Source organism: Physella acuta, unplaced genomic scaffold (genome assembly GCF_028476545.2).
Source record: "Physella acuta isolate Inbredline_101_S28 unplaced genomic scaffold, ASM2847654v3 ptg000023l, whole genome shotgun sequence".
Lineage (NCBI taxonomy): Eukaryota > Metazoa > Mollusca > Gastropoda > Physidae > Physella > Physella acuta.
The window spans coordinates 167931-280093 of record NW_026731543.1 but is presented as its reverse complement, the minus strand read 5'-3'; the positions used below and the strand labels follow the sequence as shown (position 1 = coordinate 280093).

At 34.2% G+C, this 112163-nt stretch overlaps 2 protein-coding genes across 4 annotated transcripts; one reads left to right on the top strand and one right to left on the bottom strand.

The window, feature by feature from the left end:
* Nucleotides 1–3485: 3485 nt before the first annotated feature.
* Nucleotides 3486–12201, bottom strand: LOC131940802 (cytochrome c oxidase assembly protein COX18, mitochondrial). 3 transcript variants are annotated; one of them, XM_059299630.1, is made up of 7 exons: nucleotides 12147–12201; nucleotides 8918–9438; nucleotides 6124–6341; nucleotides 5519–5666; nucleotides 5182–5306; nucleotides 4617–4724; nucleotides 3486–3819 (listed from the first exon to the last, which is right to left on the bottom strand). In XM_059299630.1, the coding sequence occupies exons 1-7, from the start codon at nucleotides 12149–12151 to the stop codon at nucleotides 3637–3639; spliced, it is 1308 nt and encodes a 435-aa protein (XP_059155613.1). In that variant the 5' UTR covers nucleotides 12152–12201; the 3' UTR covers nucleotides 3486–3636. The 3 variants fall into 3 exon arrangements, with proteins under 3 accessions (XP_059155613.1, XP_059155622.1, XP_059155630.1); XM_059299639.1 differs by lacking the exon at nucleotides 12147–12201 and adding an exon at nucleotides 11911–11973; XM_059299647.1 differs by lacking the exon at nucleotides 12147–12201 and adding an exon at nucleotides 11878–11951.
* A 570-nt stretch (nucleotides 12202–12771) lies between these two features.
* On the top strand, nucleotides 12772–108725 carry LOC131940796 (uncharacterized). The gene is made up of 183 exons (XM_059299616.1): nucleotides 12772–13003; nucleotides 17455–17570; nucleotides 18451–18522; nucleotides 19903–20069; nucleotides 20239–20316; nucleotides 20589–20681; nucleotides 22155–22262; nucleotides 22441–22584; nucleotides 22691–22873; nucleotides 22987–23104; nucleotides 23458–23600; nucleotides 24048–24248; nucleotides 24667–24801; nucleotides 25078–25242; nucleotides 25470–25654; nucleotides 26893–27019; nucleotides 27208–27290; nucleotides 27383–27470; nucleotides 27701–27829; nucleotides 28159–28235; nucleotides 28490–28730; nucleotides 29031–29258; nucleotides 29661–29777; nucleotides 30165–30305; nucleotides 30583–30774; nucleotides 31036–31167; nucleotides 31301–31480; nucleotides 32069–32197; nucleotides 32431–32622; nucleotides 32968–33093; nucleotides 33334–33522; nucleotides 33810–33932; nucleotides 34276–34461; nucleotides 34642–34794; nucleotides 34973–35064; nucleotides 35431–35571; nucleotides 35767–36037; nucleotides 36345–36473; nucleotides 36821–37021; nucleotides 37558–37689; nucleotides 37945–38142; nucleotides 38362–38493; nucleotides 38833–39039; nucleotides 39553–39684; nucleotides 40049–40252; nucleotides 40357–40482; nucleotides 40792–40977; nucleotides 41208–41351; nucleotides 42560–42733; nucleotides 42917–43048; nucleotides 43369–43671; nucleotides 43813–43995; nucleotides 44105–44242; nucleotides 45052–45231; nucleotides 45640–45777; nucleotides 45883–46071; nucleotides 46213–46344; nucleotides 46754–46936; nucleotides 47032–47163; nucleotides 47310–47480; nucleotides 47921–48049; nucleotides 48170–48361; nucleotides 48460–48582; nucleotides 48794–48982; nucleotides 49350–49475; nucleotides 49626–49808; nucleotides 50004–50129; nucleotides 50262–50453; nucleotides 50696–50830; nucleotides 51074–51265; nucleotides 51725–51862; nucleotides 52187–52378; nucleotides 52699–52830; nucleotides 53212–53397; nucleotides 53567–53698; nucleotides 54154–54351; nucleotides 54531–54665; nucleotides 55043–55222; nucleotides 56294–56440; nucleotides 56732–56920; nucleotides 57067–57207; nucleotides 57742–57930; nucleotides 58076–58198; nucleotides 58557–58742; nucleotides 59591–59722; nucleotides 60006–60194; nucleotides 61426–61551; nucleotides 61811–61990; nucleotides 62513–62644; nucleotides 62740–62925; nucleotides 63392–63535; nucleotides 64743–64934; nucleotides 65202–65336; nucleotides 65692–65874; nucleotides 66040–66177; nucleotides 66622–66792; nucleotides 67036–67158; nucleotides 67460–67645; nucleotides 68018–68143; nucleotides 68639–68824; nucleotides 69663–69815; nucleotides 70010–70195; nucleotides 70354–70479; nucleotides 70759–70944; nucleotides 71223–71363; nucleotides 71606–71785; nucleotides 72043–72168; nucleotides 72382–72579; nucleotides 72730–72870; nucleotides 73392–73571; nucleotides 73717–73857; nucleotides 74154–74345; nucleotides 74556–74678; nucleotides 75101–75286; nucleotides 75539–75658; nucleotides 75822–76007; nucleotides 76270–76398; nucleotides 77553–77738; nucleotides 78019–78162; nucleotides 78599–78793; nucleotides 79283–79399; nucleotides 79688–79870; nucleotides 80099–80236; nucleotides 80346–80528; nucleotides 80676–80804; nucleotides 80963–81145; nucleotides 81462–81578; nucleotides 81770–81964; nucleotides 82529–82654; nucleotides 82865–83047; nucleotides 83241–83372; nucleotides 83530–83721; nucleotides 83847–83969; nucleotides 84294–84476; nucleotides 84818–84940; nucleotides 85029–85211; nucleotides 86478–86600; nucleotides 86891–87085; nucleotides 87276–87401; nucleotides 87640–87828; nucleotides 88036–88164; nucleotides 88426–88608; nucleotides 88768–88896; nucleotides 89393–89575; nucleotides 90656–90772; nucleotides 91016–91201; nucleotides 91509–91631; nucleotides 91795–91977; nucleotides 92297–92425; nucleotides 92571–92753; nucleotides 93250–93378; nucleotides 93576–93761; nucleotides 93972–94091; nucleotides 94309–94488; nucleotides 94663–94782; nucleotides 95126–95317; nucleotides 95934–96074; nucleotides 96162–96347; nucleotides 96452–96589; nucleotides 96947–97132; nucleotides 97715–97846; nucleotides 98094–98276; nucleotides 98604–98732; nucleotides 98996–99178; nucleotides 99453–99599; nucleotides 100031–100216; nucleotides 100339–100461; nucleotides 100740–100928; nucleotides 101353–101514; nucleotides 101759–101962; nucleotides 102219–102359; nucleotides 102666–102790; nucleotides 102907–103013; nucleotides 103151–103321; nucleotides 103559–103737; nucleotides 104046–104276; nucleotides 104893–104981; nucleotides 105161–105262; nucleotides 105383–105460; nucleotides 106429–106662; nucleotides 106826–106925; nucleotides 107095–107240; nucleotides 107803–108725. Exons 2-183 carry the CDS (start codon nucleotides 17486–17488, stop codon nucleotides 107864–107866), a joined length of 28314 nt encoding a protein of 9437 aa, XP_059155599.1. The 5' UTR covers nucleotides 12772–13003; nucleotides 17455–17485; the 3' UTR covers nucleotides 107867–108725.
* Nucleotides 108726–112163: the final 3438 nt, after the last annotated feature.

The following is a 112163-nucleotide window of genomic DNA, read 5'->3' as shown; positions in this document are numbered from 1 at the left end:
AGATCTCCAAGGCTAGTATAGGTTAGATCTATACTAAGTATTTAGCCACTGTATTGTAGTTTTACTAGCTTGTGTATTTTGTGTTTAGAATAGACTGTGTTGGTGTAAAAAGTGTAGATATTAAATTCTTTTAGTTTTAACGAGCCTTTGTTTTCATTCAGTCTTGTTTTGTAATCTGTTTGTGGTTGATCATCTTATATACTTAATATTTTTATTACCCGTGAAATAATTGATTTTAATGTTTAAAAATTTACTGTTATTGTTATAATGCGAGTTCTTGGACAGGGTCGATGCTGAACATGGACGAACAATCCAATAGAGAATACAGAACTATGATGTTATATTTCCATCTTTTATTATGTACAATACATACAGCTACATTGACAATAGACGGGACAACGACTTCTAGACATGACGAAAACAAGACTAAGACTGACTTCAACCCTCTTCCTAACAACCCAAAACATACTCTCCTACGTCACATCCTTATTTCCTTATATCAATAAAAATGTTTATGCATCACAAAAGCATTTATTAATTACATGTTTTTATTATTATTTCTGTTGTTGTTTGAAAGGTCTGAGTAGCCATTCATATATATATATATATATATATATATATATATATATATATATATATATGAACATTGCCTGTGTTTATTTATTGAGTAAACAATATCAGTTTTTGTTTACCTCTAAAGTTCAAAGTTTTTGACACACAAGGTATATTGAAAAATGTTGACAATTTATAAGTAGGCTTCACAAGGTGATACATTAAGATGTATTGCTCACATCAGAGTTTTCTTGATTGTATAACTATGATGTACAAGATCTCCACAAGCAATATCATACAAATGGAACATCTTCAAAATTCCTTATTACATCTGTGACTGTAGTCCTTATAGAAAATGAATACTTTATATGTAATTTATTCTGCTCGCTGTTTAAGTTCTAGAATATATGAATTGCTAAAGGTTTGTGTAAATCTCTGATCCCTGATGACAGCTTTGACTTTTGAGCCAGCAGATTGTTGCCATTATCAGATGTGATCACATTGCTCTTCAGTTTTTTTTTGTTGTTTTTTTCAGCCCGAGGGCCGCATTAACTATCAAAAATCAGTTCGGGCGGCCATAGTTTTTTCCAGACATCTCTTCGGGGAGGTAGAGCCCCCCCCCCCCCCCCCAAGAATGTCTACCTAATCCCCCCCCCCTCCCCACGAAATATAATTTATATAGAAATATATACAAATTTCAAGTGTCATTGTCCAACCCCTCCCCCCGGGGAAAAAAGTCTGAAAGAAAGACGCTCTTGGGCAGACAACACACACCAGGTCCAAGTTTGTTCTCAAATGGTTCTTCACGTATTTCATTCATGACAATGTTTACACGGGTATGTTGTTGCAAAATTTGAAAAGTACTTTGATGCAAAAGTTTTAGGAAAGTCTTCCTTGGTTAAAAACGTATTAAAAAACCCACCCTTCCTTCTTTGAGGTCATTTGCTTGCAATTCGGTGACCTCCAGCTGCAGTTCATCTGGGCAACTGGCCACATTTGCTTCAAATGGGTTTTGAAACACTCTCACTTCTTCTGCCTTTGAATCCAAGTCAGCAAACCGCTACTGAAACTGCAGCTGGAGGTCTTTGATGATCCTGCATGGAAATGACCTGGGGGACACCTGTTACTTCAGATATGAAGACCTTGCACTGCTGAAAGTGCGTCCAGTTGTTGGCTTGTACTTGTCCCGAAAACATGACAAGTTTGGTTCTGAAGGCCTTTAGGTGGGTGTATAGATCACAAACTAGATTTGCCTCTCTTGTTCAGAAAAATTAAAATGACGTGTTATGTTTGAAGCAGAGGCCAATTTCTATACTTTTCATCAGACATTAATGGCAGCAGCAAGCTTTGTTTTCCAGGAAGTCACCTATTTCCTTTCTTAACTTAAATACCCTGCTCAGAACTTTCTCAAAACTTAGTCATTTTACTGGTAAATCTTGCGATTCTCTGTTTGTATCTTTCAACATGTCTCTGAACTATCAATGGTTGAGCCCATGTGACCTTATAAATTCACCATCTTTAACACAGGATTCACTACACTGCGTATGTCCATATATGTAGCACACAAAGCTTGCTGGTGAATAAATAATACAGTGCAGGAACTGTATGTTGTAGAATGTTTTTCTCATTTTACATCTGCTCCGCTTGTCCACTAAGCCTTTCTTTATGCCACTAATGTTCTTCTTCCGTCAACAGTCAGGTAACTGAGGTTAGTCCAGTCCAAGTTATAATCAGCAAATGTTTTTTTTTTTCAACTCATTGAATATATCCTCTCCGGTAACAGTGTCATAAAAGCCAGCTCTTGCGTTATATAAACACAAGCAGTTGAGAGGTGGAACAGCTGTCCAGCGACTCATCCATTGCAATTGAAACATTTCGAAACTTGCTTGCATTTTTCGCTATTTGAGTCACAGTGTTTTCACCAATGTCTGCAACACGGTGGGCAAATTGTAGTTGCGCCGAAAGCTACATTTTCAAATTGTTTTGTATTTTCTGGGCAAAGTTCCTCAGCAACCTCCAACAAACATTTTTTTTCCGTGGACAAAAAGATCTCTGCGGGCCAGATGAGAGGACCTCGCGGACCGCATCCGCCCCCGCGGGCCGTAGTTTGGAGAACCCTGATCCACACCAATATTACAAAAGGATAAAATAAAAGCTTCACTTGTTTTAAGGGGAGGCTAGAACTTACCATTCCAACTTACTTGTAAAAACCTAGTTACAGAACTTGGCCTTGGTTACTTGACAATTTAGGAGGGGGGGGGGGACAATTTTTAATTATAGTTTAAAAAAAGATTACTTGAATCTAACTGCTTTTTCTAATTGTTTTGTTTTTACAATTCTATGTAGTAAGCCACAAAGATGTCTTGACAATATCACTCATGTTTACACATCAGGGTTTTAGAAATATATTTTGCTTAGTGTTAGTTGAAATGTCAGTTGTGTTTTTGTTTAATATACATTTTCTTATTTTTAGCGCATTTAACAATAACATGTTTTTACTTTTTCCCCCCTCCATTTAGTGTATAGATGTTGTACAGAAGTAAGTTGTTACTTAGGTTTCAAACACTATTTGTATTCATGTTTATATTTTTCAAGACAACGAAGTTTGTAATTTAACATAAAAACTTCTGTTCTCTACCCTTAGTATTGCTTCAAAAAATTGGTGAAAATATTGTGTAAATACCAGCTCACCTGACTGATCACACAACGGCTTTCTCCCTTTTTGCTAGAGTATGGTAACCTTTAATTGGCAATGACTTGTTTTATACATAATCAGATAAAAATGAGATATTTTGTGATATTAGAAATTGCTGCATTAAAAATTTGTTAAACTTGAGTTACATAGCTTGATAAAACCCACCATCTGATATTGTTACGTATTGCAAGTCAAAACATTGTTTTCATTAGTTAATTAACCTGTTCAACTTGAGGTCAGCAACAATTAGAACTGCAATTAATAAAATGTACAAGGAATTTAATAATGTATATTTTTTTATTTACAATGTTTTAGCATAGTTGTTTACACAAAGCAATGACATTTCAAAGTAAGCAAACACATCAACCACGGCTACACCGAACCACAAATTATAATTTCTTTTCCTTGTTAAAGTACTTGACTCGAGCTTTGGTGGCCAGATTTTTTATGGGGTTGTTGCTCTCTGTACTTATCATGGGTAGGCCAATAAGTCTCCTGAATGGTGAGTAATCAAACAGTAAGTTCTGTACAGCACCCAGTGATCCAGAGGTCACCCAGTACAGTGCCATAGCCTGGGTGGAATAGAAAAATTAATTAATTGAAGAAATTATCTTCACAGTGACTTTTTAAAATAAGTTATCACGCCAACAAAAGGGAAAACAGACATGTGTGTTGCTTATATGCTGTGAGTTCCTTTTGCAAGCTACTGATCTCATACTGCAGATCAAGAAGGTGTGCCACAATAGATTGTATAGTTATACTGGCTCTATCCCACACACCATCCCTCCATATGCCGAGGTCAAGAAACATATGAAATATACTTCATCTGCCCAAGGAACTTTACTACTTTATATTATATTGCTTTATTCTTTTGTATATTATTCATTTACTAATATATTTTTGTAATTAATATAGCAAGGTCTTTTTCCAGAAGCTGTAACAGCAAATATAGTCGTAGTGCCTAATTGGTTTTTCAACTCTAATTTAGTTCCTCAACCCAGTCAGGTACCCAATAAGAGCTGAGTGGCCTCATGGAATGCCTTCAGTTGAGTTATTGGATGCTCTATCAACCTACAATGAAAATCTCATAAGAGGTCTTGTTTTTCATTGGTCAAGAAAACAATTACTTTTTTTTTTCTTCTTTCATAACAAGGTCTACCTGCTTGGATTTTTAAGAAGTAACTCAAGATGCAACAAGGAGTAACTAATCTGACCTAACACCAATATTAAAACACCATTTATTTAGTGCTGGATGGGCATTATAAAGAGAAATCAACAACTACCAATCATCGTTAAGATACAATAAGAACAAAATTAATGTGACTGGTGTTAAGAAAGTTTTCTAATTAAACAATTACAATTTCCTTACACTGGGGACAGTAGAGGTGATGGGGATCATGACAACAGCAACAGTACGAAGTCCTCTAGTTAACCACTTCCTGTATCTAGTCACTATTGGTATGTTCAGACTGGTCATCTGAGAAAACACAAAGAAAAAAAAATATGTATGAAAAGTTTGTGCATGTTTAGATCCCATACAACTTTACTGATTAATAAAATGGTGAGTGTTCATTTGATAGCAATATAGTTGATGGAGGGAATGGTGTGTAGATTCAAGAATGCTGATTTACAGCTGATATAAAATTTTAATAGTTGTCTAGTATTAGTGTTCTCTAGCTAGAAATATTAGCACATAAGATTTAGTTTATTTTATAATGAAAATCAAAGTTCATGTTTCAAGTGGTCTTCAATCTAAATACCAAACTAAGGCAACCATCAAAACAGGTCTAACTCTACAAAAACAAAATCCAACTACTCTTAAATCATTACAATCAAATTTAAAAAAAATGGTACAAATGAGTGTATTGCCAGATCTAGTGCTTAATAGATTTGCAGTTTATAAAGCAACAGCAGAGTTAAAAGGAGACTCATACTTCTATATTTAGCAACATCACACCACCCATCATACAAGGTAAAATCCAGGTGCTGTCTACCGCAGTCAGGTCAGGAAACCAGGCCACCCCTTCTGTTTTCAGGCTCACAAAACCTGAGGCACCGTCTAAACAAAAATAAAGAAAAAATACACATTAATTCTTTTTTAGGATTAACATTCTATGATATTCTCATTTGTTCTCTAAAAAGTAAACACTACTAAAAGTTCAGTCCTCTAAAGTTTTTGTGAATCTTTTATCAGAGTACGTTCCCTTTGAATGTTAGTATCATAAAAAACTGTCTTATATAGTTTAAAGAGTAAATATATGATGGCGATACCTATCTGTGGGATTTGTGCTTTAATGGTGATATTCCTCAGAGCATATGAGACACTGATCCACAGAGGAAACTGCAGCCAGTACATAGCAGTATTCTTCATGGGGTGGCAGTTTTCTTTAATATACAGGTCACGTAACATGAGTTTATGCTGAAGAATAAAAAGACACTATCTAGTTAAAGAAAAATAACCTCCCTCAACAATATGAATTTTAATGAAAGTGGCATAGTTAAATGAACAGTGCAGCCACTAGCTTACTATAAAATGTTTTATTTGAAAATATTTTTGTTTCACAATAGATTTTATGTCCTTCAATTTAACTTATTAAGCAGAAAAAATAGTCAAATCCTTTTTTTTTTCAATTATTGTAGTGTTTAGCTTAAGAATTTCAAATATAAAAAAAACTAGTTCACTAAACTAACATCTGTAAAAGTAAACATGGCTGGCCATTGGTATAGCACACAATATCACTCAGGGTCATAGAGACAGATTAACTTAAAACCATATGTTCTTTGCCATCCTAATCTGAAAGTATTTTCTTAACCCTGTGCTGAATATAAAAGTATCACCACAGAACCATTATTATCAAGACCAATAAAACAAGTACTTTTCTGATGAATTCTCCCTTGGCTCTCTTGCTGGTCCAACCCAACTGCTGGGCATTCAACACGACCTCAGACTTCAGCCTCAAGCTCTTCTCCTTCACTGCTGGTGCCAGCCGCTCTAGCTTAGCTTGGTTATGGTGCACGTAGATGGTGAGGGGTGCAAGCAGGAAAAATCTCATGACAAGTGCGGTCACCATAATCCCTGACCACCATGACAAACCTGATAAGATTTAGATGGGTTATGGTGCAAGTAGGAAAAATCTCATGACAAGTGCGGTCACCATAATCCCTGACAACCATGACAGACCTGATAAGATTTAGATGGGTTATGGTGCAAGTAGGAAAAATCTCATGACAAGTGCGGTCACCATAATCCCTGACCACCATGACAGACCTGATAAAATTTAGATGGGTTATGGTGCAAGTAGGCAAAATCTCATGACAAGTGCGGTCACCATAATCCCTGACAACCATGACAGACCTGATAAGACAGTGGTTCCCAACCTTTTTCGAGTGGCGACCCCTTTTATAAAAAGTAAGTGACCCGCGACCCCCATAGAATTAAAAAGCCGAAATTAGTATGGGCATTAATAAGCACTAAAATAAGATTTTCTAGTAGACTTTCAATATGAACTACTCTTGATAACTGTTTTAATAGTATGAGTAAAATTGTATACTATTCACTAAACCTTCGTGGTTAATTTTTTAATTAAAAAATTTTTTTGTTAACGCCAACCTAAGTCATTATAATTATCTTAATTTTGTTTTTAATCGAAGAATAGTGTTGAAAATCTATTATCGAAAAGTCAATCAATTTTACGTTTGGGTATGAATGGTGAATACTACACCAAAATTGTGTCTGCAGTTTTTCATCTTACTCGGAATCATTCTGCAAATCAAAGAATTCATCTTGCAATTCATCGGGAATGCTGGCAACATCAAGGGAAGAAGAGAATGGGTAATGCGTAAATGCAGATTCTTCTTTTTTCAGCTCAGCGAAATAGCTTCTTTCAAAATTTTAATTATCTCACGGTCAGATTCATCTACCACACCGCAGAGTTTCTCAAATTTACAATATTTCCAAGATTTATTTTCTTTACCGATTTTGCAGTTTTGATAAAAATGCCCCGAAAATATCATGGAAAGTTATAATGCTCGTTCATTTTCCCTGAAGCTTCAGGTTAAGCTTATCAATAAAAATGTGTTATTTAACATTTACGTAGGCCTACATGCAAGCAGCGTTTGATGAGATGTTCTCCTAGTTTTTTTTTTTTTTTTTGCTTGGCATTTTCTATCGCGACTTCATTTGATGCTTGCACTAATGCTGGTGAAAACTTCCTGTTCGATCAAGTCTCTGGCGTTTGCAACTAGCTTCTTACCGACGAAAGAACTCCATATATTTTTGGTGTGTTCTGAATGACGTTTTAGTTTTGAAGATTTCATAGATTCGTAACTGAGAACAACTTTGTACAGTGCGCTTTGTTTCTTCTCTATTACATTTCCAGTGATGTTAATGAAGCCGAATTTCAAAAATTCTTCTAAATATTTATGTTTTGTTTCAAATTACTAAGGTTTAGTATACCAGTTGGCGACCCCCCAGAAAGACCTTCGCGACCCCCAGGGGGGTCGCGACCCCCAGGTTGGGAACCCGTGTGATAAGATTTAGATTGGTTATGGTGCAAGTAGGAAAAATCTCATGACAAGTGCGGTCACCATAATCCCTGACCACCATGACAGACCTGATAAGATTTAGATGGGTTATGGTGCAAGTAGGAAAAATCTCATGACAAGTGCGGTCACCATAATCCCTGATCACCATGACAGACCTGATAAGATTTAGATGGGTTATGGTGCAAGTAGGAAAAATCTCATGACAAGTGCGGTCACCATAATCCCTGACAACCATGACAGACCTGATAAGATTTAGATGGGTTATGGTGCAAGTAGGAAAAATCTCATGACAAGTGCGGTCACCATAATCCCTGACCACCATGACAGACCTGATAAAATTTAGATGGGTTATGGTGCAAGTAGGAAAAATCTCATGACAAGTGCGGTCACCATAATCCCTGACCACCATGACAGACCTGATAAGATTTAGATGGGTTATGGTGTACGTAGATGGTGAGGGGTGCAAGTAGGAATAATCTCATAACAAATGCTGTCACAATAATCCCTGACCAACACGACAGACCTGATAAAATATTGTCAAGAAGGGATTGTGAGGTTACTCTACAGGCTGTAAAATTGGCAGTGCTGTCATATAAATAACTTAACTGTACAAATGAGTGAACCTGTGATACAAATGACTATAGTGATTTGTGATAGCTAATTGGATAATGATTTTTATCAGCGGTCATGTTCTAAAAGGATATTGGCAATATAATAAAGATTAAATTCAAAGAATTTTAACAAAAAAATTAATAATATTATTAATATAAATAATAACTAGAGCCTATACCAAAATTACAAAACATTACAAAGTTAAAAGATTTTTTTTTATCACATGATACATGTCAGTTAGAGTTAGTCAAGACTTGTTTTTTGAATAGTAATATGTAATTTCCTTAGCATCACTGCAGTTGTGTCTCCCCTCTTCTGTAATTGAAAACCACCTATCAAGACTGTTATAGCGTTAAGCTTTTTTGTGTAGTTTGTGTGCAGTCTGTGTTATAGCAAACAAAAGCTATGGTTGTAAAGTAGTTTCTTGATAATAATATTTTAAGGGGGAGCCTTACTTGAAAAATGGTTTCACTGATTAATTATGGTTTATCTATAAATGAACAGTAACCTCACCTGTTAGTTCATGCAAGTAGTGTAATACTTTTTCTGCTCCAAAAATAAATGGGAAATCAGGATACAAGAGCAAGTTTGTGTACTGGTCATTGGCAACACTTACAACTGTTTCAACTGTTGCTGCATCTGGAAGTGCACCTGATGAACAGACGACTGTGGTTGTTGAAAACTGTCTTGATGAACTTGTACTAAAAGAAGTATCCAATACATGGCACTTGGTAGTCCAATGGTTTCTCAAGTTATTTTTATAACTGAATTTAGTACTTTTTGTTTCAACTTTCTGCATATGATTTATACAACTTTCTTTTCTTTTACACTCGAAAATATTCCATTGAAAACAACTACTGGGCAAAAATGTCACTAATTTCCTTTGCTGATAAGAATTGGATAAGTATGATTGGCTAGCTAATTTAAATGTAGAATGCAAATTTGTTTCGAGCTTAGAACAATGGAAAATTAATTTAAACATTTTATTCTGAATGTTGAATCCAGTAAAGGTGGAGGTGGCTTTAACTTTTTCACTGAAATATAGAGTTAATTAAAGTCACAGATTATGCAGAGTTATTAAAAGAGATTAAAAACTAAAAGTAAGTAGATCTAGTAGACATCTAATTCAGTAAGAGATCTACACACTACACAAGTAATTAACTAATTAATTAAATAATACTTTTATAATTTGACAAGTAGAACAGAGAATGATAATCTATCGTTTTAGGTACGTAAAATCGCCCGTAACTAGTAATGTGTAAAACAGGTGACTCCTTCAATTTTAATAATTATTTCACATTTTGAGGAGGATTTATGTCTTTTAAAATACAAAAATGTTTCCTTGTTTCATTTATGTACCTGTTTTTAAACAACTGAATTAAAACTTTTCAGTAAAAAATGAAGACTAGCGATGTTTCCAACAGATGCAACCATGCTCATTTACTATAACAGCCATCTTGTTGTTTTTTTTTATTGTAAACTTATAAGCGCAAGATTCAGGGGAAGCCACTCTTACTTACAGATGGCCGCTTTTTATATAGCAAATCCTGCTCGCAAACACTGCTGTTTAAAGTTAATTTCTTGCATATTGATATATTTATTAATTATTAATATTTAGCTATTGATTTACTAGGTTTATTATTCATCTATAATAATAGTTTCGCTGTCTCTCTATCTATCTATCTATCTATCTATCTGTCTGACAAGAACGCTCTAGAGAAAACACAAGGAATTTAAAAACCTGCACAGTAATTCGAAAAACGAAATATGACGTCGACACATTTAGCGTAGAGTAGAACATAATCTCAAACCAGAGAGTGCACACAGTAATGTAATGACGTCATTGAAACATTGAAAAACAGGAAATGTTGTCTAATCTAAATGGTTTGCGTGAAGAGTTTCTTGCATAGAATTCTTCGAGTAGGGGCGAAGCCCCACCCCCCGCGTAAGAACGTCTGAGCCCCCCCCCCCCTCCCCAACTCAAAAGAAATTTCCTCATCGATACTCTATAATAAAATTACCGCCTAATTAATGTGTCTAATCTAAAAAGTGGTTTTCTCGCAATTTCTTTAATGCAATTCTTCGCGTAGTGGCTAAGCGCGACACCAGTGTTTCTTTCAGACTTTTTCCTCCCCGGAGAGGGGTGGGGGTACTTGAAATTTTCGGGGGCGGGGGTAGAATTTTCGGGGAGGGGGCGGACACTGGAAAAAGTATATAATTATATTTCGTTGAATGGGACGGTAGACATGTTTTTTAGAGGGGGGGGGGGGGTGGGGGGGGGTAGGGGGGTGAGTGGGGGGGGGTGGTTTTAATTTAGACTTTTTCCTCCCCGGGTGTGGTGGGGGTACTTGAAATTTTCGGGGGTGGGGGTAGAATTTTCGGGGAGGGGGCGGACACTGGAAAAAGTATATAATTATATTTCGTTGAATGGGACGGTATACATGTTTTTTGGGGGGTGGGGGGTGTGGGGGGGGGGGGTGGTGTGGGGGGTGTGGGGTGGGTGGGGGGTGTGGGGGGGTGGGGGTGTGTGTGGGGGGGGGGCTGGGGTGGTTTTAGTTTAGAGAAAAGAGACAGCACTATCAGCCTAGCGCCCGGTGTATCCTTCCTCAACGGGCCATTTTTCTCGTTTATCTATAATATTAGACACAAATATATCACAATATACTTCTATTAAAGCCTTGACAATGAGGTAACTTTTTCGTACATCAGGAGATCTAGCTGCGGGCGATTTTGCGTACCTAAAACGATAGATTACCAAAAATATATAATCAAAAAATGTTGGTAATCTATCGTTTTGGGTACGTAAAATCGCCCGCGACTTGTTATGTGAAAACCAGGTGACTCCTTAAATTTTAATAATTATTTCACATTTTGAGGAGGATTTACGTTTTTTAAAATACAAAAATGTTTCCTTGTTTCATTTATGTACCTGTTTTTAAACAATTGAATTAAAACTTTTCCGTAATAAATGAAGACTAGCAATGTTTCCAACAGATGCAACCATGCTCATTTTTTACTATAGCAGCCATCTTGTTTAAGTTTTATTTTATAAGCTTATAGCGCGAGATTCAGGGGGAAGCCACTCTATTTTACAAATGGCTGCTGTTTATATAGTATATATATAGCAAATCTTGCTCTCAGACACTGTTGTTTAAAGTTAATTTCTGGCCTATATATATCGATATATTTAGCCATTGATTTAGGTTTATTATTCATTTATCTATAATATTTGACACAAACATATGACAATACACTTCTATTAAAGCCTTGACAATGAGGTAACTTTTTCGTACATTAATAGCCGCGGGCGATTTTAATTTTACGTACCCAAAACGATAGATTACCAAAATGTTTTAGATCCAGATCTAATCTAATAATAATAATCTAGATCTAGATTCTATGTCTAAAATTGTAAATGCTAGTTCTATTAGTATAACTATATTAGATCTAGATCTATATACTATATAGGCTACTAGAGTCTAGATCTATTCTATTTGAGTATTTGCCAAGCAATTTTTGTCCCCGAGAATGTCAATGACAATCGTCAAATAACTAGATTTATCATTTTCGCTTTCGGTTTTAATTAATTTCCGGTCCGGTTAGTTCCCTTGACTGTGTGCATCGAACACACTCTAGGCCTATTTTGATATTATTTATATTTTTTTCAGTCCTACGTTAGTCTGTCAGCTATTTATTAATTTAAACATAATCAAAGGAGAATGAATTAGGATAAAATAACTACCACATGCATTTGCTTTCCAACTTTATTCATGAATACTAAATATTTAAAAATCTAGATCTACTTCCAGCTATATAAAACAACAATTTAAAAAAAAATAGTATGCGTCGTTTTTTTAGCATTCCATTCCAGTCTGAGTGTAAATTTAAAAAAACTAACAACCTTTGCCCTTTTGTAATTATAATTAAACCCCGCCCACTGTAAAAGTTTGTTTAAGAAGTAGATCTCGATCAAGATCTGGTATGGGAACAATTTGTAATACTTTAGGCCTATATACTTTATATATAATATATAGGCCTAGTCCTAATAACGACGTTTATATTTAAAACCATTTATATTGTCACGACTAGTAATCTAGTAGTAGGAGTAAACCTAATCAATAATGCATTCAATGAATAAAGAAGGCGTGGCAAGCACTGCACAAGACGATTTTATTCTATGAATGAGTGCATCACTGCTCCCGATTGGATAGCTATTTCTGTATCTTTCACATGGCGATTTGTTTGAAGATGGCCGCTGGTCTCGTGAAACCGGTTTTACAAGTAAGTTGCTTAGTTGTATAACTAAAATAGAAGCTATAGGCAGGGCTGTTTTTATTACTAATATCAGAGTAACGGCTTAGTGTTTGCCGAATCACACAGTAGGTGTGGTGGCAAGATTGCCGGTCATTTTAGCTTCACGGGTGTAGCAGGTAACAGCTACTCACGTTGTAAACACTGAATTTCTTCAATTTGGTTAGCAAACAATCAACAATCAACTTGGTTTTATGACACGCCTCCGGTTAGGTTTCTTTCTGTAAGGACTACAGATTTCACATTTGATGCCATTTTCTTATCCATAAAAAAAACCTAGGATATCTGGTAAGTCTTATATTTTCTATAGTTTGCTGTAGTAAATGTTTGTCAACTTTGATTTTTCTCATTCATTTTGCAGCTAGCTTTTGTTTTGGCATTCATATCATTAAATAATAAATATTATACTTTATTTTTTATTTTGTTTGATTGTTCACAGACTAGATCTAGATCTAGGAGTACCAGAGCTTCTGTGTTATTGTTAATGTAAACAAATTTACTTGTCATAACTTGTCGATTAGCTTGACTTGTATAGAACTATAGTTACTATACACAGTATGTTAGTGTAGTGTAGATTACGTAGTATCTTCTCCTATCTATCTTGTTAGTCATGCTCAATCACTACCACTAGCTTAAACTCCTTGCCTTAAACCATATAATATTATATTTCTAACGGTTAAGGTTATTTTACTTAGTATACAATGCATTGGCCTACGATTGTAGGCCTATTAATTATTGTTCTAGCTTTTCTATAACCCCGTGTTTCGTATAGATGTTCAGGTATATTCAAAAGTTTGCAAATCTGTGTAGGCCTACATTCAGTGTAAATTAGAGAGGATACAAAAACTCAGCAATAGGAGGCCTACTGTAAGGCTATATAGCCGGGCAAGCCATTGGAGTGTCCTGTATAAACTAGCATTCTTACTTTAATCCAGGGGTCTCCACTTTTCAGTCCGAGGGCCGCATTAACTATCAAATTTCAGTTCGGGGGCCAGATTCTTCCAGGCATGTTTTGATTTTTCTGGGCAAAGTTCCTCAGCCATCACCAACAAACGATTTTTCCGTGGACAAAAAGATCTCCGCGGGCCGGATGAGAGGACTTCGCGGGCGCATCCGGCCCGCGGGCCGTAGTTTGGAGACCCCTGCTTTAATCCATAGTCTTCCTAGTTTATCCACAAAGGGCACCATATACTGTCTACTTCATGATATATATTGCTTTACTTTGTTTTTATAAATTTTCATAGCATGAGACGTGTTTTTTTTTTAAATATTGCTATAAGCTGCTAATTCTTTTATCTGACGCTTTTCCCTAACATTGCGCAAACATTTAAAATGCATAGAAAATGGATGTCCACTGTAGGCTCAATTAAAAACAAGGTAATTAAAAAGTCTTGTGACAATTTAAGCGCAATTTCCTTATGTTATCTAAAAATAGCTCTGTCGTAGCGTAAATCAAGAGCAGGGTTAGTAAAACCATTGGTTAGTTATTAAAACGTTTTTTATTAATTTTTTTTTCAGTATTTTACATGTTTTATTTACAATAGAGTTACATGACTAAAAACCATTGCGCGCCTAGCTACTGAACGTGATGACGCAGCCAGTGAACGTGATGGCGCAGCTATTGAACGTGATGACGCGTGTGGTGTGGTTGGAAAAAATGCCTACTAATTCGGTCCAAATTTTAATTAATTCAAAAAAAATGTTTGCGACCGAACGAAAGGATATTTTTGAAAACTTTCTTCAGCAATATTGTTCTAAATTATGGCAGGAATCGATTGGTACATGTTTCAAGTCGCTAAGTGGTCTGGTTGCCGAGATATGGGCCAAAAACTGCATTTTTTCGAGTTTTTTTTTGCTTTTCCGGGAAATCCATGAAAGAAACCCGGAATTTTTATGGCCTATGTTCATTCTCGTAACTTGTTTAACATAATTGCTTTTGGAACTAGTCATCGATATTGCTTCGTTGAGGAGGAGATACGACTTAAAGCCCGGACACACATTCATCCATACATTCATTCATTCATCCATCCATTCCCAGAAATGACGAGTTAATAAACGCAATTCTCCAGAATGGAAATTGCGCTAAAAAATGTGGTGGCTTGTCCTTTTCGTTGTGCTTCTTAAAATCAAAACATGAAAACGTGGCACTGTTAGAAACAAAGGATACGGACACAACAAATGAACAGCATTAGGTTATCACCAGAAGAGTTCCTTGTAAATCGAACAGGTGTACACAACACAATTGTTAAATCCTCATGCACCTTGATCTAGTTCAGCGGTTCTTCACCTGGGTTCGATCGAACCCTCGGGGTTCGGTGAGTCCGTCTCACAGGTTCGGCGGAGGTCAAGACACACGCCCGACTCCTATGATTCACGATCGGATTTTGTCAGTGCGGACAATAGCACTATTAATAAGGATCCGAGAATGTGCACATGAAACTGGTTGGGTTCGGTACCTTTTAAAAGGTTAAGAACAACTGATCTAATTGTTTAGTATAGATCACTCAACATGCGGCGGCGGGAAACGATGAATGAGCACATATTGTGACCCAATAACCCCGGCATTATAGAGGCTACTCCCTATATGTTACTGTCGGCATAGTATCGAACGAGAAGACAAATCTAATTCATGGGTGATCATTACCTCTATTTGACGTCACATACAAATAGCTGTTATAATTATTATTAGGAAGGGGGTTCTTCCATGGTTCCATAACCTCCGACCCTCAGCATACATTATGCATCGATCTCTCAAAGCACCATGTCATATGTGCTTTTATCATGATGTACGAAGCAGTTATTTATAATTAAGCCTAAACATCAATTTAAAGGCTTTGAGCTCTGGATTTTCAATTTTTTTTTCATCCAGTATCCATTTTTTAAAAAATAACATTAGCCAAAAAAAAAAAAATTGAATATGTACTCTTGTATATGTAAGAAGAAATAAGAGCCTTTTTTGTATCCTGCAAATTTAAAAGTTTTGTTCTTCCATACTCCCTAGTGACAACTTTCCATGTGAACCATATAAAAAGCAATATCTAATAGGTCAGTAGAAGATATTAATGAATCAAATAATGTCTTAAACATTTTAGAAACATACACATTCATGATGTCAATATTGGTACTAATGTTCCCAAACTTTCCAACAAGACGATCAATGTGGTTGGCATTTCTTATTTCGATTTGCATTTTTTACGCATTAAAAAAAAAAGTATGGACCCAGCCTTTATGTGTAGGCCTTCTAACACACTGCAAATATTAAAAATAAAATGTTCCTTTCAATTGAAGTCATGTTTTTATCAGAGCCAAACCCAGTTGAGCGACATTCTTGTAGACGTGTATAGAACCATGCGCAACAGCAGCGTGTGAACCCACGCCTTTACCCAGACGTGATATCAGGGCTAGTATCCAAGAATAGCCGCTCAATGCCTATCTAACCGTAACGACACATCGGGCACCAGATAGGGCTGTGTGTTTAGGTAGGCAGCGAACCACGCTCGGCTGAAAAAACTTGTTTGACGAGTTTATTAAAAAAAAGTTTTGGACGGGTGGGGGTGGTGGTTGGATAAAATTAGCTTCACTTGATTGGGGAACTTTTCTAAGAATGTTGAGACCAAAGTTGGATTCTTGTTTCAATACTGGAAAAGATTAATGCGATACAATGAGTCTTTTTGACTCAGTTTTCCTAAACTTGTCAACGTCTCTGGGATCGCAAATTAAACCTAACCCCAAACACAATGTGTAACGATTTAAAAAAAACAACTTTTGTAACAGTAAACAAATCCAAATAACTTTAAAGTCACACATTTGTATAAGGTTTAGTGTCTACTATGCTGTAGTAGACTTAACGGACAATTAAAACTTTATTTCAAGCATGTCACATTTACACTCATGTTTTAAACGATGGGTGAAAAGGGGGGGGGGGTTGATTAAGTTTTCTCTTCTGATTTTAGCCAGATTTGGGAGGAGATAGCTTGTCAACGAAATGGACAACAGTTCTACTGAACTAGTGTAAGGTTAAACCGTTTACCACCCAAACTGCTAGTTTATTTATCTGACACCGGGGCAAGTAGACACCAGCTCATCAACAGAGTGAACCAGGCAACCACGCCTCCCACAGGCAACCACTCACCTCCGTAGGCAACCACGCACCACCCCAGGCGTCAGTGCAGTGCTAAATCGCTGTAGCATCATTGAAAAAACCTTGAAGTTCATTATGCCATTATCCCTCCCTCCCCACCCTCTACTTTTATTAGCGCTCAATGTTTTGTTCAGCTGTCTGGTGCACGGTGCCTTGTTTATCAAAATTAATTTCCAAGAGCATCACGTGTCTTGTAATTTGCAGTAGGCCTACATATAATATAGTTTTCAGCCCGTCTGGGAGAAACACGATCCCATGTAGCACACCATTACAGTATGACTTACCTCCCCTCGAACCTGAAAGGATTCCATTACTACGAGGCTATTAAAAAACATTTTAACTACACTTGTAGTTTCTAGCAGAAAGACGGCCACCCAAATTATTTTACATTTTAAGTACATATAGCAAGACCGTTTTTTTTAAATACATCAATGTAAATAGTTAGACTCAACACACATTTCGATTTTTGAAAATTCACTATTTTATTTTTGCAAAACATCATAAAACAGAGTTCGTTCAACTGCCTTCCCCCGGGGGAAAAATGGTTGAAAATCACATACATAAACTCAACAATCGATTTTTCTTTTTCTCCCCTCAGCTGGGTCGTGACGTAAGAACTGGTGGTCAAGATGGGGTGGAAAGGGGTGGAAACCCCGGTGTTAACTTTGGGCCTTTTGTGTATGATCTGCTTCACTGTTACATTACAGCAAGATCGTAAGTATGCTTTTAAAATTAATTGAAATTTGGTGTTTTAATTGAATTTGGTGTTTTCAGCTTCACGTGAACTAGCTGGTATGAACGTAAATACTGTGGAGACTTAAGGGGAAATAAAAAAAAAGTATTTATCTTTACAAATATTTGTATCAGTGCCTTCCCTGTAATTTGTATCAACTTCTTTAATTTAAAAAAATGTGGTAAGGGGTCGTCCATAAATGACGTCACACTAGTAGGGGGGAGAAGGGGGTCGGTAATATTGTGACGATGTGTGATGAGGGGGAGGGGGGTTCAGATGGTGCGACGTCACACTTTTGCTTTATAGATAAGAAATGTTAGAAAACGAATTTTAGACGTTATTTAGCGTTTTAGAAAACAGTTTTGATAAATTATAATAGGAATAGGTTAAAATACTCTATTTTGACATATTTCAGACAAGATTTTGGAAAAATATCGATGTTTAAAAAAAAACCCAACTGCAATTTTGAGGGGGGGGGGGGTTTGTAAGCTGAGGTGTGACGTCATTTTAGGGGGGGGTCAGGCTTTTTGTGACGACGTGTGACGGGGGGGGGGGGGAGGTAAAAATCGTCAAAAAAGCGTGACGTCATTATGATAGAATGTATTTAGTAATATTTACTGGCATTCTGCAGCTGTATAGCTAGCATTAGGCAATGTCATATAAGTAGTGTAACACTAACTATTGGCCACGCGATTATGATAGACTGTGTTACAACTTTTTGTACATATTGAAATATATTCTACATGCTACGTTTTTCTCCCATATTTATTGAAAGGGAAATATTGTTTAATGGAAATTTTAAAAATTTGAATGCTTTTTGTCATGATGTTATCAATGTGATTTTTGTTTTACTTTTATCAGCTTGTTCAGGAAAAACCCAAATTGAAATTAGTTTTCCTGAAAGTGAGCTAAATAGCAATTTGCCTAATACAGGTAAGTGAAAACTTTTCCTCCAGTGTGTGTGGGTTTTTTGATGTGTTAAATTATCTTTTTTTTTTTTAAATCTTTTTCCTGTGTTATCATATTTTTTCCCACGTTTTCTTTAACTTGCTTTCTCTGTGTGTTTGTTTATTTATTTATTTGTTTGTCTTTCCAATCCAATCTTGCGATCGAAATTTCTGGCACTTCCCAGTTAGCTAGCGCGCTGAAATTTTCAGGGAAGCTTTCTTTTGGATGACCATTGAATATTCAATTGTTATTATTACTAAATTGATCAATGGAAACATTTTATTGAGCATTTTAGACCGCTATATAATCTATATATATAATTCTCCTCTGCTAGCCATTAGAAAAAAAACCAGCGACGCGTACCTCGCGCGCAGTGAAGCGAACGATCACATGTCGCCACAGGCTTAGGGGCAGAGAATTTAGCTTGAACCGAGTTTAAAGTTACAGGAGGTAGGCCAGTTTGGGGGAGACGATATGGTCGAGTGGTTGGGCACACGATTGCTATCCCACTCGACACGGGTTCAAATCTATGTGTTCTAGTCAGTAACGTATTCAAACAACGTGTTTTTTACGAGTTGTCTTTTTACGAGTTGTCTTTTTACGAGTTGTCTTTTTACGAGTTGTCTTTTTACGAGTTGTCTTTTTACGAGTTGTCTTTTTACGAGTTGTCTTCGTTTACCCAAAAAAAGTGAAAAGATAAAATCGATAGCAAGATTTTAATGCAAACAAACAGACAAAGACTAAAAAGTAGAAAATAATAATCATTAAAAAAGTTTAAAAAAACCCACGTTTTCTGATTGAACTAAAAAGTAGAAAATAAATGCTATAGGCCCTACATCACAATAATGCAAGCGATCACTCTACTATAAGCGAGCAAAAACGTGGGGCGCCGTGATTTTCTTACAGTTTCTAATACTGTTGACTCTCTACAAGCTCCCTAATAAAAGTCAATAGTATTATCTAATCAATAGTAATATAACTTTTACTTCGGCGCCCAACGTTTTTGCTCGCTTATAGTAGAGTGATCGCTTGCATTATTGTGATGTAGGGCCTATAGCATTTATTTTCTACTTTTTAGTTCAATCAGAAAACGTGGGTTTTTTAAAACTTTTTTAATGATTATTATTTAAAATAAAATTTAAAAAGTTGATTTTCATAAGTTTTTTTTTTTTGTGTTGCTATAAAACTATGTAATGGGAGTATGTAAGCTACTACCAGTTTTACTATTTTAATTTTCATTGGTTTCAAGGGGACCACCATTCTTATATTAATATCCTTAAACTTGATCAAAATAAATTTGTAGAAAATCTAGTCTTGGCAAAACAAACATCAGAAAATATAAATTACTTTTTTTTTTCAATTTAGATCCAGCTTATACACAAGTTCTGTTGAATTCTGCACAAGAGCTAAATAATGTGACAGTTGGAAAAGAAAAAGACGCTCCAGATCCATATCCATTTAAGGATTATTTTAATATTGGATATTTTAATGGAATCTATAGAGTATTCATGATAAAGGGCATTGATCGAGATGTAAGACCTTCTTTATTCTTAAGTTAGCTTTTTTTTAGGTTTTAAATATTTTAGACTGTTTATTTGTCATCTATAATTTTTTACTTATCATTTTAGTTTTTATTTTCAATCATTACAATGCATGTCTAAGCCACATAAAATGTGTATACAAAATGCACTATTCTAACAGGGTCCCACATCTGCAACAGAAGATGATGTAAATATACTGCAGTTTCAGATGTCTTGCCAAGCCAATCCCGGTTCTGCAGTAAGTTGTGTACCAGTTAAAATACAATTATTTTTTTTCTTTGCGTAACATAAATAAATGGACACCCCTTTCTCACTACACAGCAGGGTCTCAGTAGTGAGGCTTAATTTACTGCAGTTATATTACAATAAAAGATCATGTGAGAATTTCAAGACTTCTATCAGCTTACCTTCATTGGTTACCTAATACTATTGTGTATATTGAACTTTTCAACTTCTGCTTTTATTTAATTAGCTATACCATATTTATACTATGTTTTAATTACTTTTCAGACATATTACCTAATTCTAAAGATTCTGATAACTGATATAAATGATAATACACCACAGTTTTCGAATGCTCCTTATTCAGTGGAAGTTAATGAGGTAAAGAAAATTAAATATCTTACCATTGATTTTTGTGTTATTGTAAAAAAGCAATTTTAAATAAAGCGTGAGTGATCTCCCCTAATCTTTCTAGAATATTCTTATATAACACTACGGGGAGGGGGGGGGGGGGGGTTGTGGTAACTCTAGATATAGACATGGTTTCCAATTAATTTATTTTTATTATTTAAAACTGTTAAAAATAGAACAGAATCTCTTAGAAAAAAGATTTGCGCACCAAGTGAACATAAAACAATGTGTATATAGTAGTGCAGAATATTAGTACTTTACAAATTCATATGTGCTTTTTGAGAAATCGGAAATAGCATAAACTTTTACTTCAGGTCACTGAAATTACTCAATATTTGACAGAAAGCAGAGAATTAGATCTTTTATTTATATATGTAATTTTATCTATTTATCTGAAAGTAGAATAACTTCCGGTTACCAGAAATAGCTGAAAAATTGATACAGAACTAAAAGTTTGATTCAATACTTACATATGAAATTTCATCAACGTAGCTGAGTCAGTACTCACAGACACATACACAGACAGAGTTGCAAAGCCTAGTTTTTCCAGCTCAATAAAGCATAACATTTTTATAAATCTGGATTTAGAAAATTTGCCTGATTAATATAAGTCCCCTATACTCTTTTGATGAAGTACTGAAGTGTAAACCTGTGAAACTGTCAAAATTTCATGTGATTTTTGTGCATGATCACAATACTTCCTCTACACTCTGTACACAAGAAAGCATTAAAAAGTAGAAACATTTTAGCGTTCACATGGAAATAGAGTAAATTACCACAAAAATTGTTGAAAAGTTTGCAGAAACCAGTACATAGAATTTAAACTTTATAAAAATTCTGTCCACCTAACTTATTAAACAGTTTCCAAGTTTTCCACTTTTGAGAATCCAGAAGTAGACTAAGTACCACTTTTGGTTACCAGAGAAAGCTCAAAACTAGAAATTTTATTAAATACTTATATATGAAGTTTCATCAACAAAAATGAAACATTACTTAAGTTACTTTGTTCACAGACAAAATTGCAAAAAGAAGTTTTACTTACTTTGGGATGCATAAAAGTTGTAGCCTCATTGATATAGCATACGGCGTTAGTGGTGGGGAGGAACAAATATTTTTGTTGTAAAATAAGGTTGTAAATTAATTCTATACAAGTAGATACATTTATCTTTTACATCTCAATGTTTATGGAGCTTTTTTTTTTAATCATTTATTTTGACTCTGTTATAAACTCCATTTGTATAGAGTTTATATTTTATAAATAAATGAGCAGCTTTTTTCCCACAGGTCCATTTAAGTCTAGAATTTGAAAAAAGTTTTTTTTTTTACTGTTTCTCAAAAAAAAATATATGTATCTCACAGTAGGTTAAGTAATATGTAAATTTTCAATCAAAAAATTAGCTTAAAATTTTTGCTTGAATAAAAATTTTTCATATTGTATGTTAGCTGACCCCACTAGGTGTAACTGTCTACCGTGCCATTTCTGCCACTGACAAAGATGAAGGTCCCAACAAGCAAATTACATATATTTTGAGTGATGATACAATCACACAGGTAAATATATACAGCTTTTTTTACTGCTGGAAACTGTAACTTAAGTTTCCAACATTTGTTTAAACTACCATTCCTAGTTAAGTTCTGTTGGTTGAGGTTCTCAACATCTTCCTACTTTATGTTAAATTTCGTACCCCTAAAATACACCATTTTAATAATGAATAAAACTTTTTTTTAGTTCAAAAATGGCACACAGTACTTTTCCTTGCCCTCTGATCAAGAAGGTTTTATAAATGTAAAAGGATTTCTGGATTTTGAGAGCATGTACAATGTGACCAGAGATGCTAGCAAGACGTTCTACGTTATCAATGTGATCGCAAGGGTAAATATATATAATCTATCTATTGTTTTAATCAACATTTGCAAGTTTTAATTGAATAACACAAACATCATCCATTTTTTAAAAATTGTATTATTAATTGGACCAGGACAATGCTGCAGATGTAAATTTACGAAGGTCAAGTATGACAACATTGACTGTAAAAATTTTGGATGGAGATGATCTGGGTCCTGAGTTTGTGTATGATTCCTGTATACTCAGTTATGAACAGGTCTATCCTTTTTGTATCAGACCAAAGTACACCACAACACTACTCTCAGGGACTAACCAGGTAGGTCATTTTTTTCTCTTCATTATTAAGCGAAAATCTGTCTATTGAAAAATAAGTTATTAAATCTTTGAAATTAAAGTAACTGTCAATAAAATGAAATTAATTTTTTTTAGGACGTAGAGTTGATCTTTCGGCCAGTTCCATCAGTTCCTAGTAATTCAAATAACATAAGCATAGTAATGCAAGATCGAGACACTCTAAACTCACCAATTGCTTGTATTATAAAAAACAGTAAGTAGAAATGTGATAAAACAACTAATTGTTTTTAAATATAATTTTAATATCATTATATTTTCAAAATATTTTACTCTTATTTTTAACTTCAGTCAAATCTAACTTAAAAGTTACAAAGTAATATATTTATATATTTCATATACTTTTGAAAAAATGGATTAAAAAGAATTTAAGAATGTTGTAAAATATAAATGTAGAACATTCATTATTTTAAAATAACTAACAATTGCAGCGGTTTATAAAGGGGTAGTAATCAAAAAGAAAAAAACAGTTGAATGTATGTAAAGACTAAAAAAAATCAACTTGATTTAAATATTTAAAGTAACATGTCTATATTTGTTTACTTCCAGCTGAACCAGCAGGGTACACAGACTATTTCACAGCTACAGCCATCCAGATAGGCTCCAGCAAGCAGTACAGGTGTAGAATTGTGAAGAAAGCTGGAAGTGTTCTGACTAGATCTGATGTATCAAGTCTGGAACTTATCATTGTGGTAAACAAATTATTTCAAAAGTTTTTTGATGGTTTGGTTTTCTTTCAATATATTGCCTTAACAGTTTCAAAATTTTAAAATCTCTCTTTACATTAAATTACAAAAATTGCACATTGAGTTTAAATTGAATAGGCTATATTTGTTTATTTAGGATGTGAGGTTGGGCACTGCTTCACAGTGTATCATTATGAAGTCACACATGTCATTTTCTTGTATTAATTACAGTTAAAACATACTTTTTTTGAATTTGTAAAGTTAAAATATAAATATTGTAGCACAAAAAATTCAGTTATTAAATTTTTATTAAATGATCATGTGACAATATTTGACCAGAGTTATGTGCTGCTGTTTATTTCTCTATAACATGTTTAATTTTTAAGTCCAACACTAACTCTTATTGACTTTGTATTTTACATATTCTAAACTGAAGGAAACATAATTTTTCAGGCTACTGAGCAGTCGTTTAACCACAGAGAAGAATACGCCATAGTGTCAATACAGATAACTCCCACAAATCTGTACCCTCCCACCATCACACCATCCAGTGGGGTTGGCTACATCTATGAGAACTCTCCAGCCTTGACCTTGGTCTCTGACAGCATCAGTATTACAAATGCTTTCAAGCTGACATTTCAAGATCCTGACGTGGTAGGTTGTCACCTGCCTTGTTTTAGCTGTAGGCCCTACACCACTTGTATTTAGCATAATGTGTTCAAAAGCTCTTAAAGTTATCTTGGGTTGGCTCTACTGAGATTAAGTATCAAATTAATATTGTATTGTATTTGCATGAATTTTGTAAACATGTTTTGATGTGTTTTAGACAGGAACAGATCCCCCTACAACATATACCTACAACATATACCTAAAACTTGTTTTGATGTGTTTTAGACAGGAACAGATCCCCCTACAACATATACCTACAACATATACCTAAAACATGTTTTGATGTGTTTTAGACAGGGACAGATCCCCCTAAAACATATACCTAAAACATGTTTTGATGTGTTTTAGACAGGAACAGATCCCCCTACAACATATACCTACAACATGTTTTGATGTGTTTTAGACAGGAACAGATCCCCCCACAACATATACCTACAGCACTACTGGAGGGCCTTTCACAGTTGGACCAGATGGTTATGTAAGACTGACCACTAATAATGCACTGGATTATGAACAGACTAAAGCCTACACTCTTACTGTAAGTTAACACTTCTATTTTTGAAGATTGCAAGCATTTTTTTAATGTTTTATAAAGTTAGCAGGATGAGTATTCCAGTTAAATTAAGATTGATCAGTTATCTTAAAGACCATAGTTGTTATAACCCTGGCCATGTTTAGCTCAGTTGGGAGTTGACTCAGGCATTCATATGGACTGAGAGGGTATCATCAACTAAAGAGGACTTTATAAAATGTAAGCTATTGTAAAAAGAATAGTCTTTCAGGTTATTTTAACTGTTTAAAAAATTTCATGTAGGTTGTAATAACAGAACAAACCCCAGAAATGAAATCTGCCACAGCAACAGTGTCAGTGAATGTACTAAATGTCAATGATGTGGCTCCTAGTGTTCTGTCTACTGATAGCTACATCATTCAAGTGCCTCAAGGAAACTATACACTAGTAACCCGTGATCTTGTTACAGTAAGTATTTAAACTCTTGTATTTTTTAAATAAATTTTTAAGTTATTTTGATAGATATTTTAATAGTTAATTTTATTAAAATTATAGCATTTATAATAGCCTACATTGTAATATTTTGTAAATGTTTTTGAGAAAATTTATTCATCAAATTTTGCTTTAAAAATCTAAAATTGAATGTTGTTTAAAAAAAAAAAATACAACACAAATTATTTTTTCCCCAACCACAGGTGACTGCAATAGACCAGGATGGACCAGCCTTGACTTATTCACTTAAACGTGTGTCTCCTGCTGCTAGTGCTGCCAAATTTAATGTACTCAGTAATGGCCTGGTCAAACTACAAGGGGCAGTCACTGCAGGAGAAGTGTACACTGTTTATGTTAATGTTTCTGATGGGGGGACACCACTCCTAAGGTTTGTTTTTTCATATGATACTTTATATAAAATATGACTTAAGATGTTTTATTTTATGCCTAAACGCCTTTTATACTTTCTCGTATATACGAGGTATAGAGAAAGTATTGTAATCGTGCAAAAAAAAAAAATCGAGATTTTTACAAATCTCGACGTTTTACATCTCACTGATAATGAAAAACATAATTTTGCAATCTTGTCCGTATGTCTGTGTGTCTGTCTGTGTGTGTGTGTGTAAACACGATAACTTGAGTACCGTTACAGCTAGGTTGATGAAATTTCATATATAAGTATTTTATCAAAATCGTAGATCCTTATCAACTTTTGAGCGATTTCTGATAACCGGAAGTGGTACTTTTCCTACTTTGAAATTTTCAAAAGCCAATAACTTGAGTACTATTTCAGATAGATAAACGAAATTTCACATGTAAGTAAAAGATCTAATTCTCTACCTTCTGTTAAATTTTGAGTCATTTCCGTTGAACGGAAGTAGTAATTTACCCTACTTCCGATTTCTCAAAAAACTAATGTAAATTTTTAAAGTACTAATAATATTGCGCACTATTATGCACTTTTTTATTTAGCGTTCATTTGGTGTGCAATTCTTTTGTCTATGGGATTTTATTCTATTTTAAAAACTTTAAATATTTAAAATGGATTAAAAATCATGTCTATAGCCCGAGGCCCCATCCCCTGTTATTTTATATAAAAATATTCGAGAAAGTTTAGTGGAGGAATGGTATGAGTTGCTGTTCCAATGTTTAGATGATTCAGAGTAAAGATATGTTTATTCTCTTGTAAATTATTTCAGCTAATTAAATCTGCTTTTAAAATCTGAACTTTTAAGGTAAAAAACTAATTTTTTCCAGAAATGTACATAGAACATTATATATAGAGTAAAATGAGATCAATGTTAACTTTTTGCAAATTCACTAAGATAATTTTATTCTACAAAGATAAAATTACTAGTGTAATTTTTATTAACATTAATGAAACCCAATAAACAAACACTCAAATACATTACACATACTGCCATGTTGCTTCTTTTCAAATGTGCCATTAAAACACTTAAAACCTAATACATCCCAATACATTAGATGTCCAGTAACATTGCATATCTAAATAAAACATTACACAATACACTTGTCAGGTAAATTCTTGGGTAAAAATATAATGATTGTCAGGTAAATTTGAGTGTACTAATATAATAGTTCCATAATTTCTTGTGTACCCCCCAGTGCTGAAGCTGCTGTTGTCGTGACTGTGCTCCCACTAGCCAACCAAGCTCCAGCTTTCACAGCCCCCAGCTACACCATTTATGTTAGTGAGGGAGTCCTCAATGACTCAAGGCTCTTTGACTTACCTGTGAGTAAACTGTGTATACATGTCATTCAAATTTACAAGAATGATGCTTATGCAAAGGGCATTTAGTTTTTATAATCTTAAAACCTCCTTTAAAATATAAATATTTTTCAAGTTACCTAGGTTCACATTTGATTTAGTTGAGCATTTACAATTTTTACATGTAGCATATCCCATAATTTTGTTTCTAGGTTAGTGACCCAGATACACCACTGAGTCAGTTGGTATTTACTTCAACTGAACTTACTACTGACAGATATGTCTACATGAGTGGGTTAGTACATTTTTACCATTCATATTTTTTACAAAATGTTTTTACTTTTTAAATGTATTTCATATGTTAATTCATTGTTTTTAAACACGCAGGTTAAGCTTATTCAATGTTAGGCAGTTTGACAGAGAAGTAATTCCCCAACACACTGTTACTGTAAGAGTTGCAGACCCTCAAAGAAATGTAAATATTTTTATCTTTGTTTTTAAAACATTGTATAAATGATTTTACAAAAGTCAATCAGCAGTAAAAACTTTGAATTTTGAATTTCTTGATTTTTATAAAATACATCTTATTGCTGACTAATTGGTGCTACATAGATTAATTGTTCGGATTTTATTTAAAGTTGCATTTTAAGGCTGTCACATAACACAAGTGATTACTTTAAGCGTAATTTTTAAAAATATTTTTAGACTGCTACAGCTACTGTCATTATAATTGTACAAGACATCAATGACAACAGTCCTACATTTGGACAAAACCAGTACATTTTCAGTATACAAGAAAACCAACCTGTGGCCACAATTGTTGGCTCAGTTTCAGTAAGTGTTTTAGGTTTCACCTGGTTGACATAAAATCTAAACTTTTTAACTATGTGAAGTTTCTATGAATATTTTTATTTTTACAAAATGTGCATGAAAAAGTGTTTTTAGTTGTTTAAATAGCCAGCTTTAAAATTAATTAAAGCTTTAGAGGTATGGTTCATGTCAGTTTAAGCTGAAAAACTGATACTAACTATAATATAAAGATAATAATTTATGACACTAATTATATATATAATGTAATAATATTTAATAATATACCACACTAATAATAACATACAGTAACAATGTTAGATTGGCCCAGGTTAAACCTCATGTTTTATCACCAGGCTACAGATGCTGATGAGCCCAACACACCAAACTCAGCCCTAACATATGGCATTGTCCAGACATTGGACTTTGATAAGTATGTTTTCCTGCTCTCTTCTCTGTGAAGTTTAAATATTGTCTCATCTTGTGACTGGGCTTTGTTAATTAATGTATGCAAGTGTTTTGTTTATAAAGTTTAAGTAACATCTAATGATGCAACACAAAAAGTGTTTGAATGCTATGTATACAACTTAGAAAAGATAGAATAAATTACATGTGAAATTTTAAGTAGGAAGACACTTATTTCTAATATTTGCTATAAAAAAAGTATTTGTATCTCTTTCTTTAAAGATTTACCATAAACCCATCAAGTGGGCAGCTGTCTTCCAATGCCATATTTGATTATGAAACTAAACAACAATACCAGATAGTTGTTAGAGTCTCTGACAATGGAAATGCCCCACGGACTACAGTTGTGCCAGTCACTATCAACATTTTAGATCTTCAAGACAATCCACCATTATTCCAAGTTCTCAACACAGAAGTGTCAGTTAATGAAAATGATTCAAATATTCTTGTGGCAACTCTTAAGGCTAGTTCTTTTTAAAATATATAATCCTTTTTATAAATAGTTCATTCTTCAACCTAGAAAATATAAATTATATTGATTATTAAAATGCATGTTATTAAATAGGCAGTCGATTTGTTTAGCTTTTATGTTCATTTCATGTGTAAAAAAAATAATTGGTCTTTGAAGATCAATCCTTCATAGCTTATCACTAAATATAAATTGAGAATACTCATGTGGAATGAGGTCATTGAAAAAATTTTTAAAGAGAAAATGTTAAAGCAAATAGCTTAAAGACAATCTCTAAATTTCTTTTTTCAATAGGCTGATGATGCTGACTCTGTTAAGAGCTACAATTTTGTCCTGGCTGATAATGCAGGTAGTACAGACTCTTCAGCTTTCTCTGTACAAACTGTGAACAATGAGGCAAGAATTTCTGTAAACACTGCACTGAACTATGAGGTGAAAAACCGCTACACTTTCCTGGTGACAACTCAAGGAATGACAGGAAACATTTTGTACACAACGGCTTCAGTCACAGTCAATGTTTTGGTTAGTATGTTTTCTCTGTTGAATTAATCAGATGTATAACAGGGAGATGAATAATTTTAAATTCCTTATATACGGGCAAATTTTGTAAGATGGAAGAGACGATATGTGGTTTTAATTAGAAATATGGTGGATATAAAAAAAAAGTTAGAATTATTTTCCTTTAATTAACCATGAGAACCCTTAATGCTCCAACCACATCAAAAAAATTTAATTAATGCAGGTCTACAAGAATCTCAGAAAATTAAGTTTCAATTCACACTAGCTTCCAAATGTATAAAAGAGTTTAAACAAAAAAATTCTAAATTGTTTTTACAAAAAATTATATTTGCTGAACTTACTTCCCTCTTCTCAAATGAATAGATTACCTCCCCTATTCAACTTGCAACTTTTTTTATATTTCAGGACATGAATGATAACTCCCCAGTGATTGGACAATACTCTGCAACAGTTACTGTACTGGAAACTGTAGCTATTGGCTCAGCTCTGAGTAATTTAACAGCTACAGATGCAGATGGGACTGTAAGTTTCCAGATATTTGCTTTGTTTCATTTATTGTTAAAAAACTTTTTACATGATCCTCTTTTAATATAGTCATATAATAATAGTGTTTAAGAAAAGAAGAAAAGGAAACGAAACAAGTCAAATGGAAATGTAGCCCAAGAGCTTTAATGAAAAATGTTATAGCATTATCTTTTTGAAATTTTAAAAATGAACTTCAGCTCAGCATAATTACAAAATACTAATACAATAGTATCTAATTCAAATAATTATTTTAACATTATGAATAATATAAATCTAGATTTTAAACTTTTATTTCAATGTTTAAAAATGTATAGCTTAACGTATTCTAATTAAAACTGGTGTACACAATATCTTTGAGATAATTTAAAATCTTCTTCTGACCAGTCACCAAACAACAGGATAGAGTACAAAGTCCAAAGTGTCAGCCCAAACAGTGGTAGCAACCTCTTCTATGTTGGTGAGAAGAGTGCTATTCTAACAGTTGCATCCTCACTCCAAGCTGACAGGACTGTCAACACTTATACTGTAAGTCTTGTCATCTTGTATTTAGAAAAAACTGCTTGCACTTAGGAAAATTAAACAGTTAAATATTTTATATCATGGTCTACTAATTAAGTTGGTGTAAGCTATATATTGTGCAAAAATATTCTTTATTATAGGATTTTGTGCCAGATTGTTATTTGTCCTTGTCAGTTATGTCAGCATTAGACTGAAGTGATACTCCTTAAAAATGAATTCTCCTAACCTTTTTTATATTGTTATTGAATTGATAAAGTTAGTTTAAAATTGGTTCTTGTTTCAGGTCACTGTCATTGCCTTTGATTTAGGCACACCATCTTTAACTGCCACAGGGACAGTCACTGTGACTGTAAAACGCAACACTGCACCATTTTTCCAAAGTGGCTCATCAACTATTCCATTTGTAAATGAAAATGCTGCCATTTCTACTTCCATTTTTAGAACAGTAGCAACAGATCCTGACACAAATATCACTGTAAGTTTTTTTAGTTTAATTAGGTCTAAGTTCATGCTGTATCCAGACATTACAAGAATTAAATTTAGCCATATAAATCTTCTATAATTTAGTAGTAAATGTTTTAGTATTTTAAATTTTACTAGTTTTAATAGCAATAGGAACCTGCATACCAAATATTAAATCAAATAAGGATTCTGAAATACAATTTATGTAAGTATGCTCATAAAATTTAAAAATGTGAATTCAAAATTTATTTTTAAAAATTTTCACCATTTACAGCCTGAGTTTGCAGGTGTGACCTACTCACTGGCAGCAGACTCAGTTGCTTCAAGCCTGTTTCAGGTCAACCCCAACACAGGAGATATAACATTGACTGGTTCCCTGTCTAACAGAGCTGACTCACAATACACTGTAAAATTTCATTGATTATTCTTAATTTATAACAACACCTAAATTAGTTCATTGGTTTTGTTTTCTTGTAAAATATCAATGAAATATATTTTAACTTCATGCACAGTATAACTTTCATCCTTGTTACTTTTAGATCCAAATTATTGCAACTGATCTTGGAGGTTTGTCAGCCAGAATCAATGTCATCATACCTGTGAACAGAAATCTGTTTGACCCACAATTTGATCAGTTGAGCTACACAACAACCATCAATGAAAACTTCCCTCTAGGAGACACCATTGTACAGATAGCTGCTCGTGATAATGATGTCAATGTGAGAAGTATTCAATTTCTTCATTTAAAAGTAGACAATTTTAGTTTAATTCTTTACAATTAAATAATTTTATGACTTATTTTCTAAAAAAAAAAATACATGTGTCTGTTTTGTGTGTAATGTTTAAACTATTGGTTCACATTAGCTTACTTAATTGGAACTGGGTGAATCAAAATTTAAAAACATTGGCTTACAAACATTGAACATGCTTCCAAATTAAATTGTTAGGTCTACCTTATTTTGAAATTGTCTCTAAAATTATGTTGATTGGTGTCAGATAATTAATGCAAAATTTCTTTGTGAGATAAACAGAAGATTTAAAATTACCAAAAGAATTTATGTTAAGCAGTTATAATTTTATTTTACTTTTTTTGGTAGGAATAAATATTATACTTAGTTTCATAGTGATACACATTTTAAAGATTAGTTTAAACAAAAAGTATGACTTTAGACTAGGATAAGGGATTTATACGGGATTTCTAAAGGATTATAGAAGGGATTATACAACAGATTATTTAAGAAGTTTACAAGGGAATTAAAAGAAACATCTTATAAATGTCTCAATACAATGAAATTTTTTCTCCACAGAGCCCATGGAAAGACTTGTCCTTCACTATCACTGGTGACGCTTTAGGCCTACAGTACTGTGCTGTCAGTGACACTGGCATAATCTTCTTACGTCGAACTCTGGCCTTGACCAACATCACAGAGCTCAATGTAATTTTAATTTGACAGTTTCAAATAATTCTTCATTAATAAAAGAATTTAAGAATCGTAATAAAATAAACTTAGTGATTAAAATGTGTTTAAAATATATTTTCATCGTCTATTGTGAACAAAGTATAACAGATTTATCACAATTCACCATTATACTTAGTTAATGAAACACTTGTGTGTATTGATATTTAAAGCTGTGGAAAAAGTCACATATTTTTACAATATATTTTTAGCTGGTGGTATCTCTAAAAGACAAAGGCAATCCACCAAGAACTGCGGCCGCTACAGCAACTGTCAAGATCACTGTAATTAAGAACTCTCAAAGTCCCATTTTCTTCAATGAAACTTATCGAGTCACCATTCCAGAAAATCAGGCGGTGTCCTCACCAATCATCACAGTCAGTGCAACAGATTCTGACGCTGTGGTAAGGATGATTAGTTTAGATTAGGGTTTGGGATTTTTTTTTTACTTCATTTATCTACGAATTTTAAAAAATTATCTAGAGCTGCTCATTTATAAAGAAACAAGTCATTTGAAAAAATGAAATTTGAAAACTATATATAGAATTTTTTTTTAGTCCAGAAGCTTAATTTTCTTGGAATTTTGATCACAGTTCAACAAATTGACCTACTACATTTACAAAACTTCTTGTTAAGTTAGTTAAAAACATTAAGCTATTACATTGACAAAATTTCTAGAGACTGAAAAAAAATTATGTTACTATTCAACAAACTGACCGACTACATTAAAAAAAACAATTATGTTACAGTTCAACAAGCTGACCTACTACATTGAAGGAGACCAGTCAGCTGCCGCCAACTTTGCCATAGATCCAAAGACAGGAGTAATTACATTGATACGGGACCTCAGGCAATCTTCTCTCAGCTCTTTTGTGGTAAGGTTTTAACTGCTTATTATGGCTTGATGTGTTAACAGATGTACAAGCAGAATAACAGCCTTTCTAAAATAGTTCTAATAATGAATAAGTATTGAAATAGCTAGTGACAAAATTCTTGCTTCTTTTCTTTGGTATGGGTCGAACAATATTTACTCTTGTATTGTCAGGGTGACCCCTCAGATAAAAATAGAAATGACTTAGTAAAAATATGTTCTCACACTGTTTATACTTGCGTAGATTCGAGTAGCAGCTTTGGATGATGGTGCCTACCCCAGGAGGGGCACAGCTCTAGTGTTTGTTGATGTCACAAGAAACCTCCAGAGCCCCAGCTGGATAGCTGGTAACCCAACAACTGCCACAGTGTATGAAAATGCTGCTTCAGGGACCAGTGTTGTGAGAGTTTCTGCTACAGACACCGACTCTCAGGTTTGTTCATTCTATATTTAGAATGTCTAAATTATTCATCTCGAGATTTTTTTGCTTAGAGTAGAGATAACAAACTTAAACATTCACTTAGAGGTTAACTACTCCCCCCCTCCCCCTCAGTTTAACTTTCTCCCCCGATACATGAAATAGGTCAGGAGTGTGTTACCGATAATAATTTATTATGTCAAACAAATTATTTTTTTATAACACGCAAATCAAACTAGATTATTTAAGAATGAAATATTGTCTTAAAATTTTTGTTTATATCTACTGTATAATTTGTACAGGCCCCAAACAATGTGATTGACTACATCATCACATCAGGAGGAGAATACTTCCAGGTTGATCAATCAACAGGGGTCATCAGTGTCAAGGTCCCTGTTTACCTAGACACTGCAGCAAATTATCAAGTTAGTATTTTGTTTTAACTGAGTATCACTGCAATTCATGTATTTTTTATTTTAATAGTTTTTAAATGCTGGGGAACTGAGAAATTAAAACCATTTCTGTTTTCCAATTTCAATTCCTAAATTACTTTTAATTTTTAAAAAAAAAAAACAATTTAAAAGAAGTTGGGTTTTTTTTTTTACTAGTCTTGGTATATAACTCAAATAGTTGCAGAAACATCAATTAAATGTAACTCTTCAATAGAAATAATTGTGAATTTTAGCAGAAATTTGGTAAATATTTCTATGACTCGGGTAAATTTTGTTTATGATTAATGATTGAAAAATAATAATTTTTTGTTCAAAGGTAACGCTGATTGCAAGAGACAGAGGAACTCTTACAAGGGAGTCAGCTCCATTCACTGTTACAATAATTCCACAAAGAAATAGGTTTGCACCAAAATGGCAGGCCACTCCCTACAACTTTTATCTGAACCTACCACTAACCAACAATCAGTTGCTGAAGACTTTAACTGCAACAGATGATGACCTGGTACAAATCTTAAGATACATTTTTAAATTGTTATTTTTAATAGTAGTAGTTTATTATGAAAACTACTCCGGAAAAAAGATATAGGTCTACCAAGTTTTTGTGAACATAAGAAAATAATTTCCTGTTCTCTTAACTTCGCATACATGCCTGGGCCTACATTTAAAGTTTTTTTTATTTCAGCCACCTTTCAATCAATTGACATTTGAGCTACTTCCCTACTCCAGCTCATCATTACTATTCACTTCTGATGTCAGCACTCAGAATCAGAACTCTATTAATATAAGAGTTCCCAATGCAAACCTAATCAACTCTGACACACTGCTGCAATATTTCGTAAGTTGAACTTTATAGTACAGACTTACCTGATCACTGTTAATATCTATACAATATTTATTTATGTGTAGGCTAATAGAAAGAAAAAGGCAAAACACTTCAAAACAGACTTGCTTAGATAAAGAAGTAATTAATACCAAATCTATTTCAAACTGCTTAGGGTTTTTTCTACTTTCAGTTTTATGCCAAAGTTCGTGACAGTGGAAGTCCAAGCCTCTCAGATATAGCTCTTGTAACTTTTAATGTCAACCGTAACTTGAATGCACCAAGGTAAGAAAATAGTCTAAAGCGTCAGTGAATAAAATGAGTAGAGTAGCAAAACATTCTAAACCTTTGATTGAATAAAATATAAAAAGCGACTAAGGTAGGATAACAAAATGTTTCATGAAATAAAATCAGTCATTATGAAAATAGTCTAAATCTTTTAAACCAGTTATGCTCTACTGTCTACATACAAATTTTTTTTTTTTTGCCAGCTTCAATCATTGATTGCGTTCAATTATTTATAGTTTCCCTACTACAACAAAGGCTTTCACCAGCTTCAATCATTGATTGCGTACAATTATTTATAGTTTCCCTACTACAAAACAAAGGCTTTCACCAGTTCTATCATTGATTGTGTACAATTTTGTTTAGTTTCACCACTACAACAAAGGAAATCACCATTAATGAGACTTTAACTCCTGGCTCCTTCGTCATTGACTGTCCGGCCACAGATGCTGATGGCACTGCAACCAACAATGGTGTTATCACCTATTCTGATGTTTCAAACTCTAAGTAAGCTGAATACATTATTTATTTTATAATATTATAAATACATATAAATATGTACTACCTCAAAAAACACAAGTTTACAAAGGTAAAATTATAAAAATAAAATAATTTCATAATTAATATTAGTCAAAATGCCATAAAATAAAGCAGGAATACCAATATCATCTATAAATATTTCAATTTTTACTTTTGCTTCAGCTATTTCCGTGTGGTAGGGACGAGTAGTGGCATCATTCTACAGCGTCCACTACAGCAGGACCCAGCCACGACATACACTGTGATCATTGGAGCTCAAGATAACGGAAACCCCCCACGAATAGCACCTAACACATGCACAGTTACAATCAGAGTGATACGCAACCAAAATCCACCGGTGTTTGTCAATACCCCTTATGACAGTACCATTGCACGTACTGCAACTGCAGGTTTAAAGGTTGTCCAGGTGACAGCCACTGATGCTGACTTGCAGGTACAAAATTAAATTTCTTTACTTTGTTGATACTGAACATTGCGTTAAAAGGTTGTTTAAGGATAAATTTAGTTAGCAGTAAATGTTAATGGACATTTTATCTCCATTTTTTTATTGAAACATCCTTATCCAAATGTTTCTAAAATTACTACAATTGTGAGGTTACATTATTTTATAATAGTAAAACTGTTAGGTTCCTATCCAATATTCTTATTTCATTATTCTATAAATATTATTTTTAGTTAAAAATTTTTGTCATATATTAAAATTTGTAACCAGTTTATGTCTAAAACTTTTTTCCATTCAGGCCCCCTTCAATGTTGTAAGATATGAGATTATTCGACAGTCTGTGCCAAATATCTTTGTCATCAACTCAGTTACAGGAGACATTACTTTGGCCACTGGTATGGCCAGTCAGACTGATGCCTCATACACAGTAAGGGATAAGAACAAAACTTTCTAAAACTATCTAGATTACATGAAAGTAAAGTAGTTTACTTACATAAGATAATTTACTAATATTTATTAAAGATGCCTGTTTAAGTAATTTAAAAAAAAAAATCTGTTTTATAATTTTTCTATTTTTATTGCTGCAACGTTATCAGCCTAGAAAGTGTGAAAATCTTAACATTGCTAGGCTAATTTTCCCACACTAAATAAAAGATTACTAGAGATAGATTATGGGTTGCCTTAAAATTTAATAACTTTCTGTCTCAGCTGTAGAACTACTCCATTGTTTACATTTTTTATTATAACTATTTTTTAAATTAAAAAAAATTTCAGATTGCAGTTCGAGCTTATGATGGAGGAAATCCAGCCCTCTCAGCCTACAATGTTTTCAGGGTGACTGTCAATGGAAATCTTCAAAGCCCAGTGTTTGTGGTGCCAGGTTCTGCTGCCAACTACATCGCCAGTGTTGAGATACTTGAAGGCATTGATTTCAACTACAACATTTACACTGTCTCTGCTACAGATGGGGACAATGTAAGACTTTTCATTTTAGTTTAGTTTATTCAGTTTGTGAGCATATAGGCCTCGACATCTAATTATTGAGCCCCTAAAAATGCATTAGGTTAATAATGTACCTTGTAAACTATATATTCCTTTACCTGAGATTCATTTCAGATATTTTTTAATTGGCCTATACAAACACAAACAAATCTGATAAAATTGAAATAGAAGTTAAATATTTTAATATGCATATTTTTTAAAAGTTTCATCTACTATGACAAATGCAACCTATTTAGTTTGACCCAGTTACTTTGAACATCAAAATATCTGTTACTCTTGTTGATTATAATTTCTAATTTGAAGTTTTAAATAGTAGGCAAAGGTTATCGGCCATTCTGTATCTAATTCTTTGCATTTTGTTTGTACACACATTGTTGAAATACTGTTTAAGACATTCTCAGTCTACTATTTTGGTTTTCTGTTATTTAACAGAATTCTAGCCCACTGTAACATTGTATGTTATAATATTGTCTATGTTATTATAATCTACCCCTGTATCCACCAATCAGGGTGATGCTGGCAAAGTGAGCTACTACCTAGTCGGTGACAATCAAGCACTGATGTATTACCAAGTGATCACTGACTCTGGGATTATAAGGATCCGTTCATCACTGCTTCAAGACACTGTTCAGCAGTACACTGTAAGATTTGGCTGCTTAAAGTTATCTCAATTAAATAAACATTATAAAGTTATTTTTTTGTCTTTTAAGATATTATATTTCATTATATATTTAAGATTTTTATATTTTTAAGATAAAGATAAAGAATTATAAGAATATCAGCTGTCACAAATTACACTATTTATAAAAAATCTTATTTGTTATTTATTAACTGTTAAACAAGTGTAAGCAATATTGTGTGTATTAACTAATGAAATGTGTTTTATTACTTTCCAGTTGAATATTATTGCTCGGGACAGTGACATCAGTAACCCTAAAGTGTCTACAACTACAGCTACCGTCTCAGTCAGTGTGTACAGAAATAAATTCTCGCCACAGTTTATCAATATGGCTGCTTACAATCAAGTGATTGACGCAAACCTGCAAGTTGGGCAACGTGTAACAGCTGTAACAGCAACAGATGCTGATCGAGTGGTGAGACTTTTTCTGTGTGTCAAAATGAATATTAAAATTAGTTTTATTACTTCTCCATCTTTTTGTCAAATTTTATTAAACGTTGAAATTAGTTTTACTTCTGCCAAACTGAATTGAGTATTAAAATGTGTGTAAATATCTTTTAGCCAAATTTTATTGTTGAAATTAATCTTCTTTAAATTTATTTTACCTGATTAAAAATGCTGTCTTATTTTACAGAACACTTATGAGAGGGTGGATTACCAGATCATTGGGGATGGAGATTCTCTCGGACTCTTCCAGATAAATTCTAATACTGGTGAAATCACACTAAAGAGCTCTTTAGCCAATTATGGAGCAAGTGTTTACTATGTAGGTTCTATTTGAGATCTCTCTCATTTTTTAACATTAAAATATCAGTGTTTTTAAACTGTAGGCTTATACCAAATTTTAAAAAAATTACCTTTTTTTAGTTGATATATTTAATTTTATATAAACTAATTTCTTTGCCGAAGTTAATTTCTGAAAGAGTATACCTTAGTTTTTAAAAAATTGCAGAGAGAGGGGAATGGGTGTGTGTTTTATTGTTCTGTCCATGGACAATGATTCTAAGTTTAACACAAATAATCTAGCTACAGTTGGAAATGTTTTTTTTCAAGGTTTGTAATAACTTAAAAAAAATGTGTGAAAATATAAATTGTTCAATATCAGGTGCGAGTCCAAGCTAATGACAATGGTGCGGTCCCTCACAAGTTCAGTAACACAACAGTCTTGACCATCACAGTCAACCAAAACTTGTACACACCTGTTTGGAGGGTTGCAGACCTTAACAACCCAGCTTTCACCTATACGATATCAGAAGATCAGTACCTGTATTTTCCATTTGGGTTCCTGTCTGCTACTGATGGTGATTCTCAGGTGTGTTAGTAATTTTATGAACTGTACATTTTTTTGTGTTGGTTTGTGATTTATGACAAGCTGGTTATGCTTGTGCTATATGAGTTTTTTTTATGAGGTGTATTTTGTACAGTTGTTTTATTTTGGTATCTTGTATAATTTGTTTTTATGATAGTGTTTTATAGGGTATGCTTGCATAGTATGAGACATGTTGTGAATAGCAATGTTTTAGAGTATCATTGTTTTCTGTGTTAGTTTTAAGATGGTGTGAAACATTTTATTTTATCTGTTTAATCTATAGATGTATTTTTTAGCCATTAAACAGTGATATCATTCAACATTCAACATTATCAATACAATTTTAAAATTTTAATCGGATCTATCAAATGTTTTTTGAAATAGATGTATATACCCATGAATATTTTTATAAATAAGAAAATTATTATAGTAATTAGCACATGATGTTAATTCCTCCCTCGTCATTATTTTTGCTACTCCATGACCATGTTCTCTGTTTTGTTTCTGTAACTCCAGCCTCCACACAACCTCGTAGACTTCTACTACAGCCCAGCCTCTCAGTCTGCTCTTGAGTTTTTCCGTGTGACCAGAGATGGCGAGGTGTCAGCAATTAAGTCATTGGTTGGAACAACAAGCAGCTCTTACACTGTAAGTTTTGTTACTTGATCAACTCACTAGTTGTTGTTTTTTTTTCAAATCAGAAATCACATATAAACAATAACAAAATATTGAGTTTTACAAAGTGTCAATTTCAACATTTTTTAGTCTTCTTTAAAAAATTTTTACAAAAGGTTGAAATAAAATATATAAATAAACTATTAAAAAATATTAAGTTTTACAAAGTATCAACATTTTTTAGTCTTCTTTAAAAAATTTTTACAAAAGGTTGAAATAAAATATATAAATAAACTATTAAAAAATATTAAGTTTTACAAAGTATCAACATTTTTTAGTCTTCTTTAAAAAAATAATTTACAAAAGATTGAAATAAAAAAAAATGTCTTCCCTACAGTGGACCATGGGACTGAGTGACAGGGGCACTCCTATACGCAACAACTCTCGCCTGGCCACTGTGACAGTTATTATCACCAGGAACAACAACGCCCCCTACTTTACAAACTGCCCGCTTGCAACTACCACAGTTGTTAGAGAGGACGCTGCTCTTGGCACCACAGTCCTCCGTGTCACAGCCTCTGACAATGATCCTCCTAGTTCTGTAAGATTTTATTTCAAATTTTGTTTTTGAGTTGCTTATAACTTTATTTTTTGTTCACTCTTAATTTAAATGTAACTTTATGCCTGAAACTCTTCTGTCTCCAGAGATTTGGAAATATCACTGTGACATTGATTGGGGATGGAACCAGCAATGTTTTTTTCCGCCTCAACTCTAATAATGAAATAGTTGTAAATGGAAACTTAGCATCGACCAGCACCAGTAGTTACCAGGTAAAAATTACATTCAAAGTTTATTACATTTTATACAATGTTTAATGAGTGAATATATAATTTACATACACATCAAAAATATCTTATTTTTAAATACTCTGGATACTAAAGCTTTCTAAATATGAAATGATTATATTATTAATAATTTGAAACATATTATGGAAAATAAATAATATACTCAAAAATTACTTTAATTCTAAATTATTGATATGTTGTTATAATAGTTTTCTGTGGATACTTAAAATATGTGAATATCATCTTATATTATGTTTATCCTAAGTAACTGTCCGATTTTTTGTCTTTGTCCAGATTTTGGTCCAAGTTTCTGACCAGGGAAGTCCACCTAAACAGGCCCAGTGTGTCATTCCTGTCAGCATCAACCACAACTTGCAAGCACCTGTCTTCAACAACAACAGTTACAGTGTGAGAATCCTTGAAAACCTGCCACCAGCCTCTTCAGTGATCAAGGTCACTGCCACAGATGCTGACTTATTTGTAAGTGATCTTATTCCATGAAAGTCTTCTTTCATAAAGGGTACCAGAGGAGTACTATTAAAAAACAATTTAACAATATCATCATCAGGATCATTTAAACTACACAATGTACCTTCCTTCTAAGTTTAGTTTTAAGTGTTTTTGCATAGTTATAGTGAATAGTGGGATGAAAGAAACAAGATAGTGTAACCCTTGCAGCTTTTTGCACCTTCTGCTTTGTTCACTTCCAGAGCCCCTTCAACGCACTGACCTACAGATACCTACAAGCTCTAGACAGCAGCCAACCAGATACTTATCTCAGCGTTAGAGCAGACGGCCTCATTGTTGTACTGAGAAGCTTCCAGATGGACTCCACTGCTAACACACTATACAGGGTAAACACTTTAAACCACTTTACTGCCAATTTAAGAAGTTGTAGTTGTAGCAGTAAAAAAAAGTTGTAACTTGTTAAATAAACCGGGAGTGATCTCCCCTAAACTTTCTCGAATATTTTTATATAAAATAACAGGGGATGGGAACTCGGGCTATAGACATGATTTTTAATCCATTTTAAATACTTAAAGTTTTAAAAATAGAATAAAATCTCGTAGACAAATTAATTGCACACCAAGTGAACGCGAAATAAAAAAGCGCATAATAGTGCGCAATATTATTAGTACTTTTAAAATTTACATTAGTTTTTTGAGAAATCGGAAGTGGCGTAAATTACTACTTCCAGTCAACGGAAATTACTCAAAATTTAACAGAAGGTAGAGAATTAGATCTTTTACTTACATGTGAAATTTCATTTATCTATCTGAAATAGTACTCAAGTTATAGGCTTTTAAAAAATTCAAAGTAGGAAAAGTACCACTTCCGGTTATCGGAAATCGCTCAAAAGTTGATACGGATCTACGATTTTGATGAAATACTTATATATGAAATTTCATCAACCTAGCTGTAACGGTACTCAAGTTATCGTGTTTACACACGGACAGACAGACACACACACACACAGACATACGGACAGAATTGCAACGCCCAGTTTTTCAAACTGGATTACGCATAAAACCTCTTAATTTTGATAAATCTGGATTGATAATTTTTGCCCGATTAAAATAAGTCCTCTATACTTCGGATGTGATGAAGGACTGAGGTGTAATACGGTAAAAATTGTTAAAATTTCAATTGATTTTTGTGCACGATTACAATACTTTCTCTATACTTCGTATATACGAGAAAGTAAAAAACACTCAGTAATTGAAATATCAACCAGGGCCTTAGAAATGTGCTGATATAGTAATAATTTTTTGCTAAACAGATTTTTTTATGCTAAACTTTTCTTTTTTATAAATTTGAAATCAAAGCAGAAACCAAAGTTGTTTTATTTGATTTAAAAATAAAATATTTCTGTAAAATATACATATTAAAATCTGAGGCTCTTAGAAATTATTTGTGTGCAGATTTTAAAATTTTTAAAATGTTTTTTAGATGAATTGTAGAAAATATTATTTTTTTTATTGGTGCTGTTAGATGAATTGTAGGAAATAATTTTTTTTATTGTTGCTGTTACATGAATTGTAGGAAATAATTTTTTTTTCAGTTTACTGTCGCTGCAAGAGATGGTGGTGGTCTAGAGGCCACATCATCAGTTAGTGTTACTGTCGTCCGCAACACCCCACCCAGAATTACAAACCTGAGGAATATAACAATCAACTACAATCACACAGTCAATAGCCTAATTCTTGATGCTGATTACACTGATAGTGATGTAGATGTAAGTATAACTAAACATTTATTTTAATTTTTTTTTGTTGTTGGCTTGTTTTTGTGTTAAAAAACATTTTATTTCTCTTCACTGCCTTAATTTAGTATTTTTGTATCCATTCAATGTGAAGATCTAATTTTAGTTTTTTTTTGTCTGGAGACCTAAATTTTTATATTTTAAACAAAATTACAGAACCCCTTCAATGTGGAGACATTTTCACTGGTCGGAGAAAGCGATGCTCAGTATTATATGCGAATAGACAGTGTAACAGGAGTTGTCTCCCTTGCCCAATCTCTCATTGGAGCTGGACCTAATGTATTCCTGGTAGGTTCAACAAAGCTATTAGAACTTGGAAAATAAAAAAAATAAATCAGATTTAGTTTTTTTATCAATGCACTAGACATTTGTTTTAATATACATTGAAATAATGTTCTTTTAAAATATTAAATGTTGAAATGAAAAGGGTGGGATGGTCTATCAGAAGTTTGCTAGCTTGCCCACCCAAAAGTTGGTCAACTCCATAGTTTGCCCCCAGCGGAACTGACCCTATTTTTTAACCTGGTTGGGCAACGAACTGGGGAAAATGGAAGTATTTACAAACATGTATATGTATTGCATTCTATTTTAAAACTAATTTTCCCCAGGTCAATGTGAGAGTATGTGACGGAGGAAACTTATGTGACCAGGGCACATTTTCTGTCAACGTAACCCGTAACTTCGGCCCTCCAGTTTTCCTGCAAGCTGCCTATAACACAACCATTGGGGAGGACCAGGCCGTGCTGTCTTCTGTCCTTCAAGTATCTGCCACAGACAACGACCTAGCTGCCCCGTACAACACTTTCACCTACAGAATGCAAGTGGATAATCCCAGATTTTCCATAGACCCAACCAGTGGGGTCATTTCAGTTAGACGTCCATTAAATGGAGAAACACAGAGTTTTTTCGATGTATGTATTTTTTATATTTACATTTTTTTAAAAAGATTACAAAATCTTGATGGATTCGGTTACATTTTGAGAAATAAAATCCAAAATATTCCTTAAGTTTGATTTTAAATAGTTTGGGTTAAAATTTTTTTCATTCTTTAGTTCATGGTGGTTGCTGTAGATGGTGGAAACTTAGTCAGTGTTCCAATATCTGTAAGGATCAACATTGTGAGAAACAATGCTGATCCTGTCTTTAGTACAGCCAGCTGTGATGGAGCAATTTTAGCAAATGTCCAGTCTGGCACACCAGTAACATCTGTATCAGCCACAGATAGTGACACATGGGTATGTTTGATTTGCCAGATTTTTTTAAAGAGCCAAGTCTTTTGTATTTAAACCTGATTTATAACGCATTCAATGACAGTATAACCAGCATAACATTTTTTTTTCTTAGACTTCTTTTGGAACTTCTTCAATCACTTATAGAATTATTGGAGATGATGGTGCCAGCACATTTTTTAGCATTGGCAGCCAGAATGGGCAGGTGACAGCTGGCAGTGGTATCAGCTCAAGCAGTGCTGACTCCTACAAGGTAACCCTTTGTCAGTGTTGACACCCACTTAGTCAGTGTTGACACCCACTTAGTTGGTGTTGACACCCACTTAGTCACACAAACAGTGTTGACACCCACTAAATCACACAGTGTTGACACCCACTTAGTTGGTGTTGACACCCACTTAGTCACACAAACAGTGTTGACACCCACTAAATCACACAGTGTTGACACCCACTTTGGTCACTGTTGACACCCACTTAGTCACACCCACTTAGTCAGTGTTGACACCCACTTAGTCACACCCACTTAGTCAGTGTTGACACCCACTCTAGTCACACAGTGTTGACACCCACTTAGTCAGTGTTGACACCCACTTAGTCACACAGTGACACAGAGATTCACTGAAAGTATAGTTATAGAAAAATTAAAAATTTCTGGTGATTTATCTCTGTACAGTGAGTGACAACATGGTCCAATGGTAGAGCTTATAACTGATAGCCTGAAAGTCTTAGTTTGGATCCCGGGCTCAAGCCTGTGGGACGTCACTGAGTCTACCCTGCTCTGATGGGTACCTGACTCACATTAAGGAAACTAAGACAGTATGGCATAGTACTGACAACACTAACCTCGCCATATGCTGAGGTAATTGAAACAGATGAACTCGACTTCATCTGTCCCATGTGTCTTGGGCACAAACTGGAAAAGTTGATGCTGATGATATCTGAACAATAAATTCTGTCAGTTTGTAAATATTTTTGGAGTAATTTTTTTCTATTTAAGAAGTCTATAGGGATTTAATAACGAGAAGAGCAGAAGTCAATTTTTCAGTCTGTTTATTTTTGTAGATTCGTATTGAAGCAAGAGATGGCTTCGGCAGGTCAGCTGTCAAGGTATGCACCTTAACAGTGACCAGAAACCTGAATGACCCCAGATTTGAAACTACAGCCTACAATCAAAGGATCCTAGAGACTCACCCAATTTCAGCCTCTGTGATACAAGTTTCAATTGTTGATGCAGATACCAGTGTAAGTCACAGCAGTTTAAAATTCTTGTTGAATCCTCTATTAGCTTAAATCGACATTGGCCTGTGGCAAGATTGTAAAATATGAGTAACAAAGCATGGGCTAGTCAGGATTTGTACAGTTTTCCCAGAGTTGGTGCTAATGTTAGAGATTGACATCTGGTAGACGTATTGTTTAGCCAGTGTGCTCTTGCCATTGTTATATATACTTGCCATAGTTATATATACATGCCATAGTTATATATATACATGCCCTAGTTATATGTACGGGCCATAGTTTTCTGTAATGCTGTGACTATGCCAACAGTTAACTTTAGTTGACCCTCAATTTTTTTTTTTGTTAGAATCATCAGCTAGATTAAACCTTGAAATTGTTATATTTTTAATGTATACATTTGTTTTACTTTCCCAGGCTCCATCTAACCTAGGGAGCTTTAGCCTCTCAGGGACACCACTTTGCCAAGAGTATTTCAAAATCGACCAGATTTTAGGCCTAATTTACGTACAAAAAGATCTACGCCTGAATCCATTCAAACCATCAACATACACTGTGAGTTTCTATGAACAATCAAATAACATTTTCAATAACATTGTAGTCTGCTATTTTGTAAAAATAAAAAGAATTTTGAAATATTTTTTAAAAATACCTTTTTAGTGCACAGTGACAGCTACTGACAGAGGTGTTCCCCCACGCAGTGCAACCAACACAGCTACAGCCACCATCACAGTTGTTTACAACACTGCTCCAAGCTTCGACAAGGATGTTTACGTGGCCAATGTGAGCAGGGCCATCACAGAAAACTCAGTTATTGCCACTTACACCGCCACAGACAATGATATTGATGTAAGCATATTGAAAATATTTTGAACCCATTTTTATTTTGTTTAATCTATTTTTATTTCTGGCTATCATGAAACAATGATATCTGTACAATATTACTCACAGCTGTACTTAATGCTCTATAATATTTCCTGTTTATTTCAGATTCCATTCAACCAAATTACTGTTTACATTTCTGGAGGGTCAGATGCCAGATTTTTTGCCCTGAACCAAGCCAATCAAATTTTGGTGAAAAACACAGCAGACATGGCTTTAGAAAGGGATGTAAAATACACTGTGAGTCAATGCTTTATAAAATGGATAGTTCCACACCATGTTGTTAGTTATCATAAAGAGTACTGCTATTCATGATTTATAAAGAATAAATACAGGTATCCCGGTTTTAAAATCAGCTAAGTTATTTGTAATGAATATCTTGTTGCACCTCATGTAAAAGAAAATTAATGTTAACCTAAGCATCTTCCAGAACATGCCTTTTAGGCTGCATGCATAATCCAATCAGGTTTACAACTATTCAGAATTAATGCTTTAATTGTTATTAGTATATAAATATGATTCAGATGGGTTTTTTTTTTAGCTTAATTCTTAACATAAGTTTGATTTGGTTATGTTAACATGATAATACCCTTAAACTATAAACAAAAATATGTTGTTAATGTTTGCATTTTTGTGTGCTCCTACTCAGGTTTTTATTACTGTGGTTGATGGTGGTAGCCCCCCTTTGAATGACACAGCTGTTGTTGTGTTGAATTTGGACAGAAACCTGGCCGCCCCTGTTTGCTCAACACCAGGACCAGTCACCATACAATACAACCAAACACTTGGAGTGTCCTTTGCTTCCCTCACTGCTACAGACAGTGACACAATAGTCAGTAGCCTATTCAGTTTTTAAAAATAAGTAAACCATATTTTTAAAATGGATAGCATGTATATTTTTTAACCATTCAAAATCTTTTTTTCCAGGCTCCAATGAACACAGTGACCTACACCCTAGTGGGTGACCTACTTCCACAGACGTATGTGCAGATAGATCCAATCACTGCTGCTATCAGTCTGAAAGCCAGTCTTCCTTCTAGAAATATTAATGGATTCCTGGTAACCACTAGATTTCATTTTTTCAATATCAACTGATTTTAAAATTTTGATTTTACTTTTTGATTTTTTTTACTTTATGTTTTTAATAATTTATTTAGATTTGTAAAATGTAAGCTATTTCACTCTTCGTTTCCTGTTTGCATTAGGTTCGAGTTGTGGCAAGAGATGGAGGATTCCCATCACGGTCCAGCACATGTAGTGTCCAGATAAATATCCTCACAGACTCGGCTGATTTAAGGATAACTGCTAACCCAACATCTATTCCAGAAACAACTGCAATCAATACTACAGTCTTATCAGCGTCTGCTCAACCTCCAGTTAGTGTTTTATTTTATTGGATATATTTTGTAATCCACTAAATCAACAAAACATTTATGTTTTCAGTTAACTAAATTTGTAAAAATAGGATTTTTTAATAAGAAGAATTACAAAAGCGAACAGATCAATGTATTCTATTGCTGCCATTAAACTTACTTTTGGTTAATTCAAAACTAGTTTCCATTTTTTTTTTAGCAAACTTACAGTACTATTGAACAAAAATGTGTATATCTATTATTAATTTGAAATAATCTGTTTTTTTTTAAATAAGCATTAACTGAAAGGGAAGTAAATAAAAGCATACAATTTTCATACATTATAATTTTTAAAGTTGAATTGATGAATACAAAAATTTAGTTTACTTCCAATTATTTTATAATGTATTTATTTTTAAAATTCAAGCAGCAAACAAATTATTTTTAATAAATTTTTTTCCCAGCCTAATATCAGGTACAGTGTTGTTGGGTATGACACAGGACCAACATACTTTGACATTGATCCAGTATCAGGAGCCGTCTTTGTCAAGACTGATTTACGTACAGATTTATCCAAGAGAACTCTCTACACAGTAAGTTAATCATTGTCCTCTGTGGGTTTTTTAAATCACTGTGATGATATTTAATTAACTGCATAAAGGCCTTTGTGAAATCCACCATTAAACATTGTTTACATTTTTTCTATCACTCAGTTGCGACTGAAAGCTGTGAAAACATTTGAAGTAACCACACAAGAGGCTTATGTCGATGTAACAGTCGCAGTACAACGCAACCAGAATGGGCCTGTATTCACACCACTGAATGGCAATTATGTCACAACTGTCAACAAGGACGACTACATTGGGACCCCAGCTATACAGATGAGTGCTACTGATGCAGATGGGGTATAGTTTACTTATTGGATTTTTTTTCTAAATTTTTTAGAACATTATGTCAACATATTATATATTTTTTTAAACTTGTAACTTAACATGATTTGCAGGACCAACTTCTGTATACAGTCGTAGCACCCACCCCTGGCTCTGATTATTTCTATGTCAGCTCAACAACTGGCCTGATCTCCATTGCTAAATCCCTCTCTAATTTAGCCATCAACCCTGTCACTGTGAGTAGCTGCACCTACATCATTATTATTTTAATTCAACAATATAATTTGAAGATAATCTCTTGATAAGAATGCAAAAAAAAAATCAGTTTTACTTTGTAAGACTAGTTGCCATCTTTGTTTTACTTTATAAGACTAGATGCCATCTTTGTTTTACTTTATAAGACTAGTTGCTATCTCTAAATTTCAAAATGTAATCTTTTATTTCCAGTTCCAAGTTATTGTCAGTGACCAGTCCATTGTCAACCCCAAGTCAGGCACTGCCTCTGTAACAATCAGCATTGTAGGCGACCAGCCTCCATATTTTGTCAATCCTAACACCTACACCGCTTCAATATCTTACAAAACAGCTGTAGACAGCAGTGTCTTCACAGTCAGTGCAGTCGATCCTGACCTCAAGGTAAGAAATAAAATTCTATGACAATAAATAAATTAATTTCCCTTGCAAGAGAGTGATTGTTTTTTCTTTGGTAATAGCATCACCAAACTGTCTTACCCTAGAGATTTTTATTACATTATTATTTACTGTCTTTACCCTCCCCACCCTAGATACTTAATTATATTATACATGTCATTATTAACTGCTAGGTCTCCATCAGATGTTAGAACCTCTTGGTTGTATTTTTTATGTACTTAAGTCTTTTTGACACTCATTTGTGACTTGTAAAATTTTTTGATGTAGTTAACAACTACTACACTCATTTGTGACTTGTTAAATTTTTTGATGTAGTTAACAACTACTACACTTCATTGTTACAATTCCTCAGGGGTCACTTGTTTATGAAGCCACATGTGGGTTGCTGTCTGCTCCAGGCTACTTCAGGCTGAACTCAACCTCAGGGCAGATAACTCTCAGATCAAGTGTTACTCCTGACCTAAGCACCCAATACCTGGTACCTTAATACATTTTCTTTAACTTACCTACATTTTGTGTATTTTGTTTCCTCTACAATTATTGATATTAATTTTGACTTGTATTTTTAAACTAAATTTGACTAAACGATGTTTCTTTAACCATACTTGTGTCACTTCTACCTCCTCAGCTTTGTATGGTTGCCTATGACTCAGTCAGACCTAACGTCAGAGCCACAGCAACGATGACAATCAACATAGATCGTAACCCTAGCTTTCCTGGCTTTGTGACTACCACCTACAACACGCAGGTGTATGAGAACGTACCATACGGCACCAGTTTGTTTACTCTCTCAGCTACAGATAATGACGGTGTAAGTTTTATTTAGTTGATTACTTGTTACCCTCTCTACCTTACTTGACTTTAAATGAAATAGTTATACTTGTGTTAACATCCAAGTTTTTATTGCTGAACTAAGACATCTAATATTTTATTAAAACTACTCTATTTTTGAAAATTTAATTAGTGAATTAGTGAAACTGAAGGATCTAACAAATTTTATTTTCAGCAAAACCTGATCTACAGTGTCTCAAGTGCAACTCCAGCAGAGTGCAACAATTATTTCAGTCTTTCTATTGACACCCTCCGCTCCATTGGTGACCTTTATCTTTCTAGACCAATCACTCAATGCCAGGTTTGTCTAAATACAGAAAACTGCATTAAAATATTAAAAACATTAAATATCCAAAAAATCATAAGTTGTAAAAATAAGTTTGTTAAATAAATTATTTAAAGTTTGCTGTAAATATTTCCTATTGGTCAACAGTTCCAGTTTAGTGTCAGAGATGATGGCATTCCTCCTAAAACCAGCACAAACGTGGCCATTGGAACAGTCACATTTGTTAGAAATGACTTTACACCAGTTTTCCCAAGCCCTCTCTACACTGTCACTCTGCCTGAGACCAACAGCTTCCCTTCAATAGTTTTTGATGTCAATGCCACTGATGGTGATACTTTTGTAAGTTTCCTATATGATGAGAAAATTAGAATTTACTTTATTTTGTTTTTAATAAATCTTAAATTTCTATATAATTTAATTATTTAAAACAATTTTTGTGTGGCTTAATTTAAAAAAAAATTTTTAAATTACTTTTTAAATGCAATTTTCATTTTTTGTAAACATCAAATATTTTTAAGAAATTTTTTAAAAATTATTTTATTTCCTTTACGAGATTTTTTAAAACATTTTTTTCTTTCAAGGAAATTGGGTTTGGAGATATTGAATATGTAGCAATAGGAGACAGCCCAGCTCTCAGCTTCTTCTCAGTGAACAACTCAACAGGTGTTGTCACTCTGTTCAGTTCTCTACAAAATGGAAACCTTCCAGCATATACAGTAAGCTAAACCCTAGACTTCTGATTCTGTCCTACACAGTAAGCTAAACCTTAGACTTTTGACATCGGCCTACACAGTAAACTAAACCTAAACCTGACGTTGGCCTACCCAGTAAACTAAACCTAAATTGACATAGACCAGCTCAGTAAACTAAACCTCAACTTGTAAAGCAGGACAAATTCTAAATTAATGCATAATTAAACCATAACAGTCAATCACAACAAACTGGCAATTACTCTCCAGGTTCGCATAGTGGCCAGAGATTATGGCAGCCCTCGTTTGAGCAGTACAACACTCGTCCAGTTCAATATCAGCTACAACTTAAACAACCCTGTTATAACCCCTGACCAAGCCACAGCTAATATCACAATCTTTGAGGATGATCCAATCTCATCCCCCATTTTCAACTTTGATTACACTGATGCTGACAGAACAGTAAGTTGCTTGAAAATTTTCTTCAAAATAAAAATTGAATTTTGTTGTAATACAAAACTGTTTATTTTCTAAATAATGGCTAGAAAAACTATTTAACAAGGTTTAATTTTACTTTTTAGTTTTAAGTAAATTATGATAATAACTTCACGTAAATTTTAAATAGAGCTAATGACTGCCAACCCATGTCTAGAGTTTGCATCCCAGACTCAAGTCTGTAGAATATCCCTTTGTCCACTCATATGCAGGGGTCATTGAAATAGATGAACTCTACTTCATCTGCCCCATGAGTCTCGTGCATAAACCAGAAAAGATGATGATGAAATTCTAAATAACTAAACATTCTTTGTAGATATTAATGTAATTAAGACAATATCTGTTGCCTACAGTTGTTCCTTGAGAACTTTGTTATCAATGTATTGAAATTATATTATAAATTTAAAACTGCGTGAACTACCCTAGGGTCCTCAGCAAGCTGTCACATGGAGTATCCAGTTTACTGCACAGGCAGACAGAAGTTATTTCATTATTGACCAGCTAGGGGATGTCTATGTCAACTTGCCACTCTGGCTAGACAACTCAAACAAAATGACCTACACTGTAAGTATTCATTCAGTTTTTTCTTTTGCCCTGTCTTGACCAAAATTTTTGCTGAATAATTCATTAATTGCTTCAAAAAGAACTCTTACAGTATAATTAGATTTATACCCTGTAGGATCTATACACATTTTCAATACTCAAACAGTAATTAAGCTTGTAATTTCACAATAGCTCTTGTTTAAAAGTGAAATGTTTAGCCTGTATTAGACAACATTGATACAGTAATTAAGATTGTAATTTCACAATGGCTCTAGTTTAAAAATGAAATGTTTAGCCTGTATTAGACAACATTGGACATTGTCCCTATCACTTTTATTTCCACAGTTCACAGTATTTGCAACCAACACTGATGGCTCAGGCAGAAGTGATTCTGTATTTTGTACTGTCAATGTCTACCGCAACCTGAACCCCCCTGTCTTTAGTCAAGATGTCTACACAGTCAACAACATCAGCTACTTAACTCAACAATCCACTTCCTTGACCACAGGCATTGTTGCAACAGATGCAGATACACAAGTAAGATTTTTACTCAGGCAGTGTTAAAAATGTTAATATAGTAGCCCTCATTTGGGATTTGATAAGAAATATGTGACAAGAGTTCCAAATCTCTCTTGATTCTGAAGCTACTTCTTACATTTTCAATATTTTTTTGTCATTTATTGTAATTGTGTTTGAAACCACAGGTCCTAGTAAACTTATAACCAACTCATCCTTTCTCACCTGTGGTAAGTGTCACCTGTGGCGATGGTGTCACCTCTGGTGGCTGTGTCACCTCTAGTGACAATATCACCTGTGGCGACAGTGTTTTAACATTTATTCCTCTTGTGTTTAACCAGGCCAGATACCAGGTGAAGAGATATGAGATCATCCCTGATGGTGTCTACTCATCATGGTTTACTATAAATAGCCTCACTGGTGCAATTACTCTCAATCAAAATATCGCAGATAAAACTGACGCAGTTTATAAGGTAAGTCCATTCGCTTCACTTCAATGCTTTAGAAATAAAGTGAGTTTTATTTAAGTGAGTGCAAAATCTCTCATTAGTCAATCAAATTAAGCAATAATTAAATAAATATGTTTAAAAAGTGAATTTAATAAGAGCACTACCCTAAGGTTATGAATATAATTTCTCCGTTTTGATTTACCAAAGTTAGTTAAATTAATCTGCCCAGATTTGAGCTAAATCCTAAGATAGTGAAGTTTGATATAGTATAAGGGTGAGAGAAAGTGCCAGTCATATATATATTGAAAGGTGGAAGTATGAACCAGAAATATAAAATCCTTTATAATAAAAGTTTGAAAGAACGTCAAAATAAAATATATTCATTCTCGACACCAACCCATTTAGATTGAAATAAGGGCTGTAGATGGTGGCACGCCACCTCTAACTGATGAAGCAACAGTGTTGTTCAATATAAACCGCAATCAACAAAGGCCAAGGTTCACCACAGGAAACCAAACTATTACACTGTTTGAGGACATAAGCACTGGCTTAGTCAATGTCAGGGTCACAGCTGTGGACACGGATGCTAGAGTATGTTTGTTTCTTTATTTTTTAGTTTTAGTGTTTTGTTTTTTTATTTTTTTTGTCTTAGTTTTTTATTACAGCTGTACACTTGTTTGTTTTGTTTATTTTTTTTTGAAACTACAAAAAAATACACAAAAATGTTGTAGAAATAAATGTTTTGTTTTTAATCCCACAGGCACCATACAACCAGATTATCTTCACACAAATTGGCAACGCAGTTGCTAACACCTACTTCAGCACTGATTATCTGGGTAATATTTACCTCATTAACCGCCTCACCTTGCCACAAACACCAGACAGCTTTACTGTAAGTATCCAAAAAATTTTAATTTTTCACTTACTCTATATTCCCTACATTCAATAACTTTATTCCCCGGTGATGAAATGAAAACTATTTAATTTACAAATCCAATGAGTGTACATTATATTTTGATGAAATACAAACTTTATGATTTAAGGTAAAAATCCAATGAATGAATTTTCATGCATTATGTAAGGTACAAATCAAATGATTGAATTTTCATGTATTAAGTTACAAATCCAATGACTATGTTCACATATTATTTAAGGTACAAATCCAATGACTGTATGTTCACGTAGTATTTAAGGTACAAATCCAATGACTGTATGTTCACGTATAATTTAAGGTACAAATCCTATGATTGTATGTTCACGTATTATTTAAGGTACAAATCCAATGACTATGCTCATGTATAATTTAAGGTACAAATCCAATGACTGTATGTTCACGTATAATTTAAGGTACAAATCCGTGTCTGTGACCAAGCTCCTGAGCCACTATGTGCAGAACAAGACGCTTACGTAACTTTCATTGTCATACGCAACAACCACTACCCGTACTTCCTACCAAATCCTGACTATCCCTATGTCAGAAACCTGGCATCATTCACCCCAGGCCAGATTGTACTCACAGCCTTGGCTAGAGATGATGACCCACCCGTGAGTTGTTTCAGACGTTATGTCACATTCTTTTAATGAGCGCAATTTTTGTTTAGATTTTACTCTCAGCCACTGCTCTTAAAATTATTTTTTTCAAAGCATTTCATTTTTTTTTAAATTTTAAAACCGTATTTTGCACAGACTTAAATTGAAAATATTTGCAAAAAATAATTTTCCAGACCAACCGTTTTGGCGTGATCAGCTACAACCTGATTGGAGACGATGGCGCAGAAACACGCTTTGTTATAGATCGCACCAATGGAAACATCAGCATATCAAACGCAATAGGAAGTGGCACTGGAAGTCCTTTCAGAGTAAATTTCTTTGTCATTTTCTTTAGCCTTTTTTTCCAATAAATATAAATTTGTTTTTATTTTTCTGTGGCCCATAGAAATATTTGACAAAGCCTTTTCCAGTATTTATTAATTATTTTATCATATTTCTTTAGCCTCTAGTAATCTTTAAGTATTTTGTAGCTATAAATTCAGCTGTGTATAATTCTAACAAAAAATTCAGTTGTGTATAATTCTTACAATAAATTCAGTTGTGTATAATTCTAACAATAAATTCAGTTGTGTATAATTCTAACAATAAATTCAGTTGTGTATAATTCTAACAATAAATTCAGTTGTGTATAATTCTAACAATAAATTCAGTTGTGTATAATTCTAACAATAAATTCTGTTCTTAGCTCCGTATTCAAGTCTGTGATGGTGGTAATTTATGCAATATGACTGTTGCAACCATCACGATCTCCACAAACCAGTATGCACCAGCTCTGAACCTGAACTCATACTATCAGAAAATTCCAGAGACTCAGCCCTATGGGGATACCATCATTGATGTCAATGCTACAGATATTGATGCAGGGGTAAGCTTTTCAGACTGCCACTTTTATTGTTTTACATTCGTTAAGTTTAATATGCTGCCTCTTAATGTTAGGGTTAATATGCTACCTCATAATGTTAGGGTTAATATGGTACCTCATAATGTTAGGGTTAATATGCTAAATCATATTATTAGGGTTAATTAAGCGCAAGTATAGCTCGAACAATTCTAATTAACTAAAATGTTCCATTTCATTACTGGGATTCTGCATTCAATACTGGTTAATACAAACTATAGATAAAGATCTATAGAACATTGACATGCTTAGATAGCAATTGTTGTATTTCATATGACATGATGATAGACCCAATTGTTGAATTACATACCACATGATGATATAGCCAATTGTTGTATTACATACCTCAGGCTGATATACCCAATTGTTGTATTACATACCACATGATGATATAGCCAATTGTTGTATTACATACCACAGGCTGATATACCCTATCATTGTATTACATACCACATGCTGCTATACCCTATCATTGTATTACATACCACATGCTGCTATACCCTATCATTGTATTACATACCACATGCTGATATACCCTATCATTGTATTACTCACCACATGCTGATATACCCTATCATTGTATTACATACCACAGGCTGATATACCCTATATATATAGCCTATCATTGTATTACATACCACATGCTGATATACCCTATCATTGTATTACTCACCACATGCTGCTATACCCAATCATTGTATTACATACCACATGCTGATATACCCTATCATTGTATTACTCACCACATGCTGCTATACCCAATCATTGTATTACATACCACATGCTGATATACCCTATCATTGTATTACTCACCACATGCTGCTATACCCAATCATTGTATTACATACCACATGCTGATATACCCTATCATTGTATTACTCACCACATGCTGCTATACCCAATCATTGTATTACTCACCACATGCTGATATACCCTATCATTGTATTACTCACCACATGCTGATATACCCTATCATTGTATTACTCACCACATGCTGCTATACCCTATCATTGTATTACATACCCCCCTTTCCTCCAGCCCCCCAACAACCTGTTTGAGTTTGAGCTCCTGGACCGGTCAACACCTGATGGAAGTCTGAACTGTTTTGCCATCAACCCAACCTCCGGTTACATCTTTGCCAAGAGAAGTCTACTGGTGTCACCCTGTACCAGCAGCCAGTACTTGGTAGGTTTTTTTCTCATTCATACTGTTTACTCTTTGATCCCCTGAACAAATAAAGTTTTTATTTTACAACATTCATGTCTATTCTCAATAACATTTAAAGGTTTTCAGATCAATAAGTATAATTTTAATAAAAACAACTCATCTACTTTAGATGCTAATAATAATTTAAAATTTCATAAAATCCCATAATTATTTTTATTTCCAACTTTTACTTTTACATTGAAATTCTCTGTTTAGAAAAAAAATTTCAGTATTCTAATTTTACAAACTGGCAATTTTTTCCTGTAACAGTTTTCAGTGCGTGCTTATGATAAGGGTGACGTTGTACTGAGAAGTGCGGTATCACCAGTAACAATTGATGTCACGCGCAATGACAACCCACCCATCTGGGAGCAGAAGACGTACAACTTTAACATTGACATGAACAACGCTGTCAGCACAGTTGTAGGCCGCATCCGTGCCAATGATGCAGACCCTGTTGTAAGTTTTTCATCAACACAAGAGTACTAATCGTGTATGATTTTAAAAATTACTAGATCTATTTTAGCATTGGATTTTATTTCTTTTGATTCTTTATTTAAACCATACCTTTAAATATTACAGTTAATGTACAATTCTATTTTTAGGATCCATTTGGCACCCTGACCTATTCAGTAGTGGGTGGAGGAAACGGTAACCCCTACTTGACCATCACAAGAATAAACAACAATGATGTCAATGTCGTCCTCTCAACCTCAGTTGCTAACACAGGCATCCAGAATCTAAAGGTAATATTGGAGGCCTATTTCATTCTGTCTTATTGAATAACTTAAACCAGGGGTCTCCAAACTGCGGCCCGCGAGGTCCTCTCATCCGGCCCGCTGAGATCTTTTTGACCACGGAAAAAAACGTTTGTTGGTGATGGCTGAGGAACTTTGCTCAGAAAAATCACAGCATGCCTGGAAGAAACTGGCCCCCCCCACTGAAATTTGATAGTTAATGTGGCCCTCGGACTGAAAAGTTTGGAGACCCCTGACTTAAACCATAAGCATTCAGAACCTAAAGGTAATATTGGAGGCCTATTTCATTGTCTTATTGAATAACTTAAAGCATCAGCATTCAGAACCTAAAGGTAATATTGGAGGCATTTTGAATGACTCATCACTGCAAAAATGTTTAGTAGGGGATGAAAGAAAATTTTCTATTAATGTCAAATAAAATATGAATGCCTTGTGCACTTCTTGCTAATTTTTGACTTGGTATTTTTAAATTTTCACTCATATCCTAGTCAATAATTGACTTGATTTTCCTGTGTTCTGTAGATATTTGTCCTAGTTCAAGACAGCGGCCTTCCAAGGAAACAAGACGTAACAGAAGTAAATGTCCTTGTCAACAACAACCTCAACCCACCATATTTCCGGGAGTTTCTTTATGTTTTTAACACATACGAGGATGTACCAGTAGGGACAGTTATTGGCACTACATTGCTAGGTGCAGATAATGATACTGCTGTAAGTCTTCCATTCACTCTCATCTTCTTGAAATTTTTTGAAAAATTTAAGAAAATTAAACATCAAAATTGTAATTTTACTAAATTTTCACATATTGAATGTATTAAAAACCATGTTATTCATTTAAACAAATTTCTATTTTTAGTCTCCTTGGAAAGACTATTACTTCCGTCCACTACCTAGCCATCCATATTTCACTGTCAATGCAACTGGTCAAGTGTTTGCTTATCGTCAGCTAACGCTAGATTCAAAGGACACAGTGTACACCGTGAGCTCATTTAAAAAATTAATTGATTACGCTTTGCTCTTTCTGGCATTGACAGTTTTTATAAGCTAGAATTTTTTAATCAGTCAAGTTCATTATTTATATTAAACATTTGTAAAATTTTGAAAAAAAAAAAATGTTAATGACAGAATGTGTCTACTTCAGTTCTAGACTTGTAAATAATTTTGCAACTTCAATCAACATTTAGTCTTGTACATCAAAACAGCTTAAATAAAATTTAACAATTAATTGTATAAAAATAAAAAACCTCGACTTTCATTGTTAGATATAGACCTGCTAAAAGAAATTTTAAAATTTCAAACTTATTATAAATTTTATTAAAAAGTCACAATTTTTTCAGATGATGGCCCAGATATATGATGGAGGTAACCCATCTTTGATAGGAAGTCGGCTAGCCAATGTCACCATCACAGTCACCCGCAACTTGAACTGTCCAATATTTACCAACATGCCTACTACAATTAACATAAATAAAAACACCACAGGAGTTGTGTTCACAGTTCGAGCTAACGATGCTGATCTAGATGTTAGTATTGGTTTATCTTTTAATATACTGCTCTATAGCAAAAACTGTTATCAAATAATAAAAAGCTCATTATAAATTTAACTAAAGCTGATTTAGATGTTAGTATTGGTTTATCATCTTTTGATATATTGCTCTATAGCAAAAACTGTTATCAAATATTAAAAACTCAATTTAATTTTATTAAATATTATTTTAATTACTCAAGGTTTGAAACTTGTTCATTTATACTGTTCTTTAAAGCTAACCTAGCTGTATCCAGATTATAAGTTTGTGTTGTGACTGAAATCAAAGCTGTATCCAGATTATAAGTTTGTGTTGTGACTGAAATCAAAGCTGTATCCAGATTATAAGTTTGTGTTGTGACTGAAATCAAAGCTGTATCCAGATTATAAGTTTGTGTTGTGACTGAAATCAAAGCTGTATCCAGATTATAAGTTTGTGTTGTGACTGAAATCAAAGCTGTATCCAGATTATAAGTTTGTGTTGTGACTGAAATCAAAGCTGTATCCAGATTATAAGTTTGTGTTGTGACTGAAATCAAATCTGTATCCAGATTATAAGTTTGTGTTGTGACTGAAATCAAAGCTGTATCCAGATTATAAGTTTGTGTTGTGACTGAAATCAAATCTGTATCCAGATTATAAGTTTGTGTTGTGACTGAAATCAAAGCTGTATCCAGATTATAAGTTTGTGTTGTGACTGAAATCAAAGCTGTATCCAGATTATAAGTTTGTGTTGTGACTGAAATCAAAGCTGTATCCAGATTATAAGTTTGTGTTGTGACTGAAATCAAAGCTGTATCCAGATTATAAGTTTGTGTTGTGACTGAAATCAAATTTTTTTCTCAGTCACGATACAACAAAGTGACCCTGCGTCTCATCAATGACAATAGCATGGCAGCCTACTTTAATTTTGACATCACCACTGGTGCTCTCACTGTCTTACCCAGCGTGGCTAGTGACACGACCATGCAGTACCAGGTACTCAGTCAACTGTTTAATCCTCCCATCCCCCACCACCCTGCTTTCTACACAACATTTAATATATTCTTTTATCTTAGATAAAAAGTATAGATTACATTGTGGCAGCATTCATCCTCTAAATTTTATACTAGCATTTTTATAATAAGAATAATGAATATATATAATTTTAGAAAATTATTGAAAATTATACTTTATTCTATTGTATATTTTTATACAATAAACTGCCTTTACCATTCAGTTTAAAATTCGAATCTCCTTAACTAAATTTTTGAATTTTTAGCTGAGGTTCACAGCATGGGATGGCTACTGTGATGAGTTTACCTCCAGTTTACTGACGGTCAATGTCGTGCGAGATCTGTTCCCCCCACGATGGATTAGCAACCAAGCTAACATCACAATTCTGGAGACTCAAGACACAGGAGACTCACTCTATAACCTCAGCTCAGTTTCTATTGATCAGGACACTGGTGTATGATAGCTTTTTTAGTTGTCCATCTACATTTTAGTTTCAGTTTAAAACCATAAAATTTAAATAAATTAAACTCAGGAGAGTTAGCTGGTGTATGATAGCTTTCTCATTTGTCCATCTACATTTTAGTTTCAGGTTAAAACCATAGAGTTTAAATAAATTAATCTCAGGGGAGTTAAATTAAAACTGCGTATTCACCTTCTTAACCCTTTGAGCCCGCCAGGCCGGTAAACCGGCTTCAACATTAGGCATATATGTCCGAAAAGCCGGTTTTCCGGCCCGATGATCTAGCGTCATATTCCTAGCGGCCAGTATACCGTCTAATTAAATATAATTAGCGGAAGACTGACTAAAACTGCGCATATGTCTTTTGAGTGCAGATCATGATTTTAAAAATTGATTTTTAGGAAAAGTGAAAGTGTTTACATTTCCTAGCAATGCCGCCGAAACGAAAAGCTGAGCTACAGCCGTCGACTTCATCACTTAAAGTTGGTGCAAAAGATGAAGCAAAAGACCGAAATATCAACAAAAGAAGTAGAATGACTGCATCTCAGGCAATACAACTACTTATTGATTCTGATGAAGAAGATAATATTCCTGGTCTATATTGTGATGATAGTGACGTTGAATTTGAGACTGAACACAGTGACATTGAAATTGACAGTGACAATGAAACTGTTCAAGTACGTTATGATGCACGTGGTGTCAAGGACAAAGACTTGCCGAAACGAAAAAAGAATGTTTACTGGTGCAAAACATGCGAATTTTTTCTTTGCATCGGGTCCGGCAGTGATAACTGTTTTGAAAGTTATCATACAACAGTGGACTTCTGGTGTTGAACTAGTATGGCCAGGTATCAATAATAACAAAACAATTACTAAATGTAAATTGGTTTCTTCTATGTTTTATCAAAACAATAATTATACGTTCGTTTTATATACATTGTTCTGTTCATACATTGTAAAACAAAAATAAAGAATTTCAGAATCTTGCTGCATTGTTGTTTGATCCTGAGTCTGGATACCAAATTTGGTCTGATTATCTCAAACGGTTCAAAAGTTATAGGCAAAGTTAGAAGCAGATAAGTAAAAATCGGTTTGGGTCTGGGAGCTCAGGAAATAGGAGAAATTAGGTTAGGGAGGCCAGGGCTCAAAGGGTTAAGTCACCACTTACACCTAAAAGATTGAGTAAATATGTTTTTAAATTTCTCTCCCTTTAAACTTTCCTACAGATTGGCTCAACAAGATATTATGACTTCGCTACCAACAGTCTGAACAAGAACTTGTTTTACCTGGACACAAGTGGACGTGTGTATTTAAGCAAGTCTCTGCTGGGTAGGACAGGGGATCCTTATCAAGTAAGAACATTGGAAAAATTAGCACTGGATTGTATGAGGCTGATTGATTCAATTTTATGTTTGAAATTATTATAAAATCAATTTTCTAAGATAGTTCATACTTTCTTTCATAAATCTGTCTTTTCAGGTATTAAAATTTAACAAATTCAATTTTGTTACTTTGTTAAAAAAAAATATAAAAACCACATGAAATTTATTTTGAATTGATTGAGATGTTTACTTTTCTGTAATGTATGAACTATATCTTAATCTTCTACAGGTCCAGTTCATGCTCCGCGATGATGGAGGACTTCAGAGTGAAATATTTATCCTAAATGTGAATGTTATCCGCAACCATGCTCCATCCATCACAGTAACTCCAAACTCCATCACAATCAATAGTAACCAGGCTGTCAACTCTGAAGTTTACAGGTGCAATGGATCAGATCCTGACACCCAGGTATGTTTTCAGGCTTAACTCACCTGTCTTGATGCCAGAGGCGTAGCGACCCTTCCCAGCGCCCGGGGACAAACTTTTGATTCGCACCCCCCCCCCCCCCCTCAAACTTTCGATTTGCACACACCCCCCCCCCTCAAACTTTCAATTTCTTTTTCCAACCCATTTTGGCGCCCCCCCTAAGGTCGGCGCCCGGGGACATATGTCATCCCCCCCGCCCCCCTTACACTACAACTGTTGCTTCAACTACTTTACCTATCTGACATTAAAAATTCTATTCACAACATATAATTATAAAATAATGTATTACCTTTAGTAACTCAATCATCAATTTCTAATGGTAACCTGATTTTATCTAAGTAACCTAAGTTTGTTGTCATCTTCACCATATATTATAAAATATCACAACTTGTTTCATCCCGTCTGTCAGTCTGAGAGTTGAAGCGCCTTGAATAGAAATGCTGCTAAGTCCAGACAAATTTTAAATGGTCATTTTGTAAAGTGAAAATAATTTGTGTGTTTCAGACTCCATTCAGTCTGTACGAGTATCTTCTGCTTGAAGACTCCACTGCCACTGACCTGTTTGCCCTCAATCCCCTAACATGTGCGCTCACCCTGACCAAATCACTGGATTCAAACTCCCAGACGTCATACACTGTAAGTTAATCCTGAAAACTAGAATTTTAAAAAGTAATTTTTAATAAATTCTCTAACATTAACAAGCTAAAGCTGTTTAATGTTGATATTTTCAGCTGAGACTTCAAATACTAGACAGGGGTACCCCTCGTTTGGCTGATACTAAGACTTTGGTCATCAATGTGGTAAGAAATTTGCAGAGACCTGTGTTCACCAACTCCAGATACACAATGACAATACTGGAGATAAAACCTGTTGGAGAAACTATTCTGTCTGTCACAGCCACTGATAATGACACATTTGTAAGTTTTGTCACAAGTTTTGTTTTGTTTCTACATTGTATCCTACTGTCAATAGTTTCAGTGAATGATCTTCACATTTTATTGACATATCTGTGTCAACATTTAGCATCAGTTTACTTTTAATACTTCTGAATCAACGTTTAACTATTAAGTTTTTATTTCTTTCAATACTAATTGTAAATAAACATTTAACAATTAAATTTGTGTAACTTTCAACACTTGTGAATCAACATTTAATAACAGTTTAGTTTTTGTTACTTTTAACACTTGTGAATCAACATTTAATAACAGTTTAGTTTTTGTTACTTTTAACACTTGTGAATCAACATTTAATAACAGTTTAGTTTTTGTTACTATTAACACTTGTGAATCAACATTTAATAACAGTTTAGTTTTTGTTACTTTTAACACTTGTGAATCAACATTTAATAAAAATTTAATTTCTTACCTGATCTTTTACCACCAGGCCCCTAACAATGAAGTGACCTATGCACTTTCAAGCCCCTCGACTACGTTTGACCAGTACTTTGCCATAAATCCAACCACTGGCAGTGTATACAGTAAAACCTGGCAGGTGTACTTCCCAGATAGAAACGTAAAGTTCTTCAGTGTAAGTCAGTTGTTTTTCTGCATTTATGGAATTCATGCTTTCCAAACTATTTTATAATATACTTCTAAAACGTCTTTATTTTAGTATTTCATATTATCTTTTATTAAGTCCTATAATTGTGATATGCTGCTTTCAAGAAACTATCATATAAAGGCTTTGTTTTAGGTTTTATTAATTTATATAAAACAGTTGAGTGCAGACTTTGTTATATTTCTCCAAGCCTAGTTTTTATTAATTTATATAAAACTGTTGAGTACAAACATTGTTATATTTCTCCAAGCCTAGTTTTTATTAATTAATTTATATAAAACAGTTGAGTACAAACATTGTTATATTTCTCCAAGCCTAGTTTTTATTAATTAATTTATATAAAACAGTTGAGTACAAACATTGTTATATTTCTCCAAGCCTAGTTTTTATTAATTAATTTATATAAAACAGTTGAGTACAAACATTGTTATATTTCTCCAAGCCTAGTTTTTATTAATTAATTTATATAAAACAGTTGAGTACAAACATTGTTATATTTCTCCAAGCCTAGTTTTTATTAATTAATTTATATAAAACAGTTGAGTACAAACATTGTTATATTTCTCCAAGCCTAGTTTTTATTAATTTATATAAAACAGTTAAGTACAAACATTGTTATATTTCTCCAAGCCTAGTTTTTATTAATTAATTTATATAAAACAGTTGAGTACAAACATTGTTATATTTCTCCAAGCCTAGTTTTTATTAATTAATTTATATAAAACAGTTGAGTACAAACATTGTTATATTTCTCCAAGCCTAGTTTTTATTAATTTATATAAAACAGTTGAGTGCAGACATTGTTATATTTCTCCAAGCCTAGTTTTTATTAATTTATATAAAACAGTTGAGTACAAACATTGTTATATTTCTCCAAGCCTAGTTTTTATTAATTTATATAAAACAGTTGAGTACAAACATTGTTATATTTCTCCAAGCCTAGTTTTTATTAATTTATATAAAACAGTTGAGTACAAACATTGTTATATTTCTCCAAGCCTAGTTTTTATTAATTTATATAAAACAGTTGAGTGCAGACATTGTTATATTTCTCCAAGCCTAGTTTTTATTAATTTATATAAAACAGTTGAGTACAAACATTGTTATATTTCTCCAAGCCTAGTTTTTATTAATTTATATAAAACTGTTGAGTATGGACATTGTTATACTTCTGCAGGCCAATGTCAGTGCCACAGACAGGGGTGTACCACCACAGACCGCACTGTCCACTACCCAGGTGGAAATCACTGTGATCAGAAACACGGCTCCGTATTTCACATCTACTTCTGGCACCAACATAACAATATCCAAAAACCAGCCAGAGGGAACTTCTGTTTACACTTTTACACCAAGGGATGATGACAAAGATGTAAACTTGCTTTTTTATACATATTTTCCCTCACTAGAAATAATTATATTGTATTCTAAAGATTAAAAAAATGGAATGTACAAAGTTCTAAAATAATTATATTGAATTCTAAATATTAAAAAATAGAATGTACACATTTCTAAAATAATTATATTGAATTCTAAAGATTAAAAAATGGAATGTGCACATTTCTAAAATAAAACGATTTAGCTACAAGAAAACATAAATTAATAAAAGGAAATAAATGTTTGCTTCATTTGTCTACAGGACCCCTTCAACAAAATCACCCTGAGTCTGATTGGAGATGGAAATGCTCCCTCGTTTTTTAGCATTGATCAAAATGGTGTTGTCTCCCTTAAGGCTGGAGTTGATCTCCCTGGATCTTTGATCTCTAGCTTCACGGTTAGACACTTTTTTAAAAAAGTTTAAAAAACTTATTACAAAAACTTTTTTCACATTGTTAACACTTGAATGAACAGATATAACTTAAATAATACAAGTTTTAATATTCTGGAGTTATGTTGTGTTTGATCACAGTATCAGATTTTTAATCCTAAAACTCTTTATCAGACTTAAATTCTAACTCAAGCATTCGTAAAATATCAGTCAGACCTGATGGTCAAATTGAAATAATGCTCTGACTTGTAACCTCCAAGACTGGTGGTGTACTCAAGAATAAGTGAAGTTTTGCAAATGACAGATGTGTAAATTGATTGAGATTTATTGAAAAATGTTGCCAGTGTATTTTCTCCATCAGGTTCGAGCTCAGGTGGTGGATGGTGGAATACCCCAGCTCTCCAGCACTTCTGTGGTCAATATTATAGTCCAACGCAACACGTACACACCCGTGCTCAATGGTGTCACTGAGTACATCCCATACACAGCATCCTATGGCCGGTTCATTACCCAGCTGGCTGCAACTGATCAAGATGGTCCAAATGTAAGCAAATGTTTTTCTTTTATTCCTACTTTATTTTATTTTTTGAGTTTTATAAATAACAATGAAATTTATACTTATTTTTATATATAGTTTATAAAATACCCAAACTGTTACTATAAATTGTTTGAAGGATTTTTATAATTGCTGCATGTTCTGTGTTTCTAGACACCAGAGGGCACTGTACGCTATGAAATTGTCAGTGGCGCCACCATCAACAACATCAACTATTTCAGCCTGGGTCTAGAATCTGGCATAATTACCCTGATAAACAGCACTAATTTGGTCAACTTCGACAGAATGAATGTAAGAGAAACTGGCTCAGATTTGAACTACAAAAACTAAACATTTATTGACTTAAGTAATCTATAAATTTAAATAAGTGTGTATCACATTATTTGAACTCTTATTTCCAAATTAATTTGAAAAGTAATACCATTGACAAAGTAGGTCCGACAACAAAAAAAGACACATTTTTAAACTGTACAAGTTTTTTGTTTTTTTAAAACTTGGAATGTAATAATGCAATTGCTTATTAATTATTTTTTTTAAATAATGATAATTTCTATTTAAATTTGTCTTGATCTATTCTGATGACTTGGGCCTTCAAACTTTAAAAATTTACCCTGTTGTAATACAGGAATGACAGTTTGATCAGACACTAGATCAAGATAAAAATAATGTTGTTTGTAAGAATCTTCCCTACCTTCCCAACGTGTGTTAAAGTTAAGAAACTCTTGCTTCATACAGATCACAGTAAGAGCCTATGACCTGGGGACACCATCTCGGAGCACAACAGCAGTCGTCACTGTGATCATAACCAAAGACTCGGGCACGTTGGCTGTTCCAAACTACACCTTTGACGTGAATGAGAATGCTCCTAATGATACAGTGCTTGGAACTGTTGTAGCCTCCCCCTCTGTAAGTCAGATCACTTTTACATTCAAGCTACTGCATCAATTCTAAATTATATACCAGTTACATTTAAATAAGTACATTAATTATAAGTTATATCCAATTACATTTAAGTTATTACATTCTTTATGTATTATATCCAGTTATATTCAAGTGTTGTATGTAATTACAAATAATTCTTATGCATATTTAAAAATCTCAAGCATTTCAGTAACTAAGTTTAATGTGACTTCTCTCTCTCACTACTAGGATTCAGTGACTTACAGTGTAGTTGGGTATCCACCAGCCACAGCTTACTTTGGTCTGAAGAGCGGTACTGGACAGGTTGTTGTCATCAGTTCTCTGCAAAATGATGATCAGATGCAGTACACTGTAAGTTATCTCTTTTTAACGTATTCAAAAACAAACCTTAAGGAGCATTGAGCTTCCATTTTTTTTACACTTAAGACAATAGATCTGTCAAAATTATATAAGTTAACATGAATAAGTATACCAATCCAATTACCCTATCAAAGAGCAATCAACAAAGGGAAGAAAGTGTGGAAGTAACCAAAATAATTTTCTATTTGTTTCTGAGATATCAAGATGTTTACAATCCATGTAGTACGAGTTAAAACGTATGCATTTATTTTGATGTTTTTGTATAGAGCATGATTTATTTTTTCCTCTATAGATGATTGTAAGAGCTGTCCGCCAAGCAGGAGTGACTACACAGACAGCAGAATCCACAGTCGTAATCAATGTTTCACGCAACCAATATGCACCCATTTTTGGTACAACAGATTACAACAGAGCTATCCCTGACATTACAGATATTGGGTCCAGTATCCTGACAGTACAAGCCACTGACAGTGATGTGGTAAACTTTTTTTTTTCTACTTTAAAACCCAGTGTCATTTTATTTCAATTATCTGAAGTTATTTAAAAAATTGATTTTTAAACAAAACAAATGAGAATTTATATTGAACAAAGCTGTGTATGATTACTAAAGTATCAAATTTCAACTGTTTTTGTTCTAGACTAATATACTTGAGTGTTCATTTATTCTAGACTGATATATTGAGTGTTCATTTATTCTAGACTGATGTACTTGAGTGTTCATTTATTCTAGACTGATGTATTGAGTGTTCATTTATTCTAGACTGATGTATTGAGTGTTCATTTATTCTAGACTGATGTATTGAGTGTTCATTTATTCTAGACTGATGTATTGAGTGTTCATTTATTCTAGACTGATGTACTTGAGTATTCGTTTGTTCCAAACTCTGGGAACTACTCTGTGTTCTTTATCCACCCCCGCACTGGAGTAATCTCTCTGACATCATCACTTATTGGCACCACCATCGACAGATACTCAGTAAGTTGTTGTAGAATGTTTTATTACATATATGATGATTAAGTCCTGAATCATCATGCAACAAGCTAATTACATATTTAAACTATTCGTATTTTTTCTTGCAATTTATTTACACATTTCAAAAAATCAAGATAAGCTGATAAAATAAATGTTAAAAGTTAGTGCAGGGTTATGAATTTTTTTATAATTGAAGTAGTTTTTTCATATTCTGTTCTTTCAGACTTGTATGAATACATACATTTATCAGATCCTTGTTTTATAAAATCTATTTTGTTACTTTTTATACAGTCAATTTAACTTTAAAATTTCAAATTTCCTTGCACAGATGTAATATAAAGTAAATTATAGTTCAAAGTTCAATTAAATAAAACATTTAAAAATACATCTACTAATAATTCCAATAATTGTATTTTAAATTTTTTTAAAATAATAAATAAATGACATTCCAAAATTGTATATGATAAAATTTTCTAAAATATTTTTAAAATCTTTTAGTTCCGAGTTCAAGTTCGAGACAACAGCAGACCTGAAAAGTTTGGCTTTTCAAATGTTGTCATTGACATCCTGCGAGACAGGTCCTCCCCCCAGTGCTCTCAAGCTTTGTTTACTGCAGCAGCTAATGACAACAGTCAAAATGGATCAGTGATCACAACAATTTCTGTCACAGACCAAGACTTGAGGGTACGTCAATAAATATTTTGTTGTGTCATAAACTCATTCTATGGGAGACTTGAGGGTACGTCAATAAATATTTTGTTGTGTCATAAACTCATCCTATGGGAGACTTGAGGGTACGTCAATAAATATTTTGTTGTGACAATCTCATTCTATGGGAGACTTGAGGGGACGTCAATAAATATTTTGTTGTGACAATCTCAGTCACAGACCAAGACGAGGGTACGTCAATAAATATTTTGTTGTGACATAAACTCATTCTATGGGAGACTTGAGGGTACGTCAATAAATATTTTGTTGTGTCATAAACTCATCCTATGGGAGACTTGAGGCTACGTCAATAAATATTTTGTTGTGACAATCTCATTCTATGGGAGACTTGAGGGGACGTCAATAAATATTTTGTTGTGACAATCTCAGTCACAGACCAAGACGAGGGTACGTCAATAAATATTTTGTTGTGACAATCTCAGTCACAGACCAAGACGAGGGTACGTCAATAAATATTTTGTTGTGACAATCTCATTCTATGGGAGACTTGAGGGGACGTCAATAAATATTTTGTTGTGACAATCTCAGTCACAGACCAAGACGAGGGTACGTCAATAAATATTTTGTTGTGACATAAACTCATTCTATGGGAGACTTGAGGGTATGTCAATAAATATTTTGTTGTGACAATCTCAGTCACAGACCAAGACTTGAGGGTATGTCAATAAATATTTTGTTGTGACATAAATTCATTCTATGGGAGACTTGAGGGTATGTCAATAAATATTTTGTTGTGACATAAACTCATTCAACTGATGTTTCCCAAAAATATCAAATAATCTTTGTTCTGCAGGGCCGGCTAGTTTTTGAAGTGACAGGTGTCAGCACAGCACCAGCTTTCTTTACCCTGGGATCCACCACACCAGGCGCCAATAACCAGGCCACGGCCAACGTCTTGGTCCAAGACATCGCTTACCTACGTATGGATAAGATCTCCGGATACAATGTATGACAAAACAATCTACAATTTAGAAAATTTATTTAAATATAGGATTATAAACTGTTTGCATAAATATTTTTAACTAAATTTTATATATTTGTATGCTACTCATTGCAGACTAAATAAATTAATCTGTACTCATTTTAAAATAGACAAAGGCTAGCACTGTTGAATGAAATGCTTTATTCTGCCATCTGTAGTTGAGGGTTGTGGCGTACGACTCATCCTACCCCAACACACGGACCACATGTTCTGTGTCTATCATAATGACCAGAAACCTGAATGACCCAGCCTTTAACTTGCGCAACTACGTCACAACCATCTATGCCACTCAGCCTGAAGGCAGCGTACTCTTCACCAACATTACAGCAACAGATGCTGATGGAGTAAGTGTATACTCATTTGAACATTACTAAAATAAACTTGCGGTGACCCAAATTCTATTGATTTCACAAATCTGCTTTTATAGTAACATTCCTAAAACTTATTCTGCTTGCATTAAAGAGCTCTACTGAATGCTTTAATTGTAATAACTTGTTTGAAGGACACGCCCCTCCGTTTTGATATAATTGGAGACTCCAGAGCCCAGACTTACTATGAAATAAACCCAGACACTGCTTGGATAAGGCTCAAGAAATCTGTTTTGTACGACACCCAGACACAGGATATTGTAAGTTTGTCTCTCTCTTCAGTTCTTAATACTACATCAGCTTATGGTTTATTTTTCTTAGGTGCATGCTCACAAAATAAAAATATTTATTTTAAAAACTAATAATTATATTATGCTTTATTGTCCACTGTTTAAGAAATTCAACAGGGCTTATTCAGAATTTATGACTAGTATTATTATAATTATTATTATTATTATTATTATTATTGGCCTTTAGTTAGTTTTTACTGCTACTGTTAAGAATGAACTAAATTTGACCAAAAAAATTTCTATTTTTAGATCCAACTAAGAGTATCAGACCAAAGAACACCAACTCGTAATGGGTTTGCAACTGCTACGGTCAATATAATTAGAGACAACAGAGCCCCTGTGTTTACTAATATCCCTGAAACTGTTAATGTACCCATCAACTCGCTAGCTTCTACATCAATATTTACTATTCGAGGCAGAGATGATGATCTAAAGGTAAATATTTCAATTTATTTATGTATATATTTCTCTTATCTTTATTTGGCCTTGTAAAGAATGTGTCAAATAGTAGAACAATATTATTTTTGGGGATGTGTTAGTTAAATGACATGCATCAGACAGAATTTTGTCTAGATTTAATTGAATGACTTCAGTCTATAACACTGAATAATGTTTAATGACATCATGCTGTGGAATAATTCCGAATATTGTTGCTGTTATCTTTGAAGCTGTGTAGACCTAGCCTAAAATAACTTTCCTATTTTCTTTCCCAGGGAAACTTGACCTACACTTTTGTGTCTGGCTATGCTGATTTCTTTACCTTGGTGAATGTGGGACAAAGCAGCAGCACTGTAGGAGACGTTTACTTGAGCAGAAGTTTGAAAGAAGACGCTCTGAGACAGTCCAGCTACCAGGTAATTTGATCACAGGCTTTGTCCAGGTTATTTCTTTCATCCCACAATTTACCCTTTTATAGCATTTGCCATGATAAAAGTATTTCCCTCTTTAAGTATGTGTTGCTTAGAACTTTGTTTATTTTGACTATGTTTATTTATAGGCATTTTTAGTTGTAAGTTACAGACCTTTTTGATTTTTACTTATGAAAATTTCCAATATTTATTTATGAAGTGAACATTTCAAATTTTAAAATTTTCAGCTGAGGTTCCGAGTTTTTGACTCCCAATTCCCAACAAGCTACGACGAGAAAACTTTGACTGTCACAACAGAGAGAAACCCTAATTCACCAGTCTGTACTTCAGTCAACCCTGTGTCTTTAGACATCAACTCCAGAATTGGGGGCACTCTGCTCACTGTTAGGGCTACAGATGCTGACAATGTATGACAATCTTTTGAACATTTATTTAACTTCTCATAAGGAGATTGCTCCAATATTTTTTTATGATTTCTATGTGAAAATTACTTCAACTAAAAACTTATCTTATAAAATTTATTTAAAAAAAAAGCTTTTTTTAATAAACAAAAAAAAATACACTTAAGTTTAACCAATAAAATGTAAATTTAGTAAAAACTAAAATATGTACGGTTTATAAAGTGTGTATACAGTGTGATATATTAAGATGAACCTCTCCCCAGGATGTTCTGCGATACACAATGACTAGCCCTGATGCAGAGGATCTCAAATACTTCTATGTGGATCCAACCACAGGGAATATTATACTGATAGAAAATCTGTTCAATTCTACCTTTACATCTTTTACAGTAAGTCCTCTGCAAGAAAATTCATGCTTGGTAACATTCTGTAGTTAAATATTCTTAAAGTACTTCAATCTCTTTTAATATTTTCAAACTTTAAATAATTATCATTAAAATTCTATCATGAACAGTTTATAATGTATTTCTGCCACAGGTTAATACTCTTCAGTCATGGAGATAGTTAAGACTGGTCTAGCATCTCACCTTTTGTTGTTTCAGTTCCCAGTTTCAGTGAGTGACCAGGGCTACCCCACACCAAAAACCTGTACAGTGACAGTAACCTTCAACCTGGGGGCTGCTGACCTGGCGCCCTACTTCTTCCCAGCAGCATACACCTGGTCAAATATCCCGGAAAATGCTTTCAATGCCACCACAGCTAGTGAATTCATTGTCAATGGTTTTGATCAAGACCGTGTGGTAAGATATTCAAAGCTAAGTTGTAATTCCTTTGCTGTTCTGTTGTTTTTTTAAAGATAAATTGAAAAAATATGGCTTTTTTTTTTACCAATCCTATGCAAAGTTCTACACAAATCTCGCAACTACAAAATTTTTCTTTTTTTTTATTAGGGAAATCTTCAATACAAGATAATTGGTAACTTTGCGTCACCAAGATACTTTGGGGTTAGAAGAACTTCAAACAGCCCAACTAGCACTGGGACCCTGTACCTCAGAGAGGACATTAAGCCAGACAATGACTTTGTTTATGAGGTGGGAAGTAGTTGTTAATTTATTCATGCTGTTTTGAGTACTTTTTAATAATCCATGAACTAAAAATTTATTTAATACAAATTATAATTATATTTTTTAGTTAACCATGTTTATTAATGGTCTAGCAGTAGAGAGGTAGACTGCTTACAATAAAGTCTTTAGTTTGAATCTGAGTTCAAGTCAGTAGGATGTCCCAGAGTCCACCCAGCTCATTTGCCCTACGTGTCTTGGGCATGAATGCGAAAAGATGTTTATTTATTGCCAATATTTTTTTTACCTATTCTGATAGTAGTGACCATGTTTATCTATTGCAGATTTTCTCCCCCCCCCCTTCAGATAGTGGTGGCCATGTTTATCTATTTCAAATTTTCTCCCCCTTCAGATAGTGGTGGCCATGTTTATCTATTTCAAATTTTCTGCCCCTTCAGATAGTGGTGGCCATGTTTATCTATTTCAAATTTTCTCCCCCTTCAGATAGTGGTGGCCATGTTTATCTATTTCAAATTTTCTCCCCCTTTCAGATAGTGGTGGTTGTGTACGATGATGCCAGACCATCCCTCAGTGGCACAACAACGGTGACAGCAAGTATCAATCGCAATCCCAGTGGCCCAAGCTGTCCAGCCAACACCATAACAAGCTTCCAAGAGTTGCAGCCCATTGGTTATTTGGTTTACACTGCATCAGCCCCAGACTCAGATGGAGTGAGTAGACAGAATTTGTTGCATATCAAAAACTCCAGACTTTTCGAATTGCTAAACTGAAACTAATTATTAAACCGAAACAGATTATTTATGTTAATGTTTAGTTTTCATGTGATGATCATACATGTTTGATTAACATTTTCAGGATACTGTGACCTATTCATTCCAAACTACAGCTGTGGATCAGAAACCTCTGGAGTATTTTGCCATTCACCCATTGCTGGGACGTGTGACTGTGTTGAAAAGTTTGACACTAGATCCACAGAGGCAGACTACACCATTTGTTGTGAGTTAACAGCATTAACATTTCTTTTTTTAGTAATATTTTAGTTTCTATTTTTAAAATTTACAATTATTCAAATTGTTTTCTTTCTTTTGGTTCATATTTTCTTACAATTCTTTAGTTTGATTTTATCTTTTTTACAAACTTTGGGATTGTTTTGATACTTTTGCTGCATGTTTTGTCCCTAATTTACAAACTTTGGAATTGTTTTGATACTTTTGCTACATGTTTTTAATTTACCATTACCCTTAAAGTGGTAGTTTCACTATTCAGTGACTATTCTCTAATTTGACTTTCAGCTGACTATTGTGGCAAGAGATAATCGCATACCACAGAGGTCCTGCTCCTTCACACTGACCATCACAGTGGGAAGAAACCAATACTCTCCCATCTTCCAAAGGACTCCATACAATGTGCCAACAATCTCAGAAAACCTGGCAACTGGCAGTAATGTTTACAACACTGTCACTGCCACTGATCAAGATATGACTGTACGTCAAAGCTTATTGAATGTTTTTATTTACTCTCATATTTACTGTAATATGATTATAAAAAATTAAACTGTATGTGTTATATCTTATTGAGAGAAATCTGTTTTTTAAAGTCTAGTCAGCTTATAAATAAATTAAAGTTAACTATGTAATTGCGAATTGATTTTTACTCAATGTGATGAGAGCTTTACTATTATTATGTGCTCTCAGGCCCCATTGGTGTATGAGGAAATAAGCAACACCACTGCTGCCTACTACTTTGACATCAACAGAATCACAGCTGCGATTACATTAGTCAACAGTTTATTGGCTGGCACATTCACAAACTACCAGGTCAGTTCTTTCATTTGTATGGTCCAATATTTTATTGTCCACTGACAACTGCTATCCCGAACTATTAAATATAACATGATTTACTACTATTAAAATTAACATAATTTACAGCTAGTAAATGTAGCATGATTTACAACTATAGAAAAGAACATCAGCCCTTAACTGTCCAAATGACTTCTGTCTTCTATAACTGTCCAAATGACTTCTGTCTTCTAGTACTATGTGAGAACATACGACCCCAACTGTCCAAATGACTTCTGTCTTCTAGTACTATGTGAGAACATACGACCCCAACTATCCAAATGACTTCTGTCTTCTAGTACTATGTGAGAACATACGACCCCAACTAACAAATGACTTCTGTCTTCTAGTACTATGTGAGAACATACGACCCCAACTAACAAATGACTTCTGTCTTCTAGTACTATGTGAGAACATACGACCCCAACTATCCAAATGACTTTGCTGAAGAAATGGTCAACATCACAGTCAGCCGTAATGAATACGCTCCAATTTTTGAAAAAACCTCGTATGCCATCACCATCAATGAAACTGAACCCATTGGCAAGAACATTTTGACCATAAGAGCAACAGATAACAACACCAGGGTGAGTAACTCTTTAATCCATGCTGAAATGTTCAGTCCCAGTTATGGTTCATGATTGGTGGGAAAATCTGCAGATGCTGTTTTAAATGAATGTCAGTGCTGCCATATCATTGTCAAGGTAGATTTATTTCCCTGGTAAAGGGCACTGTGAAATTAAGTTAATTTTTTAAAAATGTTTGCAATGTAAATTTTTGTTTTTAATCAATTTTTTTTTGTTTTTTAATTGTTACAACGTATTGAAACCATCTGACAGGACACAGTCACTTACTATGCCACAGCAAATGCCGACGCCCTTCAGCTATTTGAGCTGTTACCTTCAGGTTCAATCCTTGTCAAGCAGAGTCTCTACGGCTTGCCCAAAGACACATACACTGTACGTACAACACTAGTATCTATTTAACTTGGTCACTATGATTTAGTATTCAATACAGAACAAAATTACATTTTAAAATATGTCTCAATTTGAATATTGATATTATAATATAGTTTCAATATTTCGTAGCTCTTGTGATGTAAGGTTTTTTTTTCAATTTTAGATCCTGGCGTACGCAAGGGACAACGGTACTCCCATGCAAGAGACTCAAGTCAATGTGGCCATAACGGTACTGCGTTACCCAGGCAACCCTGTGATATCAGGTGGAGAATGTTTAGATAAAATCAGTGAGAATCGTGCAACTGGGCCCATCAATGCCAGGATTAATGCAACAGATACTTTCAATTTGGTGAGTTTGTCACTTTGATTTGTTTGTCACTTTGGTGAGTTTGTCACTTTGGTGAGTTTGTCACTTTGGTAACTCGTTGCATGTCTAATTTAATGAAGTGACAGCTGGTACATATTCATGTTATTCCGTGAACAGTCACACATTTTGATGCTAATTTATTTCAGGGAAATGTGTACTAGAACTCTCCTGTGCTTGATGCTTGTTTTTTTGTTATGAAATTAAAACAATTTTAAATCTCCATATTTAAAACTCCATATTTCAGGGCCCCCTGGTTTATGAAGCCACTGGAAATTACCCAGCTCTGAATTTCTTTAGCGTCGACAGAAATACCGGTGTTATCCAATTAATTCAAAACCTCAGGACTAGCGGATTCCGTGATATGAACTTTACTGTGAGTTAACTAGACATTAATTTATATCAAAATACATGTATGTTCTATCTCTAAACAAGTCAGCTCTCTGGTTTAGAGATCAATGTTTGTTTTTCCCCCTGTTTATTGTGAGTGTATGACTTATGACTTTTCCCCAGTTTGTTGTGAGGATGTACAACTTATGACTTTCCTCAGTTTGTTGTGAGAGTGTACGACTTGTGACTTTTCCCCAGTTTGTTGTGAGAGTGTACGACTTGTGACTTTTCCCGTTTGTTGTGAGAGTGTACGACTTATGACTTTCCCCAGTTTGTTGTGAGAGTGTACAACTTATGACTTTTCCTCAGTTTGTTGTGAGAGTGTACGACTTATGACTTTTCCCCAGTTTGTTGTGAGAGTGTACGACTTATGACTTTTCCCCAGTTTGTTGTGAGAGTGTACGACTTGTGACTTTTCCCCAGTTTGTTGTGAGAGTGTACAACTTATGACTTTTCCCCAGTTTGTTGTGAGAGTGTACGACTTATGACTTTTCCCCAGTTTGTTGTGTGAGTGTATGACTTATGACTTTTCCCCAGTTTGTTGTGAGGATGTACAACTTATGACTTTCCTCAGTTTGTTGTGAGAGTGTACGACTTGTGACTTTTCCCCAGTTTGTTGTGAGAGTGTACGACTTATGACTTTTCCCCAGTTTGTTGTGTGAGTGTATGACTTATGACTTTTCCCCAGTTTGTTGTGAGGATGTACAACTTATGACTTTCCTCAGTTTGTTGTGAGAGTGTACGACTTGTGACTTTTCCCGTTTGTTGTGAGAGTGTACGACTTATGACTTTCCCCAGTTTGTTGTGAGAGTGTACAACTTATGACTTTTCCTCAGTTTGTTGTGAGAGTGTACGACTTATGACTTTTCCCCAGTTTGTTGTGAGAGTGTACGACTTATGACTTTTCCCCAGTTTGTTGTGAGAGTGTACGACTTGTGACTTTTCCCCAGTTTGTTGTGAGAGTGTACAACTTATGACTTTTCCCCAGTTTGTTGTGAGAGTGTACGACTTGTGACTTTTCCCCAGTTTGTTGTGAGAGTGTACGACTTATGACTTTTCCCCAGTTTGTTGTGAGAGTGTACAACTTATGACTTTTCCCCAGTTTGTTGTGAGAGTGTACAACTTATGACTTTTCCCCAGTTTGTTGTGAGAGTGTACGACTCTCTGAGACCAAACCGTCAGGCCAGCACTACGTGCACCTTCACCGTTCTACGCAACCAGAATTCTCCAGTTTGGAGTCTGCCAAACTACAGCGCCACCATAAAGGACAGTCACCCTGTTCTCGCTAATGTTGTCGGGGTCTTAGCCACTGACACTGACCCAGGGGTGAGTAAAAATTTTAAAAAAAACTAATGTGTACCATTTTTCATTATTCTCATTGTTCTTTCTGACTTGTAGCTTAATGATCACACAAATACTAAAGTCTTTCTTTCTATCCTTTGCTGAAAGCTTAACTCAGTGACCCAAGTTTCTCACATGTTTGAGCTAGTGAAGAAAATAGCCATGAGGGTAGACAACTCTCAAATGGTATTTTGCAATGTTCCCTTCAATTCCACTAACCTGATACAAAATACATGTAACTATGACCTGCTCCATCATCTCACAGGATGTGATTAGCTACTCACTAATTAACGAGACTCAGCAGAGAGATCTGAACTCAGGCCCCTCTGAGTATTTCTTCATTGACTCTATCACTGGGATGATCAGCTTGAAAAAATCTGTCAAAGGTTCAAATATCAGGAGTTTTCTTGTGAGTAAAAACAGGTTTCTATTATTTAATTTGAATGTACTAGAATCACATCTGCAACTGGTAAAAAAAATTTATGGGCTTTGATAATTTATTTACAAACTTTAGTAGAGGGTCACTAAAAAATCTTTATGGGCTTTGATATTTTATTTAGAAACTTGAATAGTCACTAGTAAGTATTTTGATGGACTTCAATATTTTATTTACAAATTTTATTAGAGAGTCACTAGTATATATTTTGATGGGCATGATATTTTATTTACAAACTTTAGTAGAGAGTCACTAGTAAATATTTTGATGGGCATGATATTTTATTTGCAAACTTTAGTAGAGAGTCACTAGTAAATATTTTGATGGGCATGATATTTTATTTACAAACTTTAGTAGAGAGTCACTAGTAAATATTTTGATGAACTGATATTTTATTTTCAACCTTTAGCTGAGAGTTAGAGCCTGTGACAATGGGTGGCCCCAGAGGTGTATTGAAGCAGATGTAACCATTGCCGTCACATATGATGGCATTTTCCCAGTGTTTATCAACATCCAAAACTACAGAGTACAAATCAATGAGGATGCCAGTCCAGGTGTGCAGGTGGTGCAGGTGACAGCAACAGATGCTGACATGGCACCAGGGGTGAGTTTGTTTTTTCCTTAGTTCTCAACTTATACTGGTAAAAAATCTATACATTTTTTATATTAAATTGTTTTACACATAATATTATAACATTTTCTAAACAATAACTTTTGTCTGGTTAAAAACAGTTTTTATATTTTACTTGAACGTGACAACAATTTTATAAGAAATGTCTACATGCAAATTTTAAATATAATAATTATTAATTTCCAGAATTCAGACCCTCTAAGTTCAACTAAATTACATGTTCATTAGAAATTATTTTCACCAATTATTCAAGTTTTAAATAATCCTGCGATGTATAATGGCAACATTTGTCTTCAGTAAAATGAAAACACTATTTGTATTGTTTTTATTTACAGAGCTCTATATATTATGGATTTGTTAACCCTCCACCATCCTACTTTGTATTGTTTTTATTTACAGAGCTCTATATATTATGGATTTGTTAACCCTTCACCATCCTACTTTGTATTGTTTTATTTACAGAGCTCTATATATTATGGATTTGTTAACCCTCCACCATCCTACTTTACCATGGATTCAAACAACGGCAATATAACCCTGTACAGATCAGTTCTCTATGATGTGGCCACCTCATATGTTGTGAGTTTTTCTTAGTTCATTCTTTATTCTATAGAACTCTTCACGCTACATGACACTCAGAAACACTTCATGGAACTGACTTTCATCAAACATGAACTACTTTAATAAAAGTCAGAGTAATGTGTTATTTTAAATTTATTTGCTCCCTAACTATAGAATGACGGTACCATTTTTAGTAGGATTTTAAAAAACATTGAAATGTAATTTTTTTAATAGAATTGGTCTCCTTATTGATTTTCAAAGTATTTCAATTATTTTCATCAACTACAAATTTGACACTGTTTGCAGTTCAATGTAATTGCCTATGACCGTGGGGATCCTGATAGAGTAGCCACAGGCACTGTAACTGTCTTGGTGGTAAGGAACCAGTTCGGTCCTGTCTGCAGACTTCAAAGGACTAGCATTACCATCAGTGAATACCAGAGAGTCCCTTCAATTGTTGCAAACATAATGGCCCCTGATCAGGATAGGGTGAGTTCATTATAAAATTTAAGAAATAATTTATCTGATACAGTTAAGAAAAGTAAATTTACTTGTTAAAATAATTGCATTTTTTAAATGATTATGCAATATTAAATTTAATTGTATCATTTTTAGACTCATATTTTTGTTATTAAGTATGGCTAAATTGTAATTAATTTAACAAAGGAATAATATACAACTAGATTTAATAAAAAAATGCAAAAATTTATATTTTAGGACGCTGTACAGTATAGCATAACAGGAGTTACACCACCATACCCCAATGCCACTGATCCAACTTTTTACATCAACCCAAACAATGGCGACGTCTGGCTATTTAAGACTCAAGAATCTACCTCTGTTACTTTCTATAACGTGAGTTCCTCTTTGTTTCATCTAAATAAATATCTTTGTATTGACTGCTCAATTGAAAATGAGCTAATCCTTTGTTGAATTTACTAAGAATAATTTTTTTTTTTGGCAGTTAACCATCCGTGCCACAGACAACCGAGTAAGCAACCCAAAGAGTGACAACTGTCTACTTCTCATTACCATAGACCTTGACCTTTATCCTCAATTTATTGACAACAGACCTAACAGAAACATCAGTGAGTTCACCCCACTTTCAGTGGTCAGTCAAGTTCAGGCCACTGATGGTGACCTTGAGGTAATTCTCCTAAAAACTTTTATTAGCCTCACTTTGAATTTAAGTATGCTCAAGGTTAATTAAGTAATTACTAAAGGAGGTAAAAAAAACTGCAGCATCTAATTAGTTAATGATGATTGTAATTATTTTTTTTTGGCACCATTGCAGGGGACGATACAGTATGTGTTGATAGGCTTGTACCCTGCTGACAGTTTCTTTGATGTGGGGCAGACAACTGGAGCTATCTCCCTTAAAAGACTGCTCACCTCTGATGACCTCAGTCTCCCATCATACACTGTAAGCTGGCATTTTTTTTTAAACTGTTCTAGCACTAAAAAAATTAATTTTCGCAAAAGAAAAAAGTGTTATCTTACTGGCTAGTTTTTATTTTCTATACTAATTTTAGTAAATAAAAAGTAAATGTATATTAATACAAATACATTTTGTTACTGCAGTTGAGGATCCAGGCCTACGACAGTGCACACCCTAACAGAAGAGCTACCCAAGATGTGACCATTAATGTTGTACGCAACGCTTACATGCCAGTGTTCAGCCTATCAAGATATGTAGTCAGCATACCAGACACGACTCCAGTTGCCACTTCCATCCTCGCAATCAGTGCTAGAGATGAAGATAATGTAAGTGTGGATAGTGCTTGACAGCAGTTTAAATCAAGCTTGTCTGTATTAAATCAACCAGAATTTATCTTACAAGACTGCAGCTTATACCAACAGATGCAATCGAGACTCTGGTCCCAAATACCCCATTCAGAGAAAAATTGTTTGGAGAAATTGTAAATCTGGAGATGATCATGCTCTTCGTTTAGGATGTTGATCTTCTTGTACGATCCTTTCAATATAGAAATACTAAGAACGAAGATGGAAACCCAAATTGAGTATTGTTTCAATTATTATGACTGTTGTAAGAGTATTTTGTTTTGTCTCTCATCAACAGGAAACGCTGGTTTACAGTATAACCGGCTCTACTACCACTGGCCTGAGTTATTTCTTCCTAGATGGAAATAACCTGCGAACCAAAGCCAACTTGAAAACAGCTAGTGATACTTATACTGTAAGACTTTATTTTGTAAACCTACTTTAATAAAATAATGAAAATTACATAATTAATTCAATTATCCTTTTTAATAAACTTTAATTTTCTGGATTTGATTGTATTATTTGAGAAAGAAAATATGAATTTAAGCCATTAAAATGTCATAACTTTTACAAGTGATTTAAACTTAAAACTTTGTATTTAAACAGCTGACAGTATCAGCCAGTGACCCTAGGGGCAGGACAGGAACTGCTTTTGTTGACATCACCATCACCAGGTCCCAAGGGGACAGGCCTCCAGTGTTCATAAACCTACCATATGTGGCGCGTATAACTCGCTATCTGGCTGTCAATACTATACTTATTGATACTAATGCCACAGATCCTGATATACCAAACAATCCGGTAAGTTGTAAGGGACACAGTGATAGTAACATTCCAGTAAGTTGTAAGGGGCACAGTGATAGTAACATTCCAGTAAGTTGTAAGGGGCACAGTGATAGTAACATTCCAGTAAGTTGTAAGGGACACAGTGATAGTAACATTCCAGTAAGTTGTAAGGGACACAGTGATAGTAACATTCCAGTAAGTTGTAAGGGACACAGTGATAGTAACATTCCAGTAAGTTGTAAGGGACACAGTGATAGTAACATTCCAGTAAGTTGTAAGGGGCACAGTGATAGTAACATTCCAGTAAGTTGTAGGGGCACAGTGATAGTAACATTCCAGTAAGTTGTAAGGGGCAGAGTAAAAGTAACTATTCATTAGTTGTTGGGACACTGTAAAAGTAAATTACAGCTGGTTTAATATGTTCACAAGTTTTCTTTTATTCTAGTAATAAAGATTTTCACAATTTTTTCATATATTTAAAGTTTTAAATTACTTTTTTTTGGCTCCTTAAAAACAGCAATATTACAACCCATTTTATGTATTTTACAAAAGTTTTATTTTTTTGTTCATCAACTGTAGGAGCGTATAAAGTTTGAGCTGTACTCTGCACCAGAATCAGATTACTTTACAATTGACTTCAATACAGGGGAGATCAAACTAAAGAAATCATTGACATTGGACACACTGAGAAATGCCTTCTACACAGTAAAACTTTTTTTAAAATAAATTTTCCTTTTTGAGGATCTTTACTTTTCAGAATTTTTCATTTTCAGAATTTTTCATTTTCAGAATTTTTCATTTTCAGAATTTTTCATTTTCAGAATTTTTCATTTTCAGAATTTTTCATTTTCAGAATTTATTTATTTAAACTTGGTTGTCTGGTGGGCTCACCTAGGTAAAACTATTTTTCTCCAGGTGGATCTGTATTGTTACGATGTACAGAACCCCAGTCTTACAGCCAAGGCCTATGCTGTGATTTTTGTTGACCACAACCCCAATGGTCCTATATTTGCTACTGCAAACTATCAGATCACTGTCAGTGAGATTATAAATTTGGGTACAAACGTGATTACTGTCAATGCAACAGATGCCGATAGTGTAAGTCTTATTTTATCTATTAGATTTATAAACATCATACATTTTTTTTTAATGTTTAGAATATTGTGAAAATTTAAATTTAAAAATGTAAATTATTTATTAAAATGTAATTGATTCATTGAATCCATGTTTAGTTGAATCCATGTTTAGTTGAATCCATGCTTAGTTGAATCCATGTTTTGCATTCAACCAGGACACTGTCAGGTATTACATGGTGCTACAGGCAGGAGGGACACCAGCTGCTGAGTTCTTTGCTATCAATGAAAACACAGGAGTTATCTACCCCATTAAGTCCCTTACATTAGCCCCATTGAATCAGTATACAGTAAGTCTTTGTTGCTTTTTCTTTTTTTGTTATTTATTTATTTATTTTTTATTTTTTTATATTCTTGTAAAAAAAAAGTTTTTTTTTAATGAACTATTAGAGATTTAATTATTAAAAATAAAATTGATCAAAATGTAAAAAAAAAATGTCCTTTCAGTTCCAAGTGGTTGCCTATGATTCCGGCATCCCCATGAAAACAGCAACAGCCACTGTCACCATTTATATAACAAGAGACATTTATGCACCTTCATGCACATCTGGGCGTATCCCTGTGACCATCAGTGAAAATACTGTTGTAAACGACACCATTCCAATTCTGACCTTTGTTGCAACTGATCAAGATGGAGGCGTAAGTTTGCACATTCATATCTACCCATTTTTTACATTTTAAAATGTACCAAAATACCATGTTTATACTTACTGTTTTGCTTTTATTTAATAATTGTTTAAAATGTGTTTAAAATAAATTTAAAGGGCAGCCCAATCATCTACGCACCCAGCGGAAATGGCTTGGCTAGAGTTTTCTTTAACGTTAACTCAGCTGGACAAGTGTTTGTCAACTTCCCTCTCACCACCACCACAAGCAGCAGGTTTGAGGTAAATGTTTTGTGATTTAAGCCAAGTTCAGATCCTGGCAACAACGACAGTCTTAAATTTAGGCAGCAGAAATAAAATTTAATCATAGAAGTCATAAATCTTATTAAATTTTAGTCATGAAAATGATCATACAAGCACAATTATACTTTCTTAATTAACTGTAAAGGATATCATAGGCTAAATGTATCTACAATAAAAGCTGAATTTTTTAGATCCTTTGTGGTTGGTGCCATAACTTAGCTAGACCTGTGCTAACAGAGGTTTTAAGTTTAGATTCTTGGTGATTGGTGCCATAATTTGAATAAAATTTGCTGAAATTTCCAGCTTGAAGTGGCAGTGTACAGCCAAAGCAATCCAGCCAAGGTAGGCTACTGTAATGCCACTATCACAGTCAGCAGAAATGTGAATTCCCCAACATTTAGCTCGGTATCTACAACTCTAAACATCTGGGAGTACGAGGCCCCTGGATTCTCAGTAGCTAATCTAACTGCTACAGATGCAGATAATGTAAGTTTTTCTGTTGTCTTCCTAGCTAATCCATTTTTTTCAGTGTTTAGAATCAATTGAGTAGATAAAGACTTCATCCATTTCTGTGAACGCTGCATATGAAGGGATTGTGTGGTCAGTTCAATGCCCAGCCATATTTACTTTTCTATCATGAGTCACGTACAAAGCATTACATGACCATGGTGTATCATAGCATTACATAACCATGGTGTATCATAGCATTACATGAAATACATGAATAAACTTCAAATATAAATATTTGTGACCTTAACTATTGTCTAGTAATGTTAAATGTTGACAGATAAATGGTTATTGTAAAGTGTATTTCTTTGTTTTTACAGGACAGAATAACATACTACCTCTCTACTGAAGCTGTTACCCTCAGTCATTTTGTAATTGACAGCTTGACTGGCAGATTGAGTCTCATAAAAACACTGCATGATATCACCCCAAACACAATTCAGGTTGGTGGTTTAAGCATTGCTCATTTAATTTTATCAGTGGTCACACATTTGTATGTACGTCAATGTTTATGAATGTTCTCTTTTGCAGTTTACTGTGTATGCAACAGACAATCGCTCGCCAGAAAAAGTTGGCCAGATTTCAGTGACTGTGATCATTAACCGTGATACTCCTCCGAACTTTGTCAATTTACAAACAACTGTAAACTTACTAGAAACTTTGCCTATTGGTACTATCGTACTTAATGTAACAGCTCTGGATCAGAACCTTAGGGTAAATGTTTACTATTACTTTTTTTTTCTCTCTGGTTAGTTCGAAATTGTACTAATTTAATAAAAATTTAAAAATTGGATCTTAACTAGGTTTCAATTACTTTGTTTCAATTATTGAACTGTATGAATATTGTTTCAATTATTGATCTGTATGAATGATTGTTTCAATTATTGAATTGTATGAATATTTGTTTCAATTATTGAACTGAATGAATGTTTGTTTCAATTATTGAACTGTATGAATGGTTGTTTCAATTATTGAACTGTATGAATGTTTGTTTCAATTATTGAACTGTTTGAATGTTTGTTTCAATTATTGAACTGTATGAATATTGTTTCAATTATTGAACTGTATGACTGTATGGATGTTTGTTTCAATTATTGAACTGTATGAATGTTTGTTTCAATTATTGAACTGTTTGAATGTTTGTTTCAATTATTGAACTGTATGAATGTTTTTACAATTATTGAACTGTATGAATGTTTGTTTCAATTATTGAACTGTATGAATGTTTGTTTCAATTATTGAACTGTATGAATGTTTGTTTCAATTATTGAACTGTATGAATATTGTTTCAATTATTGAACTGTATGAATGTTGTTTCAATTATTGAACTGTATGACTGTATGGATGTTTGTTTCAATTATTGAACTGTATGAATGTTTGTTTCAATTATTGAACTGTTTGAATGTTTGTTTCAATTATTGAACTGTATGAATGTTTTTACAATTATTGAACTGTATGAATGTTTGTTTCAATTATTGAACTGTATGAATGTTGTTTCAGTTATTGAACTGTATGGATGTTTGTTTCAATTATTGAACTGTTTGAATGTTTGTTACAATTATTGAACTGTTTGAATGTTTGTTTCAATTATTGAACTGTATGAATGTTTTTACAATTATTGAACTGTATGAATGTTTGTTTCAATTGTTGAACTGTATGAATGTTTGTTTCAATTGTTGAACTGTATGAATGTTTGTTTCAATTGTTGAACTGTATGAATGTTTGTTTCAATTGTTGAACTGTATGAATGTTTGAATTATTGAACTGTTTGAATGTTTATAACAGGGACAGATCCAGTACTTTGTTACAATTATTGAACTGTTTGAATGTTTGCTACAATTATTGAACTGTATGAATGTTTGCTACAATTATTGAACTGTATGAATGTTTGTTACAATTATTGAACTGTATGAATGTTTGTTACAATTATTGAACTGTTTGAATGTTACAATTATTGAACTGTATGAATGTTTACAACAGGGACAGATCCAGTACTTTGCTGTTGGTCGGGGAGGAGCTCAAGCAGTATTCAGCATTAACCAGGCCACTGGTCAGATATCACTCATTCGAAACCTCACTACTGACACAAGTTCTTTCTATGATGTAAGTATTTAAAGTCAAGTAGTTTTATATTAGGAAGCATCTTGCTTGCTATGAACATATAAGCCTTGCATAGTTATATCCTACAGTTGTTAAAGTCATAAAGAATTTTTTATTTTTTAAAAATTTTTTTGCGAAATTAATTTTTTTTTTTTTTTGTTTCATGTATTTAAAAAAAAAAATCTCTGATATTGCGTTTGTGTTACCAAAGAAATGTGACATTTAAAAATATGAAATGAAATATTTAAATTGTTCCATTTGAAAAAAAAATTCTGACATGCTACATTCAATAGCTGGAGATCTACGCCATTGACTCAGCCCTGCCTGACATACGTAGTTTACCCGGTGTCATCAGATTCAACATAGCACATAACCAGAATCCACCTAGGTTCCAGTACACACCGTACAATTTTGCTATTGATGTTGACAGAAATGGAAACAGCCTTGGCCTTTTCATTGGTCAGGTCAATGCTACTGATGCTGATGGGGTCAGTGCTGTTTTTGTTTCACCTTTTTAGTATTTTAATTATCATTTTTGTTAGTATTTTATTTGAAAAGATTTAATATAAAATAACTATTTGTATTATTCAGTGTGCTTGTTAAATGCATTTTATAAGTGATTGTTTAATTTTAAGATACCCCATATCACTCTCTATAAACTGATTTTTCAATTTTCAGGACATCCCATTCTACACCTTATCACCAATTGCAGACAACTCAGCAGACTACTTTTTCTTGGACAGAAACGCTGGAAAGATTTACCTGATTAAATCTGTCAGTACTGTTACAGCTACACAGTTCCAGGTAATTTTCTAGTTCATCACATTCTCCACTTGCAACTTTTTTTTAAATTTCACATTTGTAATTTTGTTTTAGCTCATTCTCCACTTAAACTTTTTCATATTTTATGTTTCTAATTTTGAGAGGGATGAGAGACTTTAAATAATTCATAAACACTTCAATGAAGATAATTTTGAAATACCTGATAAAATTTTTTTAAAAATTTACATTGAATTTCATAACCTTTTTTTTAATATTCCAGTTTAACGTAGTGGCCACTGACCGCTTGATCCTGCCATTGTATGACACCAAACCTGTTACAGTAAGCCTGATCAAGGACCAGTACCCACCAGTCTTCAGCAGTGCACTCTACACTGTGACAATCAATGAAAGACGGCCAGTAAATGATACCATCTTTACTGGCTTGTCAGCCACAGATCTAAACCTTCAGGTACTTTAAAAAACTTGGACTAATATGTTACAAAACAAATTTTATTGCCACAACTATGCCTAGATAGATGTAAAAAAAAAAATTTAATTTAAAAAAATCACTTGTCTTTAGAAATTACTAGATATTTAATTTTTAAAATTTATAAATATTTAATTTTTTTAAATATTTAAACTTTAACGTAGGCATTATTTCTTTGGTTGTGTATAGGGTACCATGACTTATGTTGTGACTGGTGTTTATCCTGGTGACACCTTCTTCAGTGTGGGACAAACAGACGGATACGTCAGAGTTATCAGAGATCTACGTACTGATATTGTTGCAAGAACATCATACACCGTCAGTCTTGAAAACAATTTCTTAATTATACAGTTAAATTAATTGCAAACCATAATAGCCATTCTCACCTTCATTTTAAGCATCAACGAAGTTTTATTTATATTTTGAACTTAAATGTGTTTTTAAAGTAAAGCCGAACTTACATGTTTGAATTTTTTTATATCACCTTTATTTTAAGTGTCAATGAAGATTTATTTATGTTTTTAACTAAAATTTAAAGTAAAGCCAAACTTACCTTTTTGAAATTTTTCTCCTCACCAGCTCTATGTGGCAGCTTATGACAGCAGTCTACCAAACAACAGAGCCAGTGCTACAGTTTTGATCACTGTGGAACGTAATGCCAATGCTCCAAGTTTTGGACAGGCCCAAATCACTGTCACGGTGCCGGAGACACAGAGAACTCAAGACTCTGTGGCCAACATTGCAGCAACTGATGCTGATGGGGCAAGTTACAAGTTTTCTCTTTCTTCTCTAACTTTTTTGTTTATAATGCGGATTGTTTTCCCCTTTAATGTAATGAATGTTTACTTTCATACTGTTTTAAATTTGGAGTGTTCTCCCTTACAACTGTTTTAAATTTGGAGTGTTCTCCCTTTCAATCAGGACACTATCCAGTACACTTTAGTCAGGGATAAGAATGGTGGAGATGGCATGTCATTCTTCTATGTTGACCAAACTGGACGCATGTTTATCAAACGTCCACTCACAGAGAGCACAACCAACAGCTATACGGTCAGTTCATTCACTCATCTGTTATCTCTGTTATCTCAGTTATGTTTTTTTTCTCTCATAGTTTAAATAAATTATTGCTGATTGTGTTATTGATGAATTGTGTGGTTAGGGTTATAAATATGTGGATGTTCATGTGGATGTTCGTGTGGATGTTGGTGTGGATGTTCGTGTGGATGTTCATGTGGATGTTCGTGTGGATGTTCGTGTGGATGTTCGTGTGGATGCACATGTGGATGCACATGTGGATGCACATGTGAATGCTCATGTGGGTGTTCATGTGGATGTTCATGTGGATGTTCATGTGGATGTTCATGTGGATGTTCATGTGGGTGCTCATGTGGATGTTCATGTGGAGGTTCACGTGGATGTTCACGTGGATTTTTTTCATGTGGAGGTTCACGTGGGTGCTCACGTGGATGTTCACGTGGATGTTCATGTGGATGTTCATGTGGGTGTTCATGTGGATTTACCTACCTTACACTCTCTCCATCCTCAGATGGTTGTACGAGCAACAGATTCTGGCAACCCATCAAAGCCTACAGATGTTGATGTGATTGTTACCATCGTGCGTTTTGTGAGGCCCATCTTCTCCCAAAGCCAGTACACAGTGACCATCCCAGAGAACCAGGCCATCAGCTCATCTGTCTACTCCATGCTGGCCACTAAAGCAGGAGCTAATGTAAGACTTTTGTTTATCTCAATTAGAAACTTTCACACTAAAGCAGGAGCAAATGTAAGCCTTTCGTTTATCTCAATTAGAAACTTTTACACCAAAGCAGGAGCAAATGTAAGCCTTTCGTTTATCTCAATTAGAAACTTTCACACTAAAGCAGGAGCTAATGTAAACTTGGCTTATCTCAATTAGAAACTTTCAAGGGGTCGGCGTGGTCGAGTCGGTAAAGCTCATGGTTGCTAAACCGAAAAGTCTCGAGTTCGAACCCTCGGGCAGATGAGGCTCGTTAGCTGGGGACAGCCACTCTTCTAGGAGAGACAACTCCAAAAATTAAACAACTGCTGCCTTGTAGTTTGTTCTTGGTTGGACAAAGGCTATGGAAGCAAATCCAAAAAGAAAAGCAGGCTGAAATCGGAGTCAATGGCCTCAATGGCGCATAACCAGTTGACACGTAACGCTTAATTGTGTTGGAGGCGTGGTCGAGTCGGCAAAAAAAAAAAGCTCATGGTTGATAAATTTGAACAAAGTCTCGAGTTCAAAACCCACTGGCAGATAAATCTCGATCCCCTTCAACACTAATAATTAAGAACGAAGAAGAAGAAAGAAGAAACTTTCACACTAAAGTAGGTGCTAATGTAAGCTTCATTTATCTCAATTAGAAACTTTCTCCATAAAGCAGGAGCTAATGTAAGCTTCATTTATCTCAATTAGAAACTTTCTCCATAAAGCAGGAGCTAATGTAAGCTTCATTTATCTCAATTAGAAACTTTCACACTAAAGCAGGAGCTAATGTAAACTTGGCTTATCTCAATTAGAAACTTTCACACTAAAGCAGGAGCTAATGTAAGCTTCGTTTATCTCACTTAGAAACTTTCTCCATAAAGTAGGAGCTAATGTAGGCTTAGGGACGCACAAGAGGTCCACAGGAATGATAATGATGAAGATTTGGCTATTGATAAAGAAAATGTTATACTAATGTAGCATGTAATTTATCACTTCTTCACAATTTAGTTTTTTAATAAATTAAGATATGGTTAGCAACAAAACAAACGTTAGACTAATGTAGTATGTAATTTGTTTTATCAGGTCAGATATGAAGTTGTTGGAGATGGATACGCCCCCTACCTGTTTGCTATCAACCAAACTACAGGACTTGTGACTGTGAAAAATAGTTTGAGAGACCTCAAAGATTTAACATACACTGTAAGTCTTGGTGAAACCTCGCAGTACCCATAACAAATTTTGTAAGAAAAGGAAATTTACCTGAAACAAATTTCTCAAGAAAATGTCTGTCCTGGATTATTGGTTTTAGATTACTGTGAATACTGACAATATTTTTTTGTGTTTTCATTAATTCAGCTGACCAAATGCTGACTTTATTTTTATGTTTTCATTCTTTTAGCTGACTGACTGCTGACTATATTTTGTATGTATTCATCATTTCAGCTTACAGTGAACGCTTATGATGAATCTCAACCCAACTTCAAATCCCAAGCAACACTGGCCATCTCAGTGACCAGAAATGACAACCCTCCAGTGTACACCCAGAGTCTGTACACAGCAACGGTCACCCAGGACACGACCCCGTACACCAGACTGGTCACTGTTATTGCTAATGACACTAAAGATGGGGTCAGTGTCGACATTTTTAAAAACTTTTGTTGCTTTTATTGTCTGATGCTTGTCATCTGTGTAAAAGGTTGATTGTAAAATATTTTTTACTGCTTATGAATCGCCATTTAATTGATCAAGGGAATGTTTAAATATTTGACAAATTACCTGGGAATGCACTAGTTTTTTTTTAATATAAGAATATCATTTTTATAAAGCTTTCAATGATCAAATTGTTACTTGATTTGTTTTACTATCAGTCTACACCCTAAACCATACAAAGAAAATTTATATATATTATTTATAGCTAATTTATCCCTTTTTTTAGAACGCCATCACATACAGACTAGTTGGGCCCCAAGAATGCCTGAACAGATACAAGGTTCTGTCTACTACTGGTGAATTTCTATTGGTCGTCTCTCCAAATACCATTCCAGCAGGAACTACTGATGTCAGTAACTCTTTAGTTTATAAGTTTGCTAAAATACTAACTTTTAAATTATGTCTTTTTGTAATAGGTATATTTACACCGTTTTAAGCAGGAACAGCTATATTTTTTAATTTAAAAAATTTATATTTAATTAGCTGTAATTTATTTATATTTCAACTTTCAGTGCATAGTTGAGGCCAGTGACAATGGCTATCCCACCCCCAAAACTGTCACCTCTACTGTCCGTGTGACAGTGTCCAGTGAGACGTCACCTACATTCCTCACTACACTGCCTGTATCAATAAATGAGACTGTACCCAACTATCAAACCATTGGAACAGTCACAGCCAGCAAACCCAACCCAACTGTGAGTTGTTTCCCTTTATTGTGACATAATTAGAGGAGTGGTTTACTGTACATTCCAGACATATTGTAATTAATTAAAAACTTGTTAAACAAAATATTTTTACTATTTAAAGTTATCAGCATTTATTTAAATGTTATTTTTTATTATTTTACTCTGTTGCTTCAGCCAGAGGTGTTTGCTTACATACACAAAACAAAAAGATATTTTATTTTCATTTTGGATGTAGTAAGAGCAAACAACTCTAGCTGGATCTGATTTCAATTGTTTGAACTGTTTCATTTCTGCTTGGATTAAGGTTCCTTGTATAATGAATTTTCAGGGCAGCATTATCTACACCTTGGAAGGAAACTACCCAGCCTTGTCGTTCTTCAATGTCTCATCCACCAATGGCAACATCCAGGTCATCAATGACCTCCGCAATGACCCACTCAAGCTGACCCAGTACACTGTAAGTCCTTGACCATGTCAACTGTCACTTGTGTGATTTATTTTATATATTATGTTAAATGCCGCTTTTTAAAAGTATTCTTTAATCAATCAATTACATTTTTTTTTAAATTTAATTTTTTGACTGAATTTTTTTTTCCTTGCAGCTGAGAATCTGTGCAGCTGATTCAGCTTTCCCAGCCATCAAGCAGTGCGTCAACCAGCTGATCAATGTTGCCCGCAACCAATTTTCACCTGTGTTCAACCCACCAACAGACCGTGTCAGCATATCTGTGGACACGCCCATCACCTCCTGGTCACGCCCCCTCAATGTCACAGATGCCGACAGTGTGAGTGTACCTCAGATGTTTGACATTTTGTCATTTGTTCTGTGCCATGTTTTATTGTTGATTACCTTAAGCCAGCAGTTTTTCGTGTCCTCTATGCTTACATTTTTTTCTTGCATGATCTTTATAACAACCATAATCACGTGTAGCTAATATTTTTTCTGAAGTGCTAGCTACAGCATGTTTTTAGCTACTACAACACATGTAGCCAATAAGTGAAGTGCTAGCTACAGCATATTTTTAGCTACCATACCACATGTAGCCAATAAGTGAAGTGCTAGCTACAGCATATTTTTAAGCTACCACAACACATGTAGCCAATAAGTGAAGTGCTAGCTACAGCATATTTTTAAGCTACCACAACACATGTAGCCAATAAGTTAGTGAAGGGCTAGCTACAGCATGTTTTTAGCTACCACAACACATGTAGCCAATAAGGTAGCTACCACAACACATGTAGCCAATAGATTTGTCAAGGGCTACTTACTTACTCCCACAGACTAAAGTAACATGCAGCATCATTGGCAATTCCAAGGCCCAGGAGTTCTTTAAGGTGGATCCCAACACTTGTGTGGTCTCCTTGAGAAGAAATCTGACCGATGACGCAGAGAAAACAACTTTGTACCAAGTATGTTCAACTATTTTATCTTGATTTCTCTCAAATTTAAAATAATGAATCTGTCTTCATTTTTTTTTCTATAATTTAAAACAAATTTTTTCCCCTCTCTAACCTAACATTGAAAAAAATTTTATACTGCAATGAGAATGTTTGGGTGTTATTTTAAACTGTCAAGTACTGAAAGAAACCTCCTGTTTTGCCCTCAGATTACAGTGCAGGCAACAGACAATGGAACACCTCAGCAGGTATCCACTAGTCTGCTGGAAGTGGCTGTCAAACGTGACCTCTTCAACCCTGAAACCACAAACCTGCCATCTACAGTGACCATCGATGAGAACAGCAACACTGGGGCCTCAGTTTTTAGAGTATCTGGACGAGATAATGATACAAATGTGAGAACAAATAGCATTTTAATCAAACACAATGTTAACATTTTTGTAAAATAAATGTGTGAACACATATCATTTTATTCAAACAGAATGTTAACATTTTTAAAAATATATGTGAGAAAAAAATATTTTATTCAAATAGAATGTTAACATTTGTTTTTAAATTTTAAAGTAGTATGTTCAATATAGACTAATGCATATTTTTCCTTTTAGAGCGTAATAGTTTGTGAGCTTGCAGCAAACAACCCAGTGAGCCTGTTTTTCCAAATAGACAACAATTGTCTGATCACCATCAGAAATTCTCCACGGCTAGACACACAAACTACCTACCAGGTAGGATTTGATTTCAAATATCCAAACTCAAATGTTAAGTGTTTAGGGATCTTCCATTTATGATATCCACATGGAGCCATGTGGAGAGGGCAGGATGGGTAGAATTTAATTTTATGTGGATGTTATGCAATGGAAAATCCCAACTTTGTGTTAAAAAAAGAAAAAGAAAATTCGTTCCTGTTATTTTGTTGCTAATCCGATTCTTCTTTTTTGTTAGATCCCAGTCCAGGTGTATGATGCAGCATGGCCGAACAACAGAAAGACAGAAACTCTAACAGTGAACGTCAACAGAAATGTAAATGCTCCAGTGCTAAACGGACCCTTCAGCACCACCATCAACAACAACTTCTCCCCTGGCAACACAGTCCTTACCGTGGGGGCCACAGATGCTGATGGGGTAACTTGCTTTCAAACTAATTAATTATGCATTGATGTTAAATTTTTTTTATGTCAGTTCCACAACCCAATACAACAAAACGAAGTTTGAATTTTAAAACTAAAGTTAAAGTATATTATAAAACTTTGATATAACTCATCCATCTGATCTTTAACCTCTGCATAAATTACACAGGATCGGTTGACCTACTCAATGGTGAATGCTAACGTCAATGTCAGCAATACATTCATGGTGGATAGCTCAACAGGAAGAATCATCTTGTTGCGTCCACTCCAAGATCAGACTGTCTACACAGTGAGTATATTTGTAACATTTCAGTTGAGTCTATCTACACAACTATTTTAACTCTAGCTACAAAACTGTCCACACAACTATTTTAGCTCTAGCTACAAATCTATTTACGCAACTATTTAAACTCTAGCTACAAATCTATTTACTCAGTTATTTTAACTCTAGTTACATATCGGTCTACACAACTATTTTAGCTCTAGCTACAAATCTGTCTACACTACTAGTTTAACTCTAGCTACAATGTAAATGGGCTACATCTGTATACAATTTTACTTAACTTTGTTACTAAACTTTTAGTTGTCTTTTTCCTCAAACGTAGGTTTACAAAAGTTTCATCTTATTTCAGTTTGATATTCGAGTCACTGACAACCGCAACCCTGAGAAGACTGACACAAGAGCAGTGACCATCAATGTAAACAATGTTGTCTACCCTCTGACCTGGGTCAGTGCACCTTACACTGCAACAATCAACATCAACACCACCATCAACACAGAAGTGACAGTGGCAGTACGAGCCACCAAACAAAATACACAACAGGTACAAAATTTGACCTGGCTAGAATTTGTGTTCATGTATTAGCCTTTATTTAGCTGCATCTAAAAGCTTGTTCTACAATATCAGGTATTCAAAATTGTTTAAATCAATAAAAATTGCAAAGTACTAAACAGTGGACATTCAAGAATAATTTCTACATTGCTATTTAGCCCTTGCTCTTCAGACCAATTACCATCCTCTCACCTGTATAGAGAGACAAAGACAGATATGTAGGCCCTGGCTCATCTCTACTAGCTGCCCAGGCTTTGCGCTCTGTATTTCCTACCAAACCACAATCCAATCATCTTTTGAGACTATTTAAATTAAAAACTCCTTTTTTGAACTTGACAGTCCATGGGGTAGGTGAAGTAGAATTAACCTGTTTATGTGACCTAGACATATGAATGGATGGTGTGGTCAGAACTAGGCCCACCTGCTTTTAGTTTCCCTAACAATAGGCAGGTACTCGTCAGAGCTGGGTGGACTCAGGGACATACGACTGACTTGCACCCGGATTTGAACCCAAGACTTTCGGGTTAGCAGTCCAGTGCTCTACTGCTAGGCCATGCCATTGACACCATGCAGCCCCTGATTAACTATCAACTTTTTCTTCTTTTAGACCAACATCAGATACAGGTTCAATGGTGGAGCTCCCAGCTCAGCTGTCAACTTCTTCAGTATTGATGCCAACACAGGCCAGGTGTACTTAACCAACAACCTTGTCGCTGACGGGACCATGAAATTCTTGTCTAATGCTGTGGTAAGTCAAACATTTTTATTCTTCATCTGGATTTTCCTGTACATAAAAAATTATGTGAACTTAACAAAAAAAAAACCTTTTTCACAGCTGTTCATTGAGGCCTATGATATTCAAGCTACATCTGATGTGATCAGGACCTCCCTGACCATCAACTTTAACCGCAACATGAACGCCCCAGTCTTCTCACCAGTCACCTACTCAGCAACCATCAACGATTACGACCCTGCTGGTACCAGTGTTGTCACCGTAAGGGCAACCGACAGCGATCCACTGGTAAAAAAAAATTTCTCTTGCTTGCATTCTTTTTTTAGTTTTTAAATTGTTCAAACAAAATTTCACAAGTATTTTCTTGACTAAATATCTCAATGTTCTGACAGGCACCAGAAAATACCATTATTTATGAAGTGGACTCCAGCAGAAGTGCATCTGATTATTTTACTGTTGGTAGCTACAATGGTCTGATTACTGTGAAGAACAGAGTGTCCCTAGACCCAGCGAAACCAGGCACTTACACTGTAAGCCACGCTCATTTATTTATACAAAAACATACACTGTATGGCCACTCTCAATTTATTTATACCAGGCACTTACACTGTAAGCCAAGCTCAATTTATTTATAAAAAAACATACACTGTAAGCTACGCTTAATTTATTTATACTAAGCATATACACTATAAGTTACACTCAATTTATTACAAAACACACTGTAAACTGTAAACCACACTCATTTCCCTAAATTTAAAAAAGTGTTTCAAACAAACAAAAAATAAGTTTTATTTAAAATATGTGCACTACATTTTGTGTAGACGTGTCCCCCATATTATATTTATAATAATTTTATTATTGAGTAAATTTTGTGCTCCACCTGTCAGGTGTATGTGCTGGCCCATGACACCAGCCTCCAGCCTAAAACATCAACAGCAACAGTCACCATCACTGTGAACCGCAACAACCCCCCAGCCTTCACACAGAACCAGCCTTACACCAGGGAGATCTCAGACACTGTGGACGTCTACTTCCCCTTTATGGTTGCCACAGCCACTGACCCAGATTCCAACGTAAGTTCTAGCAGTCTTCACCAGCAGAAAACAGAAAAAGTTCTAGCAGTCTTCACCAGCAGAAAACAGAAAAAGTTCTAGCAGTCTTCACCAGCAGAAAACAGAAAAAGTTCTAGCAGTCTTCACCAGCAGAAAACAGAAAAAGTTCTAGCAGTCTTCAGAAGCAGAAAACAGAAAAAAGTTCTAGCAGTTTTTACAAAAAGAAAAAGTGCTAGCAGTCTTCACAAGCAGAGAAAATTATGATTAACAAAGAGACAATTCAAATAACTAACCAAAATATGTTTATTTCTTGAATGACATTTAAGATCTTGGAATTTGTTGAAATACTTACAAAAATTAATTACTTAAAGAGTAATTTTAAAATAAGAAAAATAATACATTTAAATTTCAGATTTCAAATTTGTATGACTATTTTAATCATACTCAGTTCATTTTCACTGCTTTTTAAAAAGATATATAAATAGATCCTTATTTTTTAAAAAAAGTAAAATAGTCATACTTATGTTTGAAAAAAAAAGGTTTAATTATAAAAAGATAGTTAAATAAATCTCTGAAAAAAAACAGATGTTTTGTATGTTTCAGGTAGCTAACTCTGACAATGGTAAACTGGAGTTCAGCATAGTTGACCCTACAGCCAACACAATCTTTGGCATTGACAACATGGGAAATATTTTTGCTAGAAGATCACTGCAGAATCTGAATTCATCATACACAGTAAGGACCTTCACCTTTAAATTATTTTCTTTTCAGAGTATTATAAAAATTAAATTTGTAAAAATGTATCAGCCAAAATATTAAAGAAAAATTAAGATAAACTGCATCAATTAGAATACTTTCATGAACTCCTTCCCTTGATTGTGATAAGAATTTGGATGGATTTTGTTTTAAAGATGTGTGTATGTTTAGCATAGATAGGTACTTTATACATACTTTCAACATAATTTAAAATGTGCTATTTCAGTTCCAAATCAAGGTGGCTGACAAAGGCATACCACCTCTGTCTGACACTGCCCAAGTGGTTATTACCATCAGCAAGAGTGCTGGGCTGACCTTCAATCCCAGCTCAGTCAGCTACCAGAAGTCTGAGAGCACACCTGTCCCATCCTTCTTGGAGAGGGCAGTGGCCACAGATGGCCTTGGTGGTGTAAGTCCTCTTTACAAGTCACCACATCAACACTTATTTCATAAACATTTTTTTTTTAATTATAATTTGCCATAATTTAAACATCTTAAAGACAAGATTTTAAACTTGAATAGACTTAGTAAGATCAAAAAGTTTCCAGCAGATTAAAAAACAAATATGAGGGAACAGAAGCAAGTATTTCTTTTTTAAATTACAAAATATTAAAGCTGCAATTTACAAATTTTGTGCAAGTGATGCATTTAAATAAGGCTGTCTTTTTTTTACTCCAAGTAAATTATGTTACAAACTAGAATTGAGTTTGATATTTAGAATGTGTTTGTATTTCAGAGTGTGATCTTGTATGAGCTTGTGGCTGATGGGTTCGCCAACCAAGCTTTTGTTGTTGATCCCAATAACGGCACTGTGACACAAGTCAAGCCATTCACTGATGACCCACTCAAATCATTATCTTACCTGGTAAGAAATGCCTGATCATAGAATGAGTCATCCAAACATTGAGTGTTTTCACTTAAATAACAAACATTTAGAATCATTGGATAGTTTGTTCTCAGATCCATTGTATTATTTTTTAAAGATTTTGTATATTCGGATTATTTTTTTACATGAATTCAATATAGATCTTAAAGATTGTTTTCTATAAATTCTTTTGAAGATTTTGTGTATTCAGATTATTATTGAAGATTTCAATGGCTAATTTTTTTGTTTGTTTTGTTTTCCAGTTCAGAATTCGTGCTTACCGCCAGAGTGATCCAACTGTACAGGCCTACAAGACCATCAGAATTACAGTTGACCGTAATCCATCTTCCCCTGCCTTTAACCAAACCAACTATGTTTTCAACATCCCAGAGAACCAGGTGTTGGGAGATGTGTTTGGAAAGATCAGCGCCTCGGACCCAGATTCTGTAAGATTTAATTTGATCTTTTCAAAATATTTTTTAATATCCTTTATTGGATTTATTATAAACCTATTTGAATTTGTATATTTAAAAAAAATAATTTGATAATTATTTATTGATACATTTTTAAAAATAATTGATTCGTTTCATTTATTGATTAAACTTTTTAATAATCTATTGAATTCATGTATTGAGGTGAGTTTTATTTTATCTGTTGACTGATTAAAAGAATATTTGTATAAAGTTCACTATTCCTGTCAACACTTTGATGTAATAACAGGGTACGTCTGGAGAACTCACATACACCATATCTCGCCTGGGCAACAACCCCTTGACCAGCTACACGTACTTCTACATGGGTCCAACCACTGGAGAGTTGACCGTGTCCAGAAGTTTGTTGGATGACAGGGGCACTACCAGCTACAGTGTAAGTCTTCTGTTTGTTGTTGGTCTACTAGCTAGTGTAAGTCTGCTGTTTGTTGTTCTGTCTTACAACATGGTGGGTGTCAATTAATTAGGAGACATTAGAGGGGCAGAAAGCTGCTAAAAATGTCTTCCTTTCTCTTTGTAAACTTTGTCAGTAAATCAAATTTTGTATCTTGTCCCCTCTACATGATCTTTGTAATAATACATTTATAAATATAAATTTTCATGAAAGGACAATCTACAATTTATATGAAATAAGAAAACAAACTTTCATAAAATGACAATCTACAGTGTATGTGAAACTTTCAAAATGACAATCACAAATTTATGTGAAATAACAAAACAAACTTTCACAAAATAAAAAATGACAATTTACAATTTATGTAAAAAAAAATCAATTTTTCATGAAGTATCAAATCTACCCTCCAACAGTTCCCAATCAAGGTGGCAGACAGTGGCTCACCACAAAAGACAGCAGACGCTTCAGTAACAATCAATGTGTCTCGTAACAAGAACGGCCCAGTGTTTGTCCCCAACAATACATTCATAGTAGAAATCCCAGAAGACTACCCTGTCCAGGGCTCCATTGTGGATCTGAAGGCCACAGAGGCTGATGGTGTAAGTACAATTTTAAACTATCCTACAATGCTAATTTGATAAATTTTAATAAATTACAAAGCTCATAAATGTTCTAATTCATATATAAATGGTTCTCACATCTGGTTGCAACTTTTTTTCAGAACCCTGTGACCTACTCCCTCCAACGCACCAGCATCAATACCTTGTATTTTGCTGTCAACGAGACCACTGGCAGAGTCTATCTATCTCAGTCTGTGCTTAGGGCTCCCAGCTCAACATTTTTTGTAAGTCATCTTCAGGTTTCTGCATACATTACTACTTACACATTTCATAAACACATTTTAAGAACAGACACTAAATGAAAAAAAAATACACATTTATGATTAAAAAAAAATTGGCAAAAGGTAATTTTAATATTTAAGAAACAAAAACAAATTAGCAAAATAAGATAGTTTTGACATGTTTGTTAAAAACTTGTCAAAATAATTTAGTTTTGACATTTTTGTTAAAAAAAACTTGTCAAAATAAGACCTTGGCAGTTATGAAAATAATTTTCCCCCAGTTGACCGTAATAGCATCAGATAACCAGCCATCAGTTAAAACAGCCGATGCCACCATCACAGTCATTGTCCGAAGAAATCCCAACGCACCAGAATTCAGCCAAAGGCTCTGGACCAGAGACATATCAGAGTACCAGGCTGTGAACACCGAGCTGTTGACAATAATAGCTACAGACAAAGACGCCTCATCTGTGAGTTGTCTCGATTATTCTTTGGCGTCTTAGCCACTTTAACCTTCTCTTCCTTTATTATTATTAAACAATATAACACTGCGTTTACACTGTGACATGTATACTATACATGACTAGGGAAAAAAATTGCAGTTATTTAATGTTATATGAATACATTTTTCCTTCGGAACCTGTATGCTAACTTGTTGAAAGTCTTTTTAGACGAGTATAGTATACATGTAACAAGTGTAAATGCGGTTTAAGTATTAATTTTTTCCTAAGCTTTAAGTTATTTCAGAATTTTTTTCTTCTTCCTATTTACTTTTCTAATTATTGTTTCTTCTCAACGTTCAATAATCTTACTTAAAATTGTGATACTTCTCTACATTTTTAGTTAAGTCTTATTATTTCCTGTTTAAAATGTGTCAATTGACTAATCCACCAGAGTGACAGTGGAAGAATCACCTACTCCATCATAAACCAAACAGCCACCAGCCCCCAACCTACTTCTGGCTTTGCTACAGACTTTTTCACCATCGGCGCCAACAATGGCCAGCTGTTCTTGACTAAACCATTGACAAATTATACATCAGCCAATGACTATGATGTAAGTTACTTTTCTCAGAGCTAATGGAAAAAAGCATCACCAAATATAAATATTTTTATTTTAATATTGATTTAACCTGCTAAATTTATTTTATTCAAGAAAATGACTCAAAAAAACTTTTTTAATAATTTTTTTACAAGATTTTTAACAACCCTTTTACTTTATACTGTATTCTATTTTTCAAGAGGGGAGACTAAAATGTTGATTATTTCTTTATTTAAGAAAATGTTTATTTGTAACACAGATTTATGTGAGAGCTCAAGACAATGCCATCAATCCAAGATCTGACGTTTCACTTGTCAAACTGCACATTGTACGCAACATGTACGCCCCACAGTTCTTACCTGCTGTCGTATTAGCCAACATCACCTCCAGCGATGCTATCAACACACCAATCTTAACTTTACCTGCTGTGGACAATGATAGTACCATTGAGCTCAACAAAAATGTAAGTCAGAATAAAGTAAATGATTCAATATTTTTTTCTAAGGTTCTGCCACTGTTTTTTTTTTCCCAATTTAATTTTTAACATTTTTAGAACGGTTGATTCTTAAAAAACATTTTTATGCAATTACAATAAAATTTTCAAATTTGAAAATATTTTTTTTCAAACCCACATAACATTTAAAAATAAACTGTTTAAAATAGTTAAATGAAAATTTTGCTTCCCATCTGGTAACTTGGCTTCCTGTACCATTTTTCAGACTCCAAATGCGGAGATTACTTATGAGCTGAGGGATTTCTCTGAGGCTGATAAACAATCCAGATACTTTGGTGTCACCCAGGATGGAACGGTTTACAAAAAACTGGCAACGATAAGCAACACAGAATTCCAAACATTCACTGTAATTATTTTTTTTCTCTATTTTATAAGTGCCCTTCCCAAATAGTACTGCTTATAGCTAGGTGTTCTGGGATTCTCTCTTACTATATACAAAAATCTATAGCCACATTTTGTGTTTGTCTGAAATGTCCTGTCAATACCATTTTGTTAGAAATTATTTAAAAGAGCACTGTAATTAAATTTTACCTTTTTGTGACAGTGTCTGCTTTTTTTACCCTCCGTCTAACTGATAACTAGACAATAACAGATTTAAATTTCAAATTTAATGAACGGATGTTTCAATAAAAAATATTTCTGCCAATTACAGTTTATGGTTGTGGCTAGAGACAACAACTGGAGACATGACAAACTGACAACTGTCAATGTCAGCATTGGTGTCACCCCCACCACTATACTGGGGGGCCAAATTGGATTCAGACAGCCTGTTTTCCTGTAAGTATATTTCGTTTTACAACAAGAACGCTACCACTTTACAATATGAAAGTTTAGCTTTCTTTTTTAAAGAAAATAGACTAATTTCCATTTCCATTATTTGTTGTATTCTCCAGTGTGAGCATTAAAGAGAATTCTCCAGTAGGCTCAAATGTGACATATCTAAAAGTTGAAAACCAGGATCAAAGCCAAGTTGAATGTAACTTATTAAATGCCAATACTGGTGAGTTGTTTTTTCTAAACAAAATGCATGATGATTTGCTAGTCACTGAGTTTGATATGAATCTGTATAGAATTCCTTTTTTGAAACCTAATAAAATACAGTGGTCAATAATTTATAAAAAATATTTATTTCCTCAGATATATTTTACGTGCAGACTGTGGAAAATGAGAAGAACTGTTTGATAGTCCTGCTAGCAACATTGGACAGAGAGACACAGGCTAGATATGACTTTAATGTGACAGTCCAGAAGAAGACACTGACACCCACCAATGGCAGAAAGAAGAGACAGTCATCAGTAACCATTTACAGTAAGTTCCCCTTTCAGCTGTTATTCATCAAATAGTAGCGATGAAATTTTTCTTTTTAAATTTATTTGTTAGACCTTTTTTAACTAAAAGTATGAAGCTAGTACACATCCTTTACTCTTTTTCTAGCTAAAAATAATTTATTTACTCTTGGAGAAATTGTGAAAGTAGAATAAAAAAACGTAATGAAATGCGATGAAACAAACAGATAATTTTTCATGCGGTTCTGTTTGTTCCTAGACACATGGCCCAACGCTCGTGTGGTTGTTGAGGTTGTGGATGTCAATGACAACCCACCCGCCTGGGTGTGGAACAAATATCCAAGAAATGACATTGACCCGCCTGCAGGCACAAGAGGCATCTTCATCACCGCAGTAGACTACTTGTCTTCCCCTGAAACAGTTGCTATTCCACTCAAGGTAAAAAAAAAGATCAATTTTAGCGGTGGAATTAAATTTTATTTTTATTTTCGGTTTTTCCAATTCTTTGAAAAAAATAAGGGAAACATGTTTTTTACTCAGTTTTACAAAATTGTTCCTGAAATTTATTTTACAAAACTGATCCCAGAATGGTTTTTACAAAACTGTTCCTGGAATGGTTTTTAACTGTTAGTAGTTATTTATAAAATAGTTTATTAAAAAGCGTTTCTATTTTACAAAAGTAATTTTTATTAAAGAAAAAAAAATCCATATAGGGTAGTTGAAGAAGTAATTTATTTTTGTCACAGGCCACAGATATAGATCAAGGTCTGAATGGAGAAGTGCGCTACAAACTGGACATGCCTCTGGTCAACCCTCCCCCCTTCAACATTGATGAGCTTGACGGAAGTCTCTACACAACCACAGAGTTCTCTGATGATGACAAAAACAACAAATATCTGCCCTACAAGCTGATAGCAGAGGCCCACGACAGAGGTCAAGATGTTGAGGGATTCAAATCTGTCCAAGCCAACTGCTATGTAAGTGGCAAATATTTTCCTCTGTAAATACTTAAATATTTTTTTTATTGACAATGTGATGTTTACATATTGAATATATCTAAAAAAAAAAAATTTTTTGTGGAAACGTACACGTGTAACTAGTATGTGGGGTTTTGTTAGTCTATTTTTGTCCATCACTTGTGAATGATTGTCTAGACCCAGCTGTGTTCAGTTTGTAGAGATCATGGATAAGTTTCACAGGATTTGTTGCCAGGATAAGTTCTTAAGATTTATTCTAAATTTATATATCGTCTTATTAAAAAAAAATATTTCCTTGATTAAGTTTTTAAATAAAGTAATTAATTAAAAGATTAACTGAATTCTAAAAATTTAATGATGCAGACCAAAAGAAATTTCTGAATGTGCCTAAGAGATGAGCAGTTTTCTTTTCTGAAGGATAGAACAAAATATATAACTTTATTCACTTTTAACAATGAAATTTTTTATCTTGTATTACATTGGGTGGATGTTCCTTTTTTTGTGTGTGTATGTTTGTAGAATTGTTTAAAATGTTTAAGTTTGTTTGTTTATTTAGCTATTCTGCTAAAGGTGAATCCAAACTTGGATTTTGATTGTCCACTTTTTCTTGACACAGGTCAATCTGATCCGGCCAATCAACAGATTTGTTTTAGTGGTCAACAGACCAATGGCTGACGTCCTCTTACAGAAGGAAATTTACAGGCTGTAAGCATCAGACTGTACTGTGCATCTGTTTAAATGTTTAGTACTGTGCCATACCGCATCTGTATGCTTATAATGTACAAAAAATCTTAATTAAATGTACAAAACTCATTACTTTACAAAAATTGTTAATTAAATGTAGAAAACTCATTAATTTTCAACCAAAATTTGATATCCCCCAGGGCTCTACAAAACTCGACTGGTTATGTTATTATCATTGAGAGAATTGAGGCAAAGAGAACACCCGGTACAGTCAATGGGACCTACGATGTGGACACAAAAGCGTAGGTTTTTTTTTTTAGCTAAACATTTCTGTATTACATTTAAATCTTAATATGGTTCTGTTTTGTGCTTTATTTTATTTTTATAATCAAAATATAAAATGTTTTTATTTTATTTTTCAGAACTGACGTTACGTTTGTTGCTGCTTTACCCAGAGAGTATTACCAGTTGGTCAATCAGACAGATGCTGAAGCTAATGGGTAAGTTTTGTAGGCAGGTCAGAATGTATACAAAAAGTGTACAGAACCTAATGGGTAAGTGTTGTAGACAGGTCAGAATGTATACAAAAAGTGTACAGAACCTAATGGGTAAGTGTTGTAGACAGGTCAGAATGTATACAAAAAGTGTACAGAACCTAATGGGTAAGTGTTGTAGACAGGTCAGAATGTATACAAAAAGTGTACAGAACCTAATGGGTAAGTGTTGTAGACAGGTCAGAATGTATACAAAAAGTGTACAGAACCTAATGGGTAAGTGTTGTAGACAGGTCAGAATGTATACAAAAAGTGTACAGAACCTAATGGGTAAGTGTTGTAGACAGGTCAGAATGTATACAAAAAGTGTACAGAAATAGTTCAAAAATGCCCTCCCTCCCCCCCACCCCACCAACCGTTGAAGCTCTTAGTCCCTTTTGGCTTAGGTCCCCTGTCAAGGCCACACTTTTGTCAGTTTGTTTGGTTTGACCCATGTAAACAACCAGGTGTGCCAGATTGGACTTCTCACCTGCTCAGTGTGTTGACTCAAGAACATTAACCTAGCTACAGTTTCCTGCATGTTGTCTCCCCCATGCCTTGTTTGTTCTTACTTCAGTCCAAACACAAAACTTAGCTTCACAACTAGTTTTTCACCTTGGTGGCTGTTCAAATTTTATAAACTTGCCAAAAAAAATATTCTTTTTGCATATTAAATGTTTTGAAGTTAATTCTTACATTAATTTTTTAAAAAGAATGTGTTCTTTAATTGATGATTGAAAAGGAAGCTTAATTTTTTAGACTTACCTATCAAACAATTTCTAGTGTGGATCTGTAAGAAAATATTGTTCAAATTTTTGTGAATAGCTTTTATAGTTTTTTTTTTAAACAAGGTAAAGTAATTTATAAATTGATCTAATTTCATTGTTCATGCTTTTGGGTATTATAATTAACCAAACATAATGCTTACTTCACAGTATCACATCCAAAGATGCAATTTCCAAAGTAACAACAGCTGTAGGAGGCTCACTTAATGTGTCAGTTCAGACAGTCAGAACACCATTTGTCAGTGCCATCGTGTACCGCAACATGCCGACAAAGTCCTACACCTGGTGGATGGATGACCCATGGGCCGCCCTCATTGCGCTGGCTGCCATCATTATTCTCCTCTCATTAGTTGGCATCATCGTTCTCATTTTCACATACGCCAGGTAAGAAAATTTAGTTGACATCATCATTTTCACATATGCCAGTTTTAAAAAAAATTCAGTGTAAGCCTAATTGTTCTTTTTTTTTTTAAATTTGTTACTTTGAAATGTGAAAATAGCTACTGGCCTTGTAGAGTTATTAAAGAGAAACTGTATTTGTTGCCAGGTACATGAAGTTCATTCACCAATACCGGGTGTACCAGGCCACATTTGATAACCCAGACTTTGTGGAACCTCCAGGGTTTATGAGGGAATATGAGACACAGGTAAGGGAGATAACACATTTACTTTAGAGTTTTAACTTAGTTTGGTACTAAGGGTTGTCTGTTCAGATGACAGCAATGTAGGATTGGCTTTTAGACTTAGAACAAGTATCTGGAATGTTCTGACAATCATTCTGGAATGTTCTGTCTAACAATGCTGATTGTCTTTCAGAGTTTGAATATGTACGTCCCACCTGACGAGGCCATCCCCGACTACGGAGAGGTCAACATGACCCTGGACCAGAACACTGTTGAACATGTGACCCACACTGGACATGACCCTAGAGTTGCAGCAGCTGTTAACCCAATCTATCAAGTGTAAGTACTTTCTTAGCCAATTATTAGCCCCAACCCCTAAAGGATATACTATAAGCCCCTCCCCAACCCCTAAAGGATATACTATTAGCCCTCCCCAACCCCTAAAGGATATCCTATTAGCCCCACCCCCAACCCATAAAGGATATCCTATTAGTCCCACCCCAACACCCAAAGAATATCCTATTAGCCCCACCCCAACACCCAAATGATATCCTATTAGCCCCTCCCCAACCCCCAAAGGATATCCTATTAGCCCCTCCCCAACCCCCAACAGATATCTTATTAGCCCACCCCAAAGGATATCCTATTAGCCCCTCACCAACCCCTCAAAGGATATCCTATTTGCCCTTCCCCAACCCCCAAAGGATATCCTATTAGCCCTTACTCCAATATGTTAGAATAATATACTTTGATGAATCAATTTTGAAAAACCAATGTACACACTGACACAGCCTTGTATGAAAAGACTTAAAGATGTTAGTTAGACCCGTGTTGAGAGGTTAATCACTTGCTCACCTGTAGGGTCCATTTGCTTCATGCAAACAATTTTTTCTATCACCAGTGGTCAGTCTCAAGCCATTGAGCAGCCACACCAACATGCTCGACCAGATATGACCATGCTGTAACAGACCACTTCACCACCACCACTACCAACAGCAACTTTGTTCTACAGCACTAAAAAAAACCACTTGATGTTGAAAATATAAACTTAACTTATAATTTGAAGCATGTTGATGACCATCATTAAAAGATTTACTGCTGAAAACATTAGAAATTACCAACAGCTATAGTGATAAGTGGGGAAAGCTGTTTGAAAGATTAATTTTTTTTTGTATGAATGGGAAACTTTTTCTGTCAACAACCAAAGTTGCCTTTCAAAGTGGAGATTATGTTATTTATTTTTTTACTGCTATTTTTTTTTCAAACCTTCACAAAATTATTTATGCATAATGCCAAAATTGTTGAAAATGTTTTTAAATAATATATTATTTTGGTTTCTGTAGTTAAATGCTTTATTAAATTTTTTAAAGGAATGCCAGTAAAACAAAGTTCATGTTAAGAATGTATTTGTAGTAAGTTTTTTCAATTATTTTAAAGAATATCTAAAGTTACTATAAAGAAATCAAAAGAAATTATATGTTATTGTGATACTTAAATGTTAAATTAATATATGAAAAATCTACAATGTGAAGGACTCTTTATATTTTATATAAAATCTTTATTTATACATTCCAATTTATAAAGGACTTCCTGTCTGACTAACCCAATGTCCATTATTGTAAGGGAAATAACCTGTGTTACAGTGAAATCATTTATTCTAAATTACCTCCCCTTGTTGTGTTGGTCGGATACGAATCCTTTGTTGAACTTGAATGTGCTGACTTTGATACTTAAGAAATAAAAAAAATTGTTTCATGTTTTCTTATATTTATATCTTCCCATTTTTTATACAAAACTTATTATAAATAAAAATTATAAATATTTCTTTTTCTTGTGTCCCATATTTTTAATTACTAGTGTACCAGAATGTTATTTTAATCAAATTTTATATTGGGCATGATAGGATCAGTTACATATAGACCTAAGGACTTGATCTTTAGAATTGAACACAAACCGTCAAAACTTAAGAGATGTGATACACACAATAAACTTACTGGACGTTCGCTTTACAAAGTGAGGTGTGCGTGCCTTAACTGAACGACGTTGACTAAGAATCCATTGCATTAATATATTTGGTGTGGGGAGGGGCGTGTACATGGTGTGACACTTCTTATGCCACCAGTTGGGAAAGTTGAAATAGAGACTGCAGGCACGTATATCTAGATGGAAATATATACAAAATTATATACAGCAAAATGGACAGGGGAGTATTTGTTATATTGTAGGCCTAGCAGGGACGGTGTAGTAGGATAGAACAAATTACAATACCGTATTCTTCTTGTGTAAAGCTTCAGTTACTTAGACTGGTTGGATGAAGACACGGAAACTGCAGGCTTACCCTCTGCAATCTTTGCTTCACTCCAGTGTCAGGTTTACATGACGGTATTCTTATAATTAAAATTAATTATTCTTTTAAATTAAAACAGCGATGTTCTCCACAATGATGTAGTTCTGATTACTCTTTTTTAAAGGAAAAATAAAAATGATAGAGCTAAGTTGTGATGATAAAGTATGTGTTCCTAGGTTATACGAGGGGTGCTGGATGATATAAGAATATATGAGGAATACTGGGTGGTGTAAGGTGATATAAGGGATGTTGGCTGGTCTAAGGTTATATGAGGGGTGCTGGGTGGTATAATGAAGTCTAATGAAAGGTGGGGATTGAAAAATGTCTTACTGACATTTGCACAATCTTCTATATTACATAGCTGACCATAGGGTGGGGGTCACATATTTCTGTCAAAATGGTTGGGGATAACCTAGTGTAAAAGAAATACGAATTCTTTCAGTAGAATTTTACGAGATCAACAACCTTTACTTTTTATTTAAGAAGATCGACATGTGTTTTCCAGATCACAGGTTAGCCAAGCTTTAATCCCTTGCTTACCCGTGTGTGCGTGCACGTGTGCGTGCGTGTCGAAGTGCACAGGTGCGCTATTAACTTAGCACGAATTGATAAATCCTTATAAAACACCTCAAGTGCTTATGACTTAATATCAGCGATCAATCAATCAATCAATAGTGTTGTACGATCAATATGTATTTGTTGAGGCTACAGTCGATCACAGCCGGGAGTATCACGTGACCCTCTTGCGTCAGCTGCCGCACCGGCGTGTCGCCGTGACAGTCATACATCCCCTCCCCTCCCGCTGTGCCGGGCGGGCGAGCAACGACTCGCGCAACAGGTGAGTGGATCTCTGCCCCATCTCAGCTCATTTACCTCCCCTTACAGATGGATAGAGTGATCTCTCCTGAGTTTTATTTTTAGTTTCGCGCAGTTTTTTTTCTTCAAAGGATTACCAGGTTTCATTACAACCGTCGTCTGTGTGTATCGACAATATGTTCGCAGTTAAACAATTTATTTGATGGCAGACAGCGATTCCCGGGTAAAAAGAGGTAAAAAGACAAGAGAACTACTTTTATCTTCCATGTTTGTATTGACACAGATCGTGATCTGATACAATGACATTTTTTTTAATGCAGAACTTGAAACAAGGATTTGAAAAAATGTAAATTATACGTTATTTTTTGCTGTTGTTTACTTTAGCGTAGACCCAAAGTACAAGGTTACAAAGCGTATATAGATCTAGTAGTATATACTACGCCTACTGTTTTAGTTCCGTCTAGTTTTGTTTGCCATATTGATCTGTCATTTTATCTTAATCCTACGTTAATGGTTTTTTATGGGTAAACCCGTTTTCCCACTTGAATATCCATTATCAAAAGGCCATCTTTATGGTTTATTTATAGAGTCCTGGTCTACTTGATACCGGTGAAACTTTCCTTCGCTAGCACGACGTTTTGAGTTAGATCTACAACAATTTTTCCTCTAATATGGACATTTTCATGTGAGTAAAAAAATCTGAGTTTGAGAGCCGGCTTAGTGCTGGATATCAGTGTGTTGTTCAGTCGTTCATGTTTGAAATACAAGATGATACGTGGGGTGGTGGTGGGGGAGGGGTTCGTCCGTTCTTACACTGGGCGGGGAAAAGGTTCAAGAAATGTCACGAAACATATTCTGTGTATAAAAAGAACAAAAAAGAGTGTTTAAAGAATGTATTAAATTTTTTAAAATTAAAAGCTGTTAAATGAACTAAAAATAAAGAGTAAACAAACTTAGGTTTTCTCTTTGTATATGTAGTTATAGTGGTAGGCCTAAAACTCACAGCAACGGTGTTGTCGCTCCAGATAAGTACATATATTTAATGACTAGATCTAGTTTTACTGACCCAATACAACTGCTTTATTTATATAAAATTCCTCTCCTTTTGCAATTAAACACTAGATTAGTTTTGTTTATATTGTCGAGACGTTATGATTACGTTTAATTATAGTACAACTTCTCTAGTTTCCAAAACTGTAACATTTTGGCAGAGGTGTAGCGAAGGGGGGGGGGGTACATGTCCCCGGGTGCCGACCCTAGGGTCGCCAAAATGGGTTGGAAAAAATTAAAAGCTCATTTTAGCTGCTGCTTTGAATTATAAACATAAAAAATATATGGGGGGAGGGGCCAAATTGACAGTTTGTCCCCGGGCGCCGGGAGGGGCTACGCCTCTGCATTTTGGTTATTTATCATTTACACAAATAAAAAATAATGTGCTAGAGATTCCACGTAACCACACTACCGAAGAGTACATACATTGATCTCTACGGACGGGGAACAAATTTGTGAAAACTCGATTATCTCGTCAAGTTTGTACTGAGGTTGCCTTGGTTTAACTAGATTATCTCATCAAGTTTGTATTGGATAGCTTTGGTTTAACTAGATTATCTCATCAAGTTTGTACTGAGGTTGCCTTGGTTTAACTAGATTATCTCATCAAGTTTGTATTGGATAGCTTTGGTTTAACTAGATTATCTCATCAGGTTTGTACTGAGGTAGCCTTGGTTTAACTAGATTATCTCATCAAGTTTGTATTGGATAGCTTTGGTTTAACTAGATTATCTCATCAAGTTTGTATTGGGATAGCTTTGGTTTAACTAGATTATCTCATCAAGTTTGTATTGCCTTGGTTTAACTAGATTATCTCATCAAGTTTGTATTGGGATAACTTTGGTTTAACTAGATTATCTCATCAAGTTTGTATTGGGATAGCTTTGGTTTAACTAGATTATCTCATCAAGTTTGTATTGGGATAGCTTTGGTTTAACTAGATTATCTCATCAAGTTTGTATTGGGATAGCTTTGGTTTAACTAGATTATCTCATCAAGTTTGTATTGGGATAGCTTTGGTTTAGTCTGTTATGCGAGCAATCAATTCG

Bases quoted from the DNA above. Each gene is read 5' to 3' on its own strand.
- LOC131940802 (XM_059299630.1), bottom strand. The intron at 5,667-6,123 runs GTACTTGTTTTA...TTTATTCTTCAG, and splicing joins AGGGAGAATTCATCAGAAAA to CATAAACTCATGTTACGTGA. The intron at 5,307-5,518 runs GTATCGCCATCA...ATTTTTGTTTAG, and splicing joins AGCACAAATCCCACAGATAG to ACGGTGCCTCAGGTTTTGTG.
- LOC131940796 (XM_059299616.1), top strand. From the start codon at position 17,486: ATGGGGTGGAAAGGGGTGGAAACCCCGGTGTTAACTTTGGGCCTTTTG. The intron at 30,306-30,582 runs GTAAGTCTTGTC...TTCTTGTTTCAG, and splicing joins GGACTGTCAACACTTATACT to GTCACTGTCATTGCCTTTGA. The intron at 67,159-67,459 runs GTAAGTTATCTC...TTTCCTCTATAG, and splicing joins ATGATCAGATGCAGTACACT to ATGATTGTAAGAGCTGTCCG.